The following is a 138,996-nucleotide window of genomic DNA, read 5'->3' on the forward strand; positions in this document are numbered from 1 at the left end:
CCAATCACCTTGTAAGAAAAAGTGGCGATCCACTGGACAACCATTTCATCACCACAACTTGCAATCGGTTGGAGAATAGGAAAAAATTTAGTACAGTCACAAGCCAGACACAATTTTTGTTGGGTTTTTTTTGTTTTATTTTTTTGTCCTTCAGGTGAAAGGAGATTCGGGGCCTAGTTTTACTTCAGTGTGACAGAGCAATAGCCTGCTTTGAATTAGGAGGTAAGTTTGGAAATACAAGTGTGTTGGATGCCTTTTTGGTTGAGCTGACATAATCAATATAATCAATATAAGTTTGCTCGCCAAACATTATTTCAGGAGGTGCATGAGATAAGCCCTCTTGTTTTCATTATTCCAAGAGAATTTTTAATTAAAAAAAAAATATATATATATATATATATATATCGGTATTTGGTGTCCCTGTATCAATATAATATCACCACAGAAAATATCACAATATTATACTGTATAAAAATTTCCCCACCCCTACTAAATATAGTTAAATACTATTATTTAACTCTTTTGATTCAAGACTTTTCATTTATAGCACTTCTTTCACCACTAGATGTCATATGTCAGCTATTTTACAAATTATTAAAATACCGTTATATGAACTTCCATCTAAGAATGTTGATGTCCTGATAGTCTAGCTCCACCCCTCCCCTCATATTGCTATGACATGAAATGACCCTAGTGTCTGCACAAGCTTTTCAGTACTGACAATATTTCCTGTTACGTTTCTATTTCGATGAACAAAGATGTGGAGGATTCAAAATCTGCTGTTCATCTTCTGCAGTAAGTAATTTAAATAAGTAAACAGATAAAGATTAAAGTCAGCTGTATACTAACAAATAAATGTATGTTTTAGTATTAAGCAACAGTAAGTGAAGCTCTGTATTGGTCATATTTCTTTAAACAGCACTAAATTAGTTAGTAAGAAAGCTGACCTGACAAAGTAAAACATGATCTTTTCACATTATATTTTGTCTTCTTAGTTTCTCTGAGATGTCTGACCAGTGCAGTGGGGATGATCCATGTGACTGGATATGTGGGGAGAGAGGTTAATGTCTCTTGCTCCTATGATCAGAGTTATGAGTCTCATGAGAAGTACCTATGTAAGGACGGCTGTGGCAGCGATGATGTTCTTATTACAACATCACAAGCAAGAAAAACCAAATACTCAATTTATGATGACAACAGCGCACGAATCTTCACAACAACTGTGTTTGATCTTCAATCTACGGATGCTGGAAAATACTGGTGTGGGGTGACGAGAACTGGAAAAGATATCTACACTGAAGTCGAGCTGAAATTAGTACAAGGTAAAAAAAAAAAAAAAAAAGTGGCTTTGCAAAAGTCAATTATAGATTGATAGTGAGAAGATACCATAACAAATAAAATTAAAGGTAAGGACTTCAGTTTCAGGCTAATAAAAGTTTGTATTTCTTTAAATATACGGATATACAGACACAGCAGTGTAGTGTACTTTAATGGTCCGGCATTTCACTACATGTCGTACTGTCTACGATTATGTGTGTGACAAATAAAATCTGAATTTCTTTAAACAGTGGTATGTGAGTGCAGGACTATCTGGAATTTTTGCTGCAAAATTGACCTTCTGTAAAACTGCACTTTAACTTGGAAAAAACACTTAAGTCTTATATGTAATAGTTTTGTGGCTGTAACGTATCTTCTGGTGTTGTTTATTGTTTACCTTCTTGACAGACAGATGCTGTGACACTGAGACCAAAGTTCAAAGTTATGAGGGATACTCTGAGTCTGTCAGTTGTCCGTATGAGTCTCAGTACCAGAACAGCCTGAAGTACATCTGCAGAGGAAACCAGCCTGCGGAAACATGTCTGCAGCAGGCACTGATCACCTCTGACACCAAACAAAATGGGCGATTCAGACTTGATGATGACAAAATGTTAGGAACATTCACAGTGACCATTAACAGTTTGACTCGTAATGATTCAGGGTCATACCTCTGTGGTGTTCAAAGACACTCTGAGCTGGATGTTTTCTCTGCTGTTGAGCTGGAAGTTGAAGGTAAAAAAATCACAGTGATAGCTCTTTACACCAGCGCCAAGAAGACATTATTTGCTGTCAAATAGTCTCTAAGAAACTTAAATATTTGATTATTCGAAAATAATGTTTCTCTTTCAATCTGACAGAGTGGTGCTGTGTCAACTCAACTAAAATGAATGGTACTGCAGGAAATCCACTAACTTTGCAGTGTCCTTATCCTCCACAACACTGGGATAACAGGAAGTTCCTATGTAAGGGAGACCACCGCAACAAATGCACAGACATGGTGACGAGTCGAAGCAGGTTCACACTGCAAGATGATGCTGCTTCCAGCTCTTTCACAGTGAGGGTCACAGAACTGGAAGCAGCTGATGCTGGGACATACTGGTGTGGGTCAGACTCACAGTGGAGAGTTGGAAACTACACCAAGATTGAGCTGTCAGGTATGCTGGACACTTTTGTATAAGATAATACAATTTAAGCCACGCGTTTGTTTTATGTCAGTTCATGTTTTAGGTCAGTTCCGCTATCTGAAGAGTGCAGTAAAACTAAAACTGTCAATATGATGTTTACACTCACCACAATAAATAGCGGCACAAAAAATAGAACTACTGGGAGGCTCACTTACCACAGGTTGTCATGAGTATACAAAAATATTTTTGTCCTTCTAAGCAGTCATATTCTAACTTCCACTATACAATCAATCCTCGCATTTGTAATAAAACTTAGTTGTAACAACCCCATAAATGGCTTATTTCATGTAAATTTCGTTCAAATCTGAACAATTTGCATATTTAAGTGAAAACGCTACATCCAGATGAACAGAATCAGCTTTTGGAGATTTACTTTCCTGGATGATTGAGAATGCATCAAGACGATCTAACTGTATTCTATTACAGTTACCATTTAAATGGATGGTAATCAGAATACAGTTACTTTGTTGAAATAAATAGAATACACGGCAGTCATTTCCTGTGTCATATGTTAGGCTAGCCCCTCTCTATGCCTTCTCCAAATTTGGTGACTAAATGCAGTCGGGGGTAGGTTTAACTCAGTTGGCTAAGCATGTAGTCATACATTGCATGGCTGAGAACAGGTGGCCTGGGTTTGAGTACGACCCACGCCTCTTTTCTTTTTAAAAATTTAAGCTCAATTTCCATCGGGGATTAATACAGTTTCTCTGATTCGGATTGCTGGAAACCCAAACAAAACACCCAATAAGAGGCTCTAAATTAAACATCCTGTTAATGTTGGTGGTGTAAGTTACACAATGGACCCAGAGCCAGCAGTGCATGGGCAGGAATGCACTTCCAACACCACTACATAAGAAGAATGGGATGGGCAAAACTTCAGTACCGTCGATGTGCTATGCTGTGTGATTTTTATTACTATTAATGAAGGGTACTCGCCACCAAGCTAACATTGTTAGCTGAGGTTAGTTCATAGACTGCAGACTGTTAGGAAGCTTCTCAAAGTTAAGCACTTTGGCAAAATTCGCTGTTTCTGTCACGGTTTGTGGGGCAAGCTGTGTTGAGGTATGAATGAAGGACCCAAAGTGCAGGCACTGGCTGAGATGTGAGTGAGCTTTATTTAAGGAGACTGACATACAACCAAAAGAAAGGGCGCGAGAAAGAGAACTAAGAAATAATCTAAACTGGGAAAGCTAAGAACTAAACAACAAACCTCAATACGAGGGTATGGAGAGCAGAGGTAACACGAAGAACGACAAGGAGGGAGAACAGCATGGAGGGATACAGAGTGACTCAGGGAAACAACACAGATGGACCAGAAACAAGCACAAGAGGACACACACTATAAATAACAAGGAAACTGCACAAAGGAGGGAGACACAGCTGAACCTAATTGACATGATGAGACAGGAAGGACGCAAACTAAATACACTGACACCAAATAAAACAGGAAACATACACTGACAGAACTCAGAGACATGAAACTGACAGAGCAGAGGGTACACTGACTGGACACTAAACCAAGGAAGAACAGAAACCAAAACCAAAAAAGGAAAGTCTCAAACAGAATACCTAATAATAATAAGAAGAAACACAAAACGCTGCCTCAAAAGACCCAGGACCATGACAGTTTCATAATGTCTAATAAGCTTCATACAGTTAAGCGCAATCACTACATGACAGAAACACAATCTAATCTCTCTTAAATCAGGTTCGATCCTTGGCTGCATGCCAAATATCCTTGGGCAAGATACTGAACCCCAAATTGCTCTCCGATGCATGCATTGGAGTGTGAATGTGTGCTGGTATTAAATAGAAAGCATTTAATCATAGAAAATAGTGCTGGTGTGAATGGGTGAGTAAAGGCCAACGCCTCCTTACCCAGACAATATGGAACAGACTGCACACAGCCAGTATCTTGTCTCATAGTGTTGTTTGCACTGGTGGCAGCAAAATGTGCACTTGAGCCTTAACATGTGGAGGAACATCATGTTCATCAATCAGTGCAGATTCTGCTTTCGGGACTCGGGTCATATGGTTAAGCTATGGAGAAGATATAGAGAACATTATAGTAATTGCTGCACACTTAGGGTAAAAGGTTTTGGTGGAGGCAGTGTGATGGTGTGTGCAGACTTCTGTCATCATTGGAGGAGAATATAATCCACATGCTATAACTTGTTTTGACTAGCCACATATTAAAGACAGTAAAGCATTCTTTTTATATAAAAGAATGTATAACATTTGTTTTGTTGAAATTATTTTAATCAGTAAGTCATATCTGATGAAATGTCATCTTTTACTAGCCATTCTGTAAAAAAAAATAAAAAAAACAAAGTCTGTCTTGAAATGAATGTGGTAACAACACTAAGAGTGTTTTTCTCTTACAGTCTTTTTGCAGCACACCAGAAAAATCCCAGGTAAAGCTATTATAGAAAATATAAACTGCATATGTGTTTCTGTTAGTGTGCATGCCAGCTGAGAAATGTTGTGAGAACAAGTACCTTTTCACATTTAAGGTTAACATTTGGTTTTGTTTATGGTTTCATGGTTACAGTACATGAAGTAAGTCTATGTCACACCAATATGTTAAAACATCTGTGGGTTTGTGTTATGTTAAAATACACATAACTATTAACGAAAAGAAAAGTGAACATGAAAGCATAGTGAAGGGCCACATTTCTGCTCTTAAGTTATTATCGTATTTTTCGGACCATAAGGCGCACCGGATTATAACAGTCAGATAAGTCAAACTTTACTCAACTCATTTTTTGTACTTTCTCGGTAAAGCAGCAACACTGCTTTACTTCTTCTTTATTACAGAAGAAATAATTTAGACAGATTTTGACTCTCAGTGATGCCGCAGTGTTCGTTTGACTTTTGGACCTGAAGTGGAGTTTAGTCCCGGATTACTCCGCGAAGCTCCTAACTACGGTGTCCGTAAAGTTCAGACAATCCATCAATTGGTGCGGCTTCGTAGCTTACGAAAGTCGTACTACAACATTTTTTGACAGATTTTTGAGCGCTGTGTACCACATAAAATTGGTTCAAGGTCAGTAAGCACAACCAAAATTCATACATAAAGCGCACCAGATTATTAAGCGATTTTTGAGAAAATTAAAGGATTTTAAGTGTGCCTTACAGCCTGAAAAATATGGTAAGTGTTTTGGAAAGTGTTTCTTTTTATTGTCTTCTCTTTTGGTTTCTGTTTTTCAGATGCAGCACTCTATGTGGTTTACACTGTACCTCCTGTCCTGCTACTGATGTGTCTCCTAGTTACGATTTATAAGAACAGATGCTCAAGAGTTAATGGTATCTTTTACAGTCATGTACACATGGACATGCTTGCACTCAAATATAGATGCAAATATAGATGCAAATGAAGTACAACCACTATGTACTATGTATATACTATGTATTTTCAGAAGCCGATGACACCATGAGCAGAAATACACCCAAGGAAAAAAACATAGAGGAAGTGATGGGGGCTGCAGAAAGTGGAGTAAGAAAACTAAAGTGTAAAGCATTAACAGAGTTGTATGCATAAAATATAAAAATATAAAAGAATTTGGCACAATTGGAATTTGTAATTATGTGTACATTGTTATTTTTGATGCTGACACAATGATAGCAACTTGATGTCGGAATGCAGATAAAGGTCCTGCTACAGCTATGAACAGCCTCACACAGGCTGTAGTGTGGCTACAATGGTGGAATAACTCAAGGGCAGTGAGATGACTAAGAATGCAATTGGAAATTGAATCATTTCTTTGAATGGAGTTTCTTCTTTTTTCTCAATTTTTTTTTATTTGCTTTATGTCTTTTATATTATGCGCATATTATGCCACCATCTAACACAAATGAATAACAGAAAAAATATGTTATATGCTGTAACTCTGCAGCAGAACAAACTGTTGCAATTTGTCACAGCTTAGGTGATTGTATAAATCAAGGTTTCTCTGAGCTTTCATGGCTGGGTGCTAATTACGCAACAGAAAGCAGCTACTCTGCCTATAGTGTTAGAGTAGAAAAAACACTTTTCCAACATATGTCCATCATAACCCAGATCTGTGCAGCTTGTGGGGTGACTAAACTCATGTATTGGCTGGACTTAAACAACCAAAGATATAGAATTCATGTGGTGCTGATAATGTAAGTATTCATGTTTTAGAATCTGTTTCTTTGCAACAACTCTATTTTTAATATTGTTGTTTTGTTCTCCCAGTCTTCTAAACAAATGACATTTATAACTTGTAGTTGTATTTTCTTCAGTTTTCATATGTCTGGAGTCTGGACAGGCACATATGTACACTGCAACTTGTCTCACTGGTGAAAGCATGAGGCTATTTTGGCTACAGAGCCAGTGTAGACAACATTTTTTTCAAAATGTTTCCATAACAACACAGATTTCTGCAACATGTGTCATTAATTGTTCTGTTTATTGTGTGTTGATTCATCTTTAGATTTATAAAAATCAAGAAGTTGTGATGACATACGTACAGCAAAAAGTCTGCAAAGATGGAGGTGGAGAGGAAGGCGTCTATGAAATCATGACCGCAAACGCAACAGAAGACATCTACTGTAATGGAAACTTCCATAAAGCCAACAGAAGATAAAAGAGTTTGTATCTGTGATCCATATCTTTTCTTTCATTAATATTGCTTAAAGTGTTCATAAAAACATTTGCTCTTTTTATATAAACTGTGGAAACCCCTAAATGTAAAAGATCAACATGCGTGTAAAGCGCTAAAAAAAATTATGGTCACAATATGTCAGTTTTTGGTTGGTTGGTTGGTTGGTTGGTTGGTTGGTTGGTTGGTTGGTTGGTTGGTTTGTTTTTTTCCCAAAATCAGTGCTTTTTACTGACTGGAGTATACGTATGGTAATGTTGTTTACTTAAGAGTTCAAAAATGTACTTTTACAAAGCAACTGATCAGATGTGTTTTTCATCAGTGATGCTGTGATGTGTTAGTGTAACTCTGAATACAGTAGTTATGGTGCATAGATATATTGGACAAGACTTCAGATTGTATCACTCATTATTAATTTGAAATGGACTGAAATGGACTTCATGTATGTTAATTGCAAAACCTGCTTTTTAATTTACTGTTTTAGACTGTTGTTTATACTGTGACTGTTTTGTATACCTATAATATAACAGAGGATGGAGTGTGTCAAATAAGTTATAAATATTTTAATAAGAACATGTACAACATAAATTGTTTAAAGTTTGTATTTTCCAGGATAACCATTTTTGACTTTCCAGATGTATGCTTATTTTCTTAACGACCTGTCACGGGTTGTTAACAAAAGAAAAAACAGTCACTGTCCACACTTAGTGCCTTTGTTTCTCTTATTAAATGAACAAAACTGTGAACAAGTTTTGGGATGTTTAAAAATTAAAAGAACGCTTTGAAAATTCATCAGATTGACTTATTTTATTTAAAAGAAAATCCATTTTAAAATAAAATACTGTGTAGTCTGTAGCTCAGAAAGTAGATCAGGTCATCTAGTAATCGAATGTTTGGTGTGCCTCAATCCCTGGTTGCCCTAGTCTGCATGCCAAATATTCTTAGGCAAGATATTAACCCTAAGTTGCTCTCTGGTGCACTTACCTAAAAAACAAACATAGAAAAAAGTGCTTGTATGAATGCACTCGAGCGCAAAGCACAAGGCTCGAGTGTAGTGGAAAGAGAAAGAAAAAAAAAAACACGGCTCCCAATCCGGTCGTTAAGTGATGACATGACGAATCCTACTTCCGGGTCTAAAGTAGTCTGCGTTTAATATGGCTTTTGTGTTGTTAACATGTTTAATGTTTTGTATTTTCTTCTATTTAATCTCAAAAAGCTCCTAAAACAGTCAGTGATCACTGTTGACCTCCCTCGGCTTTTATTACCGCTAATCATTTATTTAAGCTCAGTTTTTAAAACCTTAGGATGTAACTACAGCCCAGCCCATGCAGCAGTATATGAATGACTAACCTCGTATTGTGGATGGATTATCTCAGGTGTTCTCCTGGCTGAAGTTTGGTCCTTTTACAGCATCCTGCCATGTGATTACATTTGTTCCTGACCACCGAGAACACTCACATTAACTTTTATCCAGTGGAAAAAAAGTTAGCTTGTTTACATTATGCTAACATAGCTGTGTCGCTAGCGGTCACGTAGCACATCATTATATACCAGCTAGCCAAACTTCAGTAACCCTACAAACGTCACTGCTGTTTAGTTTTCTGTCTTCATTTATGTTGGAGGTTATAACAGAGGTGTACGTTTTAATTTGTTTCCAAAACCCCGCAGTCAGGACATGCTATATTGTATTTAGATAGAAGCTAGCGAGCTAACTTCCTGCTAACTTCTAACTGTCATAAATTCCGTTTTCATGGTTGCCTGGATGTTAAACTCAATTGTTACACCTGGTAGAGCAGAACGCTGATCATTTTATTAAAGATGAAAGACCTTAGACAGTTTTTCAACTCTCAGTAATGCCATAGTGATCGTTTGATATATGGACCTGCAGTGGAGTTTAGGCCCAGACACGGCTAGTGACGTCAGACTTAACGACCGGATATATTAGGGGTGGGACTCAATTAATGAAATTAATGAGGCTTTGTAAGTAATTCATCTTGATTAATTGCAGTCATTAAATCGCACAAGAAAATTTGCCCCAAAGCACAAATGTCTTTTTTTAATTTAAAAGGGTTTTAGTGGGTGACAGAATCAAATAATGGACATGAATATTGTAAACTCAAGCACTTTCAATTTATGGGGAAAAAGGATTTAAACCGCAGTGTGACAGCACTGAGCAGCTCCTTCAGTGGGAGACTGCGGCACCCACGGTGTGGGACGGAGAGATTTCGCAGGTCTTTCCTCCCCACTGCTGTCAGGCTCCATAATAAAGACTTTAACTGATCAAACACACACATCCATACATATGCAATAATACTAAGTGCAATAATCCTTTCTGTCATCGTTGTATTTTTACTCAGTTGTATATAGTATTTGTATTCTATTTTTATCTTATTGTATATTTATTTTATTTTATTCTACTGTATATAGTATTTTATTTTATTCTATTCTGTACAGTTGTGTACTGTATTTATTCTTATTGTATTCTAATTTTTGCCTCATAACTTTTGCACTGTCCACTTCCTGCTGTGACAAAACAAATTTCCCACGTGTGGGACTAATAAAGGTTATCTTATCTTATCTTATCTTATTTCAATGCAAAACAGAGAAGAAAAAAAATTATATCCCTGGCCAAAATTGGGCAGACTTAAAAATAAAGTGTTATCTTAAGTAGTTTAAGTACATTTTCAAAATGGTATTATCTTTAAATAATAATAATAAATATTTCAACGTAAATTGCAGTTTTTCCTTTTTAAAAAAATAAGGCAGAAACAGAAAAGATTATTTGGCCAGCTTCACCTTTAAACTGTGAGTAACCTTAGTCAAAATTATTTTGCACAGTACATCGAAGATTTTAGTGCAAAACGTAAAAACCCCATTGGAGTGACAATACCTCCATGCTTTTTTACTGTCTGTCTCTTTCAGCTACTCAGTTACTTAGGCAAACTAGCCTGTTCACATTTTCAGAGCTCAAGGCAGCTCTCTTTTTTGTTACTATGTGACGTGCAAGTGAGAACAGTCTCTCACATGGGACAGAAGTGGAAGGACGAATCAAATACTTGCAGGCCAGAACAGGACCACCACTGCAGCGGGCAGTCTGTCTCGCTGATTCATAACCGTCCGATTGGGTGGCTGCCGGTGGCTGCTTGTCAGGGCCTGGCGCCTGTGGATCGGTCAGGCCCCTTCGGGTGGTGGGGTGCCCTTGGCCTCTGGGCCTGGGGCTCAGTCCACTCTGGCACACCAGGCTGCCATTGGAGCTCATGTGCACGACACTGCAACCCCCTCTGGCTTCTGCTCCACGGCTGCTGGGTGACCCCTCATCTGGGGCTCTCTTCAGCTCTTTCCGGGAGAGTGGCACGGTTGCCCCTCCATTGGTCTTTCTTGGTCTCTTGTGCTCTGAGGGTCTCTGGATGTCTGGATCGCCTCCATACCTGCTTCATGCTCTGGAGGACGGGGCTATGGCTCCCCACACCCTCTAGCGGATCGTTACATGAAGGAACCTTTTGAATACAAGCGCACTCATGCTCACAGGTGTACACACGGGTGCTCACAGATACAAATTACACCCTTTTTGGCTCCTACCTCAAAGCACACTGTGCGCTGTCAATCGCACACTGTGCGCTGTCAATCGTACAGGCTGCACAATAATATTCAATATTATGGCCTGGCCTGTATTTATATAGCGCTTTACTAGTCCCTAAGGACCCCAAAGCGCTTTACATATCCAGTCATCCATCCATACACACACACACATATTCACACACTGGTGATGGCAAGCTACATTGTAGCCACAGCCACCCTGGGGCGCACTGACAGAGGCGAGGCTGCCGGACACTGGCGCCACCGGGCCCTCTGACCACCACCAGTAGGCAACGGGTGAAGTGTCTTGCCCAAGGACACAACGACCGAGACTGTCCGAGCCGGGGCTCGATCGGTAACCTTCCGATTACAAGGCAAACTCCCAACTCTTGAGCCACGATCGCCCAAATATTAAGTATTTACTGTTATATTCAAATAGATTGTCATGATGATGTTGTTTATTATATTGCTCTCTGTTTTTTGCTTGTTTTCTCTTCTTTTTTTTTCTCTCTCAGCAGGTGATATATATATATATATATATATATATATATATATATATATATATATATATATATATATATATATATATATATATATATTAGGGGTGCAACGATACACAAAATTCACGGTTCGGTTCGATACTTTGGTGTCACGGTTCGATATTTTTTCGATACAAAAAAAATGTTCATGCCTTTTTAATTTGTCATTTATTAAAATTATAAATATATATTTTAACTCAAAAGTACAGTTTTTAAATTTAACCCTAACCCTAACCCTTGTGCGTGTTTTTTATTTTGACAGCGAATGCGCACCTGCGGACCACTTATGTGCAGCCCTGGTTATTTCACTTGTCATATTGCAGCCACAGAAATTCTTTTGTCCATGAAACCATAAAGCTGCACTTTCTTTTTGCCTTATAGTCTGATTTGTCATAACTTCTCCGTTTTGTGGTAAGCTTTTCTTTGGCTGTCACTTCTTCACCCTGACCTGTCTTATTTGGCTCAGCAGTACTGAAATATATATCCTGCTGCTTTTACACACGCACTCACATAAGCTCAGCGATTCTCTGCGCGATCAACCTCTCACATGTTTAAGCTTGCTGCGGGAGATTTCACTTGTCATGTTTGCATAGTAAGCTAACGAGAGGAATTGGTGCGCAAATTATCATCACTCACAGATCAGTGCTGTCGCTCTCTATACACAGTTCGCACGATTGCAAAGTGAAAACAAAGAAAAAAGCGCAAATTCAAACGCGATTTCAATATGTCACATATTGACAGTGGCTCACCAATGCCAATGACATAATTACCCAGTTACATTTCTGAAAGAATGCAAAAGCATTGACATATATTTTTCCTTCCTACAACAGCCCAACGGGCAGGAAAGAGATAGATTTTGGTAGCCCGACTGAAAAAATCGCTAGCTCCGGGACGTCGGGCTAGCGATATTGCAAGCCCTGTATCTGATTGAGGAATCACTCATCTTTGGAAAAGAGAGTTTATTACAGAGAAATGTCTCTTTCCAAAATAAAAGCTATACTATCCGCTTCTTCTGGGCTATATTCTCAGCAGCATAAGGAGAATCATGTGCTAACAGCTGTCTAAATGACTCGGCTAAAGTTAGGAGCATGCTTGCTTGTTTTTGTCTGCTTCCACTTGTCTTTGCACTAGGATGATGTCGGCGTAAATGTGCAGTCATATTCGTTGTGTTCCCACTAGTGCTTTCAGGTTAATCTCATTGAAATGACCTTAACGCCACAACACGGCAAATCTCTGTTAACGAGCCACCGCCGATCGCCCGTGCATGGGGCTAGACGGCCAACACGTTAACGTGCTAACTGCGCTAACACACTAGTTCCCACCAATGTAATTGAGCATTGCATGGCACATCCAATATACTGTTTTACTTTAGTCCATGACGCGCTTACCTTCAGGGTCATACGTCACATGAAAACCAAAATAGTTCCAAACGCCAGATCTGAATGAGGGCGGGGGAGGTCCATGTTGCAAGGAGAGCTTAACTTCTGTCTCGCTAGCTTGCCCTGCACTCTTCCTTCTGACGATGCTGTCTGTGTTGAGCGCTCAGTGGATCTGCGCTCGACAGTGCAGCCTAGGCAGAATAGTCGAACGCAGATTCACTGAGCGCTCAACACAGACAGCATCGTCAGAAGGAAAGTTGATAAAATAAATTACAAATTTTGTATTGTTCGATACATATGCGTACCGAACCGAAAGCACTGTATCGAACGGTTCAATATCGATACGGATATCGTTGCACCCCTAATATATATATATATATATATACACACATATTTTTTGTCCCCCCACCTCTTTTTTGTTTTGTGCTCTTTATCACCGTTCCTCTTCCCCGCTGTTTTTCTTTCCCTCCCTCTCTTTCTTTCTCCCTTCCCTTTCCCCCAGTCATGTCTGTCCCCTATGTCAGTGGTCCCCAACCCCCGGGCCTCAGACCGGTACCGGTCCGTGAGTCGTTTGGTACCGGACCGCGAGAGTTGAGGCTCAGGTGTGTATGGTTTTGAGGGTTTTTATCGGTTTTCAGGGTTATTTTGTTATCGTTTTTATCGTTAACTCGGTTTTCCTGGGTCTTTTCACGTGTGTTATGAATAAATCTTCTTTTTTTCGGTACCGGTACTAGTTTTATTTTGTTGTATTTATCCACGACACCTTAAAGGCCGGTCCGTGAAAATATTGTCGAGCATAAACTGGTCCGTGGCGCAAAAAAGGTTGGGGACCTCTGCCCTATGTAACAACTGAAAATAAAATAAAATAAACAATAAAAACAAAGGTCAATCAAATGGGCCAATATAGCAAGGCCGGGATGGTCCACTTGGTAAAGTGAATCCTTTGGGCATCTTTCTTGGCCTTTAGACAATAATTCTGATGGCAAAAGATCCAAGGTCAAGGTCAAATTTATTTATATAGCACATTTCAAACAGCCGATGCTGCACAAAGTGCTTAACAATATAAAAATGGCATTAAAAAGCAACAATGTAATACAATAATAACAATAAAAAACAATAATAGGACAATAAAATAATTAAAACAATAACTAAACTAATTCAAATAAGACCAAAATGCTTGGGTCATAGTGTGTTAAAAGCCAGGGCATAGAAATGTGTCTTTAGTAATGATTTAAATTGCTCAAGTGTTTGTGCAGATCCCAGACTATTCCAAAGTCTGGGACCTGCCACAGAGAAGGAAATATCACCACGGGATTTGAGATTAGTCCGTGGGATGGACAGCATTAGTTTTGAGCTAGACCTCGTGGTTTTTCCTGGAGCATAGGCAGAGAGGAGCTCCAAACGGGACAGGCGGGGGGAAAAAAGAAAAGAAAGAAAATTAAACTTTTCATTTTGACAAAAGATGATTTAGAATCTTACTGTGAAATTGTGAAATGACTGTAGCACAGCATGTAACTGTAAAATATAAAAAATTACGTAGCAGATATTTCACACTAGCCATAGTGCTAAACTTTTTGCTAACATTTTAGGCATTAAACACCAGAGAGTCTTCTGTTTTGAAGCTTTGAAGATGTGTAGAGGAGCCACAGTATCCAGAGTTTTACAAAGTGATGCATTTACTTGACGTCCACACAAAATCAGATAAAAGAATAACTATTCAGATAGAACATTTAAGTAAAAGCCACGAGAATGATAGATTCTAAACATAAAGCTGATTTTTGAGTTTTCAGTTAGAGCGTACAAGGCTAAGTGTCAGCCTTTCATCCCTTAGTAATAGTAGTATCACCTTGTCACATAGTTATATACGTATAGGAAAGCTTCACATCTGTGTTTCCACACACAGTGAGACCTTCCACACACAGTGTGAGTAGGCCAGAGACATCCAGGGTGTTGGATAGATAGGCATTGGGTGCCTGGTGTTCGTCTCTGTGAGGTAGGGAGGTGACAGCATGGTCGTAATTCTCCTGGTTTCAAGGATGAACTGAGCTAAACGTATATGCATGTGAGATAATGTGATGGCAACATGTAAGAGTTGTGGAATATCTTTTTCTGTGTGTTGTACATAAGAGATCAGTGTGGCATCCATTTTCAGAGACCACTTTGGCATTTGACCAGAGTGCAATCTCCATGTTGCAACGTGTGATTAAACCCATTCAAAAAATACCCTCACCAGGTGTTTGTAGTTTATTTTAAAATTGTCACACCACCTCCCCAGCCCTGTGCTTCAACGATTCTGAAAATTAGTGCGACTCATGGCTGTTCTTTCAATCTAATATAGTCCTCCTGCTTTAAACAGGCTTCTGTAAGGGAGAATAAACCAATATGGTGATCAATTATTAAAACATTTCCAAAGCACAATTAGCAGATTAATATTGCTTTCGTATTAATACATGATAAGATAAGATAAAACTTTATTAATTCCTCAGGTGGGTTCCTCTAGGAAATTCGGTATGAGTAATAATAAAAAGAAATCATAAACCTCAAATGGGTCATTTTTCTGTACTGAAGGTGTTGGATTTTCAATTCTTTAAGTATAGTTTCCAAAATATACTTAAATAATTTTTGTGAATTTTTCATTGTGGTGTTTATGTAATACTTCTAAATACTTTCACCACTAGATGGCATATGTCAGCTATTAGACAAATAATTGAAACGCCTTTAAAGGAAGGGCCATCTAAAATGTTCCATCCCCTATGTGCTGACAGTCTAGTTCTGCCTGAAATGACCACTGTGTGCGCATAATTCTATTTAGATGAGCCAAAGGAAAGATGTGGAGCCTTCATAACCTGCTGTTTACCCTCTGCAGTAAGTTGTTTAAATGACTAGATAAGTGAACATACAAAGATTAAAGGCAGGTGTAGATTAAATAGTACATTTATCTGTTTTAGAATTATGGAGCACACTCCGCCACACACTCTGTTGGGTTTGTTTATTTCTTATAAAAAAGCACTTACTTTACTCGTATGAAAGCTGACAAAGCATAATGTTTTCACATTATTTCTACAGTTGCTCTGAGATGTGTGACCACCGCAGTGGAGGTGATCCATGTGACTGGATATTTGGGCAGTATGGTTAAAGTTTTCTGCTCCTATGATGAGGGTTATGAATCATATGAAAAGTACCTGTGCAAGAATGACTGTGGCAGTTATGATGTTCTTATTACAACATCAAATCCAGTGATAAACAAATACAGGATCCATGATGACAAAACCACACGAATCTTCACAGCAACCATCTCTGATCTTCATTCTGTGGATGCTGGGCAATACTGGTGTGGGGTGACCAGAACTGGAAGCGATATCTACACTGAAGTCAAGCTGGAATTAGTCCGAGGTAAATAAAGGCTTGACAAAATTTAATTGTACATTGAATGTGAATACAATTCATAATGAATGAAGTTGAAAGTAATGACAACAGTTTCAGGATAATAGTATTAGTAGATAAAGAAGTCTTAAATAGAAATGTGACCGTTGACATCATTGGGAGGGGGGGTCAAATGTCAATGTCAGAACAGCAGAGGTGGGAAGTAGCTGTACTTAAGTACAATAAGGTGCACTTAAATAAGTTGAATCTGCACTTCAACTTTTACTGGAGTATTTTTCAACACTAGTTGACACTCTTTACTTTTACCACCTCTGAAGAACAGTAACAACACTGTAAATACGCCTACACGACATATACATACAAATACATTTACAAATACTAATAAATTTAAACTGTCATAGAAGCATAGTAACTGTTGGGGGAAAAAAATGCAACTTTATAAAACATCTTACAAAGTTTTATAATGTGATTGCACTGAAAATGATTTAAGAATTTAAAGTCTGAAAACTGTAAATTCAGGATAGAAAGGGTGATGGCTGAGAGCATACCTATATGTAAAAAGAGTCTGAATGACGTGAAAATACAAACCTGTCTCTTCTAGCTATTCTGTAGCAGTAGCACATCTTCTGATATTCTTTACTTTCTCGACAGACAACTGCTGTGACACTGTGACCAAAATCCAAAGTTATGAGGGTCATGAGTCCATCAGTTGTCCGTATGAGTCTCAGTACCAGAACAGCCTGAAGTACATCTGCAGAGGAACACGGCCCTCCACATGTCTGCAGCAGGCACTGATCACCTCTGACACCAAATCAAATGGACGATTCACACTTGATGATGACAAAGTGTCAGGAACATTCACAGTGAACATTAACAATTTGACTCAAAATGATTCAGGGTCATACCTCTGTGGTGTCCACAGAAACTCTAAACTGGACATTTTCACTTATGTTGAGCTGGAAGTCCAAGGTGAGAGGTCTTAGTTATACCTCATTACATCAGCCCTAAGATGGCACTGGTTTCTGTCAAACATTCTCCAAGAAAGTTTAATATTTTTTGAGTATTGAATATCTTTTGTTTTTCAATCTGACAGAGTGGTGCTGTCTCAACTCAATTAAAATAAATGGCACAGTAGGACATCCACTAACTCTGCGGTGTCCTTATCCTGCACAAAACTGGGATTACAAGAAGCTTTTCTGTAAGGGAGACCATCGCAACAATTGCACAAACGTAACCAGTCAAAGGAGGTTCACATTGCAAGATGATGCTTATTCCAACTCTTTCTTGGTGAGGATTACAGAGCTGGAAGCAGCTGATGCTGGGACATACTGGTGTGGATCAGACTCACAGTGGAGAGTTGGAAACTACACAAAGATTCAACTGTCAGTGGGTAAGATGAACATGTGTAGATGTGGACAAAGTGAATTGAGCTGTAAATTCCTCCTTTTGGTCCCCTCTGTACAAACACGGGCTGTTGTTGGCAGTTCTAATGTCATTAGAAAATAAAAAAAACTATTATAATGGGTTTCACGCTACGAATAGAATAGGTGCACAGAATAGTGACAAAACAATACTACACAGAGCAAGAAATGTTGGGCCCTGTTGGTTTCCTGACTAGTTATTGATCTCTTTCTTTGATTAGTTAAACTAATCAAACTTCTATAGAACTGTAATCTGTGGCTATTTTGCCTTTGTTAAAATATCTATCTGCTAGATAAGCAGGCATAACAGGCATAAGATGTAAAATATGAATAAAACAACATATTTACAGCTATACTAGCACCATTTCTATGTTCTCTTATCTGACATGTGAAAAATAGTTGCATAGCATTCACACGAAACAAACCTCTGCTAAAATAGAAGTGCCGAAAACAAAATGTGTTGCTGCCTTTGACACAGAGATAACATCTTCTTGCCCAAATAATAAAGCCAACCCTTTTTTTCATGCAAAGCTTATCAGATATTGGACCTATCTGCTTGTTAAATTATCTAGGTTTATGTGCTAAAAAAGGTTCACAGACTTCTTAGCACGATATCTGCATGTAGCCGCCCCCTCCCCCAAGGCTCATGGGTATCATGGAGGATTGTTGTCATAAACCCTGCAACTGCTTGTTCGTCACATAGGCAGAAAACATAAGCTTGAAAACCACAAGCCAGCAGCTTGTAAAGTATAGTGTATGGTTTCACACAGCTCTGAATATTTTGAATATATATTACAAACTGTTTTCAACAGCCGATAACTTTCTTACTTACAGCTTCTACCTGGTGAGCCGCTCCTGGCAGCGTTGGGGGGAGATATTCTTACACCTTGTTTTAGCTCATCTTATCAAATCATTATCCATACCACTACTGTACACTGTATGCAAAAACTAAATAGAGAAAAGTTGTTTAAACAAAACAGTTATAAAAATCATGAAATTATCATTTCACCACTTGTAGCACATTAAAGCCAGTAATTGCAACAGATAGTCTAATCCTTAATCCAATTGAAATGTCTGAGAGCTGTGCATAAATAAATCCCTGCAAACCTGAATGAACTGAAGCAAAAGAAGAGTGGGCCAATATTGCTCCACAATCATCAGTCATACAGAAAACAATTACTTCCAAGTTCTTGCTGCTCAGGTTTGTTCTACAAGCTATATAATCAAGCCATATACTTAGCTTTTCACAGCATTGCTTAGAGTCTTGTTTGCAACTGAGCATGAAGTCTTTGAACTGGTGCTGGTGATCATAAGGGCTGCTTATTCTAGTCACTAATACCTGTCCTTCTACATCAACCTTTACATCAGCAGTTCCTCTCCTCTATTCTCTTCTTCGGTTCTATTTAACTCCAGTCAAACAGCATATCTCAGTGACTTAATATACCATGTTATTGTACAATGTTGTACAATATGTTGGATATTTTGTTAAAAGTAGTAAGTAGCTATAAATCTGAAGTAAACTGAATGAATAGCATCAGTGTGATTCAAAACTGTTTCCACATTATGGTAAACATTTGGTATTGGTCCTGAAATTGATGTATTTTTTTACTCTGTTCTGTTTTGGTTTCTATTTTTCAGATGCCACAGTCTATGTGGTTTTTGCTGCACGCTCTGTGCTGCTACTGCTACTGCTGTGTGCCCTGGTTATAGTTCATAAGTACAAATATTACAAATTGAAAGGTATTTTTTAATCATAACATACCCATAGCATTCACAACAGACCAATGCACTGAAATTTTCATGCAAAAAAGGCATAAAACTTTCTTATGACGTGTGTATTCAGAAGCTGAAGTCCCCATAAGCAGACATCCACCCAAGGCAGCAGAGGAAGAGGAACTGAGTGCAGCAGATGTACAAAAGCTAAAGTCCATCGTCTGTCATAAACCCTATTACAAATGCCCTCCACTATTCTTTGCTTAACAGTGTTTTCTTTCTTCTTTTTTCTTTTCCCTCACTAACCAACTAGTCCCATCAGATGACCACTCATGTCTGAGCTTGCCTCATCAGTGCTGGAGCCAACCCAGCCAACACTGGGCAAGAGGTAGTATCTGGTTAGACACCATGTTTCTATTATTTTCAGGCCTTAGAGTACAATAAACTCGGTTTTATCTGAATTTAGAAGCAGGAAATAAGAGGTCATCCAGGCCTGTATGCCATTAAGAAATTCCTGCAGTTTAACTAATAGATGTGTATCATACAGCTTCAAGGACAGATAAGCTGGGTATCAAATATATTTGTGCATTAAAAGCGTCCAAACAAGGGATACAAATGTATTGCACAGAAAACAATTTACGTTATACTTGAAATTAGTGCTGTCAGCGTTAATCTCATTAAAATGAGGTTAACACCATAACAGCATTAACATGACAAATCTCTGTTAGCTGCACGGCGCTAACGCGTTAACGAGCTAACTGCTCTACCACGTTAACACCCTGCAGCCCTTGCACGGGGCGATCCGCTGTTTGCTCTTTGTTGGTTCTTCTTTAAATTTCTGGAAATCATGAATTTTTGGTGTGCACGAAAAGGCAGACCTTAAAACAGCATTGTGCCTTTTAGCACAGTGAGGAAGAGATGGGTCAAACTGGAAAAAATCACAACAACAGAAGATACTGTTGAAATAAAAATTTCTAATAAGAAAAACAGTTAAACAGTGCCAGTACTAGATTATTCTGTTTGACAGTAGCAGCACAATTTAATATACAATTACTGAAATCGTTTGTAATCCCCACTAGTTTTATTGTTGTGAAATGGTTGCTCTTGATTTATTTAATGTTCATCTCCTATTTTTTCTGATACGTTTGTCTTCATTTGTATTATTTGATATAACTTAAATGATGTGCCCTACATGTGACATTTTCACATACCTGTGACACTTTAGAAAACCCAAATTGTAAATTATCTACAAAAGTCAATAATTTCATCTGTATCTGTGCTATTCTTGCTGTCCTGGGACTGTTTCATTAGGCCAATAGCTTTTGGATGAGGAGTATATCCAAATACTGCCTTCACTAGAATTTCATCCTGATATGTCTCATATTGTACATGCCGGGGACATGCTGGGTCCGCGTTTTCATCAAAGGCAGATGCAGCCAGAAGCTACTGCTGAACTGCAGGTGGCTCTCATCCAGGAGACAAGGCAACAACAGATCCAGATACATGTGCAGTCCATGAGCAGATAAATTACACCTCCACAGGAGGCAATACGTCATATTACACACCTTGCGTATACAAGGGGCCTTATTTCAGCAGTGGTGTTGGAGATTTTGTCAAAATTGCCACTGAAATTTTTTTTTGTTTGTTTGTTTGTTGTGTATTTAGATTTAGAATTTCTAAAGATGTGCTGCATATAACCTGCCTAAAACTTTGGAGTTGTTGTTTTAAAATAAAGTGCCAAAAGTCTCCCTCTACCAAGAAAATGATTTAATTATCATTTGCCCCCTTTTTTTTCCAAAAAATATTTGGAACTACTATGTACCAAGAGGGATAAAGTTCCCTCTTTTGCATTTTATTGTTTCTCCAAATTAACCATCTGTTTTAATGTAATAATTTCACGAATAATCATCATCTTGAGAACAGGAAGAGCCAAGGATGCTCTTCGTGGACCACAGCTCAAGCTCAACACCATAACCCCAGACATCCTCGACACCAAACTGGACCACCTGCTCCTGGATCAAAGGCTTCCTCACCACCGTCCTGAATCAGAAAGTCCCCCCACATACCACCCCTTCCCACTCACCACCGCAGCAATGGTCTGAATAATCCTCATCACTCGGGCCACTCACATGACTGTATACTCAGATCAAATCCTTTGCACTACTTCCAAGCACTCCTCTTGATTGCATATATTGCATATATTTCTCCTGTTTGTTATTTATTCCTGTTGTCTTACTATTTATACTTTATTCCTGCACCCAGCCTGGAGCACCCATAATTTTGTTGTAAATGTACAATGACAATAAAAGGTTATTATATTATATTATATTATATTATATTATATTATATTATATTATATTATATTATATTTAGCAACTAAACAACAAATTCTGTATACTATACTACAGAGATTTAAAATGGTTCTCTTCTGGTATACGCTGAATTGGTCCCAGAGTTTTATTATTATTTATCGTATTATTATATACTTGGGTTTGTTGTTTGACTGATACTAGCATTTGATGATTAGCCGTGTCATCTGAGCCAACATGTGTAACTAGGCAACACCAAACAAACAAACCTACAGCTTGGTCCGGACTGTTAATGTTAGTGCTGCTACTTTTTATTTGGGACTAAATCTGCTTTAATCAGTCCAAATAAATCGCGTCTTTTTTCTTGCAGGCCATTTGAATTGTTAAAAAAAATGTGCTCGGATGTTGTAGTATCACGACCTCACTATGACAGCAGAGCTGTAGCTCAGGGGGTCCCGGAGAAAGATCACCTTGTAGCGGCCCCCCAGCCGTCCTCGGGCTTAGCCACAGCAGGGTACCGCTCGGCTAAATACACCCCGACTGAATGGTTCTCCAACTACCAAAACTTACTTCAGCAAGCCGGTACCGACTGCCACGAAGCTACGAGCCTTCAGCGAGAGTCCAGAACTTTGTACCAAGACACCGATGCATCCACTTTTAAGACACAGGCCGAGGGAACACGTCGTCTGGGAGAGAGACTACAAGAGATCCACTACTGGAAGTCTGAGCTGCAGCGGCACATCGAGCAGCTGCTGGCCGACACGGAGTCACTGGTGGCGCTGAAGATGCGGCTGGAGAAGGCGCTGGATGCCACCGAGATTCCCTATGCTATCGCCACAGACAACCTGAACTGCAGGGCGAGAAGGCTGGGAGCTGACCTGGTCAGAGACACTGTGGAGGAAGAGTTGTTCAAGGTGATAGACAATATTTCATGATCCAAAATAATATCGCCTAAGTGTGGGCTTGCAAAAATCTGAACGTATAATTATAATTAAAGTGAAATTTGTATTTGGATACATTTTCTCAAAAGTGTATTTAATTTGATATTTGACCAATTACTGCTTATGGGATATTTTAGACACATTGATATTTTCTTTTGGAATAATGCTTTTCAAATTAAAGGGAAAGAATCGCACCTAAGTTAATGGCAAATGTGAACTAGTGTGATCTGATCAACTGGCAGTGGCAGATTTCACCTCAACAAACTAAGAATGTCTGCTTTTTCTTGTCTTCAGTGATATTTAAACATATTTGAAATGATCTTAGCTCTTACTGTAATATTTTCAGAGTAAAACGTTTAATAATGAGATCCAGCAGATGGCAGTAACACATTAACCAGTAAGATGACTCCGTCTTTTGCAGGAAGTGGACTTGATCAGGAGTGTCCAGGCTCTTCTGAAGAGAACTACAGCTCAGGTTGTCAGTCAAAGCAAGTAAGTTTGAAACTCTGTTTAAAACTGCATAACATGTAGAATTTCATAACATGAAATATTTATATAACTATAAACAGAAACTTTTATTTCATGTGTGTCTATGCATCAGGTTGAACAGAGAAGCCAAGCACACTTTAGAGATGGACTGGTCTGATAAGTACCAGGCCTACCATTTTGATGACCACAGCGGAAGACACAGTAACATGAGTTCAGATACGCAGCACCATCCCAGCTCAGCTGCCATGCAAGAACAGTGAGTTTGAGCAGCTGGAGATATTACATAAACCTAAAAAAACGAGAAACAGTCCTGATAACTTTTTTCACTTGCTGCAGGGTGTCCAGCCACCCATCATGGACGAAGTTTACACAAGACAACCTGTTCAAGGCCGTGCAGGAGGAACAGGCTACCAACAGTCTCAGGTTAGAGCACATACTAGTTCATATACTGCAGCAGAATCTGAAACTGATCCTGGTTCATTATTTATTATTTGCTTTAAACAAATGGAATCCTTGTGTGTTAGATTGCTGGTAGAGCAGGTGCTGCAGGACACGGCTGAGGATCTGAGAGTCCAGTGCTCCAGTGTTGACCGAGCCTTTAGCGAACGCTGTGTGGAGCTGAATGAGGCCAAGACACAGCTCAATATGCAGCTCAAACAGGTGGATGAACTGACAGACAGAGTAAATGACTGGTTATTAGTTGATGATTGATTGTATTATCTCATGTGTAGATCTTGGAGCAAATTGGTGCCCAGGAGAAAAACATTGTGGCTCTGCAGCAGGCCATTCACAACAAAGAAGCTCCACTGCGAGTAGCTCAGTCCAGACTTTACCTTCGCTCCCTCAGACCCAACATGGAACTGTGCAGAGATGAACCCCAACTCAGGTATGCATGCACAAAACAATAAACTGCTTTGTCTTTCTCGCTGCTCTGATTTTTTGCTTCTGTCTGTAGTTTGGAAGGGGAGGTGAAGCAGATTGATGCCACTCTGGCATCTCTACAGCAGAAGCTGAGCAAAGCCAGAGAGTCCCTGTCTCGTCTGGAGGAGTCACGCATGGCGTTGGAGAAAGACATCAACTGCAAAACCCACTCACTGTTCATCGAGAGGGAAAAGTGCATGACTCACCGTAAACGATACCCGACCACTTCAGCACTGTCAGGATACTGAAAGGTTCAACACGTCTTTGTTTGGCTCTTTTTTGTGTTGCTGTAATTAGTAATAAACAAATAAATAAATCATGTGTACAAGAGAGCCTGAAACCCTATATTGAAAAAAAATTACATTTCAGTTCCTTTTCATGGCCACAATATTCTTTATTCATTCACGTATTCTAAAAAGATTGACAATATGTGGCTCGAACAGAACTACTTTGAAGTATAAGTGTTAAAAACTGCTACATCAGAGGAAAACCCATAACTACAGGCAATGTACATAACAGGTGTACAGCTGGGAGAAGACAGGCTAAACAACAAATATAAGATTAGGTCATAGTTTAATGTAAATATGCACTTCTGAGACATGGTTATGACCGATATAAAGATGACTTTTTACATTTAGTACTAAAGGCATTAATATGACCACATATTTGATCACAGTTTTGTATACTGTTCGGTTTGTTTTGGTTCTGTCCTTTTAGCGTTCATAAGTAAAACACATATCTTCTGTCTCAGGGATATCTTCATACACATGATCACCATCATCATTATCATAGATGTGCCAGTTGTTCCGCTCCTCAGAAGAACCCAAATTGAAACACGCCTCAACAGCTTGGTTTTCATAAGTCTAAAAAACAAATAGAAGGAAAGATTACAATGACGAAGGAAACTCACAGTGAAATTCAGAGGTCACAATAAGATGGACACATGGCATAACAATTTCTTGATGATAACATATTTCTTTGGCCCACTAGCACCAGGTGCATCTATTTCTCTGATTTTTTTAGCCTAAACTGAGTAAATAGGAGTCTACAGAAATGTAATATTGAAATAATGTACACATTTTAGAGGACATGGTGGGAAGATGTTCCTGAGAATAAACGTAACATTTACAGGACCACTGTCAAAGCAAGCTAAATCGCCAGTACGGTGCAGCAAACATTGCACTTTCGAAATGCTTCTGATACTGTCTCATGTATTTTCCTCTCACATGATCCTTAAGCTTTACTTCTCCTGCTTCTTCAGTGTTTATCGTGATTCTGTTCATGGCGATGTCAGCTGCTGGAGCAACACAGAAAACAATAAATTAAAGTGCTTGTGTGTGGACAAATCTATATATGTGTTTGTGTGCATATGTGTGTATTACCTCTCACTTTGGTGCATTTATAAACCTTGATCCAAGCCACTGTCGGTATCAGCATTATAACCAGAGGTGCGGGCAGAAAGTAAACCAGAATGTGAATTGCTGCAGGAAAAGAAATATTTAAGAGAATAAAATCTGCACAGAGGTATCATAATATTCACATATGTTCCAGTCTGTCTAAACAGCAGAAATAGCACCAAATCTCTAGACTGATCAGCATTTGGTACCTTGTGTTCCTTATTTCATTAATAGCTAAATGAGCACTCCTATTTTAGAATCACAAATCATTGAAATTTTGAATGCATGAGGATTTACATCACATTTAAGTCCCTTTAACCCAAAAGAAAAAGAGCTATCTAGGAGAACATAAATCTTACTGTACAGCAATATTTTTTGCTTCCTGTTTCTGAAATAATAAAATACATTATATATAATAAATACTTTCTGTATTAGCTTTCATAAGAGACATAACTATAAACTCTCACCTTTGACTTGAAGCTCAACAGCAGAGAAAACATCTCGTCCACTGTTTCTTTGGACACCACAAAGGTATAAACCAGAATCCCTTCGGGTCAGTCTGGTAATGCTCACTGTAAATTTTCCTAACACTTTGTCATCATCAAGTCTGAATCGTCCATTTTCTTTGTTGTCAGAGGTGATCAGTGCCTGCTGCAGACATGTGGAGGGCCGTGTTCCTCTGCAGATGTACTTCAGGCTGTTCTGGTACTCAGACTCATAAGGACAACTGATGGTCACGGAATCTTCTTTATAGCTTTTTATTTTGGTCACACTGTTACAGCAGCTGTCTGTCAGAAAGATAAACATCAAAAATTGTCACAAGCTAAAATAGAGACTAAGTAAATGCAAAGAAAAAGATGTCAAAAAACTAAAATAAGTTTCACATTTAATTTTATCCTGTCATCCAAAAATGTGTGCTGACTCTTATCTAAGCAACATGCTTATATCTGTACTGTATTACTTTTTATTTTTGTGTGTATCCTTTGCTTCCTTCCATGTTTCACGATGAAAGAGAAACCTCTGTTTCATCGTGACACATGGAGTGCAGAAAGGTCAAATGTTGCTCAAATGTTGTTCATGCTGACAAGTGTCACTAATGTAAGTGCAAAAAAAATTGTCAATGCTTTGTTTTGAAAACGTTCTCCAGTGTGCTCTAGCTACTTTTGACAAATCCATCTGTTGTCAGAGAACCCCGCGCCCCAAAACTACAACATACTAAATAACTATATAAGGTCATTTTATTTACCTTGCCCAACATCCACTGTGACTTCAGCGTAGATGTCATTTCCAAATAAGGAGATGCCACACCAGTATTTCCCTGCATCCCTTTTCTGCAAGTTGAAGATCGTCACAGTGAAGATTTGAGCCTTTGTGTCATCGTAGATGGAGTATTTTTTGTTTTTCGGTTGTGTCGTCATGATAAGAACATCACTCTTGCCACAGTTTGACTTGCACAGGTACTTCTCGGAAGATTGAAATCCCGTCTTATAGGAACAAGAAACATTAACATCTGCCCCCTCATATCCAGACACACGGATCACCCCTGCTGTGCTGGTGACACAGCTCAGAGAAACTGTAAACAGAAGAAAACAGTGTTAGGTACAGACAGGGACAGCTGGTATGAATGGGCTGACAGGGCTAGGCCCTCCCTTGGCTTTTCAAGAAAAAATTATAAGAAATTATATAAAATTCCCCTCTCACCCCTGCGGGCAATCTATCCTTCAAGCTCGGATCCTCAACCAGAGCCCTGGGGTTGAGGGTCCTGCGCAGTGTCTTACCTGTTCCTAGGACTGCGCTCTTCTAGACAGAGATCTCCGATGTTGTTCCCGGGATCTGCTGGAGCCACTCGCCTAGCTTGGGAGTCACCCTACCCAGTGCTCCGATTACAACTGGGACTACTGTTACCGTCACTCTCCGCATCTTCTCAAGCTCCTCTCTGAGCCCTTGGTACTTCTCCAGCTTCTTGTGCTCCTTCTTCCTGGTGTTGCTGTCATTCAGTATCGCTACATCTATCACTACAGCCATCTTCCTCTGCTTGTCTACGACCATGATGTCCAGCTGGTTAGCCACCACCATTTGGTCTGTCTGTACCTGGAAGTACCACAGGATCTTAGCTCGGTCATTCTCCACCACCCTACAGAGCGTTTCTCATTTGGACCTCGGGACTTCCAGGCCATACTGGGCACAGATGTTTCTGTATACTATGCCAGCCACTTGGTTATGGTGTTCCAGTTATGCCCTGCCTGCTAGCATCTTGCACCCTGCTGTTATGTGCTGGATTGTCTCAGGGGCATCTTTACACAGCCTGCACCTGGGGTCTTGCCTGGTGTGATAGACCCCAGCCTCTATGGATCTTGTGCTCAGAGCTTGTTCCTGTGCTGCCATGATTACAGCCTCTATGCTGTCTTTCAGTCCACCTTTGTCCAGCCACTGGTAAGACTTCTGGATGTCAGCCACTTCCTCTATCTGCCGGTGGTACATACTGTGCAGGGGCTTGTTCTTCCATGACGGTTCCTCCTCCTATATCTTGGGTTCTGCTGCCTGAGGTATTTGCCTCATCCTGGACTGTGGGGCTGACACTCACCAGTCCCCGGCCTCCTTCCTTCTGCTCAGCACACAGCCTCAGGTTGCTGGATGGGGTGAAACCCTCCATGCATGGAAAGGAGCTTCCTGGTCTTTATGTCAGTGGCTTCTATCCCCTCCTTTGGCCGACTGATTATCCCAGCAAGTTACCTGATCATGGGCAGGGCGTAGGTGTTGATAGGCCAGATCTTGTTCTTACCATTCATTTGACTCCTCAGGACTTGCCTGACCCTCTGCAGGTACTTGGTGGTTACAGCTTTCCTAGCAGCCTCGTCATGGTTCCCATTTGCCTTTGGGATCCCCAGGTGCTCGTAGCTGTCCTCTAGGTCTGCAATATTGCCTTCTGGTAGTTCATTCCCCTCTGTTCTGACTACCTTCCCTCTCTTTGTTATCATCCAAATACAATTCTCCAGTCCGAGCGACATTCCAATGTCCTTGCTGTATATCCCACCAGGATATGCTGTATATCCTAGTGAGATATACAGCAGGGAAATTAATGGTTCCTTAAAATCTTAAAAATGGGTTTTAAGGAAGCAGGGCAATTCCCATTTTTTTTAAATAAACACAAAAAACTTTCTAAAATTCAGCAGCAGTGTTACACGTCACCAACAACTCCACATTCTCTCTCTGTACCTGGATAGTGTCTGCCCACAGCGCCAAAGGACTCTGCGAGCGATCTTCTCTCACCCTGGGAGCAGCTGTCCCTCACCTCTTTTTCTGTCTGCCTCATCTCTGTGCTATGTGCTATTCTGTGATCTCAGGGGCACAAGCTAAACACAAAATACAATTATTGTGTGTCTTTTGGCTAAGAAAATGGATGGAATTTCTTCTTTTTGAGCAAATTATATTTGATGAATGATTGTGATTGGTTTGGACATATTTGTAAGTGGTGACCAAAAACTGGAATCAAGTATTTGCATAATGAATCTTTCACATCGCTGCAGATGAATTTTGGTTCTCTATTCCCTGCAGAAGCATGCTATAATGACTGTACTGTATATATGTTCCCTATCTCCTCCTAGACAAGTGAAACAATCTTAATGAGATGTTATGAAATTTGATTAGGACAGTGTAATGCCAACATCTGTAGAGTGTATACAAATCCCAAAATTGTATACATATGTACATCTGACAGTTCAGATGTGCACTGAATGGAATTTATGCATAGCATAGAATGAAACACCATCACAGCATCATACTATAAAGATCGCGGTATATGTATGATTGTGTGTTTGTATGTTCCCTGTTTGCTAATGTCTATAATGGCCAAATAACATCACACAGGCTTTACATCCCTGACTGAAATTATCCCATTGCTTAGACTTTGTGATATCTAAAGAAAATTCTCAGTGCAAAATGAAACATGAGGCACTCCTCATGTTGTATTTATAATGAGAAGTGAACAACAGTCATTCAGTGCCTCATTTTTAGTAGTGCTAAGGAGATACATTCTGAGTACACCCACAGCACTGAGTGAGCAAATATTTATGAAAATAAAACATAAGGTGTGTGGATGTGGTTTAAAGTGAGTTTAATCCAGCATCTCTTCATTCAAAACAGAAGACTTGTTTAGATTAGTTTGCACATAGCGACAGGCAAGCCTGTAGACAATTATATCCATAAAACCAGACAAATCTATTCTTAAGTGTTACATTTTTCAGCAATAGTCTCAATATAAGAAAGTTGTTTACATAAATTAAATGGACTGCTGTTAATAAATAAATGTACTTACTGCAGTGGATGAATAACAGGTACTGAGTGCGCCACATCTTCATGTACTAATGTGGTTGTAAATCTAATCATAGGTGCCAGCAAATATTAAAATCTCTCAGTTCCCCATTCAAATCCCCTTTCTGGTGCCATTTACTGCCTTGTGAACTTTCCAGTTAAAAGTTCAACCATTGAAAAAGAGAAGTCAGTATAAAAAAGCATAGTTCATATGCATTAAAGTTTCTATAACACCTTAAATTTGATTACTTTGTCAAAGCACATATCAACCCATGAGCAATCTGGATTGACTAATCACTACAGTTTGCTCCTGTGACATAAGTGTTTCACTCTGTCTTTCACTCATAAACATGGTACTTTTCTTTAATTTCTTTTAACATTGTTTGCCTTGGTTTGTTATGTTATGAGCCAGCTGCTCCCGAACCTTTATTTTCTCACTAATTTCTGCATTTGTCCTATGTGAGGGAGTTCTGCCTATACCATCTGTTCATGATGGCCTTACAAATATGCCTTCAATTATGCCAATACCAAAATATTTGATATGACCTAGGTATATTGTGACCCAGGATTTTGACAATAACCAAATGAACACAAAAAACCCCCGAAGAATGTGCATAACCAGGACAAAAAAGAATGAATATTGTTTCACACAATAGCTTGAAAGCATAATCACATTTTCATTGCGGTCTTACTTTATTTGAACACTTATTGTTGGAACTTTTTGCCATATTCATCAGTTTCCAGCCGCAGAAACAGTCTGAGTTACAGCAAAATCTTCCTATCAATCATTGCCTCCACTAGAGAGAGCTCTTGAGCTTCATTGTCTCCCCTCTCCTCACGTTGCTTCACAGCGACCTGGTTTCTGCCTCAAGGACAACATCAAGGCCTGGGGCGACTTCTAAAAATAAAAATGACTCACACATTAAAACGTTTCGGTAAGTCTTATATTTGTGATTTATGGAGAAACAGAGTCAAATGGTGGTCAGGGAGGCCATGCTAACCACAGATTAAACTGTGGCCTCCCCGCACAAACCGATGGTGAATCGGCAGGAAAAGATGTTGGGGGGGGGATTATATCTGCAGTCACAGAGGCTTCACACATAGTCTTAGATGTGGAGTTACACAAAGTTTAGTTTTTATTCTTTATTTTCAGGGACAACAAACATTGATCTCATAAGAGCAGATTTAGCTACTAACTAAATTCCATCAACAGTTGTTGGGCAGGAACTCAATGTTAAATAAACTACATGCTAAATACAGATACAAGTAGCTGCTGTTTTTTTCTAGTCTTCCATTTACATTTATCAACAATTAAAAATAATGAACTTCAGCAAGCATTCCAGATTATATAGAAATGTCTGATGCTGTTGATATTTATATGAAATGTGTTATAAAGACTAGCCGTTCATTGTTATTTCAACAAAGAGGGGGATTAAAACACAGCCCTTAATAAACCAGAAAAGAATTAATCCATACTTAATAACATTTGCCATTTCCATAAAAGGAAAAGGTTTCTATGGATTGTTACGTAGTTAATGCAAAGATTTGAAGTTGCTGCTTCATAAGTGTTTAAGCACTAAAGCCTCTTTGGGATTATCTGCTCTTTTTTTTATAAAATCACAGGGCTGCCATTTGACTCTATTCTTAGAGATAACTTTCTTCACGTAATGAGGTGCCACGACTGAGGATGTTATGAAACTTCAAGTTCATGCAAAGAGTTCAGACATGCAGTTTCACTCGCACTGCAGAGCACATAGTATTTGTTTTATGACACCACCAACTGTGGGCAGGGCAGGGTGCCAGGCTTGTGTGTGAAAGAGAGAGAGCATGTGATTTTATCATTGCATGGAATAAAAGACTTCACAAAGCAAATAAGTAAGAGTAAAAGTAATGAGATTGAAACTTAGAATTGTGTAAGATTGGACACACAATAAAACAAGCGTCCATTGACTGGAATATATGTTTGCCGGGGGGGGGGAAGATTAGAGATTCTTATAAAAATTAAAGGCTTTTATAATTCAAGCTCACGTGTCAAGTGAGCCAAACATGTGACCAGACCAGGGAGTTTACCCACCTGCTGCAATATATAGCATATATTCAATTTGGAGCAACTGTGACCACATAATTTTCTCTGAGATTAATAAAGTATTCTGATTCATATGTATGCACTGGGAGATAGGAGAGAATAAAAGTCATTGATTTGTTTATGTTTTCATTGATTTCCATGGTCAGTTTCCCTTTTCCAGATTTCCTTTGACGGGCAGTATGTGTTGGAAAGGAGAAACGTGACCAGAGGAAGGAAAAACTCCTTAAATGAATAAAATGGGAGGGATGGAGAGCCAACCTGAGGGAGTGACAGAAGAAGAAAGAGGGAGGGAAAGAGGAGAATAGAGACAGCAGGACCAAGCTCACTGCCCCAGTGCTCTCCTTTCTTTCCTCCAGAAGCTCAAGGCTGAGATCAACAGATAGGTAAGTTTTCTCCAGCATTTTTATTTTGTTCTCCTCTCCTTCTGTTTATTTTTTATTTCATTTTTTCTTGTTGTGTTTTTCCTCAATAACTAAAAATTTCATCTCTGTAACTAATTGAAGTCATCCTCAGTCAACATTTGTATGAGGGCCCATGATCCATACACAAAGCAGAATTTGTCTGACTCCTAAATCCATAAAGTGTTTCTATCATCCTCTAGACCTTCTCCTCACAGCTTGCTCCTCACCACTAGTTAGCTACTCTGCTAGAAGACAAACATTTTAGAGGTTGTAATTATTGCTCATTAACTACAGCATCTCGCACAGATGGAGACCTGCTGCTCTATTTATGTGTGAGAGCATTTTTATGACAATGTTTATTTGCTTATGTGTCTGTTGGCCTAATACGTGCAACTAAACTTGAGGGTTTGCGGAAAGCCAGAATTTCCGTTGGCTGGATGCAGAAGCTACTTTTAGCTCCGGTTATTACTCCCTGTGCCTTGACTGGTTCAGGCTGTTTCTCAAACCTCCCGCTGTACTTTAAATGACTCTGATTATTTTAAAGGATAAAAACATCTATCAATCTTTCATTTTACTGTGGAATGTCCCATTAGGGTTGAAGAAAAGGTTTCTAATTATATGTTCTGTTAGACTATGGAATGTGACTTCCATGGCTTTGTGTTTTTTTGAAGATTTTTGTGGTAACATACACATTTATTTTGGGAGCTGCAAGCATCTTGTCTGCTTTGCTCTTTTGAGCTGATGTCAGGCTGATGTTTCTATCAGCCTGTGTTTCACTCTTTGTTCTCCCCCCTACCAGGATGCGGTGGCTCAGCTCCTTGTCTACGCTCCTTGTCCTGCTTCTCCTCTGCCCCCCCTCGTTTTATGCACAGGAGGTCCATGTACGCCTTGCAGGCTTAAACCGCCGCAGTACAAACGAAGGACGTGTGGAGGTGCTCTACAATGGCGCATGGGGCACTGTGTGTGATGATGAGGTAGATCTTAACCTGGCCAATGTGATATGCCGGCAGTTGGGCTTCCAGCGCAGCTTGACCTGGGCACACAGTGCCAGGTTTGGCCAAGGACAAGGTAGGTCCAGCCAAAAATGTGAAGCTTTAAAATACAAGTCTCTTGATTGATTTCCCTTTATTTGATGACTTGCCACTCTTTCTTGTGTTAGGTGTGATCTGGTTAGACAATGTGCGCTGCAGGGGCACAGAGGCCTCTATTGCAGAATGTCGTTCCAATGGTTGGGGGGTCAATGACTGTAGCCATGCTGAGGATCTAGGAGTTGTTTGCAGCCCAGAAAGGAGACCTGGTTTCCCTGCTGTGACTGTAGAAGAGAGTCCTTCATCTTCCAACCAGCAAAGACAGAGAAACCAGTCACCAAGACAGTCTCTGTCGCCCCCAGCTCCACCTCCAGGCCCAGCACACATCTCATCTGCCTCTCAAAGAGGCCATGAGATTGCTCTCCATCGCAACCCAGTCTCTTCCCGCCGTAGCAACATCTCCCCGCAAGAAAATGGTCATGAGATCCAGATCTTGCGACGAAATCGAGGTGGTTCAAGAGATAACAACCAAGTCAGCCCAGCTGCTCCACAAGGGCACCAGCTACTTTCACGTCTGGCAAATGGTGAAACTTACAGGCAAAGACAGGAAACGGCACGGAGCAGTCCACAGGCAGGGAGACAACAGGAAGAGGAGAGGGTGAACAGGCAGTCCCAATATCAACCTGAATCCCAGATCCCCTCTGGGAGGAGGAGTGACAGGAATCAGCAGCTCAGTGGGAACCATGTTGAACCAGAAACTCTTTATCCAGACATAGGAGTGGAGAATGGTGCATACTACACACAGGTAAACACACACACACACACAATACACACAGCCTCTAGTGCACACCAAAGAAGCAACCCAGTCTAGTTTTAGCCAGACTTCTGCAGAAATGTCATTTGTGGAACCACAGGCCAGTGGACATGTATAATTAGAGACAAACCTAAAACCAGACCTTCCCCAGAACCAGTTCTTATGAATTACCATGGCCTGAAGTTTAGTTTAACCACCAATAGCTCTTCCTCTGAAGGAAAAACTTTAGATCAGAGGAAACTCTGCTATTTATCCCTGCTGTTTGACTTTATTTTTTCTTCTTTTCAACTTGCCGAGTTTACACTTCTTGACCATTTTGTAATCACGATGACACATATCCCAACACGTTAAACAAACTCTGTCGACCTCTGTTAGTTTCTTTCCTGCTGCCAACAGTATTTAATGTGGATGATTAGAGACAACGCATAGGAATCTCCTCGTGTTATTCTTGTCTTGATTGTGTGCTATCTGCTTATGCTTATTTAAACAGTAGGACAATGTGTCAACCTTTAAATGAATTGTTGATGCGAAGCTAAAAAGACAACAATGATTATTTATTTGGGATAAATCAGTGCCCGTTCTGTTTTTTCCTGTCAACAGGGATCTGAGAGAGTTCACTTAGAGGAGGCTCGTCTGCGGCCAGTGTTGTCCAGCAGCCACGGCGGTCTGGTCACAGAGGGAGTGCTGGAAGTGAAGCATGCTGGGAAGTGGCGTCATGTATGTAATCGTGGATGGGACCTGAGCAGCAGCCGTGTTGTCTGTGGCATGTTAGGATTCCCTGCAGCAGAAGCGTTTGAGCAAAACGCCTACCGGTAAGTATGTTACCGTGGGCCAGGCAGAGTACCAGAGGTGGAAAGAGACATAGAAATGGATGTGTGTGTGTGTGTGTGTGTGTGTGTGTGTGTGTGTGAGAGTGAAAGGGATGGAAAAGTATAATGGACTAACATCCCTCCACAGATTAGGCAGCCCCATGCCTGGATTGCTGTTCCAACCCCCCTGTAGTAGAGGTTAACCACAACCGCTGTCATTAGTATAACCACACTTGGCATGACAGGTCCATAGTGGTATTAGCCAAGCCTGGCTGTCCACCAGGGCTGTCTTCCCCACTGGCTGAGTTGGTCTCAGCACAGACTTTTAAAATAGTCCTAGAAAGTATGTTATTAATGTCAGATCCAGACAACAAGATTACCGTCATCCTCATCTTGTGTGTCTCTCTACTTAAAACCTTCCCTTACATGGTTTCTAATCTCATACAATTAAGAATCATCCAGTGAAAACTGTGTGCAGCAGCATCTGCGAATGCCAGGTGACATGTTTACAAGAACTAAGAGCTCACACTTACTGAATTCATTAGTAATTATGACTTTTTTCAGCCATACACTTACTTAACAGCTTCTGTAACTATGAGAGCAGAGGTTTTAGAGGTTTTGGAGGCTCTCCCAGGTGGTTAATATACTTTGACCCCCTCCTCCTTTTTTATTTGGTTCATTCTAGTCAGGGCAAACATGCAGGCCAATTTAGAATTACCAGTTAACCTAACATGCATATTATTTGAATGTGGGAGGAAAACAGCACACCTGGTGGGGATCCCAGGCTCAGGGAACACATGTCACCTCTCCACAATTGCGCATTTAAATAAACATACAGAGAAACACAACTAAAACATGTGTCGGGTTTTTGGAATAATGATCCAGTACGTATATAATAATGACTAAGAAAAGTGAAAGATCTCACTTTTTTTTCAAACTGCGTGTTTTTATAACTATTTAATTGTTCCCTAAACATAAACCCTTTGCTCTACAAATAATACCAGGCTGAATTGTTGATTTTATACCCATAAATCCAAGTGTCTCGTCTAACTTTGGCTGTAAATACCCACTAAAACACCTACAGCAGCCTTCAAAGCCTTTACACACACTTGCGCATGCTTAAACATTCTGCCCTCCGCGCACACAGACCTTGCATAAACTTTGTCCGAAATCCACGTGCTCACACAAATAAACATGCAAACAGAGTACACACACGCGCGCACATACACTTGCGCACATGCAAACACAACTCTCCATATGTCCCTCTGGCTGCCCACAGAGGTCTTTTTACGTCTTGGCTAACAGGACGACTGTACTGACCGCTGGCCTGTTCTACACCATCTGTCTCTTCTCTCCATTTCACCAATAATTACTCCATGTGTCTTGCTACTCTCTGCTCAGCAGCAGGACACAGGCTTATTCACCTCATCTGCCCCATTCACTGCAGCTCCAGCAGCCTAACACTGGCGCTCTGTCTTCTTTCTGACTTATCTCCAGTGCTTCAGAAGTTTGTCTTCACTTTTACGTAATTAGATACATTTGGTCACATTTGGAACCCAAACGTGACCAAATGTCAAAAAGCATAAACAAGTCTGGTTGTCCAACTTTTGGAATCTAATGTTGAATCTAATCTGGACAACACTGAAAAAAAAACACATCTCAAAGTTGTCTGGAGAAGAATCTTGTGTCTGTGCCAAGAGCCTGAGCAGCAGCTTGTGTAAAGATTGTTTGTTTTTGTCAACCTCCACCCCGCTACGTGGGAGATGAATAGAGCAGACATTTTTGTCCAACAGTAAACAGTTGGAGGTGGCATCAGGTTGAGCATTAGCGTCTGTTTTAACAGATATTTTGTAGATGAATGTTTTTTAAGTGAGGTAGAAGTAGATGTGTTATGTCTCTCCTTAATGGCAGGAGCCTATTTTAGCCATGTTAGCAGAGAAGATCTATGGGGATGGCAGCGCTGCTCGGTACCTTTGGTCCAGACTAAAATATTGTTTTAGTGACTATAAATTGATTCCTGTCACTTTTTATAAAGACCCAAAGGGTTTTGGGGTTTACGTGGCTTTAATTTTAAGTCATTATTTTATGTTTTAGTGATATGTGTTGACCGCCACTGAGTGGATTATCATGAAATTTGCATTGAACAAATACAAATATATTATAAATATAATTCCTTGAGTTTCTGTGCGCACCACCAAGCTTTTCTTATTGCTTATCCAGACATGACAGCAGTCACATCGCCTCTTTCTGGTGCTACACACTACACTGGCAGTTTTCCACGACTAGTCTTTTTTGGGGATTGGTGTCCACTTGAGCAGCTGTAATTATGGTCTGCGCGATCCTCTAATCTAGAATATTCTCTCAGCAGAACCTGCTGCACACCCTTTGCTGTGTCAGCACATCCCCCTCTTACCATGCGGTTGTTTTTTTGGTGTGACTGCCTTTGTCTCTGCCTGTTAAGTTGCTCAGCACATTTTTACAGATGTTTAAAGACTCCCCCACTTTGCTGTGCTTACAAAAGGCAAGTGTTAAATCCATTTTCCAGCTCCCTTCTTTTCTAACATCCACACTCTCTTTGAGGCTGACACTAACTTCTTCAGTTCTTCTAATTTACTTTCACCCCCTGCTCCTTTTTCTCCCATCCTCAGCTTCAGTTTATTAAAAGACCATGTTTAATGCCTTGGAGGCAATTATGCTAAACCCCGCTTTTCATGGAAAGTACATCATTATGACCCCTTTGAGTTTTTTTTTCCATGGAGGTTGACGGGACTCATTAGGGGCTGTTGTGGAGTCAGTGTGGCAACCTGCTGCCTCTTCAGTGAGCCAATTGTTCCAGTAAGGCAGCTTTGCATTCATGCAGTATAATAACATGTTATCTCAGTTTTCCTGAGAGTCAGCTCGTCTCTCCGCTGTGGCTTATGGTATTGTGTGGTCAGAGTTTCATTTAAAAAATAGCATTAAGCTGAGGATCCGGAGGAGAATATTTTCTCCTGAGTAAAAGACTTCAGCAGTACTACAGCAATCAGAATTGGTATGCTGCGTTGAGGCACGTTGCTGTGGTTCACTTATCCGCCACTAAAGCCTTAACTCAGTTCCAACCTGTTTTCAATCCAACAAAGAGCATCACACATTGCATTTTTAGCTCTCAGCTGAGACCTATCGAAGAGAACATGCATTTCCTCTTCCTGTTAAGTGAAGAGATGCCCCTAAAAGTTGCCCGGCTCATGGATACTTTACTCTTACATCACTCGTTCCATGTTTCCCAGCATGCAGTCGTAACTGCAGTTTTACAGAATATTAAAGATCTTTGCTTTTACAGAGGCTGGGAAAGTCTATATGTACGTGCATATTTCCATGTCTGCTGTGTGTGAACCAACATGCTACTGCTCACCACAAAGCAGACACTGCCAAGCAGAGCAGGCAATTATATGGGAAGTACTCTCACCCCCGCCTCCTCCAGACCATGAACCAACACCCCCATGCAGTCTGTCTCTCCCATTTTGATTTACCACGGAGTTGTGACACATTTTATAAGGTGCAAACACAGACAGATAGGCTTACACAAGCACACAGGGAGATAAAGCCAAGGAAATAAAATAGAAGCCTCTATAAAGTCACAAAATACATTTTCATACCGTATATAATAATATTTCCTCACAGTGATGGGCAGCAGGTGGTTTTCTACCTGATCAGAGAAATTACAAGCATGGTCATTTTTTGAAAGCATTCAGCAGCCACTGTTTATAGGCGGGGGGGGGGGGACCTCTTGGTTGTGTGACTAAGTGCATGTAAAATGTTCAGGCTTGTCACAGAAGTGGTCACTACTTCTGTCATTAAAATCTGGGGCAACGAGTTTGTTTTCTAAGATGTGGTTATTTAATTGTTATTGTTTACTAGACCATTTAATTCTAGTTAACCCAACCAAGTAGTTTAGGGGACTAAACTTGACCAAATAGTGCCTGCAAACAAATAAACGGTAAACACAGTGTTAGATCTCAGGTCCCCTGATTAAATGTCTTGTGTCTGAGTCAAACCACAGTCCTATCCTCCATCTCCAGATATAGATTTTATTGGTCTTTATACTTCCTCGCAGGTGCTGCTGCTGTGGGAAATGTGAAAGCACTCATATATTTTATTTCTGTAGACACTTGACAATCAACCTATTCTGCTGTTTCAGTCTGAGGATGTGTTGGTTTTTGCCATTTTTACCTCCCACTATGCTTTCACTGCTTTTATTGTATCCGTTTTCAGCTTCAGTCTGCAGCTATTTGAACAAAAACGACCCCTGATAAAGCTATATACCTGCTCAGTGCAGAAAGGAAACAGACACAATTAGCAGCCAACCAAGTGAATACTGTACATTCTTCAGTTCGACAGAAACAGAGCTCTAAGTCGAAAACAGTTTTCTTAACTGCTGAATGACGCCAAAAATGCTACATCAATTTTTTGTTTCCATTGCAGATAAAACTCATAACAACTTAGGATTTGTGTCTCATTTCTGTTGTTTGTAGGGATTTATTACCAGAGAAGGCCAGCATTAGTGACCAAACTTGCAGACTAAATTACATTTCATAACCACTGGACTGCAGCGGAAATCAGAAAAAAAATATGCAACAGTTTATGCTTATCTGAGCATGGAAAATGTCTTTTATTGTAAAAGAGCTTAAATATACACCATTTTCCCTCCACAGACTGCCTTTTGTTAGACTGTAAATGACTTGTGGTGCAAATGTTCCACACAGTAGTTTTCTGGCTCAGGATTTCTATTAGTTTTCATTATAAGTGCTTCCAGCATCAAAGACATTTCTCTTCTAATATTGGGACTGTGCATGAAAGCACTCAGAAAAGCAGGATACCGAGGTTCTCCCGGAGAGGAAACATCTCCCTTTTCCAGTATGCCAAATATTTAATTGCATCACAAATCTGGTTTTAGTGTAAACTCCTCCTGGTTATACTTGGTTTTGAGTCATTTAATTCAGGCACATTCATGAAGGGCGTCAGTCGCGCTGCACCTGTCTGTGGTCACACTGTCTAATACAAGTGGTCAGCGCTAATGTGTCTGTTTCCAGATTTAAGGGAGCCCATTTTGTGCATAGACAATATTTCCTCTTTGGATTCTAGTTTAAGGTAATACCCATAAAACTAGACAGAGTTTGGAAAGCCTGTTGAAGTTGGCAGACCTCAATAAGGATTCCCGCTGGGATTAATATATAGTGGACTATTCATATGTTTAGTTTCTTTTCCACGTGGACTCCTCAAACCAGACGTCCACACTAGACATATAGGCAAACACTGAAACTGAAATACCCATGAACGTAGGAATAGAAGCTCTAAAAAAGACACAAGAAGGAGGGGATGATTTTAGAGGAAAAATGAAAGAAAGAGGAAACTTTGTTATCCGTTATTCTAAATCTCCTCCTCTCTGTCTTTCTGACATATGTTTAACTAGGGAACAAATGCCCTGTCAAGGATGTTGTGTCTCCTTCATATTTATAGTTTCAGCTGGTTTACTTAACCTTTGATGAACAGAATGGAAGAAGCGGGGATTTCAGGGAAGAAACAAGAAGGTGACTGAAAAGGAGACTGTACAGGAGAAGCACAGGGGTAGACTGTGGGAGTATGTAGGACAGCAGATTGTTTAGTCTACTCGATGTAAAGATGCACATGACTGAACATTCATGACTATAATGTTCTCTGTGTTTTAGGAAACTGTGGGACTCCAAGCTGGCTGATCCTTCCTCCAGGTAAAATCAGCATCTGCTTTTTAAAGGATACAACTCGAGCACAAAATCATAGTTATAATGTGTCGTCTCATTCCATTTCTTCTTTGAATCACTCAGGCTGAGGACACAGATCAGTAAGAAGGGTTACTGGGTGGAGAAGGTGCAGTGTCAGGGTGTGGAAACATCTTTGTCACAGTGTCAGGCCCTGCTGTCCCTGGCCAGGAGCGATGTCCCATGCAGAGGGGGCATGCACGCCGTGGTCCGTTGTGTACCCGGATCCCAGTTCGCGCGTAACGGCAGAGCACCTGCACCGCCTGCAGTGCCGGTTAGTGTCGGGGTGGAATATGACAAATACAGACTGGAAGTGTTCAAATTAAAACCTTAAGCTGTGTCTACAGTGGAACCACTTTTCAGTGACTTGGTGACCAGAGACCACAGAAGGCGAATTACTGTAAAAAACTACGAGTGATCTACTTTTCTCAATGTCACAAGATGCTGCAGACTGATATATGAAATACACCCAGGCCAGATTTACCTAGGCACCCAGCACTTCAAACATTAGCTTCAAAGTAACACGTCCCAAGTGAGTCACTTCCAGTGTGGACGCAGCTTAAGTCTTTTGGGAAAAATGCTCAGTGGTTTTCTTTTTAAGTGGTAAATGAGAAGATTTTTATCACATTACATACAGTATGGTCTCCATGTAGTGGTAACAAGGAAGTTCTATATAAAGGGCCTATAGTATACTCTATGGTATACTCTGTGTGTATGAATCAGCTTTTGGCCTCAGAGGCCCCCCCACTGCCCCGTCTTCCTTGGTGGCAAGAGACACTTTTGTATACAATTACTGGGTTACTATGACTAATATTGTCCTGCTTAATTTTCCCTGCCAGTTGACCTTGTACATATTGTAGGTATTTCTTTATCTGTACAAAATCACAGGGGTCACAGTCACTTTGAGTCACTTTGAGCACATACCTTTACGCAAAAGTCTTCTTATAGGTGTGAAAAGTATTTGCCCTCTTGCTGATTTCTTAGTTGGTTTTTTCTTGTTATTTTTTTATATATTTGTCACACTTAACACTAAACAAATTTTAATATTAGACAAACATGAGTGAATACAAATGCAGTATTTCAACGATGAAGGGGAAAAACTATCCAAACCCAGCTCACCCTATGTGAATAATGTTGTTGCGAGTTCTTTTGTGACCTCCTGAATAAGTCATTGATGCAAAGACTCATTTCTTTGAGGCCGGCCAGTCCTGGGAAGGTTTCTGTTTCACGTTTTCTCCATTTGTGGATAATGACTCTCTCTATGGTTGACTGGAGTCCCAAAGCCTTAGAAATGACTTTGTGACCCTTGCAGACTAAGAGACTAACTGAATATGTTTCTCTGCTGTTTTTAAGTTTCTTTAGCTCCTGGCACGATGCGTTGTCAGACAGGTTATATTTAAGACAATTCATGATTCAACTCGGCTTTAAAAAAATATGGTTAATCACAGTTAGTTTATGATTTAATAAGAGGGAGCAGTCACTTTTTCATAGAAGTCTAGGTAGGTTTAAAGAGCTTTTTTTCCCTTAATAAATGAAAGCATCGTTTTAAAAAAGCATTTTGTTTTTACTCGAGTTAACTTTGTCTAAAATAACGTGTTCATGATTTGAACATTTATTTGACCAGTTTTTTAAAATCTAAGAAACCAGGAAGGGAGCAAAGATTTTGTTCAAAGCACTGTATGCCTTTGAGTCCAAAAAACATATTTTGCTTCTTTTTTTTTAAGTTTTTTTAGTTTGTAGTTTACTCCTGTTTCCTGTTTTTATGCTAACTTTCCCTTTGCTTTTCAGCAAGAAACTGAGTTTAATGAGAAATGAGAAAATGTAGCATCCAAATGTGAACATGCTTTAAGTGTAAAATTTCCAAATTGATTCAGAAACACCTCACTAAAACTTGCACTTTTTTCTTCCAGCCTGTTGTGCGTCTGAAGGCCGGGCCCCGTCTCGGGGAGGGCCGCGTTGAGGTGCTGAAAGAAGGCAAGTGGGGCACCATATGTGACCATCTGTGGGACTTACCTGCAGCCAGCGTGGTCTGCAGAGAGCTGGGTTTTGGGACTGCCAAAGAGGCACTGACCCAGGCTCAGCTGGGACAGGGTAAGATACATAGCCACACACATAGTTTGCATACAGTCAAGCAGTACTTTGATGTCTTTCTGGTGCAGTGAACTTTATTCACCATGACCTGGAAGGTCACTGTGGGAGATGTTTGTGTGTTTGAACAAAACCAAAAGCAGGTTTTATTTGTCTTTATTAGTAAAAAGATAACCTCATTTATGAAATCACAGAGAGGATTAAAAAAAGGCCACGAGCTGCTGATATGATAACCATAAAAGATGTGGTGCAGACTTTGAATCAGTGCATCCTAAGTATGATTAGTTTATTTCAGCGATTCCTTTAGACTAAACACTTTTCTATCTAAATGTCTGTTGCTGCACTCCAAGAATCGTGGACCTGAGCAGACAAATAAACCCAGAGAAAATATTTACTGCCTCACTTCCACTTCTATCAGAGAAGCTGATTGTTGAAGAACTTTACCCATGACCACTTAGACAAGTGTAAACAATGCTATGAAGTTCCACTGATGAAAAAAACTGCATGTGTTGTTGTCAAAATAAACATATATGTATGTGAAAAGTTAGCGCAGCTTTGAAACTGGGATGTCAGGCAATCAGTGCCTGACCAAACACTCAGTTGTAATTATAATAGTAATGCTTTTGTTGTGGGCGTAAAAATATAGCCACCAAAGTGTCTGGCAGTAATGCTTTTTTCAGCCAGGGAACAAAATAGGCCCTTTCTCACACTTTGTTATTGACACTTTTTCTTGCCATACCTCTGCAGTAACTCTGTAATCACATTTATTTCCTCCCATTATCTTTCTGCCCAAATAAGCACATAGCATGTCCTATAATGGTGGGAGCATTTCCTTCTCTCTACTTTACTTAATTAAGTAATTCATGGAAAGCATGTGAGTGTTACTTTAAAGGCTCTATTAAACTAGGTGCTATGGTTACATTTCAGCATGGGGCATTGTGCCTTTTAGCGTCTTATGCTAGTTTATGAGTTGTGTAAACATATAAGGCATGAGTCCATGTGAGGTCCCATGGTTCTGCAGTCAGAAGAGAACAGCAACTCAAAACTAGGTTTGATGACATCATTAGCTATTTAAGACTAAATTATAGGGCTTTAATGGGCTTTACCCTGGGCCCCATACACCTACGCAAACATAGATGTGTTCAAAGATTTTGCTCCATTTTGCTATTTTGACATCTATTTTTGAGTTATAAAGAGCAGCCCTGGTGTGCGACGTGCATGACGGAGTGTACAGTAATTTGGCTTTCAGAGCCACATCACAGGTCCCATTCATGTCTGGGCTTTTAATCCTTCTCTTTGCTCATCTGCTGCACTTGAGCCATCAGGTTTCAGGGATTTTTATGTCTGTATCGCTCTTTTAATTTGCAATCAGTCAACTGCTACTCCGTTATGCTGTAGGTACTGGTCTCATCCACATGAACAGCGTCCAGTGCACAGGCAGGGAGAAGTCAATTACCGAGTGCCACTCCAGACCAGTGCCTCTTTACACCTGCAAACACAGCCAGGATGTGGCAGTCCGCTGCAACGTCCCAAAAACTGGAATGGACGCCACGGTGAGAAACCCACACAAACAAAGTACACACATATCAACATTTAAGCATACAACAGGAAACATTTTCTTGCTCCTTTCACTTTTAGGTGCGTCTGGCAGGAGGCAGAGAACCATCACAGGGCCGTGTGGAGGTGCTGATGGAAATCGGAGGAGTGAAACGCTGGGGCTCTGTCTGCAGTGAAAACTGGGGCCTGAATGAGGCCATGGTGGTCTGTCGTCAGCTTGGCTTGGGCTTTGCCTCAAGTGCTCATCAGGTGGAAAAAAACAGAATTCCCTTTGTTGATGTTTTCCTCTGATTCCGTCCTTTTTGTCTCTAAGCTTTTGTTATGTGTGCTCCCATTTCCCCGCTTTCTCTCCATCCTACTGTTTGTGTGCCTGTGCTGTGTTATTACTGAGGCCTGAGGTAATTACAGGCTTCTCAGACGTCCACTTCCAGCGCACTGAAAATAAAAGAGGGAAAGTAAGCCGAAGAGAGATTGGGAGAAAGTCACAGAGCAAACAAACTGAAAATAGACTTTGCATGGAAAAGGCCACCGAGAACATTTAACAGGCAGTTTCAACATTGTGAAAAAGAGTGGAAAATGTGATAATATGTACTGATAGATCCTATAAAAAATGGTGCTTCTCTGTTTGCAGCAGAAGCTCCTATTTGCCTTCCGCTGTGCCATTTTTCACAATTCTTGTTATAATATTTCAAAGCACAAATGACTTCTGGGGATTTTTCTTTGAATATTTTTTCTTCTGTGCAGGAGACTTGGTACTGGCCTGGATCCGCAGATGCTGGCGAGGTGTTGCTCAGTGGGACACATTGCATTGGCACTGAGATGTCTATTCAGCAGTGCCGCAGAAATGCACACGTCTACTGTCCAAGAGGGGGAGATGGCAGGGCAGCAGGAGTCACATGTGTAGAAAGTAAGTCTAGAACTGGCAAACACGTGGACACAACTGCACTTTTAGTGATGTTTCCAGTGCAGTACAGTGCCAAATTGGAAGGGAAACTTAACAATAAAACTCTTTGATTCATGCAGCTGCTCCTGACCTTGTACTGGATGCACAGCTCGTCCAAGAGACTGCTTACATCGAGGATCGGCCTCTTCACCTTCTGACTTGTGCTAACGAGGAAAACTGCCTGTCCTCCTCTGCCGCCAGAATGAACTGGCCCTACGGACACCGCCGCCTGCTACGCTTCTCCTCCCGCATTATGAACATGGGTCGTGCCGACTTCCGACCACGAGCCCCAAGAGAAAGTTGGGTATGGCACCAGTGCCACAGGTAAGAAGTAAAGCAGGCATTTAGAAGCCAATGTGCCATTTAACTGAGCTTCAAGGTTTTAATTTAAAACTGTAGCTGCTTATTTTATGCCTCCAAGCAGATAGGGAGTAACTATGTGCTGCAGTCTTTGGCTGGAAAAGAAAAGTACCATAACCTCCTCTATGGTGCAGCACAGGGTATTATGAGGTGATGCAAAACAAAAGCATTTTATAGTAAACACAGCTAGCAGAGGTCAAAAAATTAAATGTCAGCAGGGAAAGATAAATGGGACATTAAGATTTAGTAAGTGAAACTGGATCACTGGGTTTTGCACTATAAATAGCGAAACATGTATAAAAGTCTGTTATTTAGCACAATGAACATAATGTTTTATCCTCCAAAATACTGTTTACAATAAACATCCTTCTCACTGGTCACCCAATTGTTAGAGTCAGAGCCATGACTGCACTCAGAGCAGCCTGGCTTCTTATCTTGGCGGTTGTGGTTGTGTGTCCCAAAACGAGAGGCACAGCTCGTTGTGTCTCCCAGCCACAACCCAATCACTACCTCCCCAACCAGAGAACACATGGTTTGACTTTGAGTTTTGATAGGATTTGCTCTGGGAATGGTTCTGTAATGAGAGGACACCAAACTGATATTTGTCTGTTCTCTTTTGCTTTTTTACAACTTTTTCCTGTGTTCGTCTGACACCTTAAGAACAACATAACAGGATTTATAGCTGCTGAATTTCAAGTTGACGCTAGGATTCTTGTCCATAGATTGTGTAGTTGGAAAATAAAACAGCAGCAAGTCTTTCTTAGTTTTGTTCTCTCTCTTTTTTATGTATTTCATTGTTTATTTGCCTTCTTTCAGACACTACCACAGCATTGAGGTGTTTACCCACTATGATCTGCTCACACTCAATGGGACAAAGGTAGCTGAAGGTCACAAAGCCAGCTTCTGTCTGGAGGACACCTACTGTCCTGATGGTAAGATATTAATAGAGATTACTAATACATTCATTTGTTCTTTGTGTGGAAATGTGAAAACAAAAAAGAGCAGAATCGTGACAGACAAGAAAGAATCAAGAATACATAAAAATGCAAAGCTGAAATCCTATAATGAGTGCTCAAAGTCAGGCTGTAAGATCAGAAGCCAAGCCTAAATAGATCTTGGTTTCAGAGAGGCCAGACAGCTTTATGCAGATCCTTTCTATTCATTTAGAGGAAACGCCAGAAAAGACTTGTTTTATAAATCATGTTATTTTAACTTCAGACCTCAAATCCACAGCGACTGACAGCAAAGAAAATTTACGTTTAAAGTCTCTCCAACTATTTTTTTGTCCCTCTAGGTCTCCATAAGCGATATTCCTGTTATAACATGGGACAACAGGGAATCTCAGTTGGCTGCTGGGACACCTACCGGCATGACATTGACTGTCAGTGGGTGGACATCACAGACATACGACCTGGTGAATACATCTTTCAGGTCAGTTTGTTTTAAGACACAAAAATATATTAAATATATTATCGCTTTACTAATTTGTTTACTTCGTGCTGAGCTCATGGTGAAACTGTTAGTCCAGTGAAAGTGCAGAACAAAAAGTAATCCACACTTAATCTTCATGCTGAAATAGCATCAGTGATCTCAGTAGCTTACACAACTTCTCAGATCAGGCATGAAAGCAAAGTAGAGAGCAGAGCAAACACAGACGTTTGTGTTTCAACATCTGAAGGCACACATGAGATAAAAGCACAGATAAAACACTATAATTTTAGCTAAGTGGCTCTTGGCTGTGTTTCCAGCCATTCAGGTGTACAGTATATATGTAGTTTCAAGGGTGTGTGTGTATTTAGAGAAAGTGAATTTAGTCTGGATTTATATAGAAAGTAGACCTGCTATTAGTCCACCCTCTTAGAAGGTACGGACTTATTGGCAGTAGAAAAGCTCTGTCAGCACTTTGCATTTGTACAAGTTTTAGTGCTCTATCACGTCTGTTTCTAGACATGCCGTGTGCCGCTGTGTGGCGACCTTCTCATCTGTCCTCTTGTTCTCTCTGTCATTTGTTCTATTTTTTTCTGGACATTTTAGTGGCAGAAAAGCAACGATGTTTACAGTTTCTAATCATTTTCGGAGTGTTTACATGAAATCAAGATGCCAGAGTTAGACTTGCATGTGCCTACGTGGACTTTATGTAAACTACACGCAGGAGTGGTCCGTCTGTGTCCACATGAGCCTGCGCACATGTGACGAGCCACTTCTTGAGAGATAAACCCACATAAAGCACAGATGCAGTGCTGCCACGATGCAGCACTTTGTGGTCGAGATTGTGGCGTAACAGTAGTTGAGCTGCTCATAAATTTGTGTAAGAAGTGAGAGATTAAGGAAGGGCGTAGAGCCTTGCTTTTTCTTGTGCAGCCTTCACCGTGATTCACAGCGTGGCAGCCATTTTTAAGACCATACATTAAGCTGATGAGTCACGTCCACCTCAGCCTGATTACTCCTTATTGGGTTGTTATTTAAAAATCAGCGACACAACCTCATAGTCTTTTACATGACTGTGACAGCCTTTCATTGTTCTGTAAAACAGGCTAAGAGTCCTTTGTTTCACATTATTACAAGAGCATTTAATGGGATATCAGCTGCCACTAAGTTAACGTGGTGTTTTACAAAATATGTGCTGACATCATTGGCTGGTCCCAATGTGCTTTTAGGACCAGTTGTAATATATATATATATATATACATGTAATACTGCACATTATAAATTCATAATTATGAAAATTCTGCATCTTAAATCTTTGTCTGTGAATATAATTGTAACCACAACATTTATACAGTATGTAAAAAATGAAAGTGGGTTACTTTATTGAATATGTGGTCACGTTATCTGTTTGATGTGTGCACCAGGAAAATTCATTTGTGTGCTTTCCTTATATATGGCAGACAGACAGGGTGGAAAACAACAAACCATGGCAACCAACCATGGTTACGGTCTAATGGTAGGCTGCGACTTGAATCCAAACCCAACACTATCATCTGCCTTTCTGGGTCTTTTGTCCTCTACAGAGATAGCAGTGGAAAGTGATGCCATGCATCGCTTGAACCCAAAATATATAAGATCACTGGTCATATAGAAAAGGTGAAAACAATAATCCTGTGGCTTCTCAGTCGGGCCCCATGAAAACCTGTTGTTTCAAAATTATCTGAGGAGAACTGCTACTTTCACACTCACTCCCTTACTTTATTAAAAGACACCCTTTGCAGCATTTCAAGTCTAGACAGAATGTTGCTTTTACTATCAATCCCATGCAAACACCCACCCGTATTTCCAGTATAAACTGAACTAACAGCTGCCCAACTCTAGCTACATGATTAATATACATGCATTAAATAATAACAATACAAAGAAGAAGAAAAAGATGGCCTGAGTAAATTGTGCACATGAAGTATACAGTCTTACCAATACATAAAGTAGTTGTTTAAAATGTTAACATAGCAGAGCATTATCAGAAATGTGTAAGACAGCTCGATGCATGAAATTCTTTGATTTAAATTTAATTGGTGCTACTTAAATAAGTTTAGTCAATGTTGCTGCAATAATAAATATTAAATGAAAACGTGGTAAAACATCCTCGTTATCATATGTGTAACTAAACCCCTCCTAACTGTGTGTTTAATGCAGATTTCGAGCTTTGATGGTGGATATATAATGTTCCGTGTATCGCAGTGATAACCTGGGATACTCTAAATGCTTGCAGTGGTTCAAAAACTGTCCAGACACTATGTACAATGCAGCCACAAATTGCAGTACAATCTTTGAAAAAGACATAGGGAAGGTTGTAGTTATGTACAAGCCATCACAGTATACAGAAGTGGGTTATTTGTTGTTGTTGTTTGTGGTGGTGGTGGTGGTGGTAATCAAATCTAGAGCATCTAAAGCAAGAACAGGGGTTGCTGGTGAATTATAGCGATGCCGTTTTCTCCATCTAGCAAAAGGATTACATTGTGCTTTTTATCTTTTTTTAATAATTCTTCTGTTTCAAAATGAAACTCTATTTATTATGAAGATGACTGACCTTCAGTCTAATCATCTGTCCTGTTTCTTACTCAGGTGGATGTCAACCCGTCTTTAGACATGGCTGAGTCTGATTTCCAGAACAATGTGATGCGCTGCCGCTGCAAGTACGATGGAGCTCGGGTTTACATGTTCGGATGCCATGCAGGTAACATGTCTTTTACTAAATTCTCTCTGTTTCAATACATTCCTGACTGATTCTGTGTAAGACTCTTATCTTCTTTGTTGTGTTTTTATCAGGCGACGCTTACAGCGCTGAGGCGGAGGACTTGTTCGACCACCAGCGTCAGATCTCCAACAACTTCCTGTGAATTATGGGAGACCCAAATTTGTTAACAGAACAACTGTAGAACTCCTCATCACACCTCAACATATATGGGGAGGGAGGGTGAATGATAATTACTTGCCAGTAAACAAAGAGGTGGGGATCAGAGAGAGGAGGGTCTGTACACAGGAATGATTTGGGAGGGATGGAGTGACTTTATTAAAAATGAAAAACAGTATCCTGTGACTGATTATGATCAGCAATGAGTTTTGTTGTTAGAAAGTCAAAGAGATTAAAGGAAAAAAATGTTTAAACAAGAAAAAAAAACACATTAAAGTCAGATATCATAAGCATCATGACACCATAATAGACATACAATAGTTTACAATTTTCAGAACTTGATGTTTTAACACTTACCTTGACTAAAAAGTAACATGAAGGCATATGAGAACAACTTTGCAGTACATCACCAGACTGTAGTCCATAAATCTCTGTACCTGCTTACTGTGCTTTCCATCATCACACTGCAAAATGTAGCATTTATTGTTACAGCTGTGTGGTTTTTGGTTTTAAATGAGATTTATTTTTCATGGTGCTATTTTGCCTGTTTTGAATAAATATTGTAATGTATTGCAAATGTATTGTCATGTACAGTTTTATATTACCTCTCTGGAATAATGTTCTTAAGGTCTCTAATTTATGCAGAATTTTAATGTACTTTTGAGTTGAAAGCTGTTTGTATTGTTAATTTTATTATGATAACTATCTCCACTTTGTTTGTTCTTTACCTGTTTAACATTGGGAACAACAGACGAGATCTGGTTGTACCACAGTATTACGTCAGTACTTGGTAATGGTAGTGAAAGAATAAATGTCAGATTGAAAACTGTCATTTGAGGCATTATTATTTGACCGCAGACATTTATAATGCAGAAAGCAGAGAATAATTAGGCCGTGTTTAAGGATATAATAATAATTAAGCAGAGTTGATGTTACAGTTTCTGTAGAAGGTTTGGAGAATTGCCTAATAGGCTAAAAGAGATTCTTGAAGTTCATGCAGTGCCTTATGCGAGTCTAACCAAGTTGCTTCAGCTTCTTCAGCAGATTTTAAAAAGATCTAAGATGATTAAAGTTGCTGGGTTTCCCATCCTTTTCCTGGGAGCGTGAGCTAAGCGGCGTTTTATTGTTGTTTCCACCATATTTCCACTGAGGAATACATAGAAACACTGGAAATTCTCACAGTTACCCTCTGTCACATTACATAGGCTATGCTTTAAATAAATGACTCACTTTGGCCTTTTTTCTTTCCATTTTATGAGCTGGTGCCATATAAAACTATATAAATAAAGTGGTAAATTAAAATCAAATACAAAGTCGGTAAAGGTGACATAAACATGATGCAAATCTGCATTGCAGATTGTGACTGCATCTGGGGTGGTAGTGCATCAGCAGGCTGTAGACACTCCTTCCATTTATTCATTTTCTTCAACTTATCCGATTCAGGGTCACGGGGGGCTGGAGCATATCCCAGCCGTCATAGGGGGCCAAGTAGGGCAAACCCAATGTGTTGCAGGGATCACAGAGAGACAGACAACCATTTGCACTTATGTCTAATTTAGAATTTGTTATTATGAAATAAGGTTATTAGAAAATAACATAATGTCTTTAAACTGTGGGAGGAAGCCAGGAGACCAAGAGAGAACCTACACAGGCACAGGGAGAACATACAAACTCCACACATAAGGACCCCAGCCAGCCAGTAGATTCAAACCTAGAGCCTTAACACAGCGGTCCCCAACCTTTTTTGCGCCACGGACCAGTTTGTGTCCGACAACATTTTCACAGACTGGGCTTTAAGGTGTTGCGGATAAATACAACAAAATACAACCGGTATCAAAAAAAGAAGATTTATTCATAACACACGGAAAGAGACCCAGGAAACCAAGTTAATGAAAAAAATAACGCTAAAGATAAGATAATAAGATAACCTTTATTAGTCCCACACGTGGGAAATTTGTTTCCCCACGTGTAAAAACCGATAAAAAAAAACCCTGTTAAAACCGATAAAAACCCTGAAAACCATTTATTTCACACCCAAGCTCAACTCTCGCGGCCCGGTACCAAACAACTCACGACCCAGTACCGGTCCATGGCCCGGGGGTTGAGGACCGCTTCCTTAACACACTGAAGCAATAGTGCTAACACGACTGTGCTGCCAGCATTTGTCATTTTCAATCAATTCAGTGAGTCAGCACAGTGGAGTGGGGGGATTGGTAAAGGTCTGATAAAGGTCTGAATCCAGGTAAATTAGATCTGTAAGTTTTAGAAAATTTGAAAACAAAAAATAACTCCCTGAACAAGTCATTTCAGTGTCTGTGGCTCCAATGTCTGGACCTGTTATTAAGACCTTCACGTGTTTATTATCATACAACCCATTTGTTCCATGAAACCAAGACACTACTTTGACTTTTTCAATGTATGTGGTTCTTGACATCAAAGCAAATTACCATTCTGTTATCATTGTATTATTTTATTTAATGCCTGCTTATTTCTACTGCCTTCATATGGCTATAGCTCATGAGGTAGAGCAGGTCATCTACTAATCAAAAGGTTGGTAGTTTGAGCCCTGTCTGCTCCAGTCTGTAACCAACTATCCCTGGGTAAGATATTAACTGCAAGTTGCTCTCTGATGCATCCAGATCAGTGTAGTTGTTCAATAGAAACAATAATAGCACTTTCTATTACAGCTCGGTAATAAAGCAGTAATAGTAGGATAACAAGGGGGAAACAAGAGGGTAATAATGTGGTAATTATCACCACAGAAATTACCCGAGATATTTCCAGGTAATAATCACACTTCCTTAAGTTAGCTTTAATAGGTTATTCACATGTTATTATAGAGAAATAGGCATTTTTGCTTTTTGCAATGCTATTTCCTCCTTATTACACATAAGACACCTCAGGTAAAAAGCCCCTAAGCTGCCTGTTGTTTCAAAATGGCACCTTAAAAACATTACTGAAATAAATCAAAAACAATGATTTTTCAGGTGTTAATGAAAACGTGTCATTGCTAAGCCAAATTTTAACAAAGGGAAGCGAGTGATGTAAGGTATGTTTGCTGACAGTGTTTGGTGCTAGGAAAGCCTTCACCACCAGGGTCCTTTGCTGTGGTGGGAGATTAGATTACTTCTTAATTTGGACCATGTCTCACACTTCACTTGCTCCATGACATAACATGTAGCATTTCTGTGTAGAGTTGGCACTTGAAACCACTTCTTTCTCAGTTGTGGCTTGTGTTTGTGTAGTTAATCTAATGATTGTGTGTGAGGTATCCAGTTGGCTGCTCTGTGGTACATCACCCCCTCGTGAAGCCACAGTAAAACATGAGATTATGGGCAGGGTTCAGATCTCACACGATGATGGTAAAGAGCAGCTACAGACTCTATATGTAGTCCAGCTGCAAGAACAACAGCACACACGGAGGTCTGTTATGAAAATGTGTCCACATTTGCACTTGGCATCAAGAAGAGCCATCTGTGCACTACGATCAAGAAACACCTGTCTATAACCAACAATGAGTGCATAAAGTCTAACAATTAATAGATGACATATCAACATAAAATAATATTTGCTATTCTTTCTTTTTTTTACATTTCACATCAGTTATAGTGCCAAAAACTGCAGTCCCATTGATGGCCACTTGAGGCTGGTTGCAGAAGCTAATCGATCCCTGTAGACTGCCCTGTTAGATTTACCAAGTTAAGTCATAAAAACAACTTTTTCAAAGCCTAAATCAAAAAATTGTTTCAATCATTGTACCTTATTGCTCCTCGAATTTTCTAAAACTTTTTCTGGTTTTCATTCATTTTCACTATATTTTTTTAAATTCGAGAAATGTATGCTTTGATTGACCTCGCCGCTCACTGTAGCCGATCTCTGTATAGACTTTACATCTTTAATGTGTTTGTGTTGTCGGTTCCTCTTGGAGCATTTTTACTACAATTATATGACATATGATACAGTCTGCTGTGAAGTAGCACCCATCTATGTTCATCTTTTATATGCAGTCTATGGTTGTCTCACTACCAGCAGCTCAAAAATCACCAACCACTACAAAAGAACAAGTTCCTGCAGAAGAGATTCTTAGCTAGCGAAGAGAGTGACTGAAATAACTGATTTAATGAGCAGTTTCACCGTACCAGCTGCATATACTTAGACTGGCATGGCTCATGCATTTATTTGAACATTTCAGTACTTTAAAAGTTAAGCCAAGCCACTTATAACTCTTCAAATTAGCATTTCCATAATTTTGTGCTTATGTTCATATAATGGACAAATAGCTTTTAATACATAATATGTGTACCCAGTGCTGGGCTTGGCAAAACACCTCGAGCACATGTTTCACAAAGTGGCAGCAGTTACACAGTCTATGGTTTGAACGCTGATACCTAGAAAAGGGAACCATTAAAGTACTTCTAAGGCTGCAAGGTTATCAAATTGTGTATTATAGAGAATGGAATCACTTATCATATAACCACTTTTACACTAATGAGTCACCCATTAAATAAAAGCTTTTTTTTTTAATCCTTTTTCATCCTGCCTTGGTATTCATGATTATATAGAAAAAACTATTACATGCTTTCAGATATTTTTTATCACCTTCTAAAAGAGCACATCGTAAACACCAAATGATACACTGTAAAAGGAAATTCTTCCTAATACTGAATCCTCAAACCTGCTTTACAAAAACGTCTTTCACATTATCTGCATGGATATAAATGTGTCAATACACATTCAGAAGAACTGATGTGAAAGGAAACAAATATGTAATGAGACTTTTTCTCATGCTGCAGCGCTTTAATTAGCCCACTGTGAGCCACGTGGCAGTGCCTCATTCATCCACAGCCAGTGAGCTAAACAGTTACAAAACTAACTCTCTTAGAGCAATACAGGGTCGATTTGGATGTTTAAAAGGAGGGGAACTATAAATCACAGTCATCTGCAGGACTACTTAAATTTAAGGAATAATCATTTTAAACATTTAAGTACACAGCAATCTGCTCTGTTAGTGCATGAACATTTCGACTGGCTGAAAGGGCTAAAAAAAAAAATGTAAAAAATAATTAAAAATAAAAAAAAAAACTTAATTTAGCAGCAAATTTGATTTTTGTTACAAATCTCTTGAAGAACAAATTTAAAACGCCTTCTCCACACTGGCTGAAAGTGGTGTAATTATTCACCGAGGAACTGAATGAGCTGCAGTGCCACATGGTCTGTGGTCTGCTGGGTAAAGCCTCAGAAGAGGCGTCTGCCTGCAGCTGTCAAAAAAGGGCTCTGGAGCCTGAGATATGTGTCTGAGGAAGCTGAATTATGAAAGCTGACTCTTGGGAAACCCTGTTTGATGACAGTTAGAATAAATACTGTCTCTCTTTAGTGATTACCTTTGTAAAGTTTAAAAAAAAAAAAGAAGCTTGTCAGGAATAAAGAGACACATGTTTTTCTTCGTACTGTCATTACATTTTGTCAACAAACAGAGCAAGAATGGATGGAGCTAAAAACAGGAGCTGAACTGAAAATCTTGGTAGATTTGTTTAAGTGATGCACAAAAATAGTGAGGTGCTTCAATGTCAAGGAAAATCTTTGATGACAGTTTTGCTTGTCATCGTGAAATGTCTAGACTCGTGTCTTTAAGCACACGCTCAGATTTTAACAGACGAAGTCGAGCAGTTTTGGTTTTTTTTGTTTTTTTACTGGACATACATAACAGCAGCTGCATTGAGCAAAACATTATACATAATATCGGGTATCAGTTCAAACACCGGAAACCACCTGACACGATGGCTTAAAAGTAAGTTAATACTTTGATAAAACTTAAACTGCAAACAATGCAGCATTAATTTTTAATGACACCACCTTCAATTTAATCACTCAAACTGGATAAAATCAACAATGTTGTGACACATAAAAATTTAACGAATCAACATGACTGAACTGCAGTGACATGTAACTGAAAGCGTCACGTCACTTTTATATCTTAAAACATTTAAAAACCCAAACACGAGGATGTGTACAGATAAGTATTTCAGTTAACGCGTTCGTTACTTGTTAACTGAACCATTAGCTTCAGTGCTTGACTACAGACTGTGCTTACAATACATAGAGTCCAGGTGAGTCGGTGAGTTCACAGATAATTGAAGGTGATCTGATCATGTAGCATTTTATGATGTCAGACACTGAATGACAAAGGAAACGGTAAAAGCCTCTCAGGAAACAGTTTGAAAAAAAAAAAAATCATTTCTCGGAAATATGCCTGTACGAAGGAGTGGCCAGCTAAAAAACCAGAGCATTACATGAAACAGAAATGATTTAAGCCTCTGCTGACTCAAGGAATTTAAAGGGAAAAAAAAAAATAGAGGTTTGTCCAGTTACTTTCCCTCCCAAGCGTCTTCCCTCTGCTTGGCTGCCAGGCGCTTTTGTTCTGAAAGATAAATCACACGACAAACAAAAGTCTTATATTTATATCACTGTCTTTGCCGCATGAAGAGCAGTAAAGAGCTGAAGATGATTGCATATTAATCTTCACATAGAACCATACATGGCATCTGTTCCAACACCAAGTTTAGTATTTGTTCACTGATGGTAGTGCAGCAGTGAGCCTAAACTGAGAACAAAGGAGCTTTTTTTTTAGTGTGCTTTACTTCCTGACTTCCTGGACTGACTGTCATTGGATGGTCAGCGGTTGTTTTCTGGCCCTATATACTTATTTTCCATCTGTGAAAGGAAATGGTTGCTTTACTGATTATAGATTTACTGTAACCTACACAGCAATGGACGGACTTCTTTTGGCACTACATTTGAAACTTTCCACTTTCTTCAGTTAAGTATGAAAACAGCTCCCACTTGTGGTGGTAACTTTGTGATACAACTATTGGGACAGTAATTATTTGTACTTACGTCTCAGTTTAACTGAGCACCCTGTATGACCCTCACACATAAGCTACCGAATCCATAATTAGTTTAGCAACCGCCCACCCAAGATGAGACTTCAGCCCAAAAAGTAAGAGGAGACCTAAAGAAGTACAACGTACCTCTTGCTTCCTGGAGTTTCTTCCTCTCTGCCTCACGCTGCTCCTTTGTGAGGTTGCTCTTTACACCGAGGGCACCGATCACAAGCTTCCGAGCCAGTGCTGCACTCGTCTGAGGTCTCTCTTTAGCAGGCAGGAGGTAGTCTGGGGGCAAGAGGAAAGGAGGATACATATAAATGTGGGAGATACAGAACAGTTTTTAAGCGCTTTAAATGTTTAATTTGTGGTGTAATACAACCTGGATGGCACCAAAATACACTTTACAAACATCACAATAACCCCAAAACCACATCATCTTAATTAAGCCTGTAACATATGTAACTGGCTCATTCTACATATTTCCATTCATTTCTTCTTCTGCTGTCATTTTCTTTAGCTGACTGGAAGAGTACGGATCATCTCAAAGAGAGAAACTGGACCACCAATTGGTATTTCAGTGGAGAAACTGAGGAGTAAAGCAGGCAAACCAGGCATAAGTATAAACGCTGGCAACAACATCAGCTATTTGTGTAGGCTGCACCATAGGTGAGATTCAATTCAAAGTAGAAATTCAGTTTCAGTTTGAGGAAGCGACAGACACAAACCAAACCCACAGTCAAGAATGCAGAGGATCTTGAAAGACTAAATGGTAGTGTACTGGAGAATTGGATATGAAGCTAAAGGGTTTTCTCAACAAATATGGATTTGCTTTATTATTATACAAACACAAAATTATGAAAAATGACAAACACAGATATGTGCAATCGCACCTGAGCAGCTACGGGCTTTGGCCTTTGTTGCAGAGGAAGATTTGGAAAGTGGTCGCAACTTCATCAGTGGATTCTTGGATCTCAGAGCTTCACGAGCTTAAAAGGGAAAATGAACAAAATGTAATAGTCGGTGAGTTTAATATCTCCTTACAACTGAAAAATGTGTTTTTCTAACCTGAAGTCAGAAAAACGATGGCCCAAGTAACAGAGACACAATCTCAAAAAGCTCAGGAGCAAACAGCATTAAGATTGTTGGACAGGATTTTCTTTACTAAAACAATTCTACTTACAACATCGTAGCAAGATGATGAGTCATAGCAATGACACTTAATGAACAGCATAATGAACTGTAATTGCCTTAAATGTGAGGCAGAGCTTTACTTACCTGCTATGGGGCTTGAGAAAAGGCCGAGGGCATGTGTGTCATCAATCCATTTAATGTCAAATCCTCTCTTTCTGAAAAGACAGTCAGAAATCACACAAGGTAGTAAGAATATTTCACAACATGCCCTCAGAGCATTAGCTCTAAAAGGAAGACAGTGCTCCCTAAAGATGTAAAAATCATATACTTGTGCTCTTTCATAGATTTCACAACTTTTTTTGTCTTAAAGTAAACCTATTATCCTTTCCTTATTTTCTAACATATACTGTTACAATGGTACTCATCCAAATGCTCTATTAAAAAAGTTTCTTCTACTTCATCTGCATGATGTCAAGAACAGCCTGGTGGAACAGTGATCTTGGAGTGAGCACAGAAGCCCCTCTCACCTGCAGTCCCACCCAATTAGAAGAACACAGCTAGCACCAAGACAAAAAAAAGAGCTGCAGCAGCTGGTTTCAGACAATGCTGAACTCAGGGCTGCACCAAGGCTCAGTATACGATAAAAAAAAGGATTATTTCAAACTGTGAATCATGCAAATAGATGCAGAGGTTTACTGACATCTCTGCAAATATAAAAGGACATACAGTATATAAGGCAAAAACAAAGTTTGTACAATTCTAACATGGTTAGAGACTTACTGGTAGCACTGAAACAGCTTAAGAAGGTCTTCTGTTTTGAACTCTGTAGGGAAATCGTAGATCTCTACAATATGAGATAGTTCATCCTCTGTGAGGTCAATGTCATCATCATCATCATCATCATAACTGGCTCTGTCCATGTTGTAGTAATCAAACCTAGGCTCTTGGATTGACTCCTTCTTTTTTCCTTCCTTCAAAGCCAGCTGTGCATTCAAGGCAGGCAGGAGAGAAGACAATGATGAGAAGAGAAAAAGATCTGTTTTGCATCATATTAAATAGGATTTTTTAGGTTAATTATCAGCAATGTGTATGTGAATCTGGGTGGACATTATTCTGCTTGTCACTTTTAAAAACACACTTTTTTTCGAAGGCTTTTTAGGAGTAGTACCAGAGTCTGCTTGTAGTCAGTTTTAGTCAGCTGTTGGTCACTCTTAATCTTTTATATTTTGTTAATTTTATTCATTGTATATTTTATTGTCTATTTTACTCATGTTTTAATATTTAATATACTGATTTTTTTATCTTCTTTTTCCATTTATTTATTTTATTGGTATTTATATTTATTTCTTTGTCTGCTTAATGTATGGTTTTTAACTGTTATCTCTGTTTTATTATTGGAAAGCACTTTGGTCAACTTTGTTGTTTTTAAAGTGCTGTATAAATAAAGTTGGATTGGACTGTCTTGGGTTTTGATTATCAAAACCTAAATCAAGCTCTCACCTCTTCAAGCAGATGTGGATCCAGACAGTCTCCATCATCGTTGAACAAGGTGTCCCAGCTCTCCTCTTCCTGCTCTGCAGTATCGCCTGCCTCCACTTTGGCGGAACACTCCCCATTAGCCTCAGCATCTAAACCCTGTAATCGGTCCTCCTTCACATCTGGCTTAACGTCGTTGTTTTGCGCTTCACCTCCATCTCCTTCTCCCCCAGCGGGCGATGGTTTATTCGCTCCTCCAGCTTTGTCCTTCTTGTTCTTGGCGTTCTTTCGTGCTTTGTCTGTGTAGCGAGGCCTGGTTTTTGGTTTAACTTCTCCCTGAGTCTGAGCTTTCTCTTTCGAGGCATGAAGTCGTTGTTTGGGGACGTACAGAGGCTGACTTGGCCTCTTTGATTGAGAGGGAGGTGTAGGTGTTGGTTGAGTTGGACCACAGTCTTCTTTAAGCTGCACATCCTCCATGGTTAAATGATGTTAAAGTATCTGGATCACGGAGGAACGAGAACATGAACATTGTCAGACCTTCGCAGATTTTCAAAACACTCTAAATTTACTTTAAAGACTTTATTAAGGAATGAAGCAGCCAGGTACGCGGCAAACTGTTCTAAATAAACAGGATTTGAATAACTAGCTTCAGTTAGCTAACTAAACTTCCTCCCGTGTAGCTTGTAAAGATATTTTTAAATGAAGAAATAAATATAAAATAAATAGCGGTTAATGTTACATTCATTCATGTTCATTTATTTTCACTCAGAATATTTAATCTGTAATTAAATCAAATAAATTTACTCTGTCGGCTTACCCGTTTATGATTTGTTTAACAACAGACTTTCGTCGCACACTTGACGCAAGCAAATCCTAGCGCAAAGCGTAGTGGGAAATTGTGTTCTTCTACAGCACTGCCGCTCCGAAATCCGGAATAACTGCCAGGTTATTGGTTCCTTTTTCCAACGAATTTTCTTTTCCTTTGTAGTTCAACGAGTTTCCCCAAAAGAAATGGTAAATATACTATCTACCGAATCCATCTTTTCTGTGCCATCGTTTAACATAAACTACAAACAAACCAAACCCTTGGGTGCAAGAGACACGTGCACAGAAATTCAGCTCAGCCATTGGTCACCATCTTCATCGGTCAGATAGTTCTTCGCTGATTGGACAGTATTCTCCGCGTTACACAAGGTGTTTCGTAAATTTGTAATTTATGAAACTTATTTGTGTAATAGAGGCGTTGACAAGCTCGCTTCACAACTATAAACACATCATCTTCACTGCAGGAGACGCATTTTCTCCTCCACACCTTGATACGGTAAGACGGTATTGCCATAATGAAGGGAATGAATTCTTGCTCACGCCTCTGCTTTGCACAAAATGGGGAAAAGGCTTCATCCATGTTTTTATTAAAATCAGTGAATTGCATGTCATTACGCTGGAGGAAAAACAAGTCAGAAATACAGAAAATGTATTTGCTGGAGAGCATTAATAACATATTAGTAGTTTTTGCGTTTTGTGTTTTTTAACGTCTTGAAATTTTATAGCTTTCTTAAAGGATTTAAAGGCTTTTGGTTGGTAGATTTAGACAGAAACACTCCACGTTTAAAACAATGTCTGGTGGTTATGTTTTTGTTTTTCTTCTTTCTTTTAACGTACTTATTTGATCGCTTTCGATCAATTCGGATAATTCTATTTTCATATTTAGTTTCAATTGTTAAGAAATGTTGTTTTGTTTTGTATTATAATTCTCAGTTTCAGATGTTTCTTGCAAGTTTTGTTCAAAACAAGATATCTTCCTGACTTCCGTGTCTCGCCAGGTTGGAATAATGTGGGGTTCGGGTCTGCTGCTCCTACTAGTGACACTCTGGCATCACTCCCATGCCCAAAACCTGAATCCCATGCTTCAGGTTGTTACACAGACCATGCTTCCCCCTGACAATCTGCACAATCCCACACAACTCAACTATGGGATGGCTGTGACAGATGTGGATGGTGATGGTGACCTGGAAGTGGTGGTGGCAGGGTAAGTGTGAGTGTTAGTGTATTACCATGTGTGAGGATTTTTATGCAGAAATTTGTGATAAAAAAAATAAATCAAAATCACGTTTTCTCTCAGGTACAACGGGCCCAACCTGGTGCTGAAGTATGACAGGACTCAGAAAAAGCTGGTAAACATTGCTGTTGATGACAGTAACTCTCCATACTATGCTCTGAGAGACCAGGCAGGAAATGCTATTGGAGTTGCTGCCTGCGATGTGGATGGAGATGGACGAGAAGAAATCTATTTTCTTAATACAAACAATGCCTACTCTGGTAAATATGATATTGCAAAGTCATCCTGAAATTAAAGTGTCATCAAAGTAATTTGAGGGAACCAAATAATTTTTCTTTCTCTGTCAAGGACGAGCAACATACACTGACAAGCTCTTCAAGTTTCGTAATGGCCGCTTTGAAGATCTGCTCAACGATGAGCTGAATGTACGTCGTGGTGTTGCTAATCGGATGGCGGGACGTTCAGTCGCATGTGTTGATAGAAAGGTGAGTGAACCCACCTATTTCTTCTATCTCATTGCATTTGAGTACATTATACGTTATTCTAAGTTACCGATGTTTCTGTGCAGGGAACAGGCCGTTACTCAGTCTACGTGGCGAACTACGCCAGTGGAAATGTTGGCCCCCACGCTCTCTTAGAAATGGACGAGGCTGCCAGTGATGTGAGCAAGGGCATCATCGCGCTGTCTGACGTAGCTGCTGAGGCCGGAGTCAACAGGTACACAGGTGAGATGTCACAGTGTTTACCTGAAACATGGGATTTTTTTTTTTGATTTTTTTTTTTTTGAAGTTGTCAAAAACAACTGAAAGCTTCACTGTTGGCTCGTTGGTCAGGTGGTCGCGGTGTGGTCGTTGGACCAATCCTGAGCGAGTCGAGGTCTGATGTGTTCTGTGACAATGAAAATGGACCCAACTTCCTGTTCAAGAATAATGGAAATGGGGCTTTTGTTGACATGGCAACACAGGCAGGTGAGAATGAAGTGGTAAGGGAACATGAAGCCTAACTCAGTAGTACTTTCTGCAGTCTGTCCTTCAACTTATGGTTTCATATCAGGTATTCTTTGTCTCATCTCACTCTTCCATTATTTGGTTTCTAATTTTAAATTTATTTACTTTTTTATTATTATATTATTATTATTATATATTATATTATTCATTTACCCTGTGAATGCCAGCTAGGAGGAACCTTTGTTTCGCTTTTCTGAACTGAATGGCTTGTGTCATATTTCAGGCCAGCTTATAGAACAAAATGCTTGAGTGTGCATCAGAAGTTAGTGGGGGTGGTCTCTGTTTATGCAGCAACCTTTGGAAAAAACCAGAAATTATAATAATAATAATAATAATAATAATGGATTGCATTTATTTAGCGCTTTTCGGGGCCCTCAAAGCGCTTTACAATTCCACTATTCATTCACTCTCACATTCACACACTGGTGGAGGCAAGCTACAGTTGTAGCCACAGCTGCCCTGGGGCAGACTGACAGAAGCGAGGCTGCCATATTGCGCCATCGGCCCCTCTGACCATTACCAGTAGGCAGCAGGTGAAGTGTCTTGCCCAAGGACACAACGACCGAGACTGTCCAAGCCGGGGCTCGAACCGGCAACCTTCCGGTTACAAGACGAACTGCCAACCACAATCGATATAGTCATCAAACTACATCTTTATTGATATGATGTGATTTATATATGATTTGTAGAGTTACCAAGAGATTAGAAATATTTGGAGGCTTTTATGTTTGACTGTTTATTTATCCATCAATCCTCTACTGCTTATCTGGGTTTGGGTCATAGGGGTAGCAGTCTAAGTAGAGAAGCCCAGATTTCCACCTGGCCACTTCTACCAGGTATGTAGAAATTTAGATTGACTGGTAAATTGACAGCTTCGCTTTTACACTCAGCTCTCTCCTTACCACAACAGGTTGTAGCAGGTGATGCCCTGTTTGATTTTAATCAGTCTATTTGCTTAGCTTACTATAACATTTGCTGGCTGTCTGGTTGGCTCATAAGGATAACACCTCATGAAGTAACACAGCCTGTCATGTGAATATTAATCAAACACAAGTGAAAATGCTAACTGGTGAGTTTAAGACATTCAGGTATGTGGAGCGTCTTACTGTTATTGAGCCAGGCTGATTTATCCCCCCAGAATCCAGTCCTTATGCTAAACTAATCTAGCAGTCTCCTGGATGTAGCACTAAATATAAGAGACATATGAAGGTCCTCTGATCACTTTTACTTAGTTTTTTTTTTATTGTACAAAATTGGATTAGTTGCTTTTAACACTGTGCCCATGCAAACAGGTGTGGAGGACCAATACCAGCATGGCAGAGGAGTAGCACTGGCTGACTTCAATGGAGATGGAAAGACAGACATTGTTTATGGCAACTGGAACGGCCCACACAGACTTTTCCTGCAGCGCAGCGATTCCAGTTTCCAGGTAAGAGAGGAGTGACAAAATTGGCAAAAACAAAAGGTTTTAATAAAGTGTATCTTGAGAGAAGTACAATTTTCTTTGCAGAATATTGCTACTGGAAGATTTGCTGAAGCCTCACCTATTCGCACAGTCATTGCTGCTGACTTTGATAATGACAAGGAGTTGGAGGTGTTCTTTAACAATATTGCCTACAGAGGAAATGCTCCCAATAGGCTGTTCAGGTTAGATTTCATGTATTTGTTAAATTTCCAATGAAATGTCTTTGTTAATTAAAAAATAACTGTTACTAGATTTATTTATTTTTTTGGCTGTTTCCTTTTTTGCAGGGTCTCAAGGAGGACTAATGCAGACCCTTTGATCCAGGAACTTAATGTGGGAGATGCTGAAGAGCCACAAGGGAGAGGAACAGGTCTGTAAACTCTTAATATCAGAGCACATTTTGTGCTGTTTTTCCTATGCATTTAACCGGCACGGTACATCTTAATGGATATCCGTTTAAAAATCTAACATATATTAAGTTGCCAATTCTTTTAGATGTGTAGTCCCAGGCAATACAGACACAAAATAGTGATATACAGATGTTTTTTTTTCTAAAATATTACAATCAATTGAGAATGATTTTTATGGCTTTCTTGAAAAGTGACTCTATTGAAGTGTTGTTTCACCTGGTAACAAAACAATAATCAATATGTGAAAATATTAGAGAACATCCTAGCCGGTTAAAATATATTGAGGTTGCCTGAACTGCCTCTGTGTTTGGATGAGCCTCAGAAATATAACTGTCAGGGAGACTCCCCATTGACATTGATGTGTAGGTCAGTTCAGTGAAAGCACTCTGTGTGTTCTGGACAGGTGGTACTGTGACTGACTTGGATGGGGATGGACAGCTGGACCTGCTGTTGGCACACGGGGAGAGCGCCCAGCAGCCAATCTCTGTCTTTAAGGTCACGCAGGTGGGTGTGCATGTGTGTATTTGTCGGGTGGAGTTTGTTTGTTTTTCTTTTTACTAACAGCCTAATGATATACCTACTAACTGGTCTTCTTATTATTAGTTAGCGAATAATAATCCATGAACATCCTTGTTGCTAGGGATCATCCAATAACTGGCTGCGGGTCATTCCTCGCACCCAGTTTGGTTCTTTCGCCCGGGGTGCCAAGGTGACAGTCTTCACCAGTCAGAGTGGAGCTCACACGCGCATCATTGATGGAGGCTCTGGATATCTATGTGAGATGGAGCCAGTCGCCCACTTTGGTTTAGGTGATTTCCTTTTAAATGTTGTAGACACTGAAAAAACAGCAGACACCTCACAAGTAAACACTAGAGCAGATTGTTGGCCAAACAGCTTTTTTTTTGTGATCGTGCATCTATCCTGTCAAACACTAGAACTCAGTATGTGTGCCTTTGTCATTGGTGTTTTTAGACATCTCAGCTAAACAATAGTATCCCTGATATTTTTTTACTTTAAACCAGATACTGGTGTTATAACTAATGGCTGGTAAAAGTTTACAAATTTTGGGATATAAGCTAATGTCCTTTCTTGCTAAAATTAAGATGAGATGCTCTCACATCAGTCTGTAAAACATAGTTTGATAGTCAGGAGGCAGGTAGCATCCCAGCAGATATTTTTAAATCTAATCCGAAAATACAAATTTGTACTTGTAAAATGTAACGTAGTATTGTGTCTTGTACTCATGACTCCCAGGAAATGATGAGGTGAAGGTGCTCGAGGTCTCCTGGCCAGACAGCACTAGTTTTACTCGAGCTCTTCAGGCTGGTGAAATGAACTCTGTGTTGGAAGTCACCTATCCCAAAGAAGGGGAAACCACTGAGCTTGCCAATGACACGCAGGTACACAGCTCGAATTCCCAGCATGAATTATGAACACGCCTTTATTTCTGTTAGTGGAGCAGTGAATTGAACAACACCAAAGCCTTAATCTCTCTCTCTCTCTGGTTAGTTTAATTATAAGATATTTTACTCCTACCTTTCAAAAAATAAAAGTAAATTGTTTTTAAAACGTCTCAGAATCAGCTTATTTGGTTTGGATAAAAACCTTTTCCTCTATTTTTTTCTTTTCTTTTTAGTGTGGTAACGGCTTTACTGTCAGGAATGGACGCTGTGCAGGTGAGCAAGTCTTAAAGATTCATAAAATAATCCAAAACCAGATATTATTTTATTTTTAATTGAATGTTTATTTTTCTACAGGTCTTTAAAGAGAATCACATGAAATGCAATAAAGGATTTTTGTGGTTTACAATAATGTTACAGAAAAAAAATGTCTTTTGCTTTGGTTTTTAAAAGGGAGAGTTGGTTGTTTTTCTTTACTCTGTGAGCAGATTTATTTCATTTTCCTTTTTTTAAGATTTCTTTTCTCTTTTATGGCTTTAAATGAAGTGAATAAACTTGTTCCTATCAATACACCGGCTCTTTCAAATTATTTCATAGCTCAAAAGTCAGTCTTAACTGTTCTAGTACTCACATTTTAATCCTCCAGTCTCAGCATTACCCCTGCTACCCTGAGAGTAACAAATGCAAGGAAGTGTTTCCTGCGTGACTTAAGAGATGCTGAATTTGCACTAAAAACGTGCTGAAACAGAACAAGACACACGAACTGTGGCTGACACAGAGTAACTGAAAGTATTTAGTGCAAACCACAAAGGTTACCCTGAGTTCCCCAATTTTCCCCACTTGTACCTGTCCTCGTCTTCACACGTGGATGACCAAGTCTTCATTTTTAGTCATTCTGTTTGTTTAGTATTAATCTGATGTCTGCTTGTCTGTCTCGTCCTCCCTCACTGTTACTCTCCTCTGTTCTCTCCACCCATGCAGCATTGGCTCCATTTTATGATGGTGTTCGATCTTCGGTCTCCATGTTTGAAGCCTCCTGGTTTAAGACAGTTTTATTACAGTGTGTTTTATTCCTGTCTGCAGTATCAGAAATGAAGTGAGACTAGTCTTCAGGGAAAAGACCTCTATCCAGCGCTGGTCACCTGGATCTAACACCTGCTAGAACAAATTACTGTGACATGCATGGAGCATGTCCATCCTGAACTTTGCTTGTTTGTTTTGATGAGCTGGCTGCATGTGGAAGCTGTAGTGCCAAATAACCAGTTAGTGCATGCAGGCATGAGGAATTTGTAACAAAATAAGCAATACGCTTAAATTGTTAAGTAATTTTTTTAAGGCAGGTTTTTTTTGTTACCTCTGTGCTACTTAGGTATCGGTGACTGTTAGCAGTGTCCACAATACCACGGCCCTGAGTGGACATTATCAATTTGTTAATTTCTTTACCACTTTGTCAGCTTTGTCTGCTGTGAAGACAAAATGCCTTTAGGAAAAAAGGGCTGCATAAAATTATACATCTTTGGTTTTTTTGGAAATGGTGTCCGTCTCCAGTAAATTTAAGATTTAATGATGTTTAATATTGTTGTCTTTTACACTGATTTACGGATCATGTTACTGTCAAGCTAAAGAATTAAACCAAATATTTTGGTAATAAACTCTAAGCTTACTGACATGTCAAACAAAGTGTACACAACATTGCCTTTGAGTTTAAGTGACAAATCCAGCAGCTACATTATCACTGATTTGGGCTGTTTGCTTACTGTATCTTTAATGCATTATTGATAACTCAGTGAGAGCTTTGACACTGAAACAAAGCACTTGGATTTTAGACTAACAATTTGATCAAGTACTGAAAACTGTGGAGCTCAGAGGAACTACACGACCAGTATGTCATCCGTAGGCGTTGCTATGAGCAATCCTCTTCACCTTCCATGCTGAGAGTATTAATGCAGAAATGTTAACCAGTGCTGCTTTTGATATTTGCAAACTTCCATTTAGCAGCTGCTCTTCTATATTCCTGCTTAGATAATCTGTGTCCTTCCTTCCATCACATTTGATTTGATGCCGAGGATGGTAGTGTTGTCTGAATGGGGCAGGTTCAACTAGAAAGATTTTTATACCCAATCTAAATGATGACACTCTAAGGCAGAGAGAAAAATTGGCAACAACAGATAAAGGGAGGGAAATATGGATGCCTGGGAGGTATTTATAGCGTTGCACTTGCTTGTTTACATGAAACTTGGTTTCTGGTTTATGTCCAACAAGCAGCTCAGATTGAGTACTGAGCCTTTTCTTATGTTTGTAATCATTTAAAATGCTTAATATGAGTAACACTGATTTCATATATTTGTATAATACAAGAACAATGAGCTCGATGGGGCTGTGATGAAACTGTTTATTTGACGCCAGTCATTTCTACCATGTGTATTAAAACAATAAGCAGTATGAAAACTTGTTCTTGCACAAAATGTCACCAAAATAAAAGAAACATTCACATTTGTGAGCCAGTTTGTTTTTTGGCAGTTATTTTTCTTTGGAAGTCTGTTCATAAAGCAGGGAAGGGTTGGTGTATTTTCATAAACACTTACAGGTATAATTTAGGAAGACATTTCTGACCCATCCCTTCTTTACTTACTGCTGCGCTTCACGCACAACGAGTCTTTGCATAATCTAAATTTAGGAAGAGTTGCTCTCGCTCAATGAAACCAAGAGGTTAGTACTTGGATTTGTGGCTATGACTTTAAAAAAGGAAATACAAGCTTCATCATAAATATGGAGGATCTGCTACATTATGGATGACTTAAATGGCATTCATCTGCTGCCAGACAGCATGATTTAGAGCCGATTTGGAAGAGGTGCTGAATTTGGGGTCTAGTCTTGTGTTTGGTCCAGTGTTTGGGGTGCAGCCCAGGTTGATCTGGCCTACGTGGTACAATGACAGCAGATGAGGCACTTCGTCCCTTTTATCTTGAAATCAGACAGGAAGGAGAGAAATGGTGGGATCACACAAAGCATCACTAGCTGCATCTTTTCATCCTTTTCATTGAGACATTACATCTTAGCAAAAGTGCATCAGCACCTGCACATTTCTTTCGTAATAAACCACTAAAGTGCGTGTTTCAAGTGTCTACTCTGAACAAGTTAGGGACATGATGGGGAAAAAAACTGGTGAATACTTTGTGTGAGCGTAGCTGAGGGGGTGGTTGGTGTTGGAAGAGGAGTCGTATTACATCCTAGGTTTTCCTTCATGGTTGTGAGTGATCAGGTGGACGCAGGTTTAGGAAGCATCCAGTCATCGAGCAGTGCTGCCGGACACAGAGCTGCTCCCTGAGCTGGAGCCACTGGAGCCCCGATCTTCATAGATGGAGATCTCTATCTGTTAAAAGTTGTTAAGGAACAAAAATGATCTGTGGTTTATAATAAATTGCACAAATATTTTACAGAAATGTGGTTTTGTTTTGCTTTTTTTTGCAATACACCCAAAATTCAGAATAAGGATACAACACGCATTCCCCTTTCTATGGGATCTGTGATAAGGAGACCTCTGGGAGCATAAATCTTCTCATTCTGCTCCTGAATGTACTTGGCAATCTTCTTCAGCACCTGACACACAGACGGAAGAGGAAAAATGAGAAGCAATATAAAATCCAAACTACATGTTAATTTGTCCCAGAACATCAAAATGTATTGGATTCTGACCTTCTCATAACGTGTCTCCATGCAGAGGAAAATGAGATATGCTGTAGCGCAGGCCAGACACCCTTCCAAGTAGGACTGTCCTCCAATCTTTTCCGCCTCTGCATAATAGTTATTCAGCGTCTTCACAGTGTCCTCAAACAGTGTTCGCTCGATCTGGAGACAGACAAAAGAGCAGAAATGGGGTCAGTGAGTAGCAACAGCAAATACTATGTTTAATAAAGTAACTTACTGAGCTGGAGAAGGGAAAAAATATTGCATGATTTTAATTTCCCCTTTGAAGTCACTTCCATGGAAGACGCTGCGAGTGTTTTATTGCCCATGCACTTGCGAGATTTCAGCACAAACCTCAAACATCAGCTAACGTGTGAAACTGACCTTCATTTCAAGAATCGTCAGTGCTGATGAGACCTGGGACTCCAGCTATGACCCAGTGACCAGCTGTGTTTATTCCTCCACATTTACAACAATACCTATGAAGCTTTAAGACGAGACCCCACAAGCAACTATGAAAAGAAAGTCATCAGTTGCCTACAACAACTTGAAATGGATGAAGCCACTGACTACACTTCCTGTACCCAGGAAATGCTATACCCTGTATATATGGACTTCCAAAGATCCACAAAGGAGTCCCAAGCAGTATCAACTCAGCCACCTACAAAATTTCCAAGCACCTTGCAACCATCCTAGCTCCCTTGTGGGGAACACACATCATCACATCTAAACTCTGAAATCAAAACCCAAGAAGTAGAAGCCTTCACTGTTCACATCGACTAAGTGGATAGAATGATAGTTTACCAGGAAAGATACAAAGTATAACAGTTTGTCATTTCTGGAAGCCTACACACACAGACCAGTACCTACTCTTTGACTCCCACCACCCTCTGGAACACAAACTTGGAGTAATCAGGACCCTACAACACAGAAACTGTTCCCTTTAAGCCAGAAGGAAAAGAAAGGGAACACACACATGTAAATAAAGCTCTTAAAACATGTGGATTTCCCAATTGAGCTTTCATCAAATCAGCAAGGATGCACAGAAAATAAGGTCAGACACCAACTAGGGAGAATCAGAAGGACAAACGTCATATCTTATGTAGCCAGTTTATCAAAGAAACTCAGGAGAGTCTTCTCCAAGCAGGACATCCCAGTGTAGTCCAGACACAGCCACACACATTTAGACAAAAGCTGGTTGATCCCAAGGAAAAAACCTCCAAACACAAACTAAACAATGTAGTGTGTGCAGTACAGTGCAGCGAGGAGGGCTCCATTGGAGAAACCAAGCAGCCACTCCGTAAACACTTGGCACAACATAAAAGAGCCACCTTGACAGGACAAGACTCAGCTGTACATCTGCATCTAAAGGACAAAGGTCACTCGTCTTGAAAGACGAGTCTAAGAGGCCATCTATGTCCACTCTGAACAGAGGGTGTGGCTTACAACACCAACTGTCTGCCACCTACAGTGCAGTTTTGAAATCCCTGCACAGATGCCTTAACGCCCACTCACATCATGCGTCAGTTGATCTCAATAGGTCATATAATAGGGTGAGGCAAGGTCTCACAATGGTTTCACCCACACCTCTGGTTATAATGACCCACACCCTTTTTCCCACCTTGGCTCATGTGATGAGGCACATAATCAATAGTGGGTCAGCAACCCTCTTAATGGACGACTTACACCTCATACTTTTTACTCCACAGTGATAAAAGCTAGCGAGGTAATGACTGACCAAATCACAGAGCTTTGTGCGTATATCATTCTACACAGCATAACAATTTTATCTAGCAATCAGGAATTTTGTTTGCTTTATCTACATGTGAAAGAACCGATCTGAGTCATGAAACCCTTATATTGCTACATTAAAAATCAATAAAATAAAGGGAATTAAGTGTCTGATGCTGAAAGATTCACTTTTTGTCCACCCCAAATGAACTCTACACACATATGATATGATGACATAAGGCTTTATTCTATACGTGTTAAAATGATGCCAAAAATAGGGAACATGATCCTCAATAAATAACATGTTTAAAAAGAAGTGGGAAGAAGCATTCAAATACGCTGAAACCAGTGAACAACAGAGAATGTGGAGTGATTTGTGTGTTTTGCTTTACTCGGTACTGAAATGAAGCTTTGTTACTGTATATGCGTTTATATTTATTATATTATTTATATTATTTTGCATCTATTATCAAGCATATGAATGTCATGATAATGCCTTTTAACAGACTTTTTCTTTTCAGACCATGATGCTAACAAAGATCTAAATGCTTGTATGATCTGCACCTATTAAAACACAATATAAAACCTAGAATTAAATCACATTACACTGTAACTCCTCCAGTTTCCTTACCCTGCTCTCCAACTCAGAGGGGAACTTGGTCTGAAACTTGCAGGTGGTTCCTTCACTGTAGTCTCTCTGAATGAATACTTTGTTGGCCAGAGATGCACTGTGCCTCAACTCCTGCAGGTTATGAAACTGTGGGAATCAAATAACACAGAGAGAGAGAGTAATACAGTAAGGGTTAATATAGTATCTCTTTAATGAGTCCCAAAAGAGAGCTATGTATCCCTCTATGTGCATCCCTGAGCACCTGTTCACCTGTAATGTGTACAAACAGCAGCTGATTTAGAGGAACAGGGTGATGGAGTAGATGTGATCGATCACTCGTTGGCTCAGTGTCTGCACGCTTTTCTGCCTTGTTGACTGCTGGAGCAAAGCCCAGCATCAGACATACGATCTTTTACACACACACACACACACACACTTTCTCTTGGTCTTTCAGGAAAGCAGGGAGACGGGACAACATTTCACTACGGCTAAACACGGATCGATTACACGGAACAAGCTGAAGCAGACTTTTAGAGGCCAAACAAGTATTACATACAAGCTTGTTTATGCTTGATATAATCAGTTTTGTGCGTCACCATTATTTTTGGTTACATGAAAGCACAGATGGAGGAAAAGGGAGTCAGGCAAAGCACGGAGGAAGGTCGGGGTGGAGTGGCTTCTGTCCATGGTGCTGAACGGCTGTCCTCCGTGTGTGTGTGAGTGGGTATGTGTGTGTAGTCAAACACAGTTGCTTGTCACCGGATTAACGTGGCTTCTCAATACACAAAAACAGATCTGCTTTCACCAAAACAGCTTAACATGGCAGGGACGGAGGGGGCTGCACTGATCCTTTTTTCTTATAGCTCAGCTGACTTTCAAAAATGCCTCCCTCCCTTTTTTTTTCTCTTTAAACAAAATACTAGAACGCGTTTATGTGGTTAAAAAAAAAAAAAAGACAGAAATGAAAACGACCAAATCCTCTGGCGAAACTGGCGTGATAATGTAGGACACAGTGGTCACTCCAGATACAAGTGATCCGCACAGGTTAACCGTGTGCAGCCTCCATGCCCTCAACGTCCGTGTTAACTGGAGCCGCGCCTGTTTCGTTTAAACCTTCATGTCACTGTTCGTGCCGGTAACCGGACCCGAGCTGGAAATTAAACCGAGCGAGTGTCTTACCTCTGTCGCCATGTTGCACCGTGCATCCGTGGCTGTAGGGACGAGTCCCTTCACGCTCTGAAACCGCTTAGTGGGACACGGAAGGGGGGAGGGTGGGGAGAGGAGGAGAGGCTTGTAATCCTGAGGGGGCGGGGCTTAATGTAGTAGAGTGTTCGGCTTTTTCTTCAGTCTCAACTTGACTTTGCAGGACGTCGGGGTGGGGGAGACGACCTCCAAACCTGAAAAATGCAGCCAGAGCGGAGAATGTGGAAGTGTCAAAAACTGCAGTTCCTCTGCTGGCCACTTGAGGCGGTCTCTGAAAGGGAGTCAGCTAGTTATCTGCCATGCTGCACATTTTGGTATCGATCAGATATGAACTAAATATTGCCGATACTAATACCGATACTGATATGTTTAACCTATAAAGGCAACTTATAAAGGGTTTAAGGGGTTAGGTTTCTTTTTTGGAGACCTGGAATGTCAATGTGCCTGTCTTTAATACACTTTGGGTCAGCTTGTACATGTACATTTAACACAAAAAGGTTCAGACATTTTTCACAGTGTATGTTTGAGGTCTAAATACTGAAGTTGGAGGATAGAATTAGAAATATCAATGCTATTGCGCTAGTATTGCGATACTTATACCAGCATTGGGATCGACCCCCCCCCCCCCCCCCCCCCCCCAAATAGAGGCAATAGTGTCCCTCCTCACAGCAGTTCAAAGTTTTTATAACTCATTCACCTGATAATTGAATCAGGGGCGTGGCTGCTTGATTGACAGGTGTTCTGACATAGGATGCTGCAGGTCCTCATCCACTATTTGGAGTGAAATTGAGGTTTTGAAGCCATGTGACTGTTAACCAAGTGACATTAACTTGTCTGCCATTTTGGACATATGATAATATAGAGTCAAATCAATAAGACAGCAATCATACAAGTTTAGAGGACATCTGGCAACCATCTCCACATCCAGAACCCTTAGAGTTAGAATTGTGGCCACCACCGTATTTCTGGAAGGTCGAAACTACTTTAAAGCATAACACAATCCAAAAAGGTGAATTAAAAAAAACTCAAACAAACTGTAAACATGTTGTTTTGATTGCTGGGTTTGGTCTTTTCTAGCCTGCTTTTGCCTTTGGAAGCAACCTCAAGAGGCTATTAGAGGAACTGCATTTATTGATAATTAGGTGTTTGCTTTTATTTTATTTGTTTTACAAAATCTCCATGTAAATTTCATAATATGTGTTAAAAAGGCTTCATGAAATAAGTTTTTCCTTACAAAACTATATCTAAAATATAAATTTCTGTGACAAGAGCTTTTTGGTTTTATGTTCAGGAAATGAGAGCTTGTTTGAAACAGATTGCAGTCTTGATTATTAGTAGTAGCCTATACTATAAGCTATATGTTAAAGAAAGCAGCATCATTCATCCTAAATTTTCAAATAAAATTTATTACAGCTCCATTTTGTGATTTAACAACTAATTTTTCTCTCATTTAAAAACAATCGAAATGAGTCTAAATGGCAATTAGTTTTTAAAACTTCAAATGTCACTTCAAGGTCTTACTTGAAGTGTCGTTATTTGTATTTTCTTTCCCATATCTGCACCCTTTACAGTAGAGCTTTCTTGTTTAACCTTCCTCTGGCATAAACATTATGAGTTTATCAGTGGGAGTGACCCATTTCACTTTACACATCATAATTTAATCCACTAGTTCAGACAAATATTTGTAAAACCAACTTTGAGGATCTATCACCAGCATATCACTGAAAATGTTGATACTTGAATAAATTAGTTAAAAGTTAAACACCAAATTTTAAATGAAGGAATTCAAACTTTTATTTCTAAATGGAATAAATCAATCAAATGAAGCTGTTTTGAAAAAAAAAAAAAATTTCTGATGCTTTTTTTAAAGTGTGGTACAACTGTGCTTTGAAATGACAATGCCTTTTAGTTGCTAATAAAATGATTCCCATGCCAAAAGGAACATACTTACCACCTGTCACTTTAATTGCTGCTGTGGTTACGCTCATCATGGCCACGAGTGCCATGCTCATTTTGAGCTTTTAATTGATTTCAATGACCGAACTATTCTTTTTTCCAGAGTGGAATGATCATACAGCATACATCTTCAACAACTTGTAAAAACAAGTCCTAATTTATTTTTGATTTTCTCTCATCTGCACAGGGTCAAAGTGATACATGTAGCCACAAATATACACATAGACCCACATTTTTATTTGGCTAAATGTCTCTTAGCAAGTTGCACCTCGAGAAGGTGCTTTTATTCTTCTGGCATAATCTTGGCTGGATAGTTCTTGGCAGAATTGGTAGAGATCATTTAAATTGGTTGATTTTCTGGCACCAACTCGGCTTTTAAGCATAGTCTACATATTTTCAGTAAGGTTGAGTTCAGGGCTTTGATTGGGATCATTGTCCTGTTGGAATATTTGACTGTGTACAATTTTCAACCCTTTAGCTGTTGATGTGAAGTCAAGTTGAAGAATTTGGAGGTAGTCCTTCTCTTTCATTACTCCATCAATCTTGTGCAATGCATCAATGCCATTAGCATCAAAACAGACAATGATGCTTCCACAAGCGTGCTTGAGAGGTGGCATTGTGTTCTTTGGGATGAAAGCCTCACCTTTCTGCTCCTTTAAACATGCCCCTTATAAATAAGCAAATACCTCAATCTTTGTCTCATCTGATCATATTACTTTTCTCCAGAAGGCATCAGGCTTGTCACTGTGGGCAGGTGAAAATTCCAGTCGAGCTTAAAAGTTATAATTTTAGACCAGGGCTTTTGGTACATTCTCAGTCCATTGTAGAAGTTGCTTCACTGTGGACAGTGGCTCTGGTGTTCCACCAGTTTCCAGTTAACAGCAATTCTAACCAATTTTCTCTCACCTGAGGGTGACTATTTTGGTCTCTTGTAGACCTTGGAAAAGTAGTGATACGTCCAATTGTTAAGTTTGTTTGAACTGATTATCTTTGAATACAGCTGTTTAGAAACGGCTCCAAGAGGCCTTTCCAGTTTGTGTAAATCTCCAGTTCTAATTTAAGGCTTCACTGAGTTTCTTGCACTTTCCAATTGCAGTATTGGTCACTCCACCATGGCAGCAAAGAGAAGCTAGCAGCTGTAGTCATTCACAATCACTCTTGAGAAATTAAGAGACCTTGGCCTCGCCACCACACTGTAGAACCTTCAGCACCATTTATTGAAACATTTAACGGAGCGTGTGCATATATTTGAGCCCTTGCATAAAATTTTGACCCTGTGTGGATTAGAGAAAATTCAAAATAAAATTAAACGTGTCAGAAAAGGGATAAGAACAGTTCAAAGAAATTGTGAAAATTCAAAAGTTACTATGACATGCAAGCTCACAATGAGTGTATGTAAACTGACCACAGCTGTAAATCTTTACATTGTTTATTTTAATAACGGCATAATTTAATCTTTAAAATCCTGGGCAGTATATACATAATTAATCATTCGGTCAAATAATAACTCGCACTTTCAGGAGTTTTAAATTAAATATATCATACATAGAACAATTAGAACTATTTACAGTAAGCTTATATATGATTACAGTAAAAGCAAAGCAAACAGTTACAATCATCTGTGTCTGAAACATGATTAAAACAATGTTGCCACCAGGATCCACATATTGGGTTTCAGTGCCTCACATGAGTTCTTCAAGTCAAGTCCTGCTTGCAAGAGTGTGAAGTTCTGGTAACAGTTTTAGTGGGTTCTTCGGTCCACTCAAATTATTTTTATCCAGTTGGGTCGACTCGATCCAGTCAGACGAAAAACATGGACTCAAAGGACCTTTGGACGTGCTGCTGTAATACAATAAAGCTTGTTTGACACGCCCACGTAGGAAACCATGACAACTGAAATGCAGCAGCAATTAGATTATTACAAGAGTGAACTGGTCTGCTCAACTTCGAAAACGGCTCAGACCCTGCCTTCAACAAAACCACGCTGTGAGAGACTTTGCTTTGCATTTTCAGTTTTTTATGCTTTTCTGCATCTGCTTCCTCTGGTAGGAAAATCAACTGAAAAAGACAAATCTAATCACAGTGAGTTTTCCAGACCAGGATTACCAGGATAGCATTTGCTCAAAAATGATCTTATGTGAGCAAACTATCTGTCGTGCATGTGCCAATCAGTTAGTAAGCAGGTGCTGGCAGACACTCTGATATTGACTGCTAAAGCCCTATTCACTCAGACATGATGAACAGTCAAAGCTCTGTGAGATGACTGGTTGATAGGAGACTAGAGTGAAAACAATCGCAAACTACTCGCCAACAGCAGCAAAACTGTAAAGGTGTGACAGAAACCGGAGATGGAGAACATTCGGCTTCAAAGTGAAAGGTGACCCTTTTAAAATGTGTTTGTTCCAGTAAGGCACAACTTGTACTATGAAGGCAAATGTTCTCTTTTTCCAGTTTGCACTGTTCTTTTTCAACTTTTACTACAGCTCAGAGACTAAAATGATAAATGTCTCCAAACAAGTTGGCATCTTCCTCGCACACTACTAGTGCCCGCAGCAATCTGCCCGCAACAGAAGCAATCACAAGTTTTTTTTGCAATGCTCTCTTTGCAACTTTACTTAACAAGAGCCAGAAACCTCCAGCAACTCTTCACAAACAGTCGGGGAACGCACATTCTCTTGGGGCCAGAGGTGGCTTACTGTGGCTGTGGCCCGGTGTGACTCAGAACTCAAACTTCCCTTCAGAATCTCGGACAAACCCACAATTCATCATATCATATTGGTGACAGATGGATGTCAAGGTCCTTCAGCATTATCTTGTACTTTTGAACAAGCTTAAGCACAACTTAAGCATTTTCCCACATCATATTCATCAGTCTGAACGGCAGATTTGATGCCTTATGTTCTTACAGAAAGGTCCTTCAGCATTACATTGTCATTAATCTGCCAAACAGTCCTTAAGATATCAAAATTCACGAGCCATCACCGTTATTGTGAGGCAAAGATTGTAAAGCAAAACCGCTGTAACCCTGTTCACTTATTTTAACCACCAATCACTACTAGCTGAGTCGTGGTTATCACTGTGCATATATTGGTCCTTCTCAGAAAGACTGTAAATAGGTCCTTTGATTTTAGAGCCACTGTGTACTGTGCTGAGTCTCATTGAGTGATAAGATCCAGTCCTTCACTGATAGCACAAAAAAAGAAAAATCCAACAACAGGAATAGTAGAAATCCCATAAGCAACAAGAGAAGCTAACGAGGAACTGATAAAGGCAAAGGAGTGTAGGAGCTCCACATGGGATGTTTCTTGACAGAAGAGCCTTAACATGAACACAAAGGCATGTACGTCAGGGTCCAATATAGGGCTCAGGGCCAAACAGTGAGAGAACACTTGCTGACCGTTGGGAGATATAACCAACATGCCATCTCACTGTGGTTTGATGAGAGTGGAATTACAGGCAGCACAAACAAACACTGTCTCTCTCTGTGCTTCTGGAGCTGAGGATGAAATAATAAAAGACAGCGGCTTTAACTCAAAGAACAGATGAATAAAACTAACAGAAACAGAATTGTGTGATATGATGCAAATATTTTAACGATACTGCTTCTCACCTGTTGCCCCCATAACAGATTTCAGCACCTTAAAGGAACAGCATCGAGAGCAGAAGCTGTTGCCACAGTTACTGCAGTTTCTCTGCAATAAAAACAGACAGTGGGTTAGAGCTCATCCCAACAGAAAAATAGGATAAAATTAACCATGATGACGACGTGATGCCTAAATATATCCCAAATTCTTGCCACAAGGTTTCAGTCTCACCCTTTTCTTCAGAACTGAGAAGACGGCATTGCAGCTCGAACAGTTGCCTTTGGAGACAGAAAGAAACAGCCAAGAATAGAGCTGTAAGTCTTAGAAAATCTACCGTGTCATCACCGAGCTATAAATAAGAGGGTTGAAATCAGTGGAGGATTCGCTGACCTGTGACGGTTGCGGGATAGCGTTTACGCAGTTTCTCTGTCAGTTTAGACACTTTGCTGCGTATTGGTTCATTTCGGCTTAGAAGACCATTTTCAGAGATAGTGTCATACTCGGGAGCTCCAAGGGATCCATCATCATCCTCCTTAGGGAGACGAAGAGGAGTGAGATACATAGAAAAAACAAATGGTTTTTTTTAATATAACGTCTAAGCTTTTGAAGTGTAAAGAAGCCAGGAAACAAATTAAACATTAACAGAGGAGAAACTAGAATTAAAAATAAATCAGGTAGTCTGACTAATAGCTGTTTGATGAATAAGCTAAGCATGATGATCACAACAACTACGACTACTAGGATGATTATGAAGGTGGAGAATACATTTCAAAGAACATGCATTCACGCACTTGCTGTACTTAATTTATCTGCCAAACATGAGGACCGCAACCTCCATAAGAGCAAAAGCAGAAATATTAAAGAAATTAAATGTTGTTAATCTCTCTTAACTCTTAATATTCAATATAACTAGGATGTGATAAAGGTACCAACTGTCTGTGAACCAAGGGCTACCAAGTAAGGTTAGCACAACCTACTCCACTACAAATGTGATCCACTACACTGAGTGACAGCAATGACACAGAACCAAATGAACAGAGTGTAGGAGGACAAACAGAATGAAGATATTAGTTGTCATGTGTTAAAAGCTTTTCTTGTTAAAGAATATAAAACTATTCTTTAATAAGAATAACACGTATCCAACTTCAGCAAAAAATAAAGACTTGGAGAGAGGAGGATAACTTCTTTCTTCCCTGCAGTTAATGGAACAGTTTAGGATTTTAGCAAATAAGTGTATCCATTTATTTGATGAACAAATTCATGTACAGATAAGTCAGGTGTAATGGACCTTGTTGACTAATATTGGCCACTAAATTTGACAACATATTTTTTTTATTTAAAGTTTTATGTCACAAGAGCTAATAGATTTTAAACGCACTTTTGGTGTTTAACTAAATCCCTCACCACAAGGGGGCAGCATTTTACCAGTCCTGAAACGTTTTTGGGTCTTTGTTTCTGTTCTTTAAACGTTTTAAAAGACATTTCTTTTTAGCTCTAACCCCATTTCCCCTATTATGAATAACAATGTGTGTTTTTAAAATAAAAGGTTCATCGCTACTCATTCTTGACTGAGTCTTGTCGTGCAGACTGGTGTTACACAAAAGAACACCCTGGAGCTAGTGTTCAGCTGATTTCTCTTAAAATATTTTGGACAGAAAGTCACAGGCAATTATTCACATTCTGTTGATAGAATTCGTTCAGTCTGGGGATTTAATATAGTAAAGATTTGTTTGTTGCGTAAAGCATGATGGTGATCATGCTGAATAATAATGATACAAATATTCTGTGTAATGGAACCACTGGAGGCAACAATTATGGGCATGTTATTTATAGCATTATTGCTGCCACACAACTCCTGCCAAGGTGAATGGATGGATGGATGGATGGACTGGCAGTAGGGATGAACAGTGAAATCACTTACCACCAAAACCAATGGGGTTTCCTTGTCAGGCAACAAAACAAGAGATGAGAAAAACGTTACCTAAAAGTACTAATATTCAGTGTTACTATCCGTGACCACACCTAAAACTGCGCTTCAAAAAGCAAAGCAAGAACTAAAGAAAAAGCCATGACGAACTAGCCTCCTCTCAACAAAGGAGAGAACACTTACCTGTGTTGAAACTGAATTTTCCTGAGTTAGGAGGATAGCAGAGGGAAAAAAAACTAATAAAGACAGGAGGTATGTCAGCAACAAAGGCTTCCTCCTCCCTAACAGTTACCGGCAAGCTCAAACTGAACTTCTTAATTTTTTTTATTATTTTGCAAGACAAAAATTTATAGAATTCACCATCCAAATTTGTTTCCCCCTACATCTATATATTACATGAAAAGTTAAGCTAATGAATGACTCCAGTTTACTGAAGATTTCAGTAGAAATTACTTATCTCAGCAAAAGAAGAAAGGAATGAAAGATAAAACTTCTCCCATTCTTTACACCATTTCGGTTGCTGTCAGGGTGAACCAAGTGGAACACACTTGGCCTTTTTGCTCCACCTATGAGTGTAAATCTGGGTCAAATCAGCTACAAGAGTTGGGAGTTCGCCTTGTAATCGGAAGGTTGCCGGTTCGAGCCCCGGCTTGGACAGTCTTGGTCGTTGTGTCCTTGGGCAAGACACTTCACCCGTTGCTTACTGGTGGTGGTCAGAGGGCCCGGTGGCGCCAGTGTCCGGCAGCCTCGCCTCTGTCAGTGCGCCCCAGGGTGGCTGTGGCTACAATGTAGCTTACCATCACCAGTGTGTGAATGTGTGCGTGAATGGGTGGATGACTGGATATGTAAAGCGCTTTGGGGTCCTTAGGGACTAGTAAAGCGCTATATAAATACAGGCCATTTACCATAAATTCACTGCTTCCAACTTGGCCAGACAATAAATGGCAGTAACCATTTTTTCTAGTATAACTTTGGCAAGAAAACAAATTAAAATACTACAGAAACATATTTTATGATTACTTAAACTAGAAAGATTTATGAAATTGGACATCACATTAGACATTATAAGGAAGAAGTTATAATACTGCAGACATCTGAGAATTACAACTGCATAGAAGTAACATACAAATGTAATTTAAAAGAACATCCTAAAGTGTAAGTGTTCCGTTTACCTCAATGGCATCTTTAAATTCATCATCAGGCTCAGCTTCCTCAGCTTCTTCTACACTGCCAGGGGACAGATCCTGTTGTGACAAAACACAAAACAACATCTGAGCACTTGTTTACTTAACTCCTGAAACACAGCTGATCCCAGAGTGAGCACCCAGGACAGCTGTTAAACTGTGGTATGGTCAAGAGATCTGAAATCGGGATCACACATGAATGTAACGGGTGAAGTTTTCACTCTGGAATTCCACAGATCAATGTGATCCCCAGTCCGTGACTTTGCTGGAGTAAAAATCCTAACACAGAAAGACACAGAGGGCATGAAAGGAAAATGATGGATGGACTGTTTATCCCATGCTCTCAGTGTAAGAAGCTTTCAGCTGTATTTGGTTTTAATATAAATCACAGCAAATAATCCTTCAGTGTAAGTCGTATCAGACCGTATAAACTTTTGTCCTCCGTGCTTCTGTCTCTCACCTCTAGACTGGTTGGTGTGGGGGTCCTCTCCAATAAATTGCCTTGTTCTTGTTCTTCACACGCCCCTTCTGAAGTCTGTGTCTTGCTCATGTGGAACAGTTTCTTAAGCTCCAATAAAACTGAAACAGATTAACAGACCATCGACTGCATTTATAAAGATGGATGTAGCCACCTAAAGGTCGTTCACTGGATTGTGGACTACCCTTTTTAAAGTCTCAAATTCAGTCACCATCTTACTTTTTAACCATAATTAAATGAGAATGTATTGTATGGAATGACCATGTACTACTATTGTATTTTATTACTGTTTTTAGAGCCAGGCTCTAGAGGCCGTTTGAAGATCTGCAGTTTTTAACGCTTCAGTGTTAGTTTTATTTTTCAGCCTTTTCCAAACTAACCTCTGCAGAAGTCTCTGTTCCACAGAAACATGACACTGTTGAGTCCAGCTAGCACCCAGGCCACCGGAGCAACATAGAGTAGACACACCACGATTAATATCCCTCCATAGAACCTGGAGGTGGAACATTTTGAGAAGTCACATTAAAACTATGTGAGCGATTGATCAGCAACAGAATTCTTTGTTAAGTTCACATTTGACATTTTGAACCGTGACTACTGACACACATCTGAATATCTTGTTACTATCGGCAACAACAGAAGAGATCAGTACAGTAGAGCTTGTTAAAACATATACATTTCATTCACATGCATGAGCTGAACTGATGTTATCATGAGCGCCGGCTGTTGAGCAATAATGACTCAGCTATAAGCAAAAAGAATGTGCGTGTGTGTAAAAGAGAGAGACCACAGATGCAGACCTTGATGACTTGGTGTGATTATCCCAGTACAAGACTTTATAAGCAGCTTCTGCTGACTGACAGGCAGAGGACAGCATGTCATCCAGCTGCTTCAACCTGGTGAAGGCAAATGAGACCCACAAATAAAGGGTGAACAAATACATTTCAATCGATTTGCAAATACATACCATGAACAAATACTCAGAAATGCACCGATAGCTACAGTTTATAAACTGCTTAAAAAATAAAAATAAAAAAGGAAGAAGAAACTGACTTCCTCCATCTTCTTTATCAGTGTTTGCCTGAAACTTAATCTTTAAATTGGATATTTTAAAATCGTATGAAACAATGAATATGCCGGTAGCAGGTAGGACTCTAAGTCAATATTGTGTGATGAGAGACACATTCAAGTTTATAATAGTTTGGAAATAATGACAGTTTCACTCCGATCAACAATTGTGGGATGCATTACATTTTATAAATGTAAAGTTAACAACTCTACAGGACAACTAAGCATTTCCTCAAAGGTTTTTCCTCCAAACACGAGCCAAGTGTTTGCTGACATCTTCCATGTCAACTACAGGCAACCATGGCAACCTGCTAATAACCAAAGCAATTGAAAAGAGGTTTTTGATGCATCGCTGTAAACCTCTCTACAACCAATTTCACCTAGTGACTGCCAGCAACCTCAAGCAATTGCTCACAAATCAGCAAGGGAATATACTTTTTTCCCCCCTAGCGACCAGTGGTTGCCAGGGGGTCACCTAAAGGTCTCTAAACCTTCCAATTGGGACCTTAGCTTTTTGAAACCAGAGTTTATAAGTATAGAGTGCATCAAACATTGAAAGCATACTCTGCTTAACTTCTTTCTGCACATTACGGGGGACCATAATTTACAAAATGAACATAATGTTGGATTCAGTAAAACCTGAAAGAAGTGTCTCAGACTCTAAACATACTAGTAACAAGTATACTATGGGCATGGATCAAGTGAGCTGAGGGCTCTGGACTTTGTTTTTGACAACCACAGGTTGTCTCTGCTGGCCTTTTAAACGAAAGCAGGTTTAAAGCAGCTCCACACTGACTTCATTTTTTAGATTGGACGCTACATGCTAATAGTTTAAGACATTAAATGCATAATTTGCCTTACAGGTCTTTGACTTCCAACATGGCCTCCTGTTTGGTGAGATGAATGATCTGCAAGTCTCTGCGATACACAGCATGAAAGCGACGCTTCTGAAGCTCATCGTCTGAGGCTCTGCCCCTACACCTGTCCTGCAGGTAACCCAGGGCAGCCGGCAAAGATACTGCTGCTAAACTCACAGTGAACCAACCAACTGATGTCAGAAGAGGGAGACAGAAAAAAACAACATAGTAAATTATTCAAAGGGCAACAATAAGGCTGAATAAGGCTGTGTAATGGTTCCTCCTACCTTCATTAACTGTGCAGAAGAAGACATTGAGGAAAATACAAACAAGCAGAGAACACAGTGGCATCTTCCACCTGAGAGATTAAAAAAAAAGATCATAATGAATACTGCAATATAAATATGTAGCTCTGTGATTACTATGAAAAAGCAGTTATGTGATATTCATACAGGGTACAGAAAGCACAAATACACACCCGAGCAGGAAGCGAATGAGCTCCACTGTATCTGTAACCGGTTCTAGATATAGAGCCATCCTCTTATAGGACAAAACCATGTTGAGGAGGTCAAAGTTTGGTGTACTGCGAGGGCTTCCCAACTCAGAGGCATCTGAAGACCCAGGGGCTTCTTTAGACAATGTGTGCACCAGCTCCCCCCGATCCCCTGTGCCCTGTGAGGGGTCTTGGAATGATCCAGTACTGTGCAAAGCCATCCCTGGACAGAATGAGGGACAGACGACAAGCAGGATTCAGGTGTTGAGTAACTTCGAAAGCAAAAATGCATCTGCTGTGATAATATTACCAACTGTCTAGAGCTTCAGCAACAGAAAGTTTGTAAACCCTTTTGAATTACTGAAATTTCATCTTCTTACAAATAAAGACAAACATAAACTGATAACACAAAAAAAAAAAAAAAAAACATCTTACAAAAAGTCCAAGCTGAGAAAAGTAACAGGCCTCGAGTTTCCTATATCTTAGAATCTCTTTTAGCAAAAACGTACATCAGATCTTTTTAGGCTTTATAGAGGATTTTCAACATTTTCCATCATACATCAACCTTAAGCAGTTGTGTTAAGGTTAGGACTCTGACATGACCATTCCAAAAACATGAATTTTTTTTCTTTTTAAACTATCGTGTTGTCGATTTACTTGTGCACTTTGGTCACTTTGTAGTTGTGGCACTCTACTCCTGAGATAGCAAAGCAGCCCCAAACCACAATCCGTCCACCACTCTTTCAGTTTTAGAGCTGGTAGACAGTACTGTTCTAAAATTCACAAATACAGAGTTGTGTGTTTTAAATAGAAAAATGGACTTCTTTGTCATCTGTCCACAAAACATAATCTCAGAAGTCATTGCAAACCTGAAACACACTAAAATGCTTCCTTCCATTAATACTACTCTTATTTGGTGTTTTGAATGAACAAAAATTCTGATACTTGGAGAGATTTTTACTCTTTGTTGAGTTCATCAAGCTGAACTCAGTTTTGCTCAATATTAATTGTATCTCTCAATAAGCGTATTAGTGTAACCCTCCACAGCAGTCCCTGTTTCTTCTGTGACCCCCTTGAGAAAATTAACTGCTTTAGTGAGATTAACACCAGTGCTTGATTTGTTCAATTTGTAGATAGTCTGCCTCGTTATGACCAACCACGTTTTCAGAGACGCTTTTGTTGGCTTTTCCGGGGTCTATTCCTGAGACCTGTGAGAGAAACCCATCATCCAAGCGTTATTGGAAAGAGCGAATTTCTCCACTAACCTATTCTTGTGCGCTTTAGTTATATGGAGGATCTCCCATAACCCACGCTTACAGTCTCAACTCCTTTATGCGAGTTGATGAATGAACAAACCTAGCGTTCAGGTGGATTCCTTCCAAGGGTTACGATATGTTGGTAGCTTTCATGAGGACTACTTATTTCTGATTAATCTATTAAAATCGATTTCTTTATCGTGACCATAAGGAGGGAAATCCGGGCTAACTGCTGTGGCCTGCGAGATGCGGTCAAACCGGAAAGTTAACTCAAGTCCTGTGCCGGTGGGAGAGCGCTGTGCTGTACAATAGCAGCACGACACCGGCATGTCAGCCTTGCTAACACTAGCTACTAAATACGAAGGAGATCATTTACCTCGAGCTCGGTTTCCAACAACAACCAACTTATGAGGCGGCGGCGGTGCTGAAAGGAGCTCAGGCGAAACTAGCGAGTCCCACCGATACCATCATCTTCAGCCTGGAGGAAGAAAGAGCCTCCAAATTCAAGCAGCTCAGTCAACATGGCTCCGGTTGTCCTCCTGCATGAGCACAAACCTGGAACAACGAGGCGATTTCTGAAACTGTCAGCGTGTCAGCATAGAGAGTCAACCCGCTATTTTGCTTTTTTGGACCTGCTACCTTTGCCTTGCTAGCTCTGTTCAGCTGCGAGAGCGTCTGCTTCCTCGTTTAATCCAGGCCTGATAATTGATAACAGAAAATGGTCAATGGCAGGTGTCCAAACCAGTCGATCGCAGAGAGACTGATCAGTCAAGTCCCCCCCACTTTTTTTTTTTTTAAATTAAGAATACTCCTTTGTAAAACAAGAACATAATAAACATTTTATTAGGGTTTTTTTTTTTTTTTTTTTTAAAAACAATTATATTTGTTAATTTTACCACCATCTGCGCTCTTGGACAATCTTTCCATACATTTCAATTTTATATTGAAAGTAATTTTGTGAGTAATGATGATAATAATAATAATGTCTCTTTGTGACCTTTAAAGCAGAAATTATTCAGACTGTCAGAGTTTTGACTGTTATGATTTATCAGAATAGTTTTCATACCAAAACATCTAATTAAAGGATGATTTTGCTTTTTTGTTTTTGGAAGGGGGGGGGGGGGGCTCCAGTAGATGTGGAAATAGGTTTTTGTTGATTATTAGTGAAAGTACAACAGTTAAACAAAATACACTGATGGAACTACACAAGTTGAAGTCATGTTGAAGTCATGACAAAGTAAAACTCACCTGGTTTAAAGAGCTTCAGTCAGTCCTTGACCACACATTTACTGTACAGCAGTTGATGAAGATTAAATAGCAGCTGTGGAATTTAGACTGTTGCTTTAAATCCCAACACACAGGCAGAATGTAATAGAAATAACAGAGGAAGCTTAAGTTAAGGTTTTGCAATTTTGCAAAGCTATTCAGCAAAAATGAAGGAGGAGTATCCTTCTGCAAATGAGCAAAGAAAGAAGAAAAAAGAGGAAGATGATATAAAAGTGTCAGCAAGACAAGTGGAGCAGTTAATAACAATCAAATGAAACACTAAATAATAATAATAATAATAATAATAATAATAATAATGGATTGGATTTATATAGCGCTTTTCGAGACCCTCAAAGCGCTTTACAATACCACTATTCATTCACTCTCACATTCACACACTGGTGGAGGCAGCTACAGTTGTAGCCACAGCTGCCCTGGGGCAGACTGACAGAAGCGAGGCTGCCATATCGCGCCATCGGCCCCTCTGGCCAACACCAGTAGGCAAGTAGGGTAAAGTGTCTTGCCCAAGGACACAACGACCAGGACAGAGAGCCCAGGGATCGAACCGGCGACCTAACCGGTGAATAACTGAATGCTGCTAGTTTAGTCTGGGAGAGACTTGAATGACACATTATTTCTTTTGTTAACCTTAAACATTAGTTACCTTAGCTTAAAAAAAAAAAAAAAAAAGATGATAAATAAATAACAAGTTTCAACTTTAATTCATTCATTGTTTAGGAAATTGTTTTCGTACAGTTCCCCGTTGTTAACTGAAAAACTCCTCTACTGGGTTAAGATCAGGTGACTGATTAAACAAAAAAGGATCCACTTTGTGACTTTCTACTTTTAAATACTACTTTTATTAGTCCATATACATTATTTTACATAGTGTAGTCGAAATAAGAGACATACAGTAGCACATATGTGAGTCACAGACAATTATAAAAACGGGATTGGCATAAACACATACTGGCTCAACCAGTAGTTTCTTCAATACCACGAACATAATTAAAATGGCACTTGGAATTACACTGAAAGGCTCCACACACTTAGTTTTCAGCACTTACTACTGACCTGACATATACCGTATGCATTTAAATGTTGACCTCAGTGATCACTGAGCTACAGTTCCTGGAGCTTATTTTCTTTTCACCATGTAATCATAAAAGTATTTAAATTTGTCTGAGAGTTAGATAGTTTTAGTTTTTGACAGGTGACCTAAGATGCTCGTTGCAGTATCTATAACTTGAGATACTGCTTTGTAAGATTTCTTTTGAAACAACACAGTCTCAAAGGGAAAACCTGGTCTTAAAAAAAAAAAAAAAAAAAAGTGGATTGCACAGAGAGACCTCATACTGGTGAGTCATTTCGGGTTATATCAATATACAGTAGGGACTGATTATGGCCACTGAGCATGGCGCACCTCAGAAACGTAAATATTTGCGTCCTGTATTGTGAATGTTGCTTGTTTTTAGACATGACTCTTCTGAGCGTGCTGTGCCTGTATATCACGTGTGCATGGGAAAATATTAAACGTCTTTCTTTGACATTTTACTCAGCAGAGGCAGGACTGATAGGTGGCTGCTAACATAAAAATAAAATTTAAACATATTAAGCCTTGCATAAAATCAACTTTTATGCATATTGCATAACAAAATTCCAATCTCAAGAACCACACTACTGTAGCTGCTTGCTATGAGAGCGCTGGTGGAATTTGAGCCCACCACAGTTTCTAAAAGACTTTCCACACTGTCCACAGATGTAAGGCTTCTCTCCAGTGTGGATGCGGAAGTGCCTGGTTAAAGCACCAGAATGACGGAAACACTTTGAGCAGACTGAGCAGGTATATGGCCTCTCTCCTGTGTGGATTCGAAGGTGGGTCTTGAGATTCTCCATGCGATTGAACTCTCGGTTGCACACTGTGCAGCGGAAGGGGCTGCAACCCGGTGGGTAAAGCTGCAATCTGGCCCTCTTGCTTCCTGCCACAGGTTGCTGACAGCGTTGCTGGAACCTTAGCTGGCACTGGCCAGTGTGTCGGCGCAACAAGCTGGGCAGATGGAAAGTCTGACCACAGGACTTACAGGCATAGAGGGTAGCTACGGGGTGGTTGAGTTTATGACTGGTTCGAACATTGACTGGGTAAACCTGTGGAGCGGCCTCTGACACAGGAGCTGGTTCGGACAGCTGGAAGATACTGGAGAACTCTGCAGGGAGGGATGGAAGATCTGTGGGCGGTTGAAGGGTGGAGGCTGGGTTTGAAGGATGAGCTGCTGAAAGACATAACATGCAGAGTTAATTACACTGTAGAATAATTATTTAAAAAATATATTTTTCAATTACACAAACTTCATTAGCCTTAAAGATCAGAATTCATGTAGTACATACATAATACATGTAAACAAATAAGTGTTTTAAGTCAGTAGATTGCTCTATATAAAAACAATGGTCAAACATTTTTTGAATCCTTTAGAATAATCTGAGGAATAATCTGACATTTAGCCGCCTGACTGGAAGTCCAGATGTTAAAATTTTGCATCACTAGACAGTAGGAAAGCATAAATGTTGTGCTGTTTGACTGGCACATGGGTATGAGGCAAATTTTCTTTTGCATACTGGGTGTACAACCAATCAATATTATTGATAATGAGAAATTGTCTGTTACTTATATAGAACTTTTGTCCCACTAGCAACTTAGATCATTTTACATTGCAAGCCAATAAACCCATTCATTTCCCTGCACCGCCAACTTTTTGTTTATCTCACATGCACAGATAAACTCAATCCAGCATCGCTAGTTAACTGAACATGTATGTATTTGAACCACGTGAAGAAACTGCTGTATCGGTGCCAGAACACTAAAAACATCCCAAAAATTTCAAACCCAGAATCTTTGTAATGTAAAGTAACAATGCCAACCGAAAAACAAAAACTACTCTGGGTCATGAATGAAAGTATTTCTATCTACCTGAACACAAACAGGAAACTGCTGTTGTTCTTGTATGTCTATGATGTCTAATTTAATTATACAAACTCAGGAGATAAAATTATAAAAAATAATCTTTCACTAAGCCCGTATTCTGTCATCGTGTTGGCTGTGCTCAGTCCCAGAAGGGCAGAACTGGCCAAACATTTGTTCTCACTTTCACAAATCCCTATACAGCTTCCTTGGAGCTTGTCCAGCTTCCACTATGGTGGCAGTCAGAATGGACTGTGGGCTGGTGAAGTTAACTGCTGGCACAGAAAGTACTGCTTGTCCTACTGGTGCGATGATCTGAGGTGTCAGAAAGAATGCTGGTAGGTCTTTCTCTTCACTGATTGCTTTGACATGATGGGATGTGGGAGGTGACTAGAAGTCATCTCCCTCTGTTGCGTCTGATCTGCTGTCATCTCTAGCAGCTGCCAGTGATGTTCCTGTTGTGCTGGCATGGCTTGAGCACTGCTTACTCCTGTAGATGCTTGTCAGACTCGGGGCAAGCTGCAAGCAGCACAGGACTCTGAAGCAGCACTAAGAGTTCCTGCCTCTTCTACATGTTATACCATTAGACAAGCATGTTCTGGTTTATTTCCATCAGCTGAATGTCTGCTCCCTTCATCACCTAAGAGTTCCAAATGCTAAATCTCACAACAATCCCTCAGAATTTAGGACCAACTTGGTTCAATCCCCTTAGCATTCCTTTTTGTGGCGGTGGGAAGAAAAGAGTCTTATATGTTTTCCACTATCTGGAAGTAGCCAGGACACTACAGGTCCCAAACTCACACTACAAGTCATGCTCTCTGCACCTGCCATTTGTTTAGAGCTTAAACCAACTTTTCCTTGTCACCTTGATCCAGTCTCTTGCACAGAGATATAGTTGTGTTTGTCTGCTGGATACTAACATAGAGAGGTGTGATCACACAGCTCTACCAAATCCTCAGCAAGTCTGTCTGTATTTTAGTTATTCACAGCCTATTCAAATGAATAAACAGAAAAGACAATAGCAATGTAAGATATTTACTGTCAAAGACCTTTAACAACATTTTTCTATGCTGTGGATTTAACAAAATATGTGTACACAAGTACTCAGAAATACTATAGATTGGCTCAGTGATGGCATAATTGCATCTATGGCTCAAACATACCACATTAATTAACCTTAGGGGCGATCGTGGCTCAAGAGTTGGGAGTTCGCCTTGTAATCGGAAGGTTGCCGGTTCGAGCCCCGGCTTGGACAGTCTTGGTCGTTGTGTCCTTGGGCAAGACACTTCACCCGTTACCTACTGATGGTGGTCAGAGGGCCCGGTGGCGCCAGTGTCCGGCAGCCTCGCCTCTGTCAGTGCGCCCCAGGGTGGCTGTGGCTACAATGTAGCTTGCCATCACCTGTGTGTGAATGGGTGGATGACTGGATATGTAAAGCGCTTTAGGGACTAGTAAAGCGCTATATAAATACAGGCCATTTACCATTTACCATCTAATTTGCATTACAATTGCTTCATTTGAGATTAAACTATTTTAATTACATCGTAAGTGGACTTACACATATAATTTAAGCACAACTTTAATGCTTGTTAATGCTAAGTAAAATGAACAGCTAATCATTTTGCACCCAGTGAAATAGCACATGGTGAGTTGGCATATAGTCCATCTACCAGTTTTAATAGTAATTTCGGAAACAGACAATAATTTCCCATAATGATCAAATCTAGCTGCAAATGTGACTGGCCTGCAGCTCCAAAAATGACAAAAATTTCCCTGGATGATCTTTCAGCAACTTGATCACAAGGAAAAATGTCTATTTACTCTTGTTGATTCCACATTTCTAAATCTGAATATTGGAAATGTCAGTGCAGTACATTTGTAAAACTAAACAATTCATGAGAGAAGGCTCTGCAATGTGTTAACTGTGTTTACAGGCCTGGGTTTTTTTAAGCCCTCTTGAATCTCAAACATTTTACCCTCCCATGAGGTAAATGCAGTTTCAAAGACTTTTCCACTTTAGGTGAGTATGTCATTGTTAGATATTGCAAATCTGATCTTAATTTCAACCTTATTTGTTGTAACAGAGGGAATACTTTGTGGCAGTTTTCGCTCTTACCCTGATCGAGCCCATCGCTGGACAGCTGAGAGTTTGAATCTTGGCTCTGAATATCCTGCACTTCTGGTTTCCACTCCAACATTTTGGACTGGACTCCAGATATACTCTCCAGGCTAAAATCCTCCACTTTAAAGGAATCCAAACAGCAAGAGGAACCATGCGTTTCCTCTTCTGGCTTCTCCTGCTTTACAGTAACCTGAGTAACCAGCTCTCGAGTGGATTTGCCAAGAACGCTGGGAAGTGGTGGTGAGATGCCATCTTGAGCTGCTTGGTTTGGACATACTGGGTTCATACGTTCGATCTTCACCATACAAACGCGAGAAATCTCTTCAGTTACCTCTGCAAATAAAGAGATGCAAGCATTTAATGATTTCTTTTAAATTAGAAAACTAAGACAATTTTTCCATACATTATAAAATAAATTTAAAGTCAGCCTTCTATGGAGCTTGAGCACAGTACCTTTGCAACTGTTTCCAAAAACAGTTACTTTAAAAACAGAACTCAAAACAGATGTGAGGATCCAGAACTTTATGTTTGGAAATCATTACAGCGTTAGCCTCTTTTCTCTCTAGTCTGAAACCATCAGGCATGTAATCAGGGCACAGGTCAAAAGCCAGAATCAGAATACTTTAATCCCAGAGGAAATTATGTGGTCACAGTTGCTCCAAGATAGTTTATTTTGTTACTGTTCTTACTAAATGAAATAATACCATATGTTACAAATATAACAACATAGCTCTTATTATAATTATCCCAGTATATTACACAAAATTAAATTTTTTATATATCTCTCACACCGAGGTGCCCTTCGTATCATAATCCCACACAGCAAAATCTCCAGTGTTAAATTAACGCTAGAGAGTGTCTATATGGGTCCACACCTCTGAGTGTTAAATACAACACTGTTGAGTGTTAAATTAACACTTTTGACAGTGTTATATGTTTAAAAGTAACCTAGTCAGTTTTGAAGATTAACAATGGCTAACACTGAGCAGTGCTGATTTTCTAACACTGAAAAATATCCCAGTGTTAGAAAATCAGCACTGGAGATTTTGCTGTGCACAAACATCTGGTGTGGCAACAAATTGGTGCACAAAGCATGGGTAACCTGCAAATCTGTGAAGACACCATTAATGCTGAATATACACTTTTTGGAACAAGATATTGCAACCCCATCAATGCATAACCTGGGTGGCATACGTCACCATTTTTATTTTTGAAACACTTGTAAGTTATATGAGCGCATCAAGACAAGCTAAAGACCTTTTAATGATTCTTGGATGATGTGTTGTGTATTTTTGATCTTTGCACTTGGTGGATTCACACACAAACCAACAGGTATATTGTTTAAGTCTTTGCATTGGCCGCAATCTTAACTGTGTTAAAATAAATAAATAAAAATTAAAATAGCAAAAAGGTGACTGTTTGCACTTCAGCAATCCTGCTAGTAAAACATTGTTGTTAAAACTGGCAACTGTGCATCACTGGTTTCACACTTGTCTACAAAACGTGTGAAAAATGTTCATCCCCATGCATTAACAGTTTAGCTGTTAGTTTCTGTGCACACATCGTGATCTAAATATAACTAGGATGCTGAGGCAATTACTGGGGCAGTAATGAAAGAGAACAAGTCTCACAAGTACCTCTAGTGCATCCATCGTTCGCCTCATTTTCTGGATCTGAAGCTGCGTCATTTATTCTCTCTTCCTCGCGCGATCTGCGCTCGTCGGGTCTTCTCAAATGTAGATCGTGGGTGTCACGAGGCTGATGCGCTCCGCTGTGACCCGCAGGGGTAGTGTCACCTCTGACCTCTGTGCGGCTGAGCACACTGCCCACAGCACTTGTGCTTATTTGACTGCAGTTGGGGTGTGGCGGTTGATCGGTGTATTTTATGGCACCGAAGAGCTGATTTGTAGTAAGAGGGCTTCCACAGTTCTCCTCTCTGCGCGCAGAGTCCAGCTTAGCTTCGGCTCTCTGCAGCCTTTGTTTGAGGGACTCGTTTTCTCGTCGTATCTCTTCATAGATGTCGCTCGTCACCTGACCTGCCACAAGCTTTTTCACCTCGCGAACCGCGATCTCCACGGCCACTTCAAATGCTCCGTGTATGGCAGCTACAAGCTCCTCTTGAAAGGACAGCGCAGCGTCCGCGCTGGTTTTGTTTGTTACGCACGGTCGCTCTTTGGTCCCAAACAGCTGCGGCTTCATGGTGCGTTTAACGACCCACTAACGCTGTGCAATGACTTAATATTAAAACCCCTGATGAGCACGTGATTTCCCCAATAATGGACCCCTTGTGCTGATGGAGCTCGTTTATAAGCAAAGTGAGAGGTTTTACTTCCGCCAACAATTGCTTATGTGCCAACTAGTGGTCCAAACGGCGAAGTGCATCACTTTGTTGGTAAAAAAGGACAAAGTACAACTGAGAAACCTAAATTTATTATCTCAGCAACGACTGAAATATCTGAAATTATGCTCTTTTAAGGGCAAGCACAGGTGTAACGACTGCTCTTGGGACGTCTTCCATCAGTCACGGGTTTTGTAATGGTCTAGGCGGGAAAGAATCCAACCAGAAGGCCCTAGGATGGCCAGAGACATCACCATCAAGACAAAGGCAGATTGCTGCAGAACAACAACATGTTACTTCTGTTACCACCAGTCAAAATTTGTAACATATTCAACAGACATGGAATTAGCGTCTACTTACGACAGCGCCTATTTTATCTTTGGGCGGTTTGCCATGGATGTAAGTTGCTCTTTGTTGAATACCTGACCCGGGTATAAGAACCCGGCCAGCTTTTAATCCAGCAAAAAGCCCACGCATGTTTGGTCTTGAAAGGAAACGCTGGTCACACGCAAGAGAAATAACCACCAGGCGTTTTATGAGTTTTTAAAGAGATCTCCTCACACGCCTGCTAATTGGTCTTAATTAGGTGCTCTACACCTGCTGTAGAAAACGAGCTTTGTTTTTTAACGTCAGCGACATCCTGAAAGTAAATAGTTAAGGTATTTCGAGCAAGTTAAGCTAGAATCTTGGATCTACTAAATGCTCGTTATCTTAAGTAAATGGTTAACTTTTAAAATCTGTCCTTTTCCTGTTGACAATCACATTAAACTCTAAATTCAGGGTTTGGGTCTTCCACAGTCACAGTGCTTCCTTTTATCAGTGTTTATAAGCATATACAGTTTGATGTACTTCTGTTTTATTTAAATTACAATCAACCTCCTACACGGTAAAAAAATAAATAAATAAATAAATAAATAAATAAATAAAAAGATGGAGCGTTATGAGTTTATATAAGTCAGGGCCGTATGAGAGTATATGAATAAAAAACTTTACATTACCTTTAAACCAGCCATTGCTAATTGCTACCTTTCCACCAGGCTTCTTGCCGAATGGTAGGAACAATGGGTCACGTGGTATGTGCTATTAAATGATGTTGAACGTCTGAACAGAGACTGGATAACGGCAGTAATTTCAGTGGCTTTAATCGTAGGAGGTATTAGCTTTAGTTCAGCTTGTCTAAAATAAGTTAATAATGGCGCACTCACTTTTTTTACAGGTAAAATTGCTTTGCGTGGGTTTTATTAACGACTTCACTTTATTAATCTCATTAATAACAGGAAGGTATAGATAGAAGTACCACTGAAATTTCGTTGACGGAAGAAATGGGAGAAATGCATAAAAGAGGCTTGAAATAAACTTATCAAATAAGACAGTTATGATGCCTCAGACCATTTTGATCTATTCAATATTCTTCAGGAGATCCTGAAGCTCATGCTCAAGCAATGCACTCATGTTCAGCTCTCATGCATAGATACCTGTAAGGTTAATTAGACGGCTATTTAGAATTTTAAGACAAAATAACCCCGCTTTTAATCTCGCCACATGGATTTGTGCGAGATTAAAAGCACAAATCCATGTGGTGGGGTTAATGTTTGCTCTGTTGGTTATTGTTTTTCTTTTTGAATGCTACAGGCTGACTCTTGCTGTGAGGTGAGCGCACAAACACTAACGTCACTAATGGATTAGCCTACTCTTTGATTATTCCTTTACGTTCCTCGTGACACCGCGTGCCACTGACGCGCGCCTGTGAAGTGGGTCGGCTGGGCATTAGCCGGTGTGAAGGTTACACTTTGGATGCCGGTTCATTAATCAGGTTGTCTGTCTACTGGCCTAGTGCATACAGTTGTCTCACTCAGACTGAAGGTAAGCACCCTTATTATTGCATTTGTAGTTTACAGTTATATTTGGGATACACTGTCAAGATGATAATGGAGAATTATTTGATGTAGATTTGGGGCTTTTGATGCTTTAGATATGACATGGAGACTGGCTGTCACAACAATGTGACGCATAGAACTATTAGGCTGTGAATAGCCTATGAAACTTCCAATTTCCTTATCAGTTCTCATCAGCCAAAACAAAAGCAAAAAAGCAAAAAGCTAGCCTAATCTTAAAAATACCAGTTTCTCCTGAAACAGCAAAAAGACCTGAAGTCACCCACTTCAAACATGAGGTGGTGTTTTGTTAATTTTTTTTTTTTAAAGATACACATGCATGTTTTTTGAAAGCCTACAGGGGGCTTGAACACATGTTGTCATGATTTAGCAAAAAATACAAAATTCTGTCGTTTTCGTCTTCTCAGATTTATTCTTTTTCAGGTTTTACTTAATACAATTAAACAATTAGAAAATCTGACTTTTTATGGCCCAGTTAAGTCACTGAAAAAATATATTGGTAAGAGAAATTTGCTATTTGCAGTCCCACATAAGTGTTTTCACATGGATGTGTGCAAGTACATGAGTTTGTACAATGTGTAAGTTGTAATGTGCCCAACAAACTCCCTACATACTGTACTTAACCCAATACCCATGAGTAATGAGATAAGAGTTTGTCAGACAAGGATGGTGTTGGTAAATAGTTTTTTTGGCTCCAGTCATGGAAATTGTCTGCTGGATAAAAGCTTGTGGTCGTGATCTCTTTATCCTTATCCTTATCCTTAGTTTGACCAGGTTAGTCTCTCTCCTTTTAATTCTCTCTCTTTTACCTTATCTTCCAGACTCTCAGCAGTGCCCGTACATTGGGTTCACATCATCATCCTCGTGCCCTTATATAACAACCCAGAAATTCTCCAACCGTGTGACATGGCAGATTCCCTGGAATCCAGCTCCAGTGAGGAAAGTCTCCTTATGCAGTGGAACATTTCCAGTCGACGCAGCCGAAAGTCTGGATGCTCTAACATTTTTACAGGCTTGAACATGCATCAGCTACACAGGCTGTTCAGAATGTCAGGGGAGAGAAATGCTGAGCATCGGGCGAAGCTGGTGTGGCAGGGGATAGATGACGATATGCCAGGAGCAAATGAAGAAAAGGATGAGAAAGAAGGGGAAGAAACAGGGCTGGCCGAGGCCTTGGTAGGACTGAGAGTCCGAGCAAGGAATAAAGCAGGAATCAGAGTCGAGGGACGGAAAGATCACAAGTGGAACAGAGCACTGGGATATCTCAGGTTTGTGTCTGTTTTGTCTTTTCCTACACAAAATAAGAAAAGACAGGATGTGTGAAGATAATGATTTTAGATTTTATTTGTAGAAAATTGTTTCCCCCTCGTATCAGTAATACTGTCACCAGTTAAACTTTGGGTTACACAAGCTCCTGCCTAAATGCAGCAAACAATTGTCATGTGTCTAACAAACTCATTTTAACCTCACATGACTGTGTGTTCCCCTGCATTCTGTCACACACACACACACACACAGTCATACATCTGTTTCTACATTCCTCACTGAGATGAAATAAGAGTTCTTAGAGTAATAATAAAGTCTCACAGCGTGGTGAAGGTCGGCGACAGAGTGGTGCAGTATTAACAGAATTACTCAGTGTTACTTCTTTGACAACGCTGTGAGCTAAAGTTGTGAGACTCTGTTTGACTGTATAGTTCAGCTTGTTTTCTCATGCTAAATGTCTAATGTGACAATTTATTTTTGACACTTTTTTGTATGCCACAAATGACATATTCATTTCACTTGCTGAAAGGCTTTTTTTCTATTTCTGGAGAAATAAAGAGACATTGTAACTTTATTCTGTTCTACAACCATAAAGTAAAAGTAATTGTCAATAACGTTTTTACTTGTTACGTTGTAATTTAACTTCTTTTCCATGTGGCAACCTACAAATTTTCTTTATGGCTGTTCTCTCATTGTAGCTCGTCTGTGGCTATATTTCTGCTTTAGAGTACCATACACATTAGTATCAAACCATCAGGCCAACTGCAAAGGAATTAGAATTTTAGAATATAAACAGCAAATGAAATGTTCAGATCCTCAAATTATAATGTGTCTTTGTGACAGTGTATTTAACTGCCTAACCAAGAGTTATTTATCTTTGTTCCAGGATTAAGGAGCCATTATCTGACTTTAGTGCTGATGATGAAGAAACCACTAAAGCTCCAAGTGCAGGAGAATTTCTGTTGCCAACTGAGGAAGACATCTCAGATAGTCAAAATCCCTTCAAACCTTCATCATGGAGGTTGGGGGTGACAAGGCTTGAGGACGCCAGAGACTCTGAACGTTACCTTCATCGCATCCTCTATTAAAAACTAGATTTTGGATGAAGATGCAACAAAACTGAAGGCTGATTTTGTTTAGAAGTACGCGCTTCTGCTATCATGCACTATACGTGTTAGACACTAGCACAACTTTATGAACTGTGGTAAATCTGCATGCAAATTAAAGGACAATCTATTATAGGAAATTCAAATGTGTGTCTACTCACAAAGAGAGTTGTTGGAAAGAGGCTAGAATGAACAGTTTTATTGTTGTTGTTGTGGTTTTTTAATGAGCTGTTCTGTACACTACAATTCTTATACACAGAGTGAAATATTTTTGAATAAACAGAGGGAAATACTTTTATATGGATATTTCAATGTGTCACAGAATATCAAAGCAATCATAAATTTAAAATAAATAGTTAGCGGTGAAATGTACATCCATCCATCCATCCATTCGCTTCCACGTATCCTTTTCAGGGTCGTGGGGGGCGCTGGGGCCTATCCCAGCTGTCATAGGGTGAGAGGTGGGGTACACCCTGGACAGGTCGCCAGTCTGTCACAGGGCCAACACACAGGGACAGACAACCATTCGCACTCACATTCACTCCTGCATTCACACCTATGGGCAATTTAGATTGATCAATTAACCTACCCCCACAAACTGCATGTCTGAAATGTACATATAAATAATAAAACAATTCACTCACATTCATTTCAAACCCTGGATTAGCTTTTCAGCAACAGAAAAAAAGGTACCATATTGTAAAGTTGCCTATTTACAACACACTAGCATGAATTTACAGTTAGTTCTAGCCATCTGGTAAATTTAAATACAACATTCTCTATCTGGTTGCTAAATCTTAGTTGCTAAATTCCCCAATATATTTACCAGCTGGGTGCTAATTGTGTTTGTCGATGGGTGGTGGAGAGAGTGTACTGTGGGTTGATCAGTGCTCTTTTCTGCAAACAAGTGCGATGCTAACCCAGAGAATAAGGGGACAAAGGAGAATGAACCAAATCATTAAAACTGGCAGTGAAAACAATGAATAAATCAACAAGCTGAAGAAAGTTGGGTGGTTACTGTGGGTTTGTCACTACGTGTGACAAACCCACGATGCACACCAGGGTTGGAACCTGATTACAGAACTGCTTTAATTCTTCGTGAAATAGATTCAACAAGGTGCTGGAAATATTCCTCAGAGATTTTGGTCAGTATTGACATGATAGCATCACACAGTTGCTGTGGCTTTGCATGCACATTCATAATGTGAATTTTCCATTCTACTGCAATGCAGAGGTTGCTTGTTGGAGAACTGGTGACCGTGGAGGATATTAGAGTACAGTGAATTCATTGGCATGTTCAATAAACCTGTTTGAGATTATCTTAACTTCATTACATGGGGTACACTACTCAGGTAGGCTGATTCCCCAAAAGATCCCCCACTCCATTACACCACCAAGTTTGAGTCGCCAAATTCTGACCCCACTATCCAAATGTTGCATCAGAAAAAGCAACTCATCAAACCAGGCAATACTTTTCCAATCTTCTCCTGTCTCTCTCAGTTTCCTCTTCTTTGAAGCAGTGGCATGTGGTTCGGTCTTCTGCTGCTCTAGCCCATCGGCTTCAAGATTCAGCAGTCAGCAGTCTGGCCATTCTCCTCTGACCTCTGGCACCAGCAAGGCATTTTCGCCCAGAGAAATGCCGCTCACTGCCATGCTCTGTAAACCCAGATGATTGTGTGGAAAAAAAAAATCTGGCACCAACAACCATGCTACGTTCAAAATTACTTAAAATAACCTTTATCCCCCATTCTGATGCTCAGTTTGGACTTCAGCAGGTCGTCTGTTCTATGTTTACATGCACGATGAGTTGCTTGCCTGCGATTGGATAATTAGTTATTTGCATTAAAAAACAGTTCAACAGTGAAGTGGTCCTGATTTTATATCAACTGTCAACAGAAAAGGATACTGAGCATAGCACTGAGTCTTAATTAAGAGTGGAACAATTTTAAAGACAAGGCCAAAATGCAAAATAGACTTCAAAAGTGCTGCCTGTGGTTCCCTCTCCATGCAACTCGATACGCATGAATAACTGTTGTCAGATTAAAGTGTGCTAGTCCGGTGTTAAAGGTTGTTCAGTTAAAAAATTCAGTGCAAATCCAACAGAATAATAAAGTTTATTATTTGTTCATGACTCAGTCATGATTAAAAAAAATTTTCTATCCATTAAAAAAAAAAGAAAGAAAAAAAGCCATAAACTGAAAGTATAGTTTTGAAAAACTAACAAACTTTAGTTCTGCTTGAACATGAGCAAATTATTCTTGCACTTCTTATTTTTTGATTGTACATGTACAATGACAATAAAGGGCTGTTCTATTCTTTTGTATTGTAATAAAATCAATTATAATCAACAGTCACAAACGCACAAATCGCCTGTATTAATGGAATATGTTTTAATTATAATCTGTCATTAAATATTACATACAAATTATACAGTGCATTACATTTCATGTCAGTTCAATACAGCAGAAAGTTACTTCTTTGTTTACTTAGGTCCACCTTGGAGACAGAAAATCAACTCAAACCAAGAGTCCAAAACAAAAGGAGCTGATGGACGAGCAACCACCACTCCCCTTTGTTTAGTTGCAGATGCAGTAATTTTGTTTTCTTCACCAAAGACTCAATTCCTCAGAGGGAGTAGACACATTAGACGAGCCACTCAAACTCACACTTACCTTAACTTAACAAACAGTTAAGTTCTTAAACCAAAAGTACCTCAGCTTTTCTACATCAACCAAGATGACTTGCAGATCCTGATCTTAGGAGGAACCATGTGAAACCAGTTCACATGGTCGATGTTCATTGTGTAAAGGCATGCACACCACTGAGTGCCTGTTTCCTGAATCTGTCATACTTGGTCACAATGAACACTTCTCTTATTTGTTAAAAAATAAAGTAAAATAAAATAACGATTTAGTGGCACAACTGCTTTCACCAACCCGGGGTTTTGAACTTTGTGGGAGGGAATATACATGTGGATATTGAAGGATGAGAGATATGGAAAAAAGCAAACAAAACAAAACATGGACTTCAACACTTCCCATAAAAAACAACAACATGAGAGGCTTCTGACGAGTGTGCGTGAACAAACATTGTGTGCACCCAGGATTCCAACAGAACAGTCACCTCACTGAAATCTTTCACAAGAAGGTACAAAATCTTCATCACATCATCAGTTTTTAAGCTGACCTCCACAAAAGGCACATAAGTAAAACAGGGAAGATACGTTATGAAATTCTTCCTCTTTTGGCCGCTTCTTAACATTCACCAACTCACACTCTGCTACTGAATTATCCATAAGGAAAGGATGGGAGATGTGAGGACTAATTCCATTTCAAGGAAAAAAAAAAAAAAATTAAAACCTGTGCCCTCAGGTTCTGTAGTGTCCTTCATCCAAACACTAATGTTCTCAATTGCTTTTCTCGCTCCAGCTCCTTGTTGTTTCTCTTCTTCTGCTTCTTTCCTACCACCAGGTGAAGAAGGGTCTCCTGCTCTGGAAACTCTGCGTGTAAGACTCACTGTTTGCTCTCTGAGGAGCTCTGGCTGTTTCAACAATTACTGGAGGCATCTGGACCAACTGGAGGGGTGTTTTACCATCTTTCAGGGCTTGGCACAGGTTCAAGATCTTGGGATGCAAATTGAGAGGTTTGTCACATCTTAAACTCATACATATATTAAGAATCATTTCCCACTTTTTGTCCTCACCATTAGGTTTTGCTGTCTAGACAGACAATTTCAGAAACGACAACTCACCTGTCCCCTCATAACAGCTACTTGTCTGTGAAACTGTCCTCTGTCAAAACCAGGATCTTTCTGTGAGACACAGTAGATAACATGTATATACCATAGCCATCCTCTCCATCCTTGTTTTCACTTCAAACTTCTCTCACTTACATCAGTCTATGCCACAAAAATTAATGATGACTTGCCTTAAAGAGTTCATAGAGGTCCTCTTCTAGGTCTTTGATGAAATTTGGGTCACTGAGTTTAGGAAGCACTATCTCTCTGATTTCCTGAGAGAAAGGAACTTTGGCCTGGGGAAGCCACGCCCAGTAAAAGGGGTCTGTGATTGGACAAGGAAACATTCTAATTGAATATATTGCTTGTAAAGAGCTCAGCAATTATTTGTGAAATCAAAACGAAGAGAAAATTAATTAAAACCTAATGAAACAAGCAAAGATACAGTCAATGTATATAAAATGTACGTACTTATAAAAAGGAAAAATAAAAAGCTCTTTCTTTTTCTCAAGGGAAGAATAATGTTCTTAAGTTGAACAATGAGTGGTTTAAACGGTGCTTACAAGCTCTCCAGGAGTCAGGGTGTTTCAGGGGGAATGCTAGGCCGTTGTCTATGGCTGCCAACTTGATGATAGGATCCTTTACTACCACCCAGTCTGTGTCCTGGACAGATAAAAACATAAATATAACAAATACATATTTAACTACTGACCTTTTCGGGAGAAAGCATTTGGCCTTCACAATGCAGAATGAGCAAAAACAATAACAAAAAAAAAATTAACAATATTAAAATTGCAATGTTTAGCATTTTTCACGTATCCATCCATCCATTTTCATCCACTTATCTAATTCACTGTTGAGACATGGGTTGTAACTCTTCCAGCTGTCACTGGGCACAAGGCAAAGTACAGCCCGAATGCATCGCCAGTCTATTGCAGGGCTAAAAGAGAGGGGCAACCACTGACTGTTGCATTAACACCTACGGCTGATTTAGGATAACCACTTAACCTGACATAAACATCTTTGGACCGTAGCCAGAGAACCCAAGAAGATTAAAGCAGGCACGGGGACAATAAACAGGCTGGTCCACAGCTGGTTAATGGTTTGGAACCCAGGACCTTATTACTGTGAGGCAACAGCATGCCACTCTCATTCTTCATATGTTAACAATTCATTTATTTATTGCAAATATATGAACAGATTCTCATTTAATTCTAACAGGGTTGATTCACTGAGGGACCTTCACTTGATTTTGTTGCTCAAAAGCGAGACGTCTTTTTTCTTGCTAATGTAAGCTAATGCTAGCTCATCTGCTAATACCGATACTGATTTTTGGTGATTTAAAAATTGGATATATCGGTAATCTATATCAACATCGATAATTTTTATTTCCTTTCAGATACATGAAACATAGACAGATTTCCATAAAATCTGTTATGTTTAGTTATTTATGTGTCCTTACTAAGATAATGAAACTGCAGTTAAAAAATAATATTGTTTTTAGGTTAGCAGCAAGTCTGCCTGACTACAACAATGTTGTAGCATCCAACTGCAATAATCAAACAGCACTTTAAGAGACATCTGCCTTTCTCCATCTGCATGCTACAACATGAAACAATACTAAGACCACATCCTGTACTACTACATTCATGTTCTCAGCCTCACTGTAGTTTAGACTGAGCAGTAGGTTATTGTCTTTTATTTTATAAAAAGAATAAAAAGATGCTCAGATCAGCTGGTTGGTTGATGTTTGTGTGGGAAACATGTTTTGCCTACAGGAAAAATGTAAATCGCTACCTGTGCTTTTCCTGACAGTTATATTTTAATTAGCATTTCTGAAAATTAATATTACAACTCTAAATGTATTTGCACTTAAGCTTTCGTGTGTGTGTTTCTCACCCGGTTTCCAACAGTGTCCATGGGACAGTCGTACTTCAGCAACCAGTTGTCATTTCCCCGGTCTGGGATGCAAAAAATATTCAAATTCAGATAAACCCAATCCTAACCAAAGCAGCACTACACGCTCTGCAATGAGCACAATAAATGTTTTCAACAGTGATAAATGAGTTCACTCTGCTTCGTTTACTTACGGTTGTGAGTACGTACCTGTATTCCTGATAATATAATCGAGGACTACGAGCCGCTCAAACTGCAGCTGGAGCTGCCGGTTGGTGTTTTCGGGCAAAGGCTCTGCTTCAAACCTTCGCAGCCAGAAATCTGCATCCTTGTATCCCTCAACAAAGAGCTGAAAAGAACCGACCTGTTGAAGCAGAAAAAGTACTGCAAATTAGAGATTTTCTGATAGATTTCGAAATCATTTTCCCAAGAAAGTTAAAAAGCCTACAACTCTTCATCTGAAATGACCTAAAATGGTATTTTATCCCTGGGAGTTTTTTTTAATATTTATGTGGGTTGATGACCAAACATAGATATTGTGTCCACTACAGCTAAAACGGCATTTGATTTTATAAGCTAATCAATAATGATGAACATGATTATTTCATGAGAAACAAGCTTAAATCTCTTGATGAGAGAAACTGAACATTTCATAGAAATGTAAGAATACATTTAAGAATATTTGTAGAATAATAAACAAATTAATAACTGAATAAAATGACTTGCATAAAACCAATGTACCAGATTACCTTGGGTGGCAGTCCAATCCTGTGAAAGCGCTGGCCCACTTTAGGCACCTTCTCCAAAGCTAGCCTTTTTCCTCGAGACTTGACCCTGTCTATGGCACTATAGTTGAATGTTTCACTTGCCAAATACACCACCTAAAAGTAGAAATTCTGATTAAAAAGAGGGAAATTTTTTTCTTTACTGACCTTTGTAATGTGAAGACACTGCCCTGAGAGTTTATACCTTGGTCCTGGGAACAATATTGAGCTCCAGTTTCTGATCAACCAGACTGGCCCCAGCTTCTGAGAGGTAGCCCTGGTTCAGGACCAAACAGTCACGGCCAAAACAGCACGGACAACACAGTTTCTGGAGCCACTTGGTCCACTTGGGATTCAGCTGCCCATAGGGCTCTTCATTTTTAGGTTTGAACACACCAATTATCTTCTGCAAAGGGAGACAGAATGGAAGAAAAATAAAATAAATTACAGATAAAGTGGCCCATGCAGAGAAGATAGAGTAAGAAGGGCAGGTTTACATATATGTATGAGACAAACAGTAAAATTCAAAGACAATGTGTTTCTTTTTTGTTTTGTTTTTTAAATCTGACACCAACACAGAATAGAGAATAACAGAAAGCAGAATTATCCTGTAGTTTAAATAATAAAAGCCATTAACAACATGAACTGAAATTGTATACTGAAACCATATTATGGCTGAAATGAAACTAGAACCTTTAAACTTATTTTAAAAGCTACACAGGATGACAGTTTCACAGGATAGGCAAAAGGCAGATTTTTGGTATGGTGGTTATAATTCTTTATAGAAGTCACATGTTACATTACATGGTGCGTATAGTGTATCTCATGCGGCAATTACAACATAAACCTTGGTCACTGAAGAGTTATATCCTCACAGGGAGCAAGCACATGACTACTAATCACGGTAGTGACTAAGGAAACTGGAGAGGTGGAGAATGGGAGGTGAATGGGAGCAGCAGGTCACTGGATAAAAACCTCACACATTCAGCCTTAACAAGCAGCACAATAAAGCTGGTGTGATTAGACGGAAAATGCATTTGTGTGGATCCATCTCAGATGCCTTGAGGCACACTTCTCTTTTCTTAAACAACTTAACACACTGGGAGAAACTGGGAGGAAGGTGTCAGTGAGCTGCTCAAGCTGGCTCCAATCATGAAACTTTAGAGTATCATCTGAAAAAAAAAAGAAGCCTAAAAATCATGTATGTTATTTGAATATGTGTTGCTGTCACCGGGACAGCTGGTCAGATACAGAGTCGCTAACAGATTACTTACACTAGCTGGGATGTAGATAATGAACATGTGTCAACACACTTACAGTAACAATGGTGATGAAAGCATTTTAGAAGAAAGCAAGTAATTTGTTATAGGAGTTTTGCAATTGGTATATAACATTCATAATTTTGGTTGAAGACAGATATATTTGTTGGAAGCGGCCTGCAGTGTGTGTCTTATTTAGGGTGCGCTGATGTGCAATGCATAAGCTAAAAAACAGCATCAGTGTGGCCAGTAAAATAAAAAGAATACCCCAGGTCCATTTGGGTTGTGTCTGTGTGTGTTTTTTAATTAACCTATTTTTCACTGATTTGGTGCATAAAGAGTCCTGGCATTACTGGACCTAGTGTTGGAACCACTGACATCTGTGATTATGAGTAATTAAGTCAGAACTAAGTCTACACTGGCACGGACAGTGGTGCACTGGTTACCAATTCAAAGTTCCAACTTCAGCTGGGGTTGCATGTTCGCATGTTGTCACTGTGCCTGGGTTTCCTGTGGACACCTCACCCTTCTGTCACAGCACATTAGGTGATTGCAAATTGGTAGTGGAGGTGAAATAGAGGTAAAGTACTTAGAGAAAAATAAATATCTGAGAAGAAAACCTGAGCTGAGAAGGAAGGAAAAAACCCTAAAGCCCCTCTTATGGAATCTCGGGCTATGTTTTATTTAAACTTTCTCTGTTGCATTGTATTATTCATATACCAACCTCCAATTCTCTTCAGTATCTGGCTATTCGATTGGATGATAATTAGTTTATCTAGACTTACAGTGTATCTGCAAAGTCATCACGAGGCCTTTCCTGGGACCAAGTAACACTTCTCAAAACACCCTTAAGTGTTTTCAGACAACACCAACGTTGGTTTCACAAATCCCTCAAATGACCGGTCAGTTAAGAGGCAGATTTAAGTTAGCAAGTCTTCTTACCCCCTGTGAATCTTTGACAAAATAGCTCCCACTGGAACCCTGATAGATCCTCTCGGGGTAGATCCCCTCCTCTATAGCTCGTTCGGCCTTTCGGATGATCTCCCTGAACTCGGGATCTTCTGGGAATTCATTCCTGTGCGCCTCCCGTGGCGTGTTTCCACGGTCTCGATCCAGAAGCGGCTGTCTCTCTCGATTGCGCCCCGGACTGCCGGCCGTGATGCGCACCACGGAGCCCGGCGTGCTTCCAAACGCGCCCCGGGGGCTGGTGGGCTCCGTGGGGCAGTAGGTGAAATCACCCGAGTCCCGGAGCGGAGAGACAAGCGGACTCGTCTCGTCCATGACTTGGGAGGTAGACGAGAAGTTCCTTTAACTCCTAATAATGGATGCAGAGAGGAAATAGAAGACCGAAAAGAAAGTGGAATCGATGTTTTGTTAGCTAGCACTGACGCTTGCTAACAAGGAACAAGAAAAAAAAATCAGATGACCGTCAGCTTCCGGGAAGAGGCGGGACCCGTGAAGTGTTTTGATCTGTAACCAATCAGCGTGCAAATAGCCACTTCAGCAAGCTAATCTGTTGCAGTGATTGGACAGAATAGTTCCGCCCACGGAAAGCACGTGAGAGAAAAGTTAACCCAATCAATTAACCCCACAAAAAAGCCTTTGATAAACACGTCCTGTGTTTTTATCACGGGGCCTTTTTAGGATGTTATCAGACTGGGTTATAACAGTTTTACTTGTAGATGTCGGTAAATTCTGCCAGGCTGATAAAAAAGGACTTATATTTAGATTCAAGTACTGCATGAAAGCGCTTTCAATTTAATTAGGAGAATTAGATAAATCAGTGTCATAATATAATTATGGAAACTGAAGTTGAGTCATGGAAAGTTGGAATTGGACGTGTCATTTCTAATGATTTCTGGTGATATTTTTAAATGTAAAAAAAAAACAAACATTTAACAATCAAGCAATGGGTCACAGTTCAAGATACTGAAACATAACAAAACTAGACTCTATGGAATTTTTAAAACTATTTTTAAACAATTTATTCTTAATTCTTTTTATTTTATACTATCATGCACATGTATGATTTACTGTCTTGTTTGTCTAGAGTTCGTTAACATCTTCACCTAACACACAGAAGACCCGATGGCAGGGCATCCGGAGGAAAAATCTGTTTCAAATGAGAATATACAGTTCCATATCCTGTGCAACCTCTTGCAATTAAGGATTCAGCTATACAAAGCATCATTATCATTATTTTGTATTTTTTTCTGGTTTACACTTAGAGACATTTCTGGGTGACATCGGGCTGACGTACCTAGCTTTTACATGTAGACATGTTTCCCGTTCCCATCAATGATAAAATAAATTATTTTCATACTTGTGGTATATTAAAAAAAACTAAAAAGAATGCCCTGTCCCCAGTCAATTAAACATGCATGCACAAACACAGATTCCCCATTCACCCTGCAGGTGGTCTTTGAGGGTCCCGTGCAGTATCTTTGCTTTTCCTAGGACTGCACCTTCCTGGACTAAGATCTGGGATTCCTTTGGTATAGCTACATTTATCACTGTGCCACCGCTACTCTGTCTGGTTGGTTAGCCATCATATCTATACTGAGAACATGTGTGTAGGAGTGTTCTCAGTCCTTGTTGAGTCATATAACATCAGAATGCCTTAGGCAGCGGATGATAAATGGTGATGAGGAACTATCATGGATGACCAACCTCTTTGTGGGATGTACCATGGACAGATAGAGAAAGTTGGTAACATCATGAAATCCTACCAGTGGCTTAAAGGCTGACTTAAAGGACAGCACAGAGGGTCTGATCATGCCATCATCAGAACCAAGATCCATGGAAGCAGGAGTCTACCACAGCCAAGAAGACCCAAGTTTTAGCCTGTGCAAAGGTGCCCTGGAGACTATCCAACAGCATATAGCACGATGTAATGTGCAAGCTGAGATGGTATACACTGAGACGGATAGTGTACAGGAAAATGTGTGAAACATGTGAATTAGAAGTCTTCAACTCCTGATGGGAGATGACACTGAAGGTGGTTGGGGACACCAGCGCTAAGGTACTGTAGGACTTCAAGTTCCAGACAAATAAACAGCTGCTGGTCAACCAAACACACATAGTGATGGTTGACAAGGAACAGAAGACTGCAGCTGTGACAGATGTGGCAATCTCGGTTGAAAGTAACATCAAGAAAAAGGAGCACAAGAAAAGAAAGAAGCACCATGGGCTAAAGGAAAACTGGAACAGACGTGGAAGTCCAAAGTGGTTCGAGTGATAAAATAGAATAAAGGCATTTGGAGCAAACTCCAAGCTGGAAGAGCATCTCTAACAGATTCTATCAGAGGTCTCTGTCCTGTCTCAGAACTGCTGAGATACAACAGTCTTCAAACGCTCAGGCCAAGAGGCTTGAGAAAGAGACACATAGCACCCCCTACAGGGGTGACAGGGAGATGCCTTCTCCGTGCTTTATTGGAAAAGACAAATGTATATGCTCTAAATTTTTAGTGGGGGATGTCTTTTACCTGTAGATGGTATAGTTTCCATTAAAAGTGATGTGAATCTGCTGGTATATGTGCACTCATTTGCCACTTCTCACCCTTTGCTCCTGTTGTTAGAATGGATGCTATCCATTATAAGAAGAAGGCTTAATATCTTGAGTAGGGGGTGTTAAAATCTGAACCTTTCTGAATTTAGAGTCACACTGAACATTTGAAGACAAAGTGTGGTTTAAATGCGGGTACGCTAAGTGCATACTCATCACACGACTACCACGTCTCAGTGTGATGAATGTCTGAAAATTCCAATGAGTAACAGGAAAACCCAACTCACATCTCAGGGTTTCTAACCATAAAGGATTCCTTATTTAAATATACTCAGTTTAAAACGATTTTATATTAATTTTAAAATATTAATGATAAATAATAAATCATGTAATCACATATAAATAATTTATTTGTCAAATGGGAGTCTGGGAGTTAAAAGAGAAAAAAAAAAGTGACAAAACTGACTCACCTTTTGTATCAGTGATTGATTTTTATAACCCAACAGGTGTTTTAGATTTTACACAATAGTTCTGCTGTCATTTTTTACTTTTACTGGTAATCTATATGTGTCTAAATATGTGATGAGGCTATAGTGTTTATTATTAATATGATACTAGTGGTGCTTTAGTGGTGTTTCTAAAATTGTCTCCTTCATGTTAATAAAGTGCACAAATATCTATAACATCTTTGAATATAATGCATTTAAGTAAATTGTCTACAGTGACCTAAAGAATTATGAAAGTAACCGATTATCGCATTTTTGACAGTGGCAACAGAAACTATGTAGACTAGCTTTGAGATTATGGCACAGTCTTATGTTTGGATCATGTTTCACAGATGCTACCATTGACTAATGGTTCTATCTTAAATATGATCAATCTGTCGCTCTCCGTGTATTTATACACCACAGAGTAGTGTATAAATTCAATAACCAGTAACTGGATTTAATCAACAGTAACAAATTTGAAACTTCGTCTCTCTCCCATGTGTCTCCCTCTGCTCTCTTCTCTTGCCACTCATTAAACTGAATTGAATATATGTTTCTAACTTAGTGAGGATATGCGATATATGACTTTTTTTTTCAACGATTAAAATGATCATTCGTGATTTTTTTACAGGCACGTGCTAACATGATGCACAAACACCGGTGTGGACGTGCCGCTGTGCGCATCTTCCTGCCTCCCCTCCTCCATTGAACGCAGCACGCCTTCTGATTGGTGGAAACTAGCAGGAAGAGAGGAAGAGGACTCAAATCTTGAGAGCTGTCAAACTGGGCTACTCGCTAACCTTCCATCACACGAGCTCACATTTAGCAATCACCCGCCTGTTGCTTTGTAGGAACGTTTGGGGTTTCGGTGAAGCCCGGCTAAATCTGAGACCGTTGCTTCTGCTGCCTTTTAGGAGGAGTCACTTTCCCCGAAGTTCCCGGAAATACAGCGTAGAGGACATTGGTGTGAGGATGGCTGCGTACAAGATTGTCCTGATCCGCCATGGAGAGAGCTGCTGGAACCAGGAGAACCGCTTCTGCGGCTGGTTCGACGCGGACCTGAGCGAGACCGGGGAGCAGGAGGCAAAGAGGGGAGGACAGGCCTTGAAAGGTACGGTATCAGAAAATGTCAAGGCCTAATCGGGCTTTCTCTCGGTCACTGGATTAAGCCACAGCAAGCCGGTGCTTACGCAACTTTGTTGAATGGGGAAACCGGTGGTAGGCCCAGTGCGGCAGAAGGGATGGAGTCATTTCACGGGTTGTCCCGCAGTCTGCTGGGCCACACGGTCACTGCTTCAAATTAAATGCTACTGGAGTTTTTTTCCATTAGCTTCTCTCCCACCGGGGCAGACGGTTTGGCGCCTCCTGGTGCAGCAACATAGCCTCTAATTTTCATTCAAAGAAAGCAATTCTTATTTGTGGTGTTCTTTAACCACAGAAGTATTTTGGAGAGTCATAATATAATTAATTTAGTCTTTGACGATCTTAAGTGTATTTGTATTTATCAAAAATAATAATAAAAATCCATAGCTTTTAGAAATGAGCATATGAATTAAAACTGGAGCATATAACCAGGCCAAAGATGCTTTTGTTTCCAGAGGGCAGAATATTACTGTTTGCTGAGTCAGCATGCTGGATTCACACACACACACACACACACACACACACACACACACACACACACACACACACACACACACACTCCTGCTGTTTTTTTTATGACCTAAAAATCCCAAACAGGCACATCTTGCAGTGTTAAGTCTGCCAGTGCCTTGCGGCCCCTGACCAAGAAAAATCACATGCAACTGATAAAAGAAGGGCAATAAAACATGAAGGTATCTATTATTTGATCCTGTGAATGGTAGCTGCAGTAGTATTCCTTCATGAAAAATATGACAAACTGTTTTGAAATACACGTCTCAAAATGTCATCTCTATTTCCCCTCAGATGCTGGCTATGAGTTTGACATTTGCTACACATCTGTCCTAAAGAGGGCCATCCGCACTCTGTGGTTTGTCCTGGATAGCATCGACCAGATGTGGCTGCCCGTCCACCGGACCTGGCGCCTCAACGAGCGTCACTATGGTGGTCTGACTGGGCTGAACAAGGCTGAAACGGCAGCCAAACACGGGGAAGCCCAGGTCAAGATCTGGAGGCGTTCTTTTGACATTCCTCCCCCACCTATGGATGAGGGACATGACTATTATCAGACCATAAGCAAGGTAACCGCTTGGGGAAATTATGACAAGTTGACTCTTTTCGTTATTGCTTCAATGTAACCCTGCGTTGCTGAAACTATTTTGACAACACCGACTTCTTCTTTTTCCCTGTAGGACCGACGTTATGCTGACCTGACAGAGGACCAGCTCCCTAGCTGTGAGAGTCTTAAGGACACCATTGCTCGGGCACTTCCTTTCTGGAACGAGGAGATCGTGCCACAGATCAAAGAAGGAAAGAGGGTGCTGATTGCTGCCCATGGCAACAGTCTCCGTGGCATTGTCAAGCACCTGGAGGGTAAGGAGTAGAGGAGAAACTTGTGAAACATTTCTCAGCACTAAAAACACCTTTCAGTGTTATTTCACTTACTATGAGTCAACAATGAATTGGGTTACCTGCTAAACCTTCATAAAGGCCAATATTTGATCCATCCATTTGGGTTTTAGGGAAGTCAGAAATTAACTTATAGACAAGAGTGTAGAGTTATTAGCTGTTGCAGTGGGTTAAATAGCAGATTGTTATTGGTCTAGGTGGCCACATTCCTAATAGTGCAGACACCCAAGTTTATGACTGTGATAACTTGAGAGTTACACAGTGTTGTTTTTTGAAATTATACCATAGAGGCATCTACTAAAAATCTCAGGCAAGTTCGAGTCCTGGTGACCTTGACCTCAAGGTCAGAGGTCACCAGGAGCAGCACCATAGGAGCAGCTATTAAATTTTTTTGAGTTTGAATCTGTGACCTTGAATTCAAAGTCAAGGTCATAGGTCACATTTTCTGAAAATCTTGTAAATGCAATAACTCAAGAAGGAAGTCACCTAAGATTTTCAAATTGATCTAGTTGCAGGCTGAGGGATAGGCAGTATTTTGTGTTCCAAGCAGGTTTATTTTAGTTCTTAAGTTGTGAATTTTAATGTAACAGTTTAACAATCATGTGTTTATCTAACAAAGCTATCATCCGCTGTTACGCATTTTAACGCGGTCTAAAGCAGCAGCAGCTACATTGAAATGAGTTACAGCTTTGTGTCTGTCATTGTTTCATAGGTATGTCAGAGGAGGCCATCATGGAGCTGAACCTGCCAACAGGCATCCCCATCGTGTATGAGCTGGACAAGAACCTGAAGCCTATTGGACCCATGCAGTTCCTGGGAGATGAGGAGACTGTAAAGAAAGCCATGGAAGCTGTAGCTGCTCAGGGCAAAGCCAAGAAATAGACTTGTCCTTCCTTTGGGAGTAAAGATCAATCATCTGCTTTTTTTTTTTCTTTTTCTTTCCCCATCCAGTTTTGAAAGGGTCATTTACTGTTTATGTCATCGCAGACTTGAGCACAGGTAGACACACAATGTGCACTTTATCTTAATACCACCCATTTTTCACAAAAATGTACAATCTGATGTTTAATTTGACTGCTCTTTACTTTGTTACATACTGAAACACACATTTCATTATTAGACTGTGGATATAAGTTGTAATGTGGTTTAAGCACTGACCAAATATAAATTAGGGACCAGCAAACGCACTACCCCAGCAGAGTTCCAAGTATTCTTTCCAATTTACAATCCATGTAGATGAAGCGCAGCGGAAAAACCTACAGTTACACTGGCTATGTTAAAGTGTGAGCAGACTTGCTCTAGACTGCTGAATATTGTTTGCTGTGGCATTGTGCTTAAAAATTAATAAATGTTGTGAGTCATTATGCAGTGTACTGTGTGTGATGTCATTTTTTTTTTTCCAGGACAACTGCACTTTTTTTTTTTTATATGGTAACTGAGAAATTTGTCTCAGTAAAAGGCAAATATTGAAATGCACTTTATCCAGTTCCCTCACTAAGTAAATGCAATTAGCAGAAATGAAAAGTTTGTTTTAATTGCCTTATGTGATAGTCCTTGTATTCACACTTTTCTGTCACAGTAACTGCTACTTCAGCAGCTGTTCTGTTGGTTAAACACATTTGTATTTCTTGTATGCATCCATAGATCAACACGTTTCACACGAGACTCTGATAACGAGTTTTGTAAACTGCAACCAATCGAAAATGTGAGAGATTGTTTTAGTTTGTGGGATTGGGGGGGCAAGTTTTTTTTTTTCTCGAAGGTTTGAGATGCACCGTAACAGAGGACTATCATAAACATGATTATTTTGAAGAAATGGCTCCTTGGTGGCAATTTTCCGATTATATGATGTTTTTAAAATCATGCTCAGATAAAGAGATTTTCAATAAAATAATCTACAATTAAATTTACATTGTAGGGAAGTAATAAACCTAGTACATCCCAATACTGTAAGTAGCTAACTTTCATAATAGAGGTGGGTAGATTGATACCAATATCGATCGTATCAATAAGAATGCTGGTACTGGTGTCAGATACTTTAGCATCAGATTGCTACCAAAATCTGCAGTATCTCACTGACGTATTTCAATCATGTACCCGCCCATGTGTGGCTCAACAATCATGGCGGATCAACGCATTTTGTTCCGCTGACGCTAGTGACTCTGACCAATCAAAATCTTCCCAAGCCCTTCGTCCTAACCAATAGGCTGCCTACGTTCACCTCTCGAAAACATGTCGCCGATGAAGCTGTGCGTTCCCGGTAAGTCCCGTAATTTTGTCTCTAAAAGCGCTTAAAAACTAAATATACCGGTGTGTAGATTGTATTTTGGGATATGTAAACAGATTTAACAGCTTTAGCGTCATTTTCTATTAGAAAAGGAAGTTAAACGGCATTCCGAGCGTGTGAAACCCTGGTCATTATTTCCAGCTGCCATGCGTGGAGTAGGCTTTGGCTTCCCGTACTTGTAACGCTGTAGTAACTTATTTTATAATCAATCACCTGTTGGATCAGCTGACTGTCAGATGGAGTCGGGGTTTTCAGCTCTACCGTATCATGGTCTTTTACCGTATTTGCAGGGCTGTGAGTTATTGACTTTGGCTTTCCACTGCTGATGAGACGCGATCCGCAGCCCTGCCCATCTCCTCGGGCAAGATAACGCATTCCTAAGCTTTGTTTTGTCACACCCGTGGGAAAGCTGCATGTCTATCCGGCGCATGGCAGTAGTGAACCTTAAATGAGTTGTCAGCAGGAGTAGCATTTAATTTCATTCTAATTACGGTTGAAAAAGCGCAAAGTAGCAAGATAATTAATTGTAGTGCAAGAAAAATGAAGGGTAGTAATGTGTCACATGACATAAATTATGTTTTGTGTTTTAATCTTATTGTCCATGATGTGTTTTGTGCTTAAGGGTTGCAGATACATTGTTAGTCCCACAATGCTGTTACATCAAAGCATCCTCAGTTAGTCTCTCAGTTTCAGTTAGCAGATGATAACCAAAATAAGGGAAACTATTATTATTGTTATTATTCTTTAGTTATATATTATATAGTCTATGTTGACAATTGTAACAAAATATTCTGTTACAATGCTGGATGCTTATATTAAACATGGACAAAGTTTTAAATAATGATATGTACAGATCATCCCTGTAAGCCAGTAGCTCATTTTCAGTTTTTATTCTACGGTACTTCTGGATCTTTGTTTTGTCCTCAAGAGAGGGAGGATGTTCAATCTGTCTGATAAAGATGTCAGATAAAGATGGTTGATGGAGATGTGAAAAGGCTGGGTTCAGATATGGAGCCAAGCATAAGATAAAGATTATTTTTGGTGATGACTCATGCAACAATGTTTTTATTTTAATTCATTTTTTTAGAAGGAACAGTGCATCTCCAGAACCCAAACACTAACACAACATCTATGTCTTTTTGTTTGTACTTAGGTGACAAACTATGCAGCGCGGAAGACTGTATTCCTGGCACAGGAGTATACCTGCGACATGGCTACATATACTCGTCACTAGCAGGCTATGTGCTCAGGAAGAATGAGGGAGAGGAGGTAAGGGGTGTGGGTAAGACAGGGGAGGGGAAAGTTTGTTCAGCAGTGAGACAAGTACAAATGCCAGACTAAAGGTATTTTTGCAATGTCTGTTGACGTGAGTGAGCTGAACTAGTTTTGTTAATGTCTTAAGTGATTTGTACATCATATGGATAACTTCTACTGGGATTATTTTGTCTCCTTAGTTACCAGTGATTTCAGTCGTGAGGGAAACAGAAACACAACTGCTGCCAGATGTAGGCGCAATAGTCACCTGTAAGGTATGCAATAGAATAAGAAACTGTTACTACCGCTGGATGTTCTGAGTAAATATTCGTGCACAGTTTACAATCTGTTTTATTTATTTTTCATTTAACAGGTAACCAGCATCAATCCCAGATTTGCCAAAGTCCACATCCTTTATGTAGGTTCCACACCGCTGAAGGACCGCTTTAGAGGCACTATCAGGTAACCACAAAAACTGAGCCAGTTTTTGTCTAATATTATACTGGAGACTGTTCAGTACAATTCAGTTTTATTTATACAGAGTCAAATCACAATAACAGTTGCCTCAAGGTACTTTATATTGTAAGGTAAAGACCCTACAATAACACAAAGAAAACAGAGAAAACCCAACAATCATATGATTCCCTATGAGCAAGCACGTTAGCGATAGTGGGGAAAGAAAAACTCCCCTTTAACAGGAAGAAACCTCCAGCAAAACTAGGCTCAGGAAGGGTGGCCAATAGGATAAGATGGGGACTGATTATTCCAGACCTTGTATGTGAGGAGCAGGATTTTGAATTCAATTCTGGATTTAACAAGGAGCCAATGAAGAGAAGCCAATATACGAGAAATCTGATCTCTCTTTCTAGTCCGTGCCAGTACTCTTGCTGCAGCATTTTGTATTAACTGAAGGCTTTTCAGTAAGTTTTTAGGAAATCCTGATAATCATGAATTACAGTCGTCCAGCCTAGAAGTAATAAATGCATGAACTAGTTTTTCAGCATCAGTCTGAGACAGGATCTTTCTCATTTTGGAAATGGAAGAAAGACATCTTACATTTTTGTTTAATATGTTCATTGAAGGACATATCCTGGTCAAAAATGACGTCTTTAAGACATTCTCGTAGTTTAACAAATTGGTGTGCGCTATCTGGCTTAATAGATAAATGAATGAATAGATAAAGTCTAGTGTCATCTGTATAACAGCGGAAATGTATGCTATGTCTTCTAATGATACTGCCTACGGGAAGCATGTATAATGTGAACAGAATTCTAGAATGGAACCCTGTGGAACGCCATAGTTATTCTTCCTATCTGAAGAGGACTCTCATTTACATGAACAAATTGCAGTCTTTTAGATACGATTCAAACCGCTGCAGCGCAGGACCTTTAATACCTACAGCATGCTCTAACTGCTGTAAAAAATGTTATGGTCACAGAGATGTGTCCACTGTCAGAGGCCATAAGAAGCTCAATTGTAACCTTCACTAAAGCTAATTCTGTAAAGAAACTGTTAGAAATACCAGGTAGGTAAGAATGAAGAAGCCTTTTTAAAGTTGCTGCTATCCTATGATTGGACTTAAACATACATAAAAATAGTAATTACTGCCTCCAGATTTTAAGATGAATTCAAAAACACATTTTTTTTCTACTGTTTTTTTTTTTTCCAAAATAAAAATTCATCTCATTGTAATTCTCACCAGTACTTGCCCAGCTAGTCTTATTCAAATTCAAACCGATGAGTTGATTTAAAAACAACGAAATAAACTCATTAAAGTCTCTACTTAAACTCCAATATATGTATGCCAAACTTTCAGACTGCTAATCATGTGAGATGGGCCTGAGGCGGCCAAAAGCAGGACCTGTTTTAACCCTCTCAGGCTCAAATTAAACTTTTTGTTGCTAATGCACAACCAAGTCCTGCAGTGGTACTTCTGAGTAAAAAAAACTCATAAAATATGTATGTGGGGTAATCAGGTTGTTAGTTTTTAACTGTTGCAAATCGGCAACGCCTGCCTCGAGAGGGTTAAGGAGGTGGTTGTAGAAAATGCTCATAGCCGCTACCGTACAGATCTAACTCCAGCGTGAGGCAGGGTTTTATGGACATAATATTCTGGCCTAAACACAAACTCACTCTCTGTTTCTCTACAGAAAAGAAGATGTGCGTGCAACAGAAAAAGACAAGGTCTGTTTGAATTCCTGTTTTCCACTCACATCTTTCATTAGTTTCTTCTGCATATAATAATTTTTATTAAAATAAGGTGACATGTTTATTTGTAACCGTTTTTCTTCCTTGTTACAGGTAGAGACATACAAAAGCTTCAGACCCGGTGACATCGTCTTGGCAAAAGTTGTATCCTTCACATTATTATGCCGTCACTGGTGGTTTTGAACCAGCGCATGCTTGTCATTTCTTTTTCTTTTTTTCAACATTTACATAATTGTGGACTCTGAATTCATTCCCCAGGCTGAGACTGTCAACAACAAGTTTTCCTTTTTTCATTTCAAAATGTGCTTGAGGGAGAATATTTGTCACAGTCAAAATAACCCCTGTGCCAAAAATGTTAATAAGAGTGAACGATGAATGACTGGAAAGTATGCAGGTCATATGTAACTTTTATTTCTTCCTGGAAACACATCAGGTCACCAAGACACGGCTTAAAAAACAAAAACAAAACGTGATGTGTAACATGTAAACGTTTCATCATCTGCCTTTACAAATTCACCTTTCCATTTCTGGAATAAGAATTTTTTAAATCCTGATTTGTATCCATTGATAAACCTTGACGTGACTGTGTCAGATTTCTCTTGGTGATGTTCAGTCTAACTACCTGTTGACAACAGCAGAAAATGAACTGGGAGTGGTCGTTGCACACAGTGAAGCAGGTAAATATCAAATGCATAATATGGCCATTGGCCTTGAAGCGCTGGAGAATTCCAGCACCGTGCTGCACAGAATACTAGCACCCTGTTGGACCACAAGGTGGTGCTATCTGATGGATTATCTTTCTACAGAAAAGCATTTGTTAGGTTTGTTATTGCCACTTGAAGACTGTGACAACACATGTGAGAAACATGTATCAGTCTTCTTTTAAACTACCACTGCTTTTTGCAGAATTATAATTGTGCCTAAGTATCAAAATGTCTGATTCACTAATCTGTTAGCTGTGAAGTAATTTATTGTTGGTTAATAATGTAATCTTGATGTATTTTTTTTTTTTCACTCTGTTTTTCTGTATCCCAGGTGCTCAGATGGTTCCCATCAGCTGGTGTGAGATGCAGTGCCCACTTACGCACGCCAAAGAGTTCCGTAAAGTAGCGCGAGTGCAACCCGAGTACCTACAAGCATGAGTCTGGAAATTCCTTCCTATCACAAGGAACGCACAACCCCGCCCGTCTGTCCTTCAGTCACTCCTGTCAAGTAGCTTCCCAGCTCTGTTTTTCGATGCTATCTGAGTAATGATTCACAGATTACTTCTGGTTTCGCGTGTCTTAAGTGTCTTGCAGAAAGCTGTCTTTCATCTGTCCATGCTGTTTATTTAGTCATCTTTTCATTGTGTTGGATTAAAACCACTGAACAGAACAATTTAGAAAAAAGTGGTTAAATTCCAAACAATAGCAGGTGTTGTTAAATCCACATGCCAGAAATGTGGGTGTGAAAAATTGCCTTTAAATTTTCTGACAGCAATCATATTAGAACTGTATCAGTTCACTCAACGTGTTGCATTGCAGCTGCCAAACTGTCACAAACCTGAAAACTGAAAATTGAGCAACTAGCCAAATGCAGGAGTCACTTAGTTTTACTGTTAAGTATTACAGTTAGAAATGTGGCAGGTCATCGGGTTGGTTAGTCGATAAATGGATGGATCTTTGACATAAAGACAAAACTGGACTCTTTTATATCCATTTTATATCTGGAGAGGTGAGAAAAGTGACCCTGATCCAACCAGAAATACTACATAGGTAGCAATGTAGTTTTTCTGCTGAGATATCCATGCAACTAACCTGATTGGCCACGTTCATAAAAGTGAAAGACTTTGAGCTGAAAAGACTGAGCTCTTTTTTTTTTTTTTTTTTTTTGTTCCTTTAAAACTTTTCAGTTTCTAGTAAAATAAATGTGATTAAAAGAATGGAATACTGAAGTACTGCATACGATAGTCAGATATTTTTGATTTCCAGCATATTAACTCAAAGATTATAAGCGAAATACAAGAAAGCAGTAATACTAACATTTTCTTTGATATATACTGGACTTCTCTTATTCTTTCTTTACTGTACAGAAGATGTGCAAGAATGAAATAAAACGACTATCCAAACCATCTGTGCAAGGTTTCCTCTTTACACACATTCATAAGATCACAATGAGAATTTTGATTACTTCCACATTGCTTTGCAAATTAAAATCATTTGACAATTATTATATTCTGTGTTTTACAATTTTGTGGCCCATGCTTTTGTAAACAGACCGTTAACACATTTAACTCAATATATTCTAACCGAACTCTTTCTCAGGTGCACCATGCTGGCACTGGGTTCATCAACCCTTTTGGCTTCTCAAGTGCTTTAATTCCTTTTCACATAGAATCTACAAGGTGTTCAAACCGTTCCTCAGAGTTTGGTTAATGTTAACATGACATCATCACGAAATTTCTTCAGATTTCTCTGCTGCACATCCATGATGGTGAATCCCGTATTCCGTGTCATCCCAAAGGTGCTCTTTTGGATTGAGTTCTGGAAATGGTGTGTTAGCCTGCTGTTATCTTTGTACACTCTGATCATAAAGGGTTGGACATGTTCAACAATACTCAGTTGGTACTAAGAGGCCCAAAATGTGCCAAGAAATTATTTCCCCACACTGTTTCACCGTCACATTCAACCTGAGCCACTGATACAAGAGGATGGATCTCTGCTTTCATGTGGTTTACTCCAGATTCTGACCTGGTAGTGACTGACTGCCTGGGTAGGATTCAACATCTTGTGGATTTAAATGCTCTTATATATACCTCAGTTGTAACAATTGGTTATTTGAGTTACTGCTGCCTGCAGCAAGAACCAACAAAACATTTTCACCTAGATCTGCCACTCACTGAATACTTCTGTTTTTCTGCACCATTCTCTGTAAATCTGAAGAGATGCAGGAAATGTTATGCAGGAAAATTCCCATAAACAATCACGTCACTCAACATCACTTGAATCACCCTCCTTCCTCATTCTGATGCGCTGTTTGAACTTCAGCAGGTGCCTTGACCATGTTTACATGCATAAATGCGTTGAGTCGTTTCCATGTGATCTGCTGATTAGATATAGTTGCATTAACAGTCAAGTGTATCTAACAAAGTAATCAGTAAGTGTAGATGTCTCATTGTGATCTTTCCCCAAACGTATATGTTTCACTATTTTACAAAGTAAACAGTAATCCTTAATCTATATAAAATCCCACAAACTGTTATAAAATAATGAGCTGCTCACACATTAAACCAGCCGCTTGTTTTCCAGCTGTTGGAGAAATGTTTAATATACAGTATATACAACTAACGATGTGTTTTTCTTTTTTTCACCAGTGTACATTTGACTTTCTGCAGGATCAATTCTACAGTAAAGCTGATTAAACAAAAAAGTGTGCCAATTAAAACACTATGTACAAAAGCTTTGTAAAACCAAATCTTCACTCGTCAATCATCAAAGCGAACTGATCGACATGTATTGATATCAATTGAAAATTTCTTATTGGACGGTGCAGTAAACCCAAGTCCCGCCCCCCTGTTATTAAAGTCCATTCTGCGCGAGTGGGCTCGTTCAAACTCCCCCAGAAGGCCTTGCTGCAACTGCTGCTGCGCGTCCTTCCCTAGTGCCATATTTGCTCCACCAGTGCTCGTCGCCGCCGGCTGGAAACCCTTTTTAAAGCCCCCCATCAACCGGAGGAACTTCTGCTGTTGTTCAGAGCTGTTGAACTGCGCCGTGCTCCACTGGCCCAAACCCTGCAGAACAGAAACAAAAGTTCATAAACATTAGAAATGCATTCAGGAGTAAAGTTTCCACATTTAAGAACCTTCTTCTGCTTGAAGACTATAATTCTGTAGCTACAGCCACACTAAATGCATCGTTTTCTCTCCCGTCCACACCGAGACGGCGTTTTCGCTGATGGAAAACGCAACATTTTAAAAACGCATGCATTTGATAAAGGTGCTTTCACGTCGCAGTGTGGACAGCAAAAGCGGAGACTTTCTAAAACGATGACGCATGTTAGTCATGTGATGCAGTCATGTGACCAATTAAACAAAGACACCGGAAGGCATTATACAGCAGTTGTTTTGTTTGCTCTCAGTTTTGACAGCCCTATTAAATATTAATATCAGTCTGTACATGCTCCAGATAGCTTTTCTTCAAATTCTTTAACTCTCACTCGCTTTTGCAACTTTGTACTTTTGTGTTACTCGCAGCAACAACTCCACCTCATTGTTAGTCCATTTAAAAAACTCAGTGCTTTTCCTCAACATTTTGCCGCCACGTTTCAAAGAGCTGGAAAGTAAATAAGCGGCAGACAGAAATGAGGCAGGTCGAATCGTCTTGCGTTTCACGCATGCGCAGTACCGGAACATAACCGTTTTCAGCCGTTTCAATGTGGATGCACAACTCTGTGAAAACGGCTAAAAACGCCAGTGTGGACGCGCAGGGTTTTCAGACGAAAACGCCGTTTTCAAATCTATCCGGGCTAGTGTGGACGTAGCCTTAGAAACTTGGGATTATTTGTTTTAAAAGATGGGGGCATTTGGCAGGTAGAACTGATCTTAAAGACGTATGTGAGCATTGTGAGAAGTTTTTTGTTTTATTTTTATCTTCACCCACAACAGTGTCTTCCTTAGATAACCCCGTATGTCTCATCTCTGTTTACCATTCCCTTTTTTTGAGTCTATCTGCCATGTTAATTCATTAAAATGCATTGGTGTTGCACAAGGAAGGGCATCTGACATAAAAACTCTGCCAGATCAAACATGCTGAGCTACGTGCTGTGACAAACAAGTGCTCCTTCATTTAAAGGCATTTAAGACACGGGGAGTTTGCATAGTGGTATTCTTTGTAAAAACAAAACAAACAAACAACACTAATACCGACCGTAGGTTTGACTGTTTTGTCAGGTTGAGAGGCCTTGTCGATCTCCATTTGTAAAGCCTGTCTTCTTTCCTTTAAGACAAAAACAAACAAAACAAAACAATCATCAAACTACACTGCATAAAACACAAAAAGCATTCTGATTTGCTTAGCTCTGGTAAACTCATTTTACATCGTGGGCCACATACAACCCACTTTGAGCTTAAGTTAAAATACCCTTTCTGACAGTGTAAAGGTATTTAACTGCACATTTAATCTCTGAGATATCTCAATATATGAGGAAGAAGAGTAATTTAAACATTGTCTCCGCTTTTCAAGATGATAAAAAAAATGCTGCTCCTGTAATTATAAAGTGGATTTTTTTTTTGTTGATTCCCAGAAAACTTCCTATTTTTGTAATTTATTTTTACTGTGGACACGCTTAAAAACAGACACCTATAGCTGTACATTGGAACTAAATAATAAAAATACATAAGATTTAAATAAAAAACACATTTAAAAAAGCTCAAAATAACTAAAACAAAAGCTAAAAAAAGAAAAGAAAAAAAAGGAAAAAGTGTTTTAAAACGAGTTTTAAAAGTAGACAGTGAAGGGGCCTCTCCACCTGCAGAGGCGACTGGGCACGATAGAAAAAGCCTAGTCGCTTCTGCGCTTCCTACTGGATCTTGGTCAGCTGACCTGAGACACTGACAGGGTGTGCAGGGATCAGGAAGTGCAGAGAGGGAAGGTGGGGCAAGATTGTGAAAGGATTTAAAAACAAACGTAAGAATTTTAAAATGAACTCTAAAAGACACAGGCAGCCTGTGCAGCGAGGCCAGGACAGGGGTGCAGCTGACGCGAAAGTAATGACCCACTGACTCAGTGGTCAGTGACGTCAGACAGAAACTACAGTTTAACAACTTGAATGAATGTGTTTCCTTGGACCTTACGTGATATATGTCACATCTTGCTCATAGTACATAATAATGTCCCTCAGGGAATGGTTGATGTGACAAGGGCTGCTAATATAAAAGTGGCCTGTAGAAGAACAGTGTTTCCTAAATTTCTGAAGGACTACGTGCATTTTGAAACATGCCAATTCCTGATTATGGCAATAAGTTTCACACATCAATCTACGGAGAGATAACGAGAGCTCTGTTGACCTGATTGATGGTGATCTCATCAGTGTTTCCACTCCTCTCTGACAGGAAAACCACGTCGACTTGGGGAGACTCCTGAAACTACAGTTCATAAAAAGCTCATACACTGTTCATACCAAATAAAAAGCATCCAGGCACACGGCTAACAACCTGAGAGAAGCGCACTCACCTCTGGGTCTTCCCGTTCTTGTTTGATGTTTTTCTTCTTTTTAGCAACAGGTTCAACTCCAGAGTTGCTCGTGCGTTGCACCTTAGCAGAGCTCTTTTTCTTTTTGCTCTTCTTCTTGTCACCAGCTTCGCCACTCTGCTCATCCCCCTGAACCTCCTGTTTGTCTTCTTCCTCTTCACATTTTACCTTTTTTCTTTTCTTCTTCTTTGGCTCTTCTTCCTCTGCATTGGTAGACTCCACAGTAGCTATTTTACATTTACCCTTTTTTACCTTTTTCTTAAATTCTGTCGTTACTTCATCATCAGTAGTAACAATAACACTGTTTGTTGATTTCTCTTGCTTTTCACTTTTTCTAACTTTGTCTGATGCTGCGTTGCTCTTTTTGTTTTTGCCTTTAACCTCTGTTGTTTCTACTCCATTTTCTTCTTTAGTCTCAGTTTCTTTCTTTTTCTTCTTTTTTATTTTTACGTCCTCGTGTTCGATTTTTTCTAACTTTATGCCATTTTCAGCTGCTTTAGCTTTCTTTATTGTTGCTCCTTCCACAGTTAAAGGGCATTTTTGTTTTTTCTTCTTTTCTTTTCTTTGCCCTTCGGTCGCCTCTGTGCTCATATCTAAAGCATGTTGCTTATCTTTCACTTTCTTGGGCAGACTGTCTTGTTCCACTTGCTTTTCTTCCTCCTCTTCTTTTACCATATTTTCTCGTTTTATTTGTGTAGACTTATTCTTTACGTTCTTCTTCTGTTTCTTATCCACTTCCTGCTCTTTTACTAAAGTATCTGCAGTTTCTACATAAGCCTCGCCATCAGCCAACACCTTATTTTTCTTCTTCTTTTCTTTGCTTTTCACCTCAGTCTCCTCTGTGCTCATATCTAAAACCTGTTTTTTCCCTTTCTTGACTTTTTTGGGCAGATTATCTTTTCCCACTTGCTCCTCTTCCTCTTTCACCATGTTTTCTTGTTTAATTTGTGTAGACTTATTTTTTCCTTTTGTCTTCTTCTCTTTCTTTTCCACTTCCTTCTCTTTTACTAAACTCTGTGTAATTTCTCCTAGACTCTCACCATCTGCCAGCAGCCTCTTCTTCTTCTTCTTTTTGGTGACATCTTGTCCATCAGTGACCTCAGAGTCATTGACATCATCCAGAGAATCTGTTTTCCTCTCCTTCTTTTTCTTATTTTTTTCCTTCTCACCATTTCCGTCCCAAGACCCGTCTTCGATCCCCACAGCATCAGCCATTTTGCCTTTCTTCTGTTCTTTTCTCACCTCTTTTAGGCTGGAATCATCAGCTTTTCCTTTTTTGTGTTTCTTCTCTTTCTTTATATTATTTTCCTCACTCTTCTCTTCCTCCATCTTCATTTTCATGATTTCTGAGTGCCTCTCCTCAGCTACAGGTCTCTTGCTTGACTGGTGAGAGAAAGTTCACTGTTACTTCAAGTTTCTATTCTGCGTTTGTGGAACAGTGAATGACAGAGCAGTAAACACTAACCAAAGGTTTGGCTGGCTCTTTGGGTCGGGACTGCTGATCAATTTCTCTTTGGAGGGCCAGTCGCTTTGCCTGAAGAGAACCAATCAGAACTGGACATAAATATTTGTAATAAAAATGGACAACCCCACCGCAACACTGTTTTGTGTATTGGTTAGCAAGTCTGGATTACTTTGTCGCCTTGTAGCGTTAAGAAGTCAGAATAAGATATTCCGATTAGGTTGGATAATCAGTACCTGATCAATTGTGATTTCAATGGGCTTGTGACAGGACCTTTCAGAAACAAAAACTACGTCCTCATCGGAATCCGTCTGAAACATAAAAGGGAAATATCAGCATCCATTCAGACACATCTCTAAGCTAACCGGTCCATGGTCTCAAATATTTAGAAAAAAAATGAAGTTAAAGCTTTACTAAAACACCAGGTGTTGTGTTTGAATATGTACGTTAAAGGCAAAATAATATATATAATATATAACAAAACTAAGCGATTTGATTCAAGATAAGAAGACCAGGTTTATGCACAAAACGCTACAGGTAACTGGCCACGCTAGCTTATTAGCCAACGGGAGCTTACAGTAAAAAAAAGTTAATCCGATCCAGAACTGAACAGTTTAATTAGTCAGACAATTACACTATTTTGGCACAAGCGCATCGGATATTGTAAAATACAAACTTCAAAAGCGATTTACTTACTTTGCACACTTTTACAATTCACGTGGGTAGCGTTTTACGTTCGCGACCCGGAAGTAGATTTTTCTCTTCCTGCTAGAGACGAGAAAGGAGTCCGTAGCAACGGAGGCGAGCTGCTAAACAGTTTGACAGTTGTTTAATTTTTAATTTTCACTGTTTTTGTTTGTGTTAACCATCAACATTAAAACGATTAAAAAATATTAACTAAAATATGCACAATTTTCAATTGTAACCCAAGTAGGACCAAATTCAGAACTCATAATTACTTTGTCTTTATTTAAACAGACGTATGTAGTTAGATGTATGATTTGCTTATGATAATGTTAAATACCCTCAAGTTATTACTGTCAGTGTCTTTGAGGAAAAGTGACGATGCAAGTCAGCAACGCCTAACAGACGTCTCTTTGAAACATGTCTTGTGATTTGAGGCTGACTTTAAAGCATGATCTCACTTGAAACTTGCAAAATAAATAACAATGCTGTGTATTTAAGGTTATTATGCATACTTTTTATAGTGGGATTTTAGATATGGTTGTGTGTGCTGAATTTCTTGTGCAGGTGGCAGAATTTCTTATGAAATGGCAAGGGGAGTGAGATGAGCCTAATGTGCCCCTGTCAAAGTTGTACTTCCCCCTTTTTGGGTGACATTCCAGTATTGACAATACACTTGTGACAGCAGATAATATCATTGAGCTTCAAATGCACTTTGTTCATGACACAAATAACAGCTCAATTATTCCAAGCCACTTACTTACCACAGGGGAAGGATGCATTTTACACCAGATGTCCTTCCTAATGTAACCCTCCCATTTATTCAGGCTTGTGATCCCTGAGGCTGGGTTTGTGTCGAAAAAACAGGTATCTTTCAAAGCAGGATCCACAACTTAAACACATAGTTTGAGGAGAAATTTTGGGAGTTTGGCAGCGAAATCCCTGTTATTTTAACAGTGAATTCACCCTGCTGACTTCTGTTACAACCAGGGATTAAAATGGTCTGAAATGATGTGGCACCTTAAGTAAATTAGTAATTTACATCTCTTTAACGCATGATAAAATCAAGCCACTTAATTATTCATGTTTTGTGTCCAGCATTCTTACAAGCCTTTCTAAACATAGGCTCACCCCCCCGACATCCCCTTTAGTCTAAACAAAGCCAGAAGCCAGCGACAGGTCTCCGATGCCTTTATTAACATGTAACCCTCCCCCTGCAACCTCTTGTAGCCAGCCATTGCAGATCCAGCCATTAGCTTTATACTCTTCCATGTGCATGACTGTCATTTTGACCAAGCATACAGTTTTCTGTCACCCAGCTTTCATTTTGGAAATGGACGTTTAAGAAGCCGCATCCGAATCCAGCTCTGCTCCTAGTAGCTAGCTGCAATCCTCCTCCATCTCCATCATCCAGCAGGCCATGCTTTTGCAGGTCCCTGACGTTCTTACTACTGAAAGCTTACTTATTTTTAGAAGACTCCCACATGCAGTGAGGATTTTTGGCTATTTATGTGATATGACTTGGCTCGTGATTTAACATAACACAGAGAAGGGGGATGTGTGTGCCTTCATATCAGTAGTTTCAGTCCTACTAAATAACACTCAAAGCTAATGATATAGCTTAAGTATCATAAGCAGATTTGCATATATATTAAGTTTTAAAATACACTCTAGATCAGGATTGTTAAGGAGAATGTGTGGACTAATATGTGGACCAATTTTAAGGATAATCTTTTCAGGAAACATACATTTATATGCTTGAAGTGTTGCTTGGAAACCAGTTTGGTGTTAAAACAGTTGCACCATTTCTTTCTTTATTTGTGATTCAGTTACAGTGCACTGAACACTTGACGACGATACATCTGAACTAGATGTAGTAGTACCTGACTTTATAGTTATCCCAACAATAAAAACAACAACACCAGGGTATATTTAACAGAATAGGTGCACTGATGTATTAGTCACTTTGTGCAAATCACATTACAGACATTCATGTTATGCTGCCATAAAACAGTGACAGAGCTATCATTATAAGAGGATCTCAAAAAAGAAATACCAGTGCTTTTTCACATTTGGAACAACTACAGTACATGTTTAAAAATCAGTTATATAGGCTTAATACATTAAAAAAAATCCTACAATGATCATATTTTCATTGTACTATATTAGAACACAAGGCTTTACACAAAAGTAAAATCACTCACAGTTTAGTTGTTTAGTGTTATAGTAAGAAGAAATGGTCTCAAGATTAGAGAAGAACATTGTGAGACCTGCTTTTCAACCTCATTTTACTAACTTGTTCAGGATTGGATTCAGAATTCAGTCTCAAAGTTAACTGAGTCTTAATAGGTTAAATTCAACACAAACTTTTCAGCATTGTAATTAAATGGGCTTGATTTACTAAACAGGACAAAATAGTGCGTGAGCACGATCCCCAAATAGCACTTACAGGTGTGGTTAGTTATCTAAACACACCCACTTTCAGTTCATTATAATATCAATTGCAAAAAATGTGATATGCTGTTTTTCAGTGTAAAATATCACGACTGGATCGGTCACAAAAATCTCTGAAATCCCACCTCTGACATGCAATCTTGTTACTGCAATGTCTTTGTTAATACTGATGTTACTTTTTTTTCACACCAAAACCCAATTTCTGCTTGTGCAATACGTCAGCAAATCTGGCCCAAAATATCAAAGGTTTCCAGTTAAATTTACAGTTATGCCAAATCTTTTCATTTTGTTTCATGGAATTTAAAGTTTAACTGTAAAGTGGGAAGAAAATGCAAGAAAACCCTTTGGAATTATCAAAATAACCCTACATGTAAACTTACATGTGATATCCCACATAGTGTTATCATTTTGGGCCACTTTTGTTTCTGTTGCGCCTGGGACTCCACCAAGTGATCACCACCATTAAGCTTCAGTATAATGTAAGGATGGGTGGTATTAAGCTGAAGTCTAGTAGAGGTTAGGTAAGAAGGTAATAATGAGAACAATAAGCCTAACCTGAAGTAAAATCATCATCTCTGTCTTGCCAACATACCATAAAGCCTGCTTTGTTGTCATTTTGACTGAGGTGGGACCATAATACACAAAATTAATGTTTTGTTGTAGTCAAAAAATGTGAAACAACCGATTAAGACCTTAAACTCATAGGGGAAGTTCTTACAAAGGTGGGAATCAAGGGAGCCCAGACTTTTATAAATTTTGACTTCTTTTTGCAACATCAAGGGCCCCTGCTGACCGTTAGAAAGAACCCATGTTTAAGGCACTTTGGCACTAGCTTTACTTATCAGACTCAGAAGCTACAGCCATCTTTTATATACATTTTATGGCTTTCTGGAATGAATTTATTAACCAGTGTACTACAGAATGATTTCAGTGAAATATAATCCTAAAATGAACCCAGGAGCATCGTTATATGACAGTTTAGGGAGGTATAAGATCCAAGGTTCATCATTTTTCCTTTGTCAATATATATATTCACTATGTTTAATGAAGACTAATGACAGCTGTTTATTTCTCACCACCAGTTAATGGATAAAAACCCATTAAAAAAATTTAGATTTTTAATTCCAAAGGGTTTACTTTTTCTGCCATTTTTAAGATTTTATCATACATCTAAAAAATGTTGATAATGCACAATAAACTCTGCAAGACAAAACAGTCTGACCACAGAAATGGTTACCTGTTTCTTTTAGGTTTACACATACCTGGCCTTCCTCAGCAACGGGATTTGCTTGATTGTCCAGAAATTGTTTTATTTTTAAATGTAAATTTTCTGACTTATTGGCTTAGAGGGGTGAGACTGTTTTGTCAATGATCTCTCCAATGCCAATTTATTAGAAACACAAACAACTGGTCATTTTCTTTAGTATACAGTTATTAAAATTCTAGAAAACAAAACACTTATGTTTTGACAAAATACATTACCTTTAAACTGTGCTTTTACATGCATGTCCAGTAATGTCAAATATCACAATTCCCAGATGTAATCAGTGCTGATAAAGTGCAAAATTACAGCCACTAACAGTAAACCCTATTTACTAATACTGCAGGATTAGTGCTGCAGTATTAAATGGCTTTTTATCATAGGCTTATTAAAAATTAACCTTGTTTAAAAAAAACAATCCACAAGCTGTAGAGTTTTTATTCACCTTTTAAAATCTATTTGATAGTCCTCCACAGCCCTGCACGAGATCTGCTGAATACAAAGCCTTTATGAGTAAACACTGTGAATGTGGCAAACTGCCCAACAGTACTTATATTGGAAAGGCGAGGGATAGAGAGAAAATCACTATGCGAATCCTTTGGGACTTTCCAGGATGAAAAACAGAGGCTGTGCAAGCATTGTGGGTGTAAGCAGGTATTTTACATACCTATCCTAACAGCTTATTTGTAGTTGTAGCTTGAATGCAAACAAAAAAATAATAATAATAATAAATGACATACAAAGTGCATTTTTATGAAGTAAGCATGGTTGATAAACAAAAGTTAGAATGTTGCAGCACTGGTTTGGTGCTGCTCAGGCAAAAGAGTTTACCTCAACACATTCAAGTCTTCCTCTAAGCTCAACTCTGTCATGGTTTAACAACAGGTCATTCAATATGTCTCTTTTAATATAATATAATAAAAAAAAAACACTTTAAATATAACATTTAGTTGTGCTAATAGACTTCTTGTTCTTGTGTGTATGTATTATAATTCAGATTACACGTGTTCATCGAAAAATGCATCATCGAAAAATATCACTTTACTGAGAGATGTCGCTTTCTCGTCCCTCTCTTGTTCCTTTACATCCATCAAAAAAGCCTTCGGGAAAATGTAGGCAAAAATACCACTAGTTTCTTTTTAAAATGCCAAATCTGCACATGTGTGGCAAAAAACACAAACACAGTAAACATAGCTATCTCTTATGAAGTCGCTTCTTTGTGATATGTACCGTCTTTAATACTTCTTCCCTCAAAAATGTGACTGAAGTGTGTCCTCTTCAACATTTGCCCCGTATATTACCATAACCGTCGTCCAGTGTAGTTAACTGGGGCTGTGGGCATCTATAAGACACGAGCAAGTAGTGAGAAAGTACAGCATTCTACTGTATCTAATCTACTGTACAGTCATGTTATTCCAGAGTGATTTAGAGGCAAAAACGCAGTTTGTGTTTATGGCATACTTACTGTACCACCGTTCATCACTAGAGCCATCTCGGTAGGTTGGTAGACATGCCCTCTGAAGGCGATACCAGGACGCATACTTCCATGGCTACCGTGGTATGTTCCGCTTCGGAGAGCTGGCACGCACACACACAAAAGATGCATTTGGTACTAAGAATAACCAATGTGTCATCTGATTATAATTATTACATAACCTTGAAAGTCCAAGCAGCTGACTTTAAGTATAACTTTCATACTGATCATATACCTTTTTGTGATCTTTATTTGTATGAATAAACTACAGCCATGTGAAAGAGAAACTTGTCAGAGGGCTCTGCATTGTGTCAGCCACTAAGTACACCCTTACTGCTTCCATAAGAATTAAAAGGGTAAGTGGCATCCAGTTGCTGCTAATCAAATGCACTTGATTTGTTGATCACTGGTTCGTGTGGCACCAACCACATGGGTTGGTGGTTTGTTGATCTGAAGCATTCAGGTGCCACAATCTTCCCAGCAAACATCCCAGTAAATTCACCCCAAGGTAAGGCCGTGTAGTGCTTAGAGGAAAAATTAACAAACAGCTGCATCTCAGACTCTACAACACTCAGTTAACTTGCAAAATATTTAAATTCTTGACAGCACAGTTAAAAAAGACAAGAAGTATGGCTTGTTTAGAAGGGCTGTCAGAATAATATCGTTCGGACAGACAAAATTAAAGTGAAGATGAATTCAGTTCTACATTTTGACTCATTTGAATTAATTGAACACTTGTTTTGTTGCCTTCTTTGTTCTGTTCTCTTTTCATGTCATGCATTTATTTCCCACACTTGTTTTCTCAGTTACTTCATGCCTACTGATTCTGTCTTTGTCCTTTCTGCCTCTGTTCTTTTCTACAGGCATCTCTGTTTCCTGCATGTTTCTGATTTGCAGTAACTTACAAACCTGCTCAGTACATACTGTTGCTGTTGCTCAGTGCCCTTTGTTTCACTCTGCTTTTATAGACAGATTGAGGCAGATGACTGCTCATACTCAGTCTAGTGACGTCCAAGGTTTCTTCTTGTTAGCGTTCATATTAAGTCTCCTGCAAAGACTGAACACTTTAAATTTGCTGGCGTTCTGATTTGTATAAGTTCATTTCATGCCGCACTATGTGACATGGATTTAATATACCTGGGCTGGAAATCAAGTTTGGTTCATGTAGACTCTGTGCTTAATGAAAACTGCTCTGTCACGAGCTATGACGCTTTGCTATTTGTTTCCACTACATTCCCTTAGTTGCTTTCACAAAGGCAGCTGTTGACATGCTGTATTTAAAAAAAAAGGAACTGCTGGTGTTGAGTTGATTAGTGCGTCATTTCAGCTGCATTCCTGGTTGGCTGGTTATTTAATTGAAGTAGGTCACAGCTACCGTGAAATTGTGAGATAGTTATCCTTGATTTCTAACACTGTCAGAATTTTGTCCCAGGCTATCTTTGGTTGCGAGACCATTACAACAGCCAACTTTAACATCTCTCACTGTGCAATGCAGGATCTCATGTTTTGAATTTTTTTAGTAAGTCAGACATGTTAGCAGCCCAACCTCAGTCTCTTAGCAACTTTCTGAAGTCACTACAAGTACAGTGTTGTGTCTTGATGCATGCTCAGTCATCCAGGTAAGTAAATCTCCAAAAGTTGGTTCTGTTCATCTGGACGTAGCGTTTTGTGGGAGAAACGCTTCGTCACTCATCCAAGTGACTTCTTAATTTAATTAATTTAAATTAATTTAATTTAATCTTAATTGTGCAAATTCTCATGACCATTGATCAACAGCCACTGATCAAAGCCCACTGATCAATGGCCATGAGGACCATTCACACAGAGTTGGGGAATGGCTGCAATCACAGCATTGTAAGGTGGTGACAGATGTACCCTTAGGCCCCTCCTCGATTCAGAGATGGTCTTTCCCTTTTCACTGCGGAGTCCTGGCCTGACGAGGTGGCTCTACCTCATCAGGCCAGGACTCTGCAGTCTATTTACACCTACAGCCAGTGGACACTCTTTCAAGGATGAGGATGTACACATCCTGGACAGGGAGGAACGCTGGTTTGAGCGCGGAGTCAAGGAGGCCATTTACGTGAAAAGGGAAAGACCATCTCTGAATCGAGGAGGGGCCTAAGGGTACATCTGTCACCACCTTACAATGCTGTGATTGCAGCCATTCCCCAACTCTGTGTGAATGGTACTCATGGCCATTGATCAGTGGGCTTTGGTCAGTGGGCTTTGGTCAGTGGCTGTTGATCAATGGTCATGAGAATTTGCACAATTAAGATTAAGGAACTGACCTCCCAGCCCATTGTTCCTTCACTGGGCTGGTTTCAGTCATTATGCAAATGTACTGGTTATAAGATTGGGGAAACCTGCAGTCAGCTGAGACTGAAGAAGTCATTTGGATGAGTGACGAAGCGTTTCTCCCACAAAACGCTACGTCCAGATGAACAGAATCAACTTTTGGAGATACAGTGTTGTGTCTGCACTGTCTTGTGTCTGTATCGTGTATCGACTTAAAAGACATGTGCTTGATGAAGAACGGTTTGATAAACAAGCCCCTTTCCAGTGTTTTTGAAAGGCGTAGCTAATATCAAATCAAAAATGAGCATGTACTTTTTTTAAATTCTCAGTTTCAGCATGTTTTGCAAACATTGCATTCTTTCTTTCTTTCCATTGTTTAGACTGTCTGCATTCATTTTTACAGTTTCACCTGAGCAGTGGTCTGATTGGAGTATATAAAAACACCTGTATGGTTATGACTGAATCACTTCCTACTTAGCTTTTCCTCATGGAATGTGACCTCATTAGTTTAGTCCTTATGTATTATTTATAAGCCATAAAATGTGCAGATCTGCATTTTGGTTGGGTTTGTAGAGAGTAAGTGGAATCCCATGTTTTTCTCTCTTCATGAATACATTCCACATTACAGACACTGAAACAAAAAGATGACAAAACATTTCCCATTTCCCAGCAATGTAAGATCTGTGTTATCATTTTTATGGCACAATAAGATAATGCACAACTTGTTTGTGTTAAATATCTGTGCTATGTTGTATTTACTGTTTATTTAAGTGCAACAATTCAAGAAGAATCTAAGTTTTTCTTAGTCTACAGTATGTTCCATTTTTACACGTTTGAATTGTCTTTTGTTTTTTATTTGTTTCATTTATGTTAGGGGAAATAAATTAAACTCAAAACCAATAGTTTAACCTAGAGATTTAGTAATACTACTTTGAAAAGTCATTTGGTTACATGTGTAGGTGCACAGAGTTTGTCTATGGAGACCTGGATGGAGAGTAAAGACCTGCTAAACTGTGAATCATTTTTTAATAAATGTTATGACTGTGTCAGAAATTCCAGAATGATTCACTACATATACTAACCTTAATAGTGAATGATAAAACATGTAACAATAGAATGAGACTCAAACTTCTCATTTGACTGAGATTTTTTTTTAGCAAAATTCTTCTGAACTGTATTTCCCATGTGCCCCAGTGCAAAGGTACACGTATCCCACAGTGCCTCACAAGAAACTGTACAACGGAAGGTCACCATCCAGCCCTCGCATACTATCAAATACTGCATCAAAAGAAAAATGAGAGCAGTGCTGTAACTTAAACTGTCTTGAAAGGATTTGTTAGTATTGCTCAGTATATTATGTCTTAATCACAAAAATGCTTAGCAGTATTTATTTATTTTGCTGATTTTGATCTTTCATTTAAATGATGCATTAGCAATTATGCAATAAATTGGCACTTAGAAAGTCACACCATTAGTGTCCAAGAGTGTTTGCTGTTGGTGGTGTTTTTCTTTTTTCCATTTTGCGACTGAGCTCAGTTCACACTCGTCTACATAACATGACTTAATATGGAGCAGCGAATGGGAATGAGACACAAGCAGTATTTTTATTGTTGTTTGGTTCTTTTGTTTGTATGGGGTTTCTGTTGTTTTTTTTTTTCATAAACTGAGGAGTGGATCATTTTTAGGTATTACACACACTCACCAGCTGCCCTTACAAACTCACGGTTTTTAAAACATAGCTTAGACTACATTATCAGTTATATAACTAAGAGAAACCTTTACCTTTTACTTTCAACCACAAATTAAATTCTCTTTTAAATTTCTCTTTCTTCTAGATCTGACTGCCTATTAAGAAGTCTAAAAGGATCACCAAATATCATCATCATGCTGGAGACTGCGTGTGCCTTTCTATTCCCTTCACTCTTTGTTTATCCTGGCTTATCGAGGCTTAGCTCTTCATCTGTGCATCTCGCTTCAAATAAATATAGCGAGCAATCAAAGTGAGATGACTCATAACTGTACTGCAGTAAAAGCCTGTTGAAAAATCAGACATTTTCTGAGGTTTAATTGGATTCTTCCCATACAGTACCTAGAAATGAGCTTCCCTGTCTGTAAATAAGACTACTTGCCATTCATGGTTGGATGGTGATGTAGTTTTTTTCATGTATGATGAATGGAAAACTGGCCTGCAATTCAAAGTAGGATTAGTTCAGTTATTACTGTAAAAAAAAAAGAAGGTGATTAAAAGCAGAGGATTGACAAGCAGCAAAGAAGGCAGTAGTGTGTCATGCACCATAACCATGTACCCATCAGATTTTTCATTTTCAGTCTCCGCTTGACTTGAAATATTTTGGTTAACCTTGTGTTTTCATGAACTCGTGAGAGGCTCAAAGAGTTTTAATGGGAAAAATGTAAATGTGGTTGTAAGATACCAATTTTTATATCTAATTGATATTCAGATTGATCTAACATAATTTTATTTTAATTAATATTCTTTTATAAATTATTAATAAAACTAATTTGGAACTGTAACATTAAATGTATTCAATCAATTAAAACGATTTATTTCAATTTTATGTAACATGTCTGAGATTTTAAAAAGACAAACCACATGAATTACTTTTGTTGTTTTCTCCTTTTTCATTTCTCTTCATAAGGTTGTCACGGTCCCCATTTTTGTTGCCAGTTGCCTAGCAACAGTGGTCTCATAATTTACTGTAAAACACTCAAATGCTAAACGTATTTTGCTCTCAACCTAACATATTGAAACTATGACCTAATAAGTTCCCTTTTTTGTTAGATTAGTTATCTCTGTCACTCAGGTATAGACATGCACACACGTCACATAGGCTTACTTGCACTGTGTTCCTCCATTGAAAAGGCCTGGTTCTCTTGGAAGGATCGGTGCGAATGTGCAGGGAGCTCATCTCCGTAATGTGAAGGAGGAGACGTGTGACTGGTGTCAAAGAAGTCTTGCGTGTCGGATTGTGAAGTTTTCAGGAGACACAGGTGAGTCTCTGGGACAGCGTGGAACAGGAGCAGAAGCCATCCCTGAATAACCAGGGCGACAGCCAGTGCAGGCTCATCGAACACTTTTGCATCCTTATTCCCCCCTCCCTTCTCTCTGTTCCCCCTTCCCCTTAACGTCTGGCTGCCGTAAAGGTAAAACCCCAGCCAGGCCACCCATAGTAATGCTGATGCGAGACTGGACAGGACGAGCCAGATTGCGTTACACTTCCATTTCCGTCTTTCACTATCTCCTTCTCTGTCTTCGTCATTGCCACTTCCTCCATCTACTGCCAGCTCTCCACCACACAGCACCACCCCAAGAGAGAGACCCATGGCTATGAGAAGAAGCCCCAAAGTGTAACTGCAGGTAAGGGCAAAGTCTAAAGGTGGATATTCACAGGCTGGGTGGCCCTCCCTAACTACAGTCAGCAGCACCCATTCGGCAGAGATTATCCCCTGAACCAAGGCCAAGGCCAGACCGAGTGCTGCAAGGGAGCTGCCAGATGGGCTTGCCTTTCCAGCTACCAGCCTCCTGAGCCTCACACCCTGCACCAGTAAGCTGGAAAAGCAGAGGGCAAAAAGGGGTCCCCAAAAGGCCCTTCGAACCACACAGAGCGCCTGGTTCTTCCCCACCAGGAAAGCCAGAGAGATGGTAAAAAGCCCAAGAAGTGTGCCCAGAAGCAGGAGTAGAGGCCCCAGGCTGGAGCGCTTGGCAGGATCAGAAATGGAGCGCATCTTGACTAGCAGGAGCACAGCGAGGACCACTGATGTGAGACCACCGCTGCAGGCCACAGTTTCCAGAACAACACCCCAGACTGATTCCAGGTCGCAGAGCACCCTGTATGGAGGATCCACATCCACACTACATCCCCGGGGAGGAGGTGGCGGAGGAGAGGGGTGGGATGACCCATAGCAAATGAGTGGCAGGAGGCAGATGATAATGTGGCTGAGAGCCATCTTAGAGACAGAGACAGAAAACAGTGTACTGGTGAGAAGAGACAGAGAAAGGGTTAAAAGAAAGAGACAAAGATACAAGTACAGGAAGGTTACACTGGGGTGAAAGCTCCAGAGAAGAGGGAGGCAGGGATGTGAGTGTGAAGGTAAATTTCTGCATATTAGTTCCTACTGCATCCTCACAACACCGTAGAAACAGCAGTCAATATCTGTTAACATCCAATATACCTGTTGTGTGAGATGTTTCAAACACACACAGACACATACTCGCGCATTCAATCCACACGACAGACCTGCTTTTAGCACTGGGCAATAGTTTCCATGGAAACGGGAAACAGCGTGGGCTGGCTACATTGCACACTGGGCTTTTGAGAAGTCGAGTTCAGTACCCCAAATCACAGAAAAACATAGGAGTATGCACACACACACACACACACACACACACACACACACACACAGACTCAGTGTTTGTACTGATTACTGAGAATCACATTGGTTAAAAGGTTTCCTTAGAATGACTCCAATCACAGTATAAACCCAATCAATTCAACATTGTACAAAAAAGTTTTAACCCTCAAACTGTAAACAAGCAAAGGCAGAAATGTCCTTTTAAGGTCTGAAACTGAAATACAAGAATAAGTTAATACACATAATGAACACAAGCACAAACCAAATAAAAAAAATAAACAAAACATCATCAAAAT

The 138,996-nt window shown here is 39.7% G+C and overlaps 16 protein-coding genes across 25 annotated transcripts in view; 8 read left to right on the top strand and 8 right to left on the bottom strand.

Annotated features, from left to right (window-relative positions):
* Positions 1–724: 724 nt before the first annotated feature.
* LOC146573042 (polymeric immunoglobulin receptor-like) lies at positions 725–7,249 on the top strand. The gene is made up of 8 exons (XM_085278720.1): positions 725–795; positions 996–1,322; positions 1,726–2,049; positions 2,175–2,471; positions 4,886–4,915; positions 5,712–5,807; positions 5,921–5,997; positions 6,959–7,249. The coding sequence occupies exons 1-8, from the start codon at positions 759–761 to the stop codon at positions 7,109–7,111; spliced, it is 1,341 nt and encodes a 446-aa protein (XP_085134846.1). The 5' UTR covers positions 725–758; the 3' UTR covers positions 7,112–7,249.
* An 8,193-nt stretch (positions 7,250–15,442) lies between these two features.
* Positions 15,443–19,405, top strand: LOC146573043 (polymeric immunoglobulin receptor-like). The gene is made up of 6 exons (XM_085278519.1): positions 15,443–15,485; positions 15,687–16,013; positions 16,656–16,973; positions 17,098–17,394; positions 19,064–19,165; positions 19,269–19,405. The coding sequence occupies exons 1-6, from the start codon at positions 15,449–15,451 to the stop codon at positions 19,403–19,405; spliced, it is 1,218 nt and encodes a 405-aa protein (XP_085134645.1). The 5' UTR covers positions 15,443–15,448.
* Positions 19,406–21,699: 2,294 nt separating this feature from the next.
* On the top strand, positions 21,700–24,311 carry tekt4 (tektin 4). The gene is made up of 7 exons (XM_085277562.1): positions 21,700–22,361; positions 22,810–22,880; positions 22,990–23,133; positions 23,214–23,300; positions 23,402–23,537; positions 23,609–23,763; positions 23,833–24,311. Exons 1-7 carry the CDS (start codon positions 21,840–21,842, stop codon positions 24,044–24,046), a joined length of 1,329 nt encoding a protein of 442 aa, XP_085133688.1. The 5' UTR covers positions 21,700–21,839; the 3' UTR covers positions 24,047–24,311.
* Positions 24,208–29,547, bottom strand: LOC146573045 (polymeric immunoglobulin receptor-like). The gene is made up of 6 exons (XM_085277563.1): positions 29,511–29,547; positions 26,442–26,768; positions 25,663–25,983; positions 25,181–25,279; positions 25,025–25,095; positions 24,208–24,661 (listed from the first exon to the last, which is right to left on the bottom strand). The coding sequence occupies exons 1-6, from the start codon at positions 29,545–29,547 to the stop codon at positions 24,512–24,514; spliced, it is 1,005 nt and encodes a 334-aa protein (XP_085133689.1). The 3' UTR covers positions 24,208–24,511.
* A 2,354-nt stretch (positions 29,548–31,901) lies between these two features.
* On the top strand, positions 31,902–50,543 carry LOC146573046 (lysyl oxidase homolog 4-like). Its single transcript, XM_085277565.1, has 15 exons — positions 31,902–31,975; positions 32,793–33,061; positions 33,153–33,826; positions 34,436–34,647; positions 40,350–40,388; positions 40,485–40,692; positions 42,329–42,509; positions 43,905–44,059; positions 44,145–44,312; positions 44,808–44,970; positions 45,087–45,330; positions 46,183–46,298; positions 46,661–46,797; positions 49,423–49,534; positions 49,627–50,543. The coding sequence occupies exons 2-15, from the start codon at positions 32,794–32,796 to the stop codon at positions 49,695–49,697; spliced, it is 2,748 nt and encodes a 915-aa protein (XP_085133691.1). The 5' UTR covers positions 31,902–31,975; position 32,793; the 3' UTR covers positions 49,698–50,543.
* Positions 50,544–55,378: 4,835 nt separating this feature from the next.
* Positions 55,379–60,237, bottom strand: r3hcc1l (R3H domain and coiled-coil containing 1-like). The gene is made up of 7 exons (XM_085277568.1): positions 60,020–60,237; positions 59,227–59,700; positions 58,507–58,709; positions 57,871–57,941; positions 57,486–57,581; positions 56,740–56,880; positions 55,379–56,129 (listed from the first exon to the last, which is right to left on the bottom strand). The coding sequence occupies exons 2-7, from the start codon at positions 59,677–59,679 to the stop codon at positions 56,077–56,079; spliced, it is 1,017 nt and encodes a 338-aa protein (XP_085133694.1). The 5' UTR covers positions 59,680–59,700; positions 60,020–60,237; the 3' UTR covers positions 55,379–56,076.
* A 126-nt stretch (positions 60,238–60,363) lies between these two features.
* Positions 60,364–68,036, top strand: crtac1a (cartilage acidic protein 1a). 2 transcript variants are annotated; one of them, XM_085277567.1, is made up of 14 exons: positions 60,364–60,523; positions 61,026–61,231; positions 61,325–61,521; positions 61,610–61,746; positions 61,830–61,986; positions 62,095–62,229; positions 63,561–63,697; positions 63,779–63,915; positions 64,021–64,103; positions 64,547–64,647; positions 64,784–64,952; positions 65,398–65,543; positions 65,780–65,819; positions 66,525–68,036. In XM_085277567.1, the coding sequence occupies exons 1-14, from the start codon at positions 60,419–60,421 to the stop codon at positions 66,641–66,643; spliced, it is 1,869 nt and encodes a 622-aa protein (XP_085133693.1). In that variant the 5' UTR covers positions 60,364–60,418; the 3' UTR covers positions 66,644–68,036. The 2 variants fall into 2 exon arrangements, with proteins under 2 accessions (XP_085133693.1, XP_085133692.1); XM_085277566.1 differs by lacking the exon at positions 66,525–68,036 and adding an exon at positions 65,901–66,111 and having other exon boundaries at positions 60,365–60,523.
* Positions 67,916–72,876, bottom strand: golga7ba (golgin A7 family, member Ba). Of its 2 annotated transcripts, XM_085277570.1 has the most exons (5): positions 72,751–72,876; positions 71,593–71,718; positions 69,240–69,392; positions 69,042–69,143; positions 67,916–68,916 (listed from the first exon to the last, which is right to left on the bottom strand). In XM_085277570.1, exons 1-5 carry the CDS (start codon positions 72,760–72,762, stop codon positions 68,833–68,835), a joined length of 477 nt encoding a protein of 158 aa, XP_085133696.1. In that variant the 5' UTR covers positions 72,763–72,876; the 3' UTR covers positions 67,916–68,832. The 2 variants fall into 2 exon arrangements, with proteins under 2 accessions (XP_085133696.1, XP_085133695.1); XM_085277569.1 differs by having other exon boundaries at positions 69,042–69,392.
* A 3,053-nt stretch (positions 72,877–75,929) lies between these two features.
* Positions 75,930–86,288, bottom strand: zfyve27 (zinc finger, FYVE domain containing 27). 7 transcript variants are annotated; one of them, XM_085277572.1, is made up of 15 exons: positions 86,217–86,275; positions 85,954–86,132; positions 84,307–84,544; positions 84,116–84,186; positions 83,833–84,019; positions 82,704–82,799; positions 82,284–82,396; positions 81,886–82,004; positions 81,414–81,485; positions 80,425–80,445; positions 80,236–80,256; positions 78,705–78,846; positions 78,546–78,592; positions 78,341–78,422; positions 75,930–78,226 (listed from the first exon to the last, which is right to left on the bottom strand). In XM_085277572.1, the coding sequence occupies exons 3-15, from the start codon at positions 84,540–84,542 to the stop codon at positions 78,156–78,158; spliced, it is 1,278 nt and encodes a 425-aa protein (XP_085133698.1). In that variant the 5' UTR covers positions 84,543–84,544; positions 85,954–86,132; positions 86,217–86,275; the 3' UTR covers positions 75,930–78,155. The 7 variants fall into 7 exon arrangements, with proteins under 7 accessions (XP_085133698.1, XP_085133699.1, XP_085133697.1 ...); XM_085277573.1 differs by having other exon boundaries at positions 78,705–78,843; positions 85,954–86,288; XM_085277571.1 differs by having other exon boundaries at positions 85,954–86,288.
* Positions 86,289–87,680: 1,392 nt separating this feature from the next.
* Positions 87,681–94,436, bottom strand: LOC146573051 (uncharacterized). Of its 2 annotated transcripts, none has more exons than XM_085277581.1 (3): positions 93,559–94,436; positions 91,916–92,254; positions 87,681–89,110 (listed from the first exon to the last, which is right to left on the bottom strand). In XM_085277581.1, the coding sequence occupies exons 1-3, from the start codon at positions 94,118–94,120 to the stop codon at positions 88,521–88,523; spliced, it is 1,491 nt and encodes a 496-aa protein (XP_085133707.1). In that variant the 5' UTR covers positions 94,121–94,436; the 3' UTR covers positions 87,681–88,520. The 2 variants fall into 2 exon arrangements, with proteins under 2 accessions (XP_085133707.1, XP_085133706.1); XM_085277580.1 differs by having other exon boundaries at positions 87,681–89,113.
* A 1,528-nt stretch (positions 94,437–95,964) lies between these two features.
* On the top strand, positions 95,965–98,824 carry avpi1 (arginine vasopressin induced 1). The gene is made up of 3 exons (XM_085277583.1): positions 95,965–96,122; positions 96,976–97,422; positions 98,307–98,824. Exons 2-3 carry the CDS (start codon positions 97,061–97,063, stop codon positions 98,506–98,508), a joined length of 564 nt encoding a protein of 187 aa, XP_085133709.1. The 5' UTR covers positions 95,965–96,122; positions 96,976–97,060; the 3' UTR covers positions 98,509–98,824.
* Positions 98,825–100,892: 2,068 nt separating this feature from the next.
* pi4k2a (phosphatidylinositol 4-kinase type 2 alpha) lies at positions 100,893–107,648 on the bottom strand. Its single transcript, XM_085277582.1, has 9 exons — positions 107,123–107,648; positions 105,127–105,327; positions 104,907–105,038; positions 104,368–104,521; positions 104,161–104,222; positions 102,825–102,924; positions 102,453–102,586; positions 102,277–102,336; positions 100,893–102,148 (listed from the first exon to the last, which is right to left on the bottom strand). The coding sequence occupies exons 1-9, from the start codon at positions 107,459–107,461 to the stop codon at positions 101,987–101,989; spliced, it is 1,344 nt and encodes a 447-aa protein (XP_085133708.1). The 5' UTR covers positions 107,462–107,648; the 3' UTR covers positions 100,893–101,986.
* A 3,244-nt stretch (positions 107,649–110,892) lies between these two features.
* Positions 110,893–114,087, top strand: pgam1b (phosphoglycerate mutase 1b). The gene is made up of 4 exons (XM_085277584.1): positions 110,893–111,284; positions 112,121–112,395; positions 112,507–112,687; positions 113,436–114,087. Exons 1-4 carry the CDS (start codon positions 111,146–111,148, stop codon positions 113,603–113,605), a joined length of 765 nt encoding a protein of 254 aa, XP_085133710.1. The 5' UTR covers positions 110,893–111,145; the 3' UTR covers positions 113,606–114,087.
* Positions 114,088–114,897: 810 nt separating this feature from the next.
* exosc1 (exosome component 1) lies at positions 114,898–120,579 on the top strand. Its single transcript, XM_085277586.1, has 8 exons — positions 114,898–114,983; positions 116,164–116,279; positions 116,465–116,539; positions 116,638–116,726; positions 118,415–118,448; positions 118,566–118,616; positions 119,065–119,149; positions 119,508–120,579. The coding sequence occupies exons 1-8, from the start codon at positions 114,956–114,958 to the stop codon at positions 119,612–119,614; spliced, it is 585 nt and encodes a 194-aa protein (XP_085133712.1). The 5' UTR covers positions 114,898–114,955; the 3' UTR covers positions 119,615–120,579.
* Positions 120,580–121,805: 1,226 nt separating this feature from the next.
* On the bottom strand, positions 121,806–127,008 carry knop1 (lysine-rich nucleolar protein 1). The gene is made up of 7 exons (XM_085277585.1): positions 126,858–127,008; positions 126,398–126,472; positions 126,165–126,233; positions 124,682–126,082; positions 124,516–124,593; positions 123,377–123,445; positions 121,806–122,241 (listed from the first exon to the last, which is right to left on the bottom strand). The coding sequence occupies exons 4-7, from the start codon at positions 126,038–126,040 to the stop codon at positions 121,936–121,938; spliced, it is 1,812 nt and encodes a 603-aa protein (XP_085133711.1). The 5' UTR covers positions 126,041–126,082; positions 126,165–126,233; positions 126,398–126,472; positions 126,858–127,008; the 3' UTR covers positions 121,806–121,935.
* Positions 127,009–128,772: 1,764 nt separating this feature from the next.
* The window catches only part of gprc5bb (G protein-coupled receptor, class C, group 5, member Bb), a 10,812-nt gene continuing 588 nt past the window's right edge, over positions 128,773–138,996 (bottom strand). The window contains exons 2-4 of the mRNA XM_085277587.1: positions 137,185–138,295; positions 132,026–132,138; positions 128,773–131,902 (exon numbers count right to left, since the gene is read on the bottom strand). Coding sequence (XP_085133713.1) covers positions 131,858–131,902; positions 132,026–132,138; positions 137,185–138,295 — 1,269 coding nt within the window. The 3' untranslated portion in view covers positions 128,773–131,857. The remainder of the gene's footprint in view (positions 131,903–132,025; positions 132,139–137,184; positions 138,296–138,996) is intronic.

The sequence above is a fragment of the Mchenga conophoros genome, linkage group LG6 (assembly GCF_057382185.1).
Source record: "Mchenga conophoros isolate Kocher_MC1m ecotype Shallow Benthic linkage group LG6, M_conophoros_male_GT1.1, whole genome shotgun sequence".
Taxonomy (NCBI): Eukaryota; Metazoa; Chordata; class Actinopteri; order Cichliformes; family Cichlidae; genus Mchenga; species Mchenga conophoros.

Bases quoted from the DNA above. Each gene is read 5' to 3' on its own strand.
- LOC146573042 (XM_085278720.1), top strand. From the start codon at position 759: ATGTGGAGGATTCAAAATCTGCTGTTCATCTTCTGCA. The intron at 2,050-2,174 runs GTAAAAAAATCA...TCAATCTGACAG, and splicing joins TGTTGAGCTGGAAGTTGAAG to AGTGGTGCTGTGTCAACTCA. The intron at 4,916-5,711 runs GTAAAGCTATTA...TCTGTTTTTCAG, and splicing joins GCACACCAGAAAAATCCCAG to ATGCAGCACTCTATGTGGTT.
- LOC146573043 (XM_085278519.1), top strand. From the start codon at position 15,449: ATGTGGAGCCTTCATAACCTGCTGTTTACCCTCTGCA. The intron at 15,486-15,686 runs GTAAGTTGTTTA...TTATTTCTACAG, and splicing joins CCTGCTGTTTACCCTCTGCA to TTGCTCTGAGATGTGTGACC. The intron at 19,166-19,268 runs GTATTTTTTAAT...GTGTGTATTCAG, and splicing joins CAAATATTACAAATTGAAAG to AAGCTGAAGTCCCCATAAGC.
- tekt4 (XM_085277562.1), top strand. From the start codon at position 21,840: ATGTGCTCGGATGTTGTAGTATCACGACCTCACTATGACAGCAGAGCT. The intron at 22,881-22,989 runs GTAAGTTTGAAA...TCTATGCATCAG, and splicing joins CAGGTTGTCAGTCAAAGCAA to GTTGAACAGAGAAGCCAAGC. The intron at 23,764-23,832 runs GTATGCATGCAC...TTCTGTCTGTAG, and splicing joins AGAGATGAACCCCAACTCAG to TTTGGAAGGGGAGGTGAAGC.
- LOC146573045 (XM_085277563.1), bottom strand. From the start codon at position 29,547: ATGTGGCGCACTCAGTACCTGTTATTCATCCACTGCA. The intron at 26,769-29,510 runs GTAAGTACATTT...TTCTGTTTACAG, and splicing joins CCTGTTATTCATCCACTGCA to TTTCTCTGAGCTGTGTCACC. The intron at 24,662-25,024 runs GTGAGAGGAAAA...TTTGTTTTTTAG, and splicing joins AAGTAAAGCTTAAGGATCAT to ACTTATGAAAACCAAGCTGT.
- LOC146573046 (XM_085277565.1), top strand. From the start codon at position 32,794: ATGCGGTGGCTCAGCTCCTTGTCTACGCTCCTTGTCCTGCTTCTCCTC. The intron at 34,648-40,349 runs GTAAGTATGTTA...TCTGTGTTTTAG, and splicing joins TTTGAGCAAAACGCCTACCG to GAAACTGTGGGACTCCAAGC. The intron at 40,693-42,328 runs GTTAGTGTCGGG...TTTTTCTTCCAG, and splicing joins CTGCACCGCCTGCAGTGCCG to CCTGTTGTGCGTCTGAAGGC.
- r3hcc1l (XM_085277568.1), bottom strand. From the start codon at position 59,679: ATGGAGGATGTGCAGCTTAAAGAAGACTGTGGTCCAACTCAACCAACA. The intron at 58,710-59,226 runs GTGAGAGCTTGA...TTGAATGCACAG, and splicing joins ATCCACATCTGCTTGAAGAG to CTGGCTTTGAAGGAAGGAAA. The intron at 56,881-57,485 runs GTGCGATTGCAC...TCTTGCCCCCAG, and splicing joins CAAAGCCCGTAGCTGCTCAG to ACTACCTCCTGCCTGCTAAA.
- crtac1a (XM_085277567.1), top strand. From the start codon at position 60,419: ATGAAACTTATTTGTGTAATAGAGGCGTTGACAAGCTCGCTTCACAAC. The intron at 63,698-63,778 runs GTAAGAGAGGAG...TTTTCTTTGCAG, and splicing joins GCAGCGATTCCAGTTTCCAG to AATATTGCTACTGGAAGATT. The intron at 64,104-64,546 runs GTCTGTAAACTC...TGTTCTGGACAG, and splicing joins GCCACAAGGGAGAGGAACAG to GTGGTACTGTGACTGACTTG.
- golga7ba (XM_085277569.1), bottom strand. The intron at 69,393-71,592 runs GTAAGGAAACTG...GTCTGTCTCCAG, and splicing joins CCTCTGAGTTGGAGAGCAGG to ATCGAGCGAACACTGTTTGA. The intron at 68,917-69,041 runs GTATCCTTATTC...AACTTTTAACAG, and splicing joins TAGAAAGGGGAATGCGTGTT to ATAGAGATCTCCATCTATGA.
- zfyve27 (XM_085277571.1), bottom strand. From the start codon at position 84,542: ATGGCTTTGCACAGTACTGGATCATTCCAAGACCCCTCACAGGGCACA. The intron at 80,446-81,413 runs GTAAACGGAACA...CTCCTAACTCAG, and splicing joins AATTTAAAGATGCCATTGAG to GAAAATTCAGTTTCAACACA. The intron at 78,227-78,340 runs GTGAGAAGCAGT...TTTCATCCTCAG, and splicing joins ATCTGTTATGGGGGCAACAG to CTCCAGAAGCACAGAGAGAG.
- LOC146573051 (XM_085277580.1), bottom strand. From the start codon at position 94,120: ATGAAGCCGCAGCTGTTTGGGACCAAAGAGCGACCGTGCGTAACAAAC. The intron at 92,255-93,558 runs GTACTTGTGAGA...CTTTATTTGCAG, and splicing joins GAACGATGGATGCACTAGAG to AGGTAACTGAAGAGATTTCT. The intron at 89,114-91,915 runs GTAAGAGCGAAA...TATGTCTTTCAG, and splicing joins CAGCGATGGGCTCGATCAGG to CAGCTCATCCTTCAAACCCA.
- avpi1 (XM_085277583.1), top strand. From the start codon at position 97,061: ATGGCAGATTCCCTGGAATCCAGCTCCAGTGAGGAAAGTCTCCTTATG. The intron at 97,423-98,306 runs GTTTGTGTCTGT...TCTTTGTTCCAG, and splicing joins AGAGCACTGGGATATCTCAG to GATTAAGGAGCCATTATCTG.
- pi4k2a (XM_085277582.1), bottom strand. From the start codon at position 107,461: ATGGACGAGACGAGTCCGCTTGTCTCTCCGCTCCGGGACTCGGGTGAT. The intron at 105,039-105,126 runs GTATAAACTCTC...TTCTACTTTTAG, and splicing joins ATATTGTTCCCAGGACCAAG to GTGGTGTATTTGGCAAGTGA. The intron at 102,149-102,276 runs GTGAGTTGTCGT...TTGCATCCCAAG, and splicing joins TAGCTGTTATGAGGGGACAG to ATCTTGAACCTGTGCCAAGC.
- pgam1b (XM_085277584.1), top strand. From the start codon at position 111,146: ATGGCTGCGTACAAGATTGTCCTGATCCGCCATGGAGAGAGCTGCTGG. The intron at 112,396-112,506 runs GTAACCGCTTGG...TTTTCCCTGTAG, and splicing joins ATTATCAGACCATAAGCAAG to GACCGACGTTATGCTGACCT. The intron at 112,688-113,435 runs GTAAGGAGTAGA...ATTGTTTCATAG, and splicing joins CATTGTCAAGCACCTGGAGG to GTATGTCAGAGGAGGCCATC.
- exosc1 (XM_085277586.1), top strand. From the start codon at position 114,956: ATGTCGCCGATGAAGCTGTGCGTTCCCG. The intron at 118,617-119,064 runs GTATCCTTCACA...TGACTGTGTCAG, and splicing joins ACATCGTCTTGGCAAAAGTT to ATTTCTCTTGGTGATGTTCA. The intron at 119,150-119,507 runs GTAAATATCAAA...TCTGTATCCCAG, and splicing joins CGTTGCACACAGTGAAGCAG to GTGCTCAGATGGTTCCCATC.
- knop1 (XM_085277585.1), bottom strand. From the start codon at position 126,040: ATGAAAATGAAGATGGAGGAAGAGAAGAGTGAGGAAAATAATATAAAG. The intron at 124,594-124,681 runs GTGAGTGCGCTT...TATGAACTGTAG, and splicing joins AAGAACGGGAAGACCCAGAG to TTTCAGGAGTCTCCCCAAGT. The intron at 123,446-124,515 runs GTCAACAGAGCT...TTTGTCTTAAAG, and splicing joins ATGAGATCACCATCAATCAG to GAAAGAAGACAGGCTTTACA.